The following is a 113,739-nucleotide window of genomic DNA, read 5'->3' as shown; positions in this document are numbered from 1 at the left end:
CTAAAGATTTTTACATCAGCGTCTAAGTATCGTTGGTTGACAAAAAATTTGTTCTTTTTTCCTAACAAAAAAAAAAAAGTTCCGTAAGAGTCATGGACGTCAGAAGGATTCTATGCACCGATAAATGCAACAAGAACCTGAGCTCACAAGAACCTGAAAGTCAAACCCAATCTAAACTAGAGCCAGCCTGATGTCGTGATGTCCGATGTGCCTAAAATTTTACCAGGCAAAACAAAGAAAAGCAAAAGATTGCCCACAATTTTTTTTAAAAAAAACACTTGAAAAGTGCTCTAGATAATCTAGGAATCTAGAAGAGCATGAATCTAAGCCTCCAACTAACCAACCAACACCAAAAGACCCATCGGCATAACAAACTGTCAGATGATCACATTCATGCAATAACAGAGAACATTCCACCCAACAAATTTACTTAGATCTGAAGGCACTACATACTATCTTCTAAAACAAAGGGGCATTAAATGGTCTCAAAAGCAGGTGCTATAAGATTTCTTCAAGCCACGCTAGTAAGGTAGTCTAAGCTCTAATGAGAAACCAAAAGAATATAGAATCATAATGAAGTTTCTACTCCAGCCTGCTAGACATTACAGGTGCCCGAGAGAGTTCTACAGAGCAAATCAACCAGCCGAGCTCAAACTTCAGCAGAAGGCCTCTCTAAAAGGTGCTAGAAGAATGCCTACCGAGCCTGTGCCAATAAGAACCACCTTGAGTCCAACAAGACTAGAGCAACCTGAAGTGGCAAGATCTAGAACAGACCTGCAGTGAAGTGCTTCTTTCCTATCTTGCATATGGGTGATATCGACCAGCACCGCCATAGCCTCCCCTACCACCATAGAGTCCTGAGCCATAAGCAGAACCTGGGGAATCATATCCGCCTCCATAGCCAGATCCACCATAACCCCCAGCTTCGCGTCCATAGCCACCTAAGCCACTTGCACCATATCCCCCACCATATCCTCCATATGAACCCAGGCGACTAGAATAACTAAGAGAAGATTCTGCCCGGTAATCACCTAAGCCACCACCATATCCACCACCATATCCACCACCAAATTCACCAGCAACACCCCCATAACCACCAAAACCTCCAGGCCTAGGGCCAAGACCACCAGGTGTCCTATAGGATGAAGGACCAAACCCACCACTGCCAAACCTGCCATATGAGCTGCCAAATCCACCAACATCCTCACCAAAAGGACGCGTCCTAGATTCACTACCATAAGAAGGAGGTGGTTGGTTAGATGGCTTCTTTGGTTCGGCCTTCTTGATCTCCACCTACAACAAAGCAAGAAAATCAACCTAGGTCCGGTGATACAAAATGTCTAGAGAACCACAAGAGAGCATCTATAAACCTACAGCAAGTAACATTATCCTGCAAATAAACTAAAATATGATCATAAGATGATGATAGTGATGATGATGATGATGAATGCCTAAGAAAAAGGCATAGCCACTGCAGAGAGAATTTGATAAACCAGAAGGCTTCTACAGAGGAATATTATACAACACTGCACGACAGAGGGGAGTATGTGGCTTAGTACTTTGATCAAACACAGTATCCAACTCACCTGAGTACCAGCTAGATCAATCATATTGCCCTTTTTGGCTAACAACTCATCTACGGTTTTTTCAGAGTCAAAGACTACAAATCCAAAGCCTCGAGATCGATTGGTTGTGTGGTCGCGTATAATCTCATGATCCACCACCTTCCCAAAGTTGGAAAAGAAGTCATTGAATTCATCTGCTCAGTTTTAATTTCAGAAGGAATAACTGGTTAGGAAAACTGGCATCCAAATGACATGCCAAATATCTATTGAATATCTTAGAAAGTTACAATACCTTCTGTCAGTGTTGTTGGTATCCCACCAACAAATATCTTCTTTGTTTTAAAATCTTTTAATGGTGCAGCACCTTTTGGGATAGTCCTTTTAATTTCAACCTGCAAGTTTCAAACCATCAATAATTTGAGGTAATGAACAAGAGAAAATAGACTTGGCTGACAAGTAGCCACGGGACAAACAATATTCCCATCCCTTAAAATAAAAACAGAAGTGATGCAGGAATTTTGTTATGAAATGATGGAAAAAACAGAATCATATTCCAGAAGAAATAAAATATGACACAGTTTAACAGCTTAAAGAAAAACATGTCCAACAAACATGTATAAGATCATCAAACCCCAAGCATGGCACCAAACTTTTGGGTGTTTTGTGTGAAAAAGGTAATACTAGAGTTCACTAGTAGACCATCCCAAAAAGTCAAAGTCGTCAGATAAATAATGAAATACACTGCACAAAGCCATCCTAGCCAAGGGAAACTGTATGAGTCCCTTCGGTTTCACAGATATATCACGTGTCGAAATCATGTAGGCAATAATTCCTTGCATTACTCATGGCACTCCTATGCCCCCCCATTTTTCTTGAAATACATGCCTCCAGCTTCTATCACATGATTACCTCGAAGCATTCATTCTCCTACACTTATCATATGCTAAAAGGCCCTCCTGGCAATATTTAACACTGAGAATAAATCATAGATTTTCTTATAATTATTGGCAAAAAATTGTTTAAGCATAAATGGGCCTTAGCAACTGAATAAATACTAGCAGAACCAAATGAACATCACAACAGTTCGCCAAGCCATAATCCAATCCAAGACATCTGATGTCCTCATCTAATGCTACACCTTTTGAAAAATATCACATTAACAGTGAAAATATTTTTGAAAAGGACTCTAAGCCTTAATCATGACATTTGCCAAAATAAATGGCAGAAACGTCTGTATATATGGGACTTGTCTAGATGAACAGTTTGTGGGCATGGCGACATATCAAACCCCACCTTCATTTGTTCCGCATAATTTATTGAAATTTGTTAAAGATAGTGCCATTAAGTCTTAGCTTGGAATAATTTATAATCAAAAACTCAGTAGAAATGCAATCAGAATTACATGATCCCATAGTGCACTCACAATGGAAAATTACTTTTTATTGGCTATCACCGCTATTAAAAAGAACAGATTTTACCTCCTACAATTTAACCTAAAATGAACACATGAAAGTAACTGTGTCCGCCTTCTACGTCTGGCCTTTAAAGATGGCACATATTTTGTGCTGTATTTATTGAAACTTGTCTGAATTTATAAAGCCATAAAAAGCACCATTATGCTTAGACCTTACAACCATGTTGCTTTAAATCATCTACGACCCTTAAAATAGACATGGATTTTTTTTTATTTATGCTAGTTGTCCTTATGTTGACCCTTGTACTTGCACTAGGACTAGGCACATGATATAATGAAGATTAACTAGAATATAATTGAATGCATTTCAAATGCAATTAAACAAGTGAGAAACAAGAATGCTAAGAAGAGACTCTTAAATCCAACACAATTAACCAAACAAAATTAGTATTGCAGCAGATCAAAAAAATACACATAGAAATTCAAGAAAACTGAACATCTGTAATATCAAAAGATATGTTATCATCATTACAGAAAATATCTATACATGAAAAGGATATTATTTTCATTACTTATCCTAACAGAGAACCAGTTAGTGTATATCAATAATGAGAACAAGAACTTCCCTGGAGATCATTGAAAAGAGGAGTAAAGAGGGAGAGTGAAACAATCAATAATGGTCAAACAGCAAGACTTAACACACCAACAAAGAGTTCCTAGCACATGCCGTAGTAATCCAATAATTAGAAACCAGTGGAATGTGAAAAAGAGGGAACCCTCAAATGCCTTTTTTAAAGCTCAAACAATTTAAAGGTGGCTAGCACAATAATCCAAACACACTGACAAAACTTACTTGTTTTCCATTGATAATTTGCATTTCCTCAATGACTCTGTCAACAACAGAAGGATCACGAAAGGTAACAAATCCAAAACCTCTTGGCTTGTGCGTATTCCGGTCTTTCATTATCACAATATCATCTATCTCTCCATATTTGCCAAAATGGTCCCTGAATGTTGCTGAATCACCACAGGTAAAAATGCAAGAGAAAGATAAATTAGAAAATATGTAACTCTAAAACCATATGACCCTTAGATTATGTAACTAGTAAGAAATTTATTTAAAAAAATTAACAGAAACACTTCTCGAAATAAAACAAATATAGTGAGATTAAGAGAGAATACAAAACATAACTTCGAAGTAGTTGGAAGAGTATTGAGAATTAATAATACAAAAATTACTAAAAATAAGATATACCAACTTAATAGTCAAGCATTGTAAATGAGAACTATTAACGTTTCATAAGATTGTCGCGTGCCATCTACTCTTACAGGAAAACAATTATATGACCTGTCCTATCTAAGACCAGCAGCAGTACCAAGATATAAGCATTGACAAATTAATTTTTGAAAAAAAAGCAGAGAGCAACAGAAGTAATGTTGTCACTTTCCTTCTTAAAAAAATCTGGAAACAGATTCTATTTCACTTTTTTTCAGATTTGTGACAGCAGAAACCATGTTTGAGTCACTCCTTTTTTTTTGTATAACAAAAAGGGCGGCAATGTGGCCGGCAACGAGGGAGAGGGGATGGAGCCAACAACGTGGTCGAGGACGAGGGAGAGCTCGACGTTAGGCGAAGAGACAGCCGAGATAGTGGCAGAGCAAGGAGTCAGAATGGGGCCGCCAACTAAGCCTTGATCAGAGAGAAGGCTGGCAAGGCCCGGGGAGTTGATGGGTCAAGTGAGGGCAATGGGGCTAAGGGCAAGATTGGGCAGAAAAAGAGGGACAGAAAAAGAGGGATCGGGAGGAGAAGAGTAAAAACCCACTTTTAAAATAAGTGAAAGTGATAATTTTTCCCTTCCACTTTTTTTCCAGAAATAATGGAAGTTGTTTTAAAAAAAACAGAAACATGTAAATCAAACATATTTTCTGCATTGGATTCCATGTTTCTGTTTTAAAAAGAAGAAACAGGAAAAGAAGTACCAAACACGGCCTAAAAGTATGAAAGATTTGTGGGGAAAAAAAGATCAAGCAGTTGATCATAATAAGAACAATAAAATAGCACCAGATGGACCATAATCTATGAGAACATTAAAAGAAGACAATGGAGAAGACAGTATCGCAGAACATACATAATAGGAGATCTAAAAAAAATCTGGAAAGATATTATGAAAGAAATTTATATAACAAAAGGACTTTTTTCTTACTGGAGGTGCAAATGCAACCAATCAAAAAGTACCAGTACAATGAAACCAACAGATGAAGTGTTACGCAGCCTGAGCAAGTGCTTGGACACTAAAAATTTTAAAGTTTAGTAAACTAGGCCTAAATCACCATAACAAAACATCCAATAAACCAACTCTAAGTGAACCAGGATGAGACAGATTATAACTGGCCACGGACGACAAACATTTACCATGATAGCTCCCGATTGCAAAACAAAGCACAGAAGGGTAAAAATAAAAAGAAAAAAGGCAATATATCCAGAAGAAACACTGCTCAAGAATTAAAAAAATACAAGAAATAACACACCAATAAACGAGGTATAAATTTATGAACAAAAATTGAAAGTGAAACCTGAGGAGGAGCAATATATAGAGTTGCATTCTACATAAAAATGTTTTTCATATTTTCTAAGAAGTTTATCGCCTGATCCTCACATAAATAAGAAGCTTATCACCTAATTATAAAAAAAATCCTAAAAAGATATCAAATCAACCTGCTAATAAAAATCGTATCGCGAACCCAGCCAATCAAAATAGAAAAATACGTAGAACTCTTGAACTGCCGTCAATTTCGGTTTAACATTCAGGTTACTCTCCACATTTAAGAAATACCACCAAAATATATCACAAATTTCGAAAGCTCGGACCGCATTTAAACTAAGCAAAAAATCAACCCCAATTTGATAATGAGTAATAACAAGAAGTCAAAAAAACACTAATTCCCCCGAAAACAATAACAAGGATCTAAGAAATTATGATATACCTGCATAAATTAACAGAATACGGATCTAGAATATGAAATCCTAAAAAGGCCCAAAATAACGCATAAAGAAAACACAAAAAAGGGGAAAAAATAGGGTTTAAAACAGATCAAAAAAGGAAAAATAGTCATTAAGGAAAACTTACTCAGGCTCGTATCCTTGGGAAGCCCTCCAACAAAGATCTTCCTGCGAACATGAGAAAAGCATGGAGAAACACGTCATAAGACCATCAAACGAGAAGAAAGAACGAAGGGAACGCGATGGGTAGTCGGGATATCTCACGCTGGGCTCGCTCCGTCGTGCTCCTTAGACCTCGCAGCCATCGCCGTCGCTCGCCTTCCACGGATCTCCGCGCTAGGGTTAGGGTTGCCGATAAGGAAAAGGGGAACGAAAAAAAGAAACAAGGTACCTGCGGTCGGAGTCTCAAAGCCCGAAGCGGTCTATCCTATATATAGTGAGGGTTAGCGTGACCTTCCCACCCCTTTATTTCCAGAATCTCCCACGAGATTACTCCCTCTGGGTTGCTTTGGACCGTTGATTATACAAATCGGACGGATATGATGATACTCGTTTCCGGCGTCCCTGAAGGGCCATGGCCGTGAACTTAGAATCCCATGGACCCGACCCGGTTGGACTCTGATGTGATTATGGATCGGATTTGGGCATTTGACAAGGGGGTATTTATAAAACCATCGTAAGAATTTTTCACTAGTCCCCGCTCCCCGTCTTGCCGGTGACTGGTTCAAAATTCACGTGTTGCATTTTTCATAACACCGCTCGCACAGATGCTATATTGCAATCTGGTTTTAAATATTCATTTTGAGAATGATGAGCCAGTAGAAAAACTTATATACGACGCATTTGTCATATTAGCCCCTGTGAAGGGCAAGTGAGGTTCTAGAGTTCTAGGATCATAGGGTTGAGAAGACTGGCCGACAACAAGGGGCATTTGCTCTTACCATTAGCCATTATAATCCATTAGTAAAAAAGTCTACCACCACTATGAGATCGAAGCAGATGGGATGGATATAGCTCTACTTCGTGTGAGAAAAGATTATTTCTATATTTCGTACCCATAATATTTAAGTCAGGATGGAGCAAAATGCCAATACTCTTCATAAAAAAAAGGATTTTTTGCACGAATACCCTCCTAAATATTGAATTTTGCATAAATACTCTTCCAAAATTGATATTTACATGTATACCCTCATTAATACTTATTTTGCTATTCTACCTTTTTTATCTTTATTTTTGCATATATACCTGCACCATCTAATACCGTTAAAAAATTAACAGTTTCAAATTAAAATGACTAAAATACTCTTAATGAGTAGATGTGCAATAAGAAACATTTATAAGACGATTGCAATAGAGGATAAAAAAATAATTCAAAACTTTATTTTATTTTTAATAAAAATAAATATAATTTTTATTAACGGTGTTAGAAGAATTAGGGGCATTTATGCAAAACAGTATTTTATGAGGGCACATAAATAAATATAAATTTTAACAGAATATTCACACAAATTTGAGTTTTTAGAAAAGTATTTATGCAAAAAAATCCAAAAAAATAAAATAAAATAAAGTTACACAATGTGAGATGGAAGAAAAGCCTGGTACCGAAAACAAAAATGGAGCAAAATGATGAATAATTTAGAGAAGTGAAAAGGGAGAGGAGAAGTTCCTGTGCTTTTACATCAGGTAGAATGTTGACTGTTGGTGAGATGATTGTTTTTTGATAACCATACATTCAAGCATTAAAAACTTAATTTTTATTAAGGGCATAATAGGAATTATATATAACTTTCCTAGGAAAGTAGATGGCCAACCAAACATAAGCACCTTGGAAATTTGTCACTTTCCCATGGTCAACCAAACATGCCAAAAGTACTTTCCTAGGCCTCCTCTTCTTAGGAATTTGTTTCCCAGGAATCATATTCCTAGGAAGGAAAATGCTTCCCGCGAACCAAACGAGCCCGCAATGTAATAAGATAACCGTAGAAGCATAAAGAATTAAGGGATTCAATGCCTGTTTCTGAACTTCTCCACGTTGGTTTTCGCTCTAAAGGTGCTGAGAACGAAGATATACAAACCTCTTTCAAGGAGGCATTTTTATTGGCACATCAAGTTGTTTTTTGTAATGAGAATGGACTCCAAGGACTTTCCTTTGTTGGGGCCGTGATGTATTATTGAAGTAGGAAACAAAAATTTTGTGTTTTCTTGAGGAGAGTTGACTCCTTTGAGTTTCATACAAATGGTTGCTTCTAGAGGGTTGAATGTGGCACTTAAATTATGTAAATGCTCGTGTTGCTTCTTTCGGGATGGATCACCAATCTGTCCCCAAAGACTCTTGCCAAGCTAGAAAGATACTAAGCCTAACACATGAATGGTCTTTAAAACAATTTTACAATGTGGACTCGTTTGATTTAGGGCTCGTTTGGTTCGCAGGAAGCATTTTCCTTCCTAGGAATATGATTTCCTGAAAACAAATTCTTAGGAAGAGAATGCCTAGAAAAATACTTTTGGCATGTTTGGTTGACCATGGGTTAGTGACAAATTTCCAAAGTGCTTATGTTTGGTTGGTCATCCACTTTCCTAGGAAAGTTATGTATAATTCCTATTATGCCCTTAATAAAAATTAGGTTTTTAATGCCTTTTTAATGCTTCTTTAATGCTGAATAGACTTTTTGGAAAAAAGTAAAAATGGAGTGATTCCCGCCTTATGGGAAAGTAACTTTCCCATGAAGGGCTCGTTTGGTTCGCGGGAAAAGAAGGGGGGAAAGTGTGGTCAACGGGAAAGTAATGAAATGCCTCTTGTTTGGTTGGAGTTTTCAAAGAAGAGAGAAGGGAAAGTTGTATTCCCATGGGAATGTGATTCCCACATTTCATGGGAAAGTCTTTCCCATGAGAAACATGGGAAAGTTACTTTCCCATGAGGCGGGAATTGCTCCATTTTTACTTTTTCCCAAAAAGTCCCTTCAACATTAAAGAAGCATTAAAGAGGCATTAAAAATCTAATTTTTATTAAGGGCATAATAGGAATTATATATAACTTTCCTAGGAAAGTGGATGGCCAACCAAACATAAGCATCTTGGAAATTTGTCACTTTCCCATGGTCAACCAAACATGTCAAAAGTACTTTCCTAGGCATCCTCTTCCTAGGAATTTGTTTCCCAGGAATCATATTCCTAGGAAGGAAAATGCTTCCCGCGAACCAAACGAGCCCGAAATGTGGGAATCATATTTTCATGGGAATACAACTTTTCCTTCTCTCTTCTTTGAAAACTCCAACCAAACGAGAGGCATCTCATTACTTTTCCGTTGACCACACTTTCCCCCCTTCTTTTCCCGCGAACCAAACGAGCCCTTAGGGTAATAGGAGGGTAGAAAGTGTGTTCATCTGAGAAACAAAAAAATATCCTTTTTATTTAGTTGAAGTTTTCAAAAGAGAGATAGAAAAGTAGCATTTTCGTGGAAATAAAATTCTCATATTTTATGGAGAGAAAAAGATAATGAGAGACATTAGCTATTTTTCTATCAATTAAAAATTAGATTCTTTTTTTATCAAAACTATCTTTGATCCACCGATATTCATGGATAACGTCTTTTTTTTATTACACAACTTTTTTATTTAGTAGGTACTCTCACATTCTTATGATGTATCCTACCCAAATAACGATTGGGATCAAAGTTTACAAAAATTGAATGGCATAAAGCAACTCAGAAAAAAGCGCGTGGGGGAGGGGGAAAGAGATGAAGCTGGCCATTCCATAGTCTCACTCAATGATGCTCAATATTCTATCATATGGGATTTTGCTCATCCACTTTTATTGCATTGTTATCAACATCTTAATTGCTGATTATATCGTCAGCAAAGAAAAAATATATGACATCTGGTCCTAATCCATATACTTTTTTTTTTTTTTTTTTTTGGTGAGAACGGCAATTCATATAGCTCTAATCTGAGTACATCCTGCCAAGTCAAAAGAAAGTAAAGAGTACAAAGGGGGCGGGAGCTCTGCTATGGATGTCCACAAGAACTCCCCAGAATGTCGTGCAACATAGGAGGCGACCCAGTCTGCTGCCCTGTTCGCCTCCCGATAAGCATGTGCAATCTGATGCTCGCCTAGCTCAGCAACCAGCCTGCGGGTATCGCAAATGAGTGGGTGGCCATCCCCAAACCGGTCAACACACCGAATCCACTCGATCACCGTCGATGAATCTCCCTCAATGTACACCCGCTCAGCACCGAGCACCCGTCTCGTATAGGTAATCCCCTCCCAGGCAGCTCGCAGCTCTGCCCCAACAACGGTAAGACCTGGTATATGACGCCCCCCCGCTGCAACCAAGCTGCCACGGTAGTCTCTGATCACAAAACCAGCCCCTCCAGACCTCCCATCTGCCGCCACACTGCCATCAAAGTTCAACTTGAGAAAACCGGGGGGTGGGGGCACCCAAGTGACAAAAGCGAACCTGGGCGCTGTAATAGCGGAACGAGTGCCCCAGATGTCCCCGGCCGTCCCAAAAGAACCCGTCGCAGCGCATGAGATCACCTCTCTAGCCTGAAGCACTGCTCTAACCACCACCAACCTCGGCGAAGACCTCCCGCCATCAAACATACCCGCATTCCTGTCCAACCAAATGTGGTAGGCCAGATATGCTCTGAGAACCCCAACCTCCACATAACTAGGCTGCCGGAATGAGTCTCTCACCAGCTGCAGCAGATCCTGTACCGACACAACCGACAGGGGGAGAGGGACTGATGACCTCCCCCAAATCTCCCTGGCCCTGGGACACTGCAAAAGAACGTGCCCAATAGTCTCCTCACTGTCCGTGCACACCTCGCAGCACTGCAAGATCCGCATGCCCCGCCGGACTAACACACTCCTAGTTGGAAGGCAGCCCCATGCCACCTTCCAAAAAAAGAGCGCCACCCGCGGATGGATCCGCATCCTCCATATCCACCGTCCCTCTATCTGCCGAGCTGGCTCCCCCCTGAACAACGCCTGTAGATCTCTAGCGCGCACCTGCGATCGCCCCGTCGGCGCCCACACTAACCTGTCCGGCTCCCCACGAATCGGCACCGGGAGGGCTAGAACCATCTCCGCCAAGTGCACCCCAAAGACCTCCCTAATCATCTCCTCCCTCCATCGGCCCTCCTCTGAAATCATCAAGTCACTAACCGTGAGGCCCGCCAATCGTCCCGAATCCACCAAGGTCGGCATACGGCTGAGCGGCAGTGCAGTCACCCAGCAATCCTCCATCACATCAATAGAGCATCCGTCACCTATAGCCCATCTGATCTCCTGAAGGACCAGCATAGCCCTGGCACACATCTCCCTCCACACCGGAGAATGACAGCGAGTGGCTCTCACACCAGGCACCAACGCCCCGTACTTCGCCCTCATCAGCGAGGACCACATACTGCCAGGCTCCAGAGCAAATCTCGCAACATGTCGGGCTGCCAACACCTCCCGCCTAGCCAACAAAGACTGCACACCCAGGCCCCCAAACCTGGTGGGCTGACACACCACCTCCCATGCTAACAAATGGATGCCACCTCTGCCTCCATGCCTTCCCCATATGAAGTTTCTAAAAAGCTGCTCAATGGGCCTCAAGACCGACACTGGAATGAAACAATTGGAAAGTAAATATATAGGGATCGATGAGAGAACTGACCGTACCAAAGTGATCCTGCCCATCATAGACAGATAATGCATCTGCCAGCCCTCCAACATCTGCCTGATGCTAAGCTCAAGTGAACAGCAGTCCCTACCTCGCAGCCGTCGGCCTGAGAGCGGGACTCCCAAGTATCTCATAGTGCCGTCCTGCTCACCCACCCCTAGTATCTCCATAATGGAAAGCCTCACCGCCCGTTTGGTCTTTGGACTGAAACAAGCTGCTGACTTCGAAAAATTCACCCGCTGACCAGATGCAACACAATAATCTCGAAGAATCCTGGCAATGACTCGGGCGTCCTGCCGCGACGCCCGGGCAAGCAACAAACAATCGTCAGCAAACAGTAAATGGAAAATCGGGGGGGCGCCAACCGCTGGCCTGTACACCTCCAACTCCTGGGCAATCACCGCCTGACGCAATGCTCTAGACAGAGCATCCGCACAGATAATAAATAGCGGGGGGGATAGGGGACATCCCTGACGCAGCCCTCCCGATGGCTCGAAGAAACCAGATGGCGTACCATTTACCAGGATGGCAAATGACGGGGCCCGAACACAACCCATGATCCACTGAATCCAAACCTCATGAAAACCGAACCCCAGCAGGGACTGATGCACAAAATCCCACCGCATCCTATCGTAGGCCCTCTCCATATCAAGCTTGACTCCCATCAAGCTCCTCCTCATCGGGGCCCTGCCAAGATCAAACATGAACTCCTGTGCAATGAGAACATTATCAGAAATACTACGCCCACCAATAAAAGCTCCCTGCTCTGGACTAATCAATCTCGGCAGGATCTCCCTCAACCTAATGGCAAGTATCTTCGCCGTAGCCTTGTACAAGGTGGTGCACAGGCTAATCGGACGAAAATGACCCGGCTCAACAGCATCCTGCCGCTTCGGTATCAAGGTGATGAAAGTCCGCTGCCAATCTGGCGCCATCACTGCTGTACTGAAGAACTGCAAAATGGCCGCCGTCACATCCTGTCCCACTATCATCCAGTACCTACGGAAAAACATAGGAGGAAAACCATCCGGACCAGGCGCCTTGTCCCCCTCGAGGGACCACATGGCCTCTCTGACCTCCCTCTCCGATACCGGTCTAATCAGCGCCTCAGTCTCCTCCTCCAACACCCTGACTCCCGGAGACGGCATCAAAGCACAGCTCCCATCCCCGGCCATCTCCGTCCACCGAGCTCTGAAGAATCCCTCCACCACCCTCCGAATCGTATCAGGATCCTCTGACCTCTGCCCATCCTCTCCCTGGATGCCCCTAATCCTGTTCTGGTGCCTCCTGATCACTGTCGCCTGATGAAAGAACCTGGTGTTCCGGTCCCCTTCCAAAATCCACTGCACCCTGGACTTCTGTCTCCAAAAAGTCTCCTGCTGTCTGAGAAGAGAATTATGAGCTGCCAAGTGCGATCTGAGCTCCCCCAACTCCTCCTCCGCCAACCCTCCCCTTTGTACCTCCTGAGCCTGTAACCTTGCAATGGCCTCCTCTTCCTCCTCCGTCCTCCGAAAGATGTTCCCCACTTCTTCACGGTTCCACCTCCGCAACCGCCTTCTAGTCAGCTCCAACTTACGGGACACCCGATACATATCATCACCCCTGACCGGGGAGCTCCAAGCCTCCCTCACCATCTCCCAGGACCGAGGATAACATAACCAAAACTTCTCAAATCTAAATGGGGGGCGTACCTGAAAATGTGCCTCGGTGCTCACCAACAAAGGGCTGTGGTCCGAAGCAATCCTGGGCAGGTGTCTAACATGATAGTCTGGATAGCACTGGATCCACCCGGCTGTAGCACATGCCCTGTCTAATCTCTCCCAGACTCGGGCCCGCCCCTGCTGATTATTGCACCAAGTGAAACAAGGGCCCGAGTAGCCCAGATCTACCAATTCGTTAGAAGTGAGAAAGTCTTGGAACTCCTTGAACTTCCTGAGTTGGGAGAAAGGTTTCCCCCCCATCTTTTCCTGTGAATCAACAATACAGTTAAAGTCCCCTGCCATCAACACTGGGTAGCCCAAACTGATTGCCTTAGAAGCTTCATCCCACAGAACCCTCCTATCCCTGTACTCGGTGCTAGCATACACCCCTGAAAGGATCCAGGGCCTCCTATCTCCCTCCGAAATCACCATCAACACCTCCTGATTGCAGACATTGAAGCAGTCCAGCTTGCATCGCCCCAATCCCCAAGTGACAATAATACCTCCCGACAAACCATGGGACTCCACTGCATAAAAACCCCACGATCCCGGTAACCCCCTTCTAGCTTTCTGTAAGCTCCTCCCAGATAGCCGAGTCTCAAATAACACACAGATGTCGGGATTGTGTACTTGCACCAACCTCCGAAAAGCAGGGGCAAAGGAAGGTTTCCCCGCCCCACGGCAGTTCCATAATATAATCTTCATAAAACACCCAAGGAATTCGCACAGCCCACCTCCCTGGAGCTGTTGCTGCACCCTGCTCCCCCCTCCATACTCCCTACACCACCTTGATCAGCACTGGACTGCCCCTTAGTTGAAGTCAATAGTTGGGCAAGAATACGGCGGTGCTGCTCCCCCTGCTCCCCCTGTGCCGTTTGGCACGCTGAAACCACCTTCTCGGACCCCAATCCTGTTGGCTCAATCCCCCCTGAAACCAAGCTCTCCACAGCCATCCCCGAATCCCCACTGAAATCCTTCCCCCATAGCTTCTTCACCATAAGAGGGGAGCCGTCCACTGTTCGTGCCATTTGGCACGGGTCGAAAGAGGGTCCTTCACCAGAAATGTCCGGCTCCTTCGAAACACCGTCGCACCTGTCCACCGCTTCGCCGCGCCTCAGAACCGTCACCCCCGGCGCATCCCCAACCACCACCGAACCCCCGGGTCCGGGCACACCAGCCGCCACCGAGAGGGCCGAGGTCAGCCACAGTCCGGTAGCCACACCCCCCCGCAGTGAAACGCCGGCAGCTCCCTTGGAGTCAACCACCCGAGGAGGCCGGCCACGGGCTGCCGCAGACGGTGGGGGGGAGCTCTTGCTCCTCCGACGGGCGGGCAGCACCGGCCGACCGGCCTTCGAGGTCGAGGGCGTCGCCCGGCCAGCCGCCTGAGAGGGATCTGCCACCATCGGGCCCAACCGCTTTCGATCCCCAGGCGGGCTCCTGGCCCGCTTCATCGGACTGGGGCCCGACCCACCTGGGCTCGGGCCGCTGCATAGCTTGGGCCTCGCCTCAGCCCGGTCCACTTCGAATTCGGCTCGTCCTGACTCCGGCCGAGATCCAGACTCAGCGCCCGTCCCCGAACCCGAACCGGGTTGACTCGGGTCACCCGGCGCGGCTCCTGCTCCAGCAACTGAGACGTCCTTCTCCGGCGTCCTCCGGCGGGCCACCTTCATCGGTTTCTGCCAGCCCTCGAGATCAATCGGGGAGCCCGTAGGGACCGAGCTATCACTCGTTCGCCCCAGCTCGCCGCTTGGGATAGGCGAGGAGATTTTCCTCGCCGCACTCTCCTTCTTCTCCGTCCTCCGGGGAGCCGCCGAGGGACCCTGTCGGAAGCCTAGTCGGTTGGTGACCAGCCATGGACCGAAGAAGCCTTCCTCGCCGGTTCCCTCCTCTGCCTGCTGGGGAGCCTCTGCTGCGCCCTTCCCTTTAGCATTACCTCCCCGGTTCAGCTCCTCCACCACAGAGTTCTTCCCCAACGGCGACGAAAGTGGGAAGTCGCAGACCGCCGATGAGTGACCAATCCGACCGCATCTGGGACACGGAGCAGGTAAGCTTTCATACATGAATCCCTGCCAAAACTTCTCATCCCTCCCCTCCGATCGACCCTGCACAAACGTCCCGGGTGTGAGCGGATCTGAAATGTCCAGCTCAATCTTCACCCTGGCGAACCCATACCGCTTCCCCTGCGCCGTAAACCCATCAAGCTCCAAAGGGTTGCCAGCTCTCGCCGCTATCCGGAAGATGGTCTCCTTCTTCCAGTAATCCAACGGCAAACCGGGCAGGCGGAGCCATACAACGACCCTCCCAATGCCACTGGACCCCGGGATGAAGTTGGGCCGCCACCGGTCAACAGCGAGCAGCTGTCCGGCCACCACCCAAGGACCATTCCTCAGCGCTGCCTCCCGATCCTCTTCATTGGCAAACCGGATGGCACTGCAACCGTCCGCCAACATGAATCCCTCAGCATCATACGACATTTTCCCAACTCGCCTCACCTCCTTAACCACCCATTCCACTGGGATGTTCCGCCCCAAGCTCCTCACCAGGATTGTAGTATTCCTCCACTCAGCTCGGACACCCTCCAGATCCTCCTCCGGCACCACCACCGCATCAGGGAACCGGCTCTGCACCGCTTCCAGATCGCGGGGAGATATCCGATGCCGGGTCCAAGCCGATGGCCTTGGACCCCCTTTAGCAACCTCCGCCCACGACGGACGCTGCGCCTCATATCTCAGGTTAGTTTTGCTCTTTCCTCCAAGCTTACCGGACTCCGGCGCTGCCGACGACCCCCCACCTGAGTCGGCCATGCCACAGTCCGGCAGGCGTTCGACGAAATACCTCAGAGATGCACCCCCCAAACCCGAATCTCAAAGCAACACTAACTCACTCACTCTCTCACTCACCAGCCCACAGATAACTTCGTTACACTCATCCGCCACGATATCTTCCAAGCCTGCTGCTTATCCATATACTTCACTACGGTCAATCTTGTCTATAAATTCAAGAAAAGCCAATCAAATAATAGACCCCATTGCTTGTTCTCATCTGAATATATTTTGTATTGCTAATTGAAGAGACGAAAGCTGGTGTGTATACATACATACATACATACATACATGTTAGAATAATTTTAAAATATGGGCTTACACTGATTGCGTATTTTTATTTTATAAAATGGATTAAACGTATGGCTCAAAATGGTAATATGGTTAAGCCCAATATGATGTGTGATCATTTTGTTTATGGGCTTTGTGCACCTTGGAGGTATAGGATTGAGTTCTATTTATTGTGGTAATTTTGGTATGTAGGCCAGGAAATCCAATTAGGATTTTGGAGCCTTTAATGGAAAGGCTCCCTTATATTTCCTATATAAAGGCTAGGTCCCCCTCTCTTCTCCATATGGTTGATAGCTTGCCCCATTGACGGCTATCTTTGGTGAGGAGCAAGGAAGGGAAGATCCAGCCGCTATTATTTCAGGTAATTGAAGAATCGTATTCAATATGTTTTCTGCAGGTATATCTCTTAAAATTGAATACTGTATTATTATGATTCTAAATCTTAGCATGTTATTATTTTTATAATTAACAATATATACATATATACATATATGCATGCATGTATGTTTCTATGTATAATAGCGAGTAACAACATCACTCCATTGTCATTCTTCTATGGGTACGATGAAATCATTGCAACCATGCATTTCCCTGGTTATGCTACATGACATCGTTGGGGTCTGCTGTCTATATCGTCTCATGTACGGGCTAAACGAGAATTTTCCCTTTCAAATCACATGTCAATCCTTATGGATACATATGTAGATTGGCTCCTTTTGCCTTCCGTTATTTTGTTTCGTTTGCAGGACCGGCACAACGATCCCACGGTGGTACAAGACAGGTTAAAAAACGAACCAAGGACGAGTATCAGTCGATTGACCCATTTAGCTTTTAACCCATCATTACTCTGAAGGGCTTTACCTTTTATCTACTTAGATGTCATTTCAATTATTAAAACCAAAAGCGCCCATCGATTGCAGTCGACCGTTTGATCTATCGAATGGAAAAACCACCATCATAAAAAAAAAAAAGCATGCAGAAAAGGTGCGAGGTGGAAACTAATCACGCAATGTATTATATTCCACAATCACCACTAAATCCCAACAGCCATAGAGAAATGTGATATCATGTGCTGTTTTTTTTTTGCGAGAAAACTGCATCAAGACATTAGTAAGTGAAAAAATTTCATCATTTAAGATTGCAAGATATCCAATTAATGATCAAAACTAAACATAAGAAGAGATGGCATGAATAACAAGTAAAGATGGTGATGTGCAAGAATAATATTTTGAAGGGTGTATGTGAGACAGATACGAGACTACTATAATTTCTTTCTATCATATTTTATTTTTTGATTTTTCTGAATGTATTCATTACTAAAGTTGGATCATCGGTCCATCTTTTATATATATATATATATATATATATAAAAGAATATTCTTCCTTCTGTCCAAGTCCACCATTAGCAGGCTATGCAAATCTAATAAGTGGGAATTTTTCTTGGATATGAAAAAAAAGGGGACCAGCAGCACTCGGAAAAAAGTTCATCTTGCAGTGGCCCCATGGATGCTGCTTTGGGGATCGACAGACTTTATTGGCACATATGACAATGTTATTGTGTATGGATTTTTATGTGCTTACAGTCAGAAGAAAAAGGGAAACAAAAGAAAGAAAACGAAGGCCTTTAGTCATTAATAGATACTGGATGTTATATTAGTCACAAAGATAAAAGTATATTTGTATTTTCTATAAGATTATATAGCACCATCTAACTAAAATTTAACGAGTGAAACAAGATACGTATAACAAAAGATATGTGCAAAACCATTCAAGCAAAAGGCATGGAGAAACAATACGCAAGATAAATTGAAAGGTATTAAAGTTAAAAAGTTGCTACTGTATATTTTACTCTACCAAACAAGTTGCATAATTCTGGTGGAAGAAATCATGTAATGATTTTTTATAAATGTATTTTGTGCACATAAGTACATTTTGACGTAAATTAATTCTTTCTCTCAATGTTTAGTGTGTGTGTTTTTTTTTGAGAAAAAATAATTTCAGATTCCATTTTGGCATCACTTTTATTTTTTATTTCAAAAAAATACAAGTTTTTATTTTTATTTTTTTAACATTCATAAGTTTGGTATAGTCAAATTATTTTTAAAAATATGAACATGATAATGGTACGTAATGTAGGTGGTGGTGGAGATGGTGGAGACAATAGTAGTGACAGTGACAATGATAGTAGTGGTGGTACAGTTGAGGCTATGGTGGCAAAGATTATGAGAGTGGTGACGATGATGATGATAGAGGTGTTGGAGATGATAATAACGATAATGCAAGTGATGGAGGCGATGCCAGAGACAATGGCGAGTGGCGACGACGACGGAGGTGGCATTGGTAGTAATAGTAAAATATAGGTTTTTTATTTTTAAAAATTATGAACATAAAAATTGTTTACTATTATTTTTTAAAAAATATATATTTTAAAAAATAAATAGAAATAATAGCACACAATATATTTCTTTTGCCTCAAATCCTATGATTGTATTTTTTAAAAAGAAATAATAAAAAATAAAATTAATGCCAAAGTAGCTCTTAGTTTCAAGGAACAATAATTTTAATATTACAAGTAGAAATATTTAACAAGTTACTTTTAATAATTTTTCATTCACTTAACATAGTTATTTAATAAAATTAAAATTAATGCCAAACTAAGAGAAAATACTTTTAATAAAGAATAAAAAATTAATGCCAAACTAGCTATTAACCTAACATAGTTATTTAATTAACACAAGTTACTTTTAATAATTTTTCATTCACTTTTTAGTGCATATTATTTATTATTATTATTATTATTGTGTCAAGAATTTATTTTTTGGTAGCTGAATCGTCTCGGGAATACCTAGAAAAGCTGTGGTTGGGAGGGAAGGCCACTTGTCAACGTTATACTGCGTCCCTCTCCGAATTACACCAGCAAATAAATGGAAAAGCCTAAATAATCCCTCTTTCCCCTTCGCTACCATGCCGCAGAGCACACTTTTTTGTTCCCAGGGAAGGAGAGAACAGTGAGGTGTTATTGTCTCAAGTCCTCCCTTTTGCTCTCTCACCCCCTTTCTCCGAAAGAAAAACCCCCAAAACTATCTCCTTTTCTCCTCCCGATTCGCTAAGGACTTCCTCTTCTCCTCTCCCTCGTCGTCCTCTCTCCCTCTCTGCGCCTCCCAAGATGAGCGGCGGCTTTAGGGTTTCGATCCCCTCCAACGTCCGGAAGACGATCCAGAACATCAAGGAGATCGCCGGCAACCACAGCGACGAGGAGGTGTACGCAATGCTTAAAGAGTGCGCCATGGATCCCAACGAGACCGCCCAGAGGCTCCTCCTCCAAGGTCCCCATATTCTTCCACTTCCCCAACCCCAAAGTCCTCTATTTAGGGTTGCTTTGGTCTCTGCTCTTCTTTTCTTTGCTCGAATCTTCGGTTTTTCGTGTTCGGTTTCGATGCGGGCGTCTGTTGTTTTGATGGGAGATGCCAATCGTTGCATGATTGGAGGCGAATCCTGCTGACTTTTTGGGTTGCAGTACCTTCTCTCTCTCTCTCTCTCTCTCTCTCTCTCTCTCTCTCTCTCTCTCTCTTCTTACGTTTTTATTGTTTATTTTTGAGTTTTCAGAAGGAGATTTGGGGATTTTGTTGCGGACAATTTATCGGCTTATCTTGGTAGGTTGATATATTGACAGGATTGTGGCTGATCTTAGTGGCCTGGGTAGAAAAGTGAGACTTTTTTTTTGTTTGGTGGAAGTCGGAGTTGGGTTATCGGGTAGTTTGAGTTGGCCACCCCATCTTCATCTTTGTTTAGTTTATTATACATTTTTATCTTCATCTTTCTTGTTAACATCAGTGACAATCTAGAGTTGTTTGTCATGAGCTGTTTTTAAAGGCAGATCTGTTAACTCTCATGCCATGGAATGTGTTACCAGTGGGGCTTTGTCACGCATACGCAAATGGCTTGATGGCTCTGATCAAACGATGCCTGTTTTGTATACCATGACTGACTTCGTGATAGATTTGAATTGGTTGAAGATGCTGGGCTACTTCGTTGAATTGTGGATTTGGTAGTGCTTGGACTACCCTGAGGGAGTGTTTCTGCTGTCCACAACTGGTTATGAACAAAGTACTGTCATGTCAAATATATTAGATTTTAGATTATCTAATAGGGAGTCAGCTCTTTGAGATTTGCTATTCAACTCAGGTCATGAAAACGTCATATTGGAATAGATGAAGTTAGCTAATTGGTAATGGATAGGCACCTCTTTTGCTAGGTCCCTCCTCTTCCGTTCTTTGTTTTGCACAATTTTACTGTGTTGCTTTTAGTTCTCTGAATACAGTCAGTTGATGTTCTCTATAAGGGACCTTTTTAGGATTGTGGGTGCATGTGTGGCTAATCATGTGTTTTATCCCCCCAACCCTGATCTCTGTGTGTCACTCTACACACATATTTATATGTACTTATTTTTTGCATATCTCTCTCCGTGTGTGTAAGGGCCTTTTGGTATTGTGTGTGCATGTGTGGGTAATCATGTGTTTTATTCCCTCCCCTCCCCCCTCTGCTTTCTCTGTGTCATTCTACACACAAAGTTATATGTACTTATATTTTTTCGCGAATCTGTATGTGTGTGTGTGTGTCCACTCTCTCTGTGTCACTCTACACATAGTAATATGTACATATTTTTTTTTTTTGGGCATATCTGTGTGTGTGTGGGTCTGTGCCTGCGTGCCACTCAAAATTTGGTATAATTAGGTCGTAACGAGTGTTTTTTTTTTTTACAGATACCTTTCACGAGGTAAAAAGGAAGCGTGATAAGAGAAAAGAGGTATATCATTGTTATTTTTTTTGCATTCAATTCCATAATTTCTTTTCATTCCCATTAGGGGCTGCTGACTAAGTGAATTTTCATGGTAGAAGTTTTCAGTTTCTGTTTTTATCAGGTTTGTCTAAAGCCTTTAAAATCTATTCTAAATTCCAAGAATAAGATTGCAAGGTCAATGCCATTTCATTTAACATGATATTTCTATAAATAAGGATGACATTTTTCTGTAGTCTTCATACATGTGCTGCATTGTCTATTAAAATAGTACAGATATACTTGCTCCTATAACATCGCAATAATTCTGTGGATAACTTTGGATGTCAATTTCTCTTTCAAATGTCTGCATGCATCAATAGTGCCCAATAAATAAAATCAGTCCAGATCATGAAATAAAACACAACCTGAAAACTGATATCCCATATTAATTCGTTTCCCATTTCAACATAAAAAATATACTTTGGGCAATTCCTCAATTCTACTACCTGTCTGGTCCTTTAAATATGACCTTGCCTCATATGCCTATATGTGCTGTTCCTGCTTTTTTCCATTGCCTTGATTTGAGCATTATTCTTTTCCTCAATGACAATGTTGATGTGATCCAGATATTGGCTTGAAATTCTAAGATTTGTAAGTTGAGGTCTACTAAGTTGGATATTGTGTCTTGCTTTTTGGATTTCTCAATAGATAAAATGGATATTTTTGTAAAGAATCTGTAATAGAATGATCCTAAAGGTGCAGTGTTGAGTATGTAGAAACTAGCTTTTTACTAAATGATCCTCAATTTATCAGCTTTTGATTACATGATCCTGACCTTATAGGATTAAGTATGCAAAAATGTACATATTTCTTGTGTTTCACAACTTCCTGAAGGAAAGGTTGAGCAATTCTATTTATTTTATTGCCATGATTTTCAGACCTCATTTTTTTTTCATTTCAATTAACACCTCTTTTCAACTAAACTTGTTTGATTTTCAACACTTTGATTATCATTTCATTTGGTTAATTTGGTCAGAATTCTAAATACTCATGCCTCAGGTGTTATAATGTATCCAGTTACAAACTATTTTGATATATTAATTGTGTGCACTGTATTTAAAATATTTTGCTTCACAATTCTTTACAGAACATCAGAGAGCCTGCTGATTCTAGGTGGAGGCCAGGAGTGCAGGGGCGAGGAGGTAGGAGTGGTCGGGGAAACTATTCTTCACGCTATGCATCTAATGGTATGTGCCTACTTCTATAATATGAAGCTTGAGGTTCACCTGGCCATGCAGATGGCTCTTTTTGACAGTCCATTGCTCTTATAAGTCATGTCTTGGTGAATTTACTCATTTTAGTTTCAGTTTGCTTGTTATGCTTATCATGATGGACAGTGTGGGGTCCACTAAATGGGTGTTTATTAAGAACTTTTTATTGTTGCCTTTTAGGATATTCATGGCTGCTGCTGATTCTTGTTCAATTGAATGATCTGAGACTGGCACCACCATGAACATGTTTATGAGATCTGAAAGTCTCTGTTCATCATCTATGAAAGCTCCATTTTCACACCATGCATCATGTTTCCTTCATTTTTTTTCTTTTTGTAATTTTATTCTAATTGCGTTAACTATATCATGCTGTTTATTTATCTTACGTTTTCTATCTTGCATTGTAATTTTTACAAATCTTATTTGGTGTATTGGGATCTGTCCTTACATAGCATATGCATTATTGTGTTTCCATAGGTATATTATGCATTATAAAGAACAAATGTTAAGTAATTTTACATGCAAGATTGGTACTTTATCATTTTCGTTGTTGGATATTACCATACATATTGCTTACATCCTTGTAGATATTGTTGGAGAAAGGAATGTTACTTCTGGAAAGGAGAACGGAGTAAATCAAGGCACAGAGGGAGCCAATAAATCTTTTTCATCTGTTAATCCTGATACTGAGAACAAATCTTTAATCTCCATATCAAGGTATCTAATTTGGTTTGTTGTTAGTTCGGCGCATACTTTATCCCTATAACAAACTATAATTCTAATACTGGAATGTGATTTGTTGATTTTGGTTTGTGTTGATGAAATTAATGCCAGCTTTTTGATGCACTTCATTTATGCATGATAAATTACACATGTGCTGTAGAACACCACCATTTATTGGTATTGCAGATATGTATTGCTTTTAGCTGTTTGTGTCGTTCTTGATTAATCATGAAAGTATTGATAAGTGAGCTGCTTATACTATTCTGATGTCCTTGCAAACTTCTATGATGTTTTAATAGGTGATGCAACGATATTAATTTGTCATATATCCTGGTTCTAGAAGTAGCATGCATTGGCTTCCTTCCTCTCTTTTGATTTTTTTTGTTTATAAATTGAAGGATATATTATCTTATTATAATTACTATGGTTAAGCTACAAGTAGAGTGTTATCATGGATTACAAATCAAAGCTGCCGTAAACTGATGTAAATGCAGTCTGAATTCTTATCTTGCTGTTCACCTTCTTTAGTTTCTTAATCATCAGAATTCAGAACAGTTATAATCATCCAACAAGCGTCATGTTTAGTAGTCAACTATCTGCAAGTTGCTTTTGAATCCTACATTGCTTTGGGATCCTGCTGCTTATACATAACAAATGCAGATATTTTTGAATCCTATCATATCTTTAATCTGATTTTTTCTTAGGATGTCCATCTTTTGTTAAAGTTCTTCGACACAAAGTTAAGGGCCTTAAGGCCTTTTTACACGAGGGCAATGTCTAATTTGTTCATGTTACTGTTATCAGTTAATTATTTGTCAATACATGTAAACCATGCTTGTTTGACATACTTTAATTTTCCCTTCCTTGAGAAGAACTGCCATAGATCTTCTATAATATATACTATAATTGTAAAAAGAATGGCTAGAGTTGGGACACGCTGAAGCAGGACTACAAGCCAGTGAAACAAGTATAAGTACATTTTAAGTTTCCCACGTAAGAAAGGAAAGCATTAAAGAGAGACTTCAGAAGAATTAGCACCAGCATTTGAATTTAATATCCTGCAGGACCTGCTTACTGTCAATGAGAGATAGAGAGCAGACACTATTAGAGAGAGAGATCTGTAGAGTCCGGAAACACCTCTTTATTGTTTCTTCTATCTCCTATTTTCTTGAATGGCATGTGCTTGGCATCTGTGGGTACTAGTTTGTGTTCAGTCCTGATATCATCTTGATGGGTTGGCAAGGATGTCATCACCTATTCAAAAAATGGTTAGTTTGTGAGTCTAGGCATTTAGGGACAAATTTTACAGATGATTATTCCACCGGATTGCACATGTGCAAAATAAATTGTATGTATAAGTTTTTTCCACTGTTTATAATTTTAGTGTTTCGCCGACTTAATTACCATGATATTAGTATTCCTAATGAATTTTTGTAGTATTCATAATTGGTTTAATTTATAACGATATTTATTCCTTTCGACTGCACATATGCAAAACACATTGTAGATATCGGTTCTTTTTCCCTTGGTTATAATTTTAGTGCTTCACTGCCTTAAATACCATGATATCGTCTATTTTTGATTGGCTTCTTTACCTTCTTACATTTTTTAAGAAATAATTGTTCAGTTCATTTGTTTTTTTTTATTTTTTCTGATGGAGTTAAATATGAAAAAGATGCTCATGTTTTTCTGCATATTCTATATGTCGGCATCCTTGTGTGTGTATATATATATGTTTCATACTAAACACTTTTCAGCTCTATACCTGGCCTGGCCAATGGTCCCGGCAATGTGGATCACCCTATTTCATCTCAGGAATGTTCGTTGCAAGTATCTGGTGTCAGTCAGATTGCTTCCAAGGAAGAAAGTTCTGCTACTGGAACCAATAAGACAGGGAAAACCTCATTGATCTCCGATGATGTAAAAACCAGTTCTGCATCTGGACAATTTGTACCAGGTGCAAGCCAATCTGTGCCATCCAAGGCAGCAACTGTATCTGGGGTATATGCTTCATCATCAGACCCTGTGCTAATGCCATCTCTTGATCCCTGTAACCCAGGTGAAGTGGGTACCATCAAACGTGTGGTTGGAAGTCAGTGGACTGTTGTGGAAGCGACAAACAAGGCTGCATCTCGTGATATATCTGGACCTGACTTGTCATCTGTAGGAGGAAAAAGTCCTTCTGCAATTAGTCGTTCTTCAGTACATGGCCGGGTGCAAATTAGATCACAAGGATCTCGAGTGAACCAACTCTCAGATACATCACATGCTGCATCTTCATCTCTCTCTGGTCCTCCAGGCAGCAGACTGTCTTCTACTTACAACAGCAGATCACAACAGCTAACTGATTCACAGAAAGGTATTATATCCATGGTCCTAACACATTTGTGCTGCCATCTCTTTGCACTTGTGTATAGCAACGTCCACTTTTTTCCACATTAGATAATAGGTTTTGGTTTATTATGTGTTTTTCTATCGTACTGTCCTGCAACCATGGGCCTTCACTTCATGCATATACCATATGTTTGTTTGTTACCATAACATGTTAATAATGAGCTCAATTCTTCTAATCTTTGTACTAACCGCTCTCTGTTGTCATTATAGTCCAATATGTTGGGGCTGGCATCTTCTTGGCTGTGGATTATACCTAACAACATGTTATTTATGAACTTGCCAAGCCTATTTTGGAGCTAAACCTTGGTTGTTTCCTAATTCTAGATTTTTAGGGCATATAAACATTTAATATCTAGTATTATATAATTATTCAAGGGATCAAGTTAGATCCAGTTGTTGAAAATTGGTATTCTCTGATTTTTGTATTTAATAACTTATAATTAGTTTATTTAAATATAGGTGAGCAGGGTGCATGCGTGCATGCTATATTTTCAAATACAATAATTTCACATCAGTGTTTAGCTGATTGGATTCAGTAATGCTTATTTACATATTTTTTTAATTAATTTAACCCATTACCTCTCATTATTTTCTGTGTTTTGTGGGCACTTAGAATCTTATCACCCACATAAAGGTGGTGCATTTGCCTAGTAGGTCAAATTTGCTGCTTCTGGTCCAAACAGTCAATGTTGATCAAAGTATATAATGCATGACTTCCTATAAGTTAAATTTGACAATCTGTATTGGTGGAAAAGAATTATTGCTGCTCAGGTAATTTTGTGCTTGTCAGGATAGTAGATTTGCTTACAGATACAAATTTCAGAACATGATAGCGGCAGGTTTACTTTTTAAAATCATTTATTTATGCATGCATCTTTCATAAAATTATTAAGCTTTCCGAATTACAAACTAAATGCATCTGACATTCTTTGTTAAAATCCAACATAAATTAAGCTATTACATTAAAATTATTAGATTTGGTGATTAACAGCAACCCCTTACACTATTCATTGTATGGATGCCTTATCTTGAATTTTTTTGCATTGTGAAATAACAGCTGCAAGGTTATATTTAGGTGATATTGAGTTCTCTATGTTATCTGAACTAGTTTTACAGGACTCAACACATATTGTCATTCTGGTATGATGAGTTAGAGTAGTTTTTTAACTGTTTAAGTTCATTGAAAGGGAAAAAGATAGATAGGAAAATCTGAATGCAAAATCACAAAAATCTGTAATATAGCCAATGACCCGAATTTAGAACCCCACTAAATGTAAGAGGCCAGTAACTCTATTAATACCACAAGGCAATGGCCTATTTTATTTTAACAAAGATGCGAGCATAAGCATCATCGTTGGTGCAATTACAACAGCTCATATCAATATACCGTTTTTGACAAAGAAATAATGAAAGAATAGTAGTATCAAGAAAAAAGATTAGACGATTGCCAAATCAATTATCAATGAAGTAACTTAGTCTCGTATTCTAGGAAAGGCCATATGAAGTATAGAGTTCCTTGTAGAGAAGTGGAACATTGCTACAAGATCTGTCATCCATCCAACAGATCTCTTCAATATACAAATGAACCAGTCGGAGACTTCAAGTACTTACCAATATTGGTTTTTCAATGAAATAAATTTTAAAAACTAATCTGTTCATGCATGGACTAGATTGCACATATAGATGAAGCACCCATATATATTTATTTAAGAGGAACCAGGCAAGCCTGTATGTTACAAATGAAACCAACAATAGCTATTCCATCTATACACAGGCAGCATTATGTGTTAATATTCAGCCCACCATAAATCTAGAAAAATTTACAATTGATTGCAACATCCAGTTTGAATTTATTAATTGTTTCCTATTTCATAGGCAAGTTAATTTTGGGTAGAAGACTGATTTGCCATCAAATAGCCAAGACTGAGAGTAAATATACATTTCCTTGCCTGCGATGCAGGATAGCAGAAGTGCCTCTTCCTAGAAGCAAAACGAATTGTAGTTTCTTATTCTTTTGCCAACGAATAACGTCTACAATGTCATATGTGATTGAGTTGCCTTAAATAATGTATTTTTTGACAATGTTGAAATATACTAATGGGTTCCAATTTTTGGTTCACTAAGATTCAAATTGTTTGAAAAATATGGTGATTAAAACTTAAACCTTCAGAAACTCTTGGCAACAAGAAGCCTCATATAGGACCTTAGACATAAAGACTTCTAACATGATCAAAATTAATATATTGAGGGCTCAGTGCACAAAAAATTGCTCTGTGCGTCATTTGCTTTCGTTAAGTAGAGATTGGTTGTCAAGGTTATCAACTATACTGTGGCCTTTGTGACTGGTGCTTAGAGATGAATACCTACTGTGGTGTGTCTTTTAATGCTTTCATCTGCTTTCAGATTTCATCTGAACGATATCTTTGGATGTAATTAACATTAGACAATTGTCATCCTCCTCCTTCTTTTCTCTTGTATAAACTTCAACACTTGATGGCTTTGATGTTGTTGTTGTCTGTGCTTCTAAACTTTTTAGTCCATCATAATGTTGTGCAATTGATTTCTCCAAGTAATATCGAACCAGACGACTTTCTAGCAAAAGTGCTTTGTTAACCTTGAGGATCAGGAAACAAAAATAATAATCTATGAACCCTGTTATTAACTTCTTTGATACTAACTCATCTTTGGATAACCGGAGGGGTTCCCTTTTCTGATATATAAAAAAAGAGCGAACAAAGGAAAATTCATACGCATGCATGCACGTGTGCATGCGCAGGAACACATGCATACATTCATGTTTTCTACAATGGTGGAATTGGAGATGGTTTTGTGGAGGGGTGACAGTGGGTTGGGTTAGGTTGGGGCTATTGTCAATTACAAAGAAGGGCTTGATGCATACTTTGCCCTGCCATGAAGTCAGATTCTATGACTTGTGCTCATTCGTGGGTTTAGGCAGATGACTTTAGTCGAAACAACTTGTCTCGATGATGTAGATAGTGCATCAGCTGTTGTGAGTCAAAGTGATGCTCAAGTTGACGGGATGAAGAGGATGGGTGGTTTCTTAAAGAAATGGAAGGTGTTTAATGGATAAATCTAGCGACGTGGAATGTGGATTAGGTTCTAGGCCATTGAGATTGGTGTACCTGGATGGTTGCCATATCTTCTTGATGGGCATAACAGCAAGATTAACATTGAAGGATTATGGAGTGATTAGAAGTATGCTTTCTTGCTTTGCTTGTATTTAAGATCAAATGGTCAATAGATGCATCTTTGATTGTTCAGTAAAAGGGAAATGCGGAGCAAGTTCTTAGGAAATGAATAGAAGGGCCGTGTTATGGTCGATCAGTAAGCTATTATGCACTCTGTCAAGGTGGCTGCTTCTAGGCAAACCTCCTGGCTGTCCTGCACTCCTAACTCCTCCATCATTAAGTGGTCATTTAGGAGCCTTAGTTGGTGATCCGAGCTGTTTTCCTCTCGATGATGAAGCTTATCCCCCATCATCTCACTGGCCGACTTGACCCTTGTTATTTTGGGGTCATATCTAGTATTCAGAGTTTGCCTTGATTTTGTACCGCTCTTGCGGCTTGCATCGAAATAGCGCTTTATCCCTAGATGTCCAGTCAACTGCTGCACCTCAATGCATTTTGAGGAAAACTAGCTAGCTCTGGTTTTGAGTCGCATTTCACCCCTAATCACTACTCACCGATTTAGGTTGCCACACCCATCAAGAAAACGTGTATATAAATAATGATAATCTAAAAACATCCAACTAGAGACCCTAAATAACTTCCCATTGTACGCTAATTTATGCTTCTTCAGGATATGATTTTTGTTCATTTTTAGAATTAGTTATGTTTCAAGTCAGGTCTCTTTTGCATGCCTAGCACCATCATTCTATGGTAATGGGATATCTTCCTTTTGGAGGCTTAGCCTCTTTTGATAGAACAAATATTATGACTTTGGAAATGGGAGGCCACAAGGCAGAGCTTCTTGACATTTCATGCTTGTGATATTGACTCTATTGGTGTATATGGTATCATATCATTCAGTAACACTATATTTTTGTTTCTTTGAAAATTACAAATTGGCCTAGTTACAAAATAAATTTATGGTGCATCTCAGCGTACCAATTGCATATCTTTCTAATAGTGTACTTTTCTATGCCTTTGCACACTTGATATTGGCTTAGTGATGTGGCAGGGGCATTATGTATGATACTTTAATCCTTGATACTTATGATCCATTGGGTCAAGACACTAATACTCGAACCTGATATTCCAGCTAAATGTCTTAGCTTACTTGGTTATTATTGGGTTGGTTTGGGATTTATTCGCTGGTCAAGGCAACACCCACTCTTCTAATAATAAGGGTAGCCAAACGTGTGTCACTTATTTTATCCATCAAAGCAAAACATCATAGCAAGAATGTATTGGGCTTGTATCATTTTATAACTGAAGTCACACAAATCAGATTAAACTTTGCGATCGTAAGCCCTATAAGAATTTGGAAAGGCTGTCATTTGAAAATTGAAATGAACCATTAACTCAAATAGCACAAACCTTGACCACCTCACAGCAAACAGATTGAAAAGTGGAATTTTCGAAGGTCTTGATCCTTGGCAAATTGTTCATGCCCATTGACTTGGTCAGTGTGGACATTTCTAATGCTTTATGACACCTAGAATATTTTGTCTAGGTATTTTACATTCTGTATTATCTTTCAATCGGAATTTGTGGATTTCATCTGACTGTAATGATTGTTTCAAAGCCTTTTCCTTATCAAAATGGGGTCACTAAAGAGCACAATTTAAAGTTCATCAAAGAAAAGAGCACAACTTCAAGTTGATAGCTCTGTTGGTGGATTGAGCAAATTTTTATAATTTTAAACAACAATTCCATTAAAGATTCAGCAAGTGTAACTATGTATTTGATTTTGGCATATGCTTCGATTATTTTCTAGTACGTATGATATGCCATCACTTTGTTGATAGATAGTTTTTGCTTGCATTTAATATGCAATTTAAATGTTTTAGCTCTTCATTGTACAATTTGTCCAGTGTGGTGGTTATTCAAAGATTATCTGGATAATGCTTGTTTTTCATTTAGCAGTTGTTGCTAATAAAGAGTGGAAACCAAAATCAACACACACAAATCCTGCTCAAGCATCTGGAACGCCTGTTACTTGTGGCGTATCAACTGTGGTCGAAGCTGTTACTGAGTCACTGCCGGTGCCAGGTGCAGTGGCATCAGAAAACACTACTTTAAAGCTGGAAAAAAGGCTAGATGAGCTGCAGCTATCGGACAGACAACATGTCATCATTCCAAACCATCTTCAAGTCCCAGAGTTTGAAAGGCATGGTTTGAATTTTGGAAGCTTTGATTCCAGTTTTAACCCAAGCACGGGTTCTGCTAACGGCACTGCAAGTGACAAGAGCACTATGCCACCGTCTGAGTCATCTCAAGAGATTGAGGAAGATGTTGAGGATGCTTCTTCAAGGTCAGATACATCCATTTTACTTTTTTCATTGATTTTGTTGCATTAATGCAGTTCTACTTATACAAATCTATACTTGCGTATTTATAAAATTTACAGGCTGATGCTTCTGGAAAATGTTTTAGTCTTCTGTTTGCCTCTTCTATTTGTAATTTAATACTGCATGCTGGTGTTACTTATGTATTTCTGAAAATTATATATGGTGTGACTGCGACAAAACTCGCTGTGATGTACGGTCTGTTGGCTTTGACCTTTTCTATCTCTGTGGTGTAATGTCTGTTAGCCTTGATGCTTTGTATATATCATAGTCAAAATATTCTAAGATGCTTCTATATAGTCAAGTTTGATCTATATTGATCAGTTTATAAATCCTGTACAAAGCTACTCTCTCTCTCTCTCTTTTTGAGATGGGGGAGTTGATATCCTCCCAAATCTACCAATTACGATCTTTTGTTGGTGTACGCTGTTTTGGCATCAAGATACCCTGCAGTACTTATTTTTGCTTTTTGATGGCAAATAAATTCCTTTTATTTTCTTTTTAAGTTTTCTTATTTACCTTTCCCCCCTCTTTGAGTGCAGCAGTCATGATGCATCCCCAGATGCTCAAGAAGTGGACTATCCAGATCGTCCCCAGTCATCTACCCAGGTGCCAGAAAATTTTTCAACAAGGGCAGCTGACATATCCTCCAGTGTCCCTCCAGCTCCAGAATATGTTCAATCCAAACAAGAAGCTGCTATGGCTCCAGAAGGTCCTCAGTACTCAGCTGTGCATACTGCACCTAGTTATTCAGCACTTGGGTTGGTGCCGCAAATGCTTGGTAGCCAATTAGCACCCTTTGAAAGCTCCGAGTCTCAGGCACGTGATACTACTTGCGTCCCAAATTTTGTGGTAAGTCTTTAACTTTCTGGACCTTTATTCTTACTTTACGTTGAAAATTGCCTATTGGATTGTAGATCGAGCAAATTCTGTATTTTATATTTAACAATCTGTATTCTGGTAGTCTTATGGTAATTGCTCCAAGCATAGTTGCTTCTGTAAACTAACCTTGGGTAGTGACCACAGGATGTGTCTGCAAACAATTTTTTCTGTTCAAGCTGTTCCATTCGTTATTGTTAGCTCTGGTAACTTTAGTAGTCCAGATAGGAATCAGGATGGTATTCCAGTTGTATTTTGTTTGTAGTCCATTCTAGGAATATGAAAAACTGATATTCTTTTTTGTGGGTCCAGCAGCCTTTTGATCCTTCCTCAAGCTACTACACCCAATTCTATCGACCTACTGCTGATGCTGAGGGCCGGTTCTCTCCTTTTCTTGCACCTGGTGCCACTGCTAAGTATAATGGCAATATTGCAGTCCTACCTGCTCACACTGGCCAGGCTGCTCAGGAGGTTCACATCGAGCACTCTGCTTTGTTTTGCTGCTTCTTTAGTGAAATAATTAAAATGCTCTTCTTTCACATGCTGTCATGCTTACATTTAATCATAACTAGAATGTTTTACTCATCTATTTGGGGCTGATTTTAGGACTTCTCACCTTTTGTGACTTGAAATATATGTTTCCATGGATGCTGCTAAATATTTTAGTCTATATCGCACGATTTACTGTTAGATTGTTTTTTAAGTTTTCAAGTGAAATTTCGTTTTCTACCTATGGCACTCAATTTATGCCTTCAAATTTGCTTTGAAAATAAACCTGAAAAAAGGGGCCAACTATTAGAGTTTTGAATCTGGAAGAAATTGATAGTATCTTGTTTTATTTGGAGATGCTACCTTTCTTTTTGTCTTTGATCATTTTTAATTCCATCAGCAACCTATTTACTGTGTTCTGTTTACCTTCTGTATGGATTTTCTTGTTTTATATGCTTTGTATATCTGCCTTCTGACCAGAATACTTATTACATATTGTGACTTCAGAGTGGGAACTCTGTGGTCTTATCAACAGTTGGGTCTACTTCTCTTTCTGCTCAAGCTGTTGGGGTTATGCAGAGTTGTGTTCCTGTTCCCCAGCAGCCAGTTCCTGTTTTCCGGCAGCCTGCTGGTGTACCTATATCACATTATACTCCCAACTATATTCCATATAATCAATATTTCTCCCCATTCTACGTTCCACCCCCTGCCCTTCACCATTTTCTAAGCAACGCTGCATTCCCTCAGCAACCTCCAACAGGCAGCGTATATCCACCTCCTGGAGCTTCTGCAGCTGCCACCCCTGTTAAATATTCTATTTCTCAATACAAGCCTGGTACCAACACTGGTAATTCAAACCTTGTTGGGATCCCAACTGGCTATGGAACATATAGCTCGAGTCCAGCTGGCTACACTCCTAATCCTGCTGGGAGCATTGGCAACTCAACTGGCAATGAGGATCTCACGGCATCTCAGTTCAAGGAAAATAACGTCTATATGCCCGGGCAGCAGGTACCTTTTCTTCCTTTTTCTCAAAGTTGATGTATGGTGTTCTCTTCGCTCTTTTGATGCAAAAATACTATGTTTTGGCTGTTACTTTAGATGAACAGAAACCTTAAAAATCTGTCAACCAGGAATTCATGTGTCTCCCGGCATGTTCAACTGGTATGATACTGCTTAGACGAGAAAACAGTACCTGGGATGCCACCGGGACACCTGTCCACAAACACACTGGGATGTCCAGATGGTCCTGTGGTTGGTTCCGGCTGGGATGCACCGGGATGGTTGTGTCCCGACACTTGGGATGGCTGTGTGTCCAGCAATATTTTTTTAAAATCTTTTTCCTCTTCATTATCTTTGTTAATGGTTGTTCCAGTTCATCGCGGTCCATCCAGGCTGTCCCGCTATTGTACCCACACAGGATCAAACTGGGACAGGCATCGGTACCTGGATTTTCATCCTTGCATTGTTCACAGCGGGCACCATAAGTAGGACTCACTTATTATGTAAATGTTTGGATATCAACCTTCTTACTTCTTAGGTTGTTTATATGTCTCTCACTTACATGTGAGAAGCATATTCAGTTGCAATGCTCTGATTGCTATTTCCGAATATTTAATTATCCTAGATTTAGGAGCTTCTATTTCTTTTAGTTTTATCTGAATCTTTGCTGTCTAGCAGAGTGAAGGTTCAGCTGTCTGGATTCCTGCAGCTGCTGCGAGGGACATTTCTAGTCTTCAGGCCAGTTCATTCTACACCATGCCTCCACAAGGACAGCATATGACATTGGCACCCACACAAGCTGGCCATGGCGGCCTCAGTGGAATTTACCACCCCACCCCAACTGTCGCTGCAGCTGCTGTTCATCCGCTACTCCAGCAGTCCCAGACTGTGGCTGGTGCTGTCGAGATGGTGGGCCCACCTTCCGGTGTTTATCAACAGCCACAACGAGCACAGGTAAACTGGACTAATAATTATTGAAGACAGGAAAGTGAATCCTTGTAAATGGTAGCCTCTTAAGAAGCAAAACACATATTTCGATCCTGTGAAATTTGGAGGCTAGTATTGGTCTCAGGAAGAACATTTTTGGCGCAGAGCAGCCTGATCAAAGAGTGTGAATATATGGATATATCTAAAGGATGGCCAAACTGCAGAGAAGGGTTCAAGATTCCAGGTTGCTTTGAGAATGTGAGATTAATAGTCGTGGTTCACCTGTGACTGATGCTGACCATTTTTATGTTGAGAGATCTGGTCAGGTTCCTTTGCTAGTCTGCTGCTCGTTCTTTATCATTTGCCCTTTTTTCTCTCTTGATCTTTTTAAATTACCGTCAGTGGTGAAAGGCGTGATTTTCTTTTCTTTGTATCCCTTCAGATGAGGTTATAGTAACTTTGGGAAGGTAAGATTTTAAATTAGTGGGGTTTCATTCTTTCCACTGCCTTACCTGTAAAGTGGATTTTGATAGTATTAAGGATGTATTACAACTGTTGTATGTGGTGTAATAGAAGCAGCAGCACATTCCTTTCTGTTTCCTTGGACTTGCAATTAAAAATAACTATGCTTGAATAGTTTAGCAAAATCCACCCTTGGATATTTTGCAGTGCTCGAGAACTATTGAACTTTTCTCCAATCATCAATGAGTTCTGTGAGGCACCAAAGGCTATGGGCTCCTTTCCACCTTGTAGGTCTTTTAATTGAGGAATTATCTCTCACATAGCAATGTCACAAGGATATTGCACCTTGTGCTAAGCATTTGCTTGTGGTGTAAGAATTACATAGTTTGTTTTTATAATCATTTGTTTGATCGAAAGTCTCACTTGAACAGCTTGTCGCCCTAATGCCTGTGGTTGAGTCTCTTCTGAGGTTCTGTTTCAAACCAGCTAGCAATATCTATCATGCAGCATCTACTATACCCACTGGGTCCCCTGAGTTGGGTATGTAGCCCATGGAAATCCTACTTTGCTGGTTGGGAACCCAATAGAAGTGAAAAATAGGTGCTTTGAATTTGATATTGGAATACAAATGAGAAATAATTATCATGTACTAAGAAGTTTACTTGTTTTCATATCTGTGTGAATATCATTCCAGTAAATGAAAAATAATAATAGCATGTAAACCCAATACAACAAACGCTCTTAGCTAACTAGTGAGTAAAATGGAAAGGTGAAATGGCAGGTAAGAAAAAAAAAACTCACAGTGATCAGTAGTTACTGATTTCAGGAACTTCCAATGAGCATAAGTTACATTATCTGTATAAGACTTCACTACAAGATGCACCTTCTTGATACGAGGTCTACTGATAGTAGCAATGTGGACAACTTAGGACTCAAGAGAACTCTAAGCTTCATGGCACAGGATTAAGCGTTTAACTGAGAAATTAATCTCCACGAACTAAATGCTAGGCATTTTAAGTGGTGTTGTGAGCTCGAACCGAACAAATCCTTATAGAACGGTCATTGCCTATGGCTTCCTCTTTGCTCATTTTGGACTTGTGAACATATTAGTTATGTAAAAAAGAAAAATTAAATTTGTCTTTAGGGTTCTCTCAAGATTTAACTTGTTACGGACCAGACAAATCCCTGATATGGTACCAATCCCAGATCGTAAACTGTAGGCGAGGGGAGAGAGAGAGAGAGTGTGTATACTTGGGTTTTGAACTAGCATATAACCTGCACAATTCGCAGGTACGATTTTCTTTTTTTAAAATTATTTTTAAATACAATATAGCAATATAATAAATTATAATAAATATAATATTTCAATAGCCAAATTTTTATTGTATATAATTAATGAACTTTAATGATTCATGAGCAAAAACTTTCATCATTAAAACTAGTGTTATTAAGATCTCTTGCATATTAAGTAATAAACTTTAATGATAGCTGGGTACATTAATATCAGTGCCATTAATACTAGCACCTACATTAGCTTTGCATAAGCTAAACCTCTATTTTTGGATATATAGTAGCATGTTGCCCATGTTATGCCATGTTGACAAGATTGCATATTGACCCAATTTTAGGTTTGGATAGTGAATTGAGTTTAGGTTTTTATTACCTTGTTTTATTTGGTTTACACCCCCCCCCCCCCCCCCCCCCCCCCCCCCCCCGCCCCCCACCCAACACATTGATAGAAAGAGAAGAATCACTTCAACCGAGTATATCTATAATAATGCGAGAATTACAATTCATCCCAATGCATTTCACATGCAATAAAAAACTTGTTCTATATTTACATGTGAATTAATAAGCGAATTAATAAACCTATCAATGTACACTAGTGCTTCATATTTACATAGAAGAACATCGTAGGTGGGTCAAGGGCTAATTTGCAGACTCCTTGGCTATGAGCTATCCAATTCTGATTGTCCTGAAGTAACATTAGAAATTGGGTCTGGTCAGGCCTTGCCGGATTAGGTGGGCTCAATTTGATTTAGCCTAGATTGAGCTAAGTCAGCATACTCCAAGAACAAGCTGATGTGGAAGAAATATAAACTAAAGTTGTGTTACGCAGCAAGGTAGAACTTGGTGGAGTTCTGTATGGATCCACTCGGCAAACCACCTCTGAGTGGGAGAGGCGGAGTTGCTCTGTGCACTCCATGATGTTCTGCTTTTTGATTTTTTTTTATTATATTTGTATATGTTATGTATGGTACTCGTGTTTTTAGCGCACACAAAAAAAAAAAAAAAAAAAAGAAAAAAAAGGTTTGGTATGGATCAAGGTTTTTATTCCTTTTTGGAGCCTCTGAACCGACCCAATCAGCTTCCAAATCGGTCGATGTTCGCCCCGCTGAACCGAACCCAACTAAGCAGTATATAAACCCAACCCGGTCCGGTCTATTGGTTAGATCGGGTCTGAGTTCGACCAAACCAAGCAAAGTTGCGAACTCCAATAAAACCCCTAACGCCGGTCCAAGGTTTTCCCCAGTAGCTAGGCAAAACCCTAACTCTCGTAAAAGGAGCACACCGCAAGCGCGGAGAAGGGGAGAGGAGAGGTGCGGCCATGGCGGGAGGGAAGATCCAGAAGAAGAGGCATCAGGCCATGGGAGGAGGCATCCCCTTCGAGAAGTCCAAAGGCCAGCACATCCTCAAGAACCCCATGCTGGTGGAGACCATCGTCCAGAAGTCCGGCATCAAGCCCACCGACGTCGTCCTCGAGATAGGCCCCGGTACCGGAAACCTCACAAAGAAACTCCTCGAGGTCGCCAAGTCCGTCGTCGCCATCGAGCTTGACCCCCGCATGGTCCTCGAACTCAACCGCCGCTTCCAGGGCACCCCCCACTCCAGTCGCCTCAAGGTAATTGATTCCTCCAATTTATCTACGGTTCCTTCTCATGCTTCTAATTCCAATTCCTTTTTTTTTTCCAATTCCAAACCCTAGATTCTACATTTATTTGCACTGTATTTGGTTAAAGGTTGCACCTTTGCGTCATGCTTATGGTCGCTTTCAATTTTTTTCTGTAATTATATGATTTTATTTCCCCCGAGACCCTAAAATTATCAACTTATTTGTGCTTTGTCTAAGGTTGCACCTTGGGTTCATGGTTATGGTTTCTGTGGTTTCTATCGAATATATCTAGTTCGAGACCACGGGATAAGGATTCCTTGAATGTTTGTGATTCCTATTGTTAAACGATTATTATTTTCTTTTAAATTTTCTTCGATTATATGATTTTTTTTTTCCCTCTGGAACCCAAAAGTCTATGCTAGTCTGCGTTATATTGGGCAAAAATTGCGCCTTTTACGCGTTGATATGCTCTTTAATTATTGCATCGAATATTGGACCACCGGATATGGTTTCTTCGTTTCTTTATAGTCTTTTGTAATATAAATTATTATTTTTCTCCCCTTTTTTATTAGATGATTAATTTTATTTTGGAAATCCAAAAATTTACAATGGCATGTCACATGTGCTGTATCTGGTTAAAGATTATAATAGTCATGGTTACGGTTTCTATTGATTGTATCTAGTCCAAGATTTTGTTGGAAAACAAGAAGAAAAGAAATATAAGAAACAAAAAGTGTTTCAAATCAGATTCACAACCAATGAGAAGGGTTTGCCTTTTTCTTTGGCGTTGGGGTCTTGTGAAAAAAAACAAAGCTCGCATAGCAATGAAATGTTTTTAGAATAAAATGCCAATTTTTCCTGATATCAGATCTTGCTCTGTTCCTAAAACTAAAGTTTTATGTGGAGTTTGACTTGATCAGCTGAAGTTTTAAGTTTCTCCTTGCTAACATGTTCTGATTGAAAGGTCAATCTTTAGTCATGTTCCAATAAGATGTCTTCTTTTGTGAAATTGTTGATGGAGTGTTGGATCTTTTAAATTGAACAAATTACGCATTTTGTGTTGTACTCAAATTTTTGTAGCTGTTTGCACCTTTGAATGTAAGTTTGGTGATTTTTTTTTTGGCGAAACATTGTTAATTCTTCATGGTCTATGTGACTTAAATAATGTTTTGAGTATATAGTTGAAATCTGACGAGTTGAATGGGTTCTATTTTGTTCCCTCAATAAAGAGTGGTTTTGTTTGATATTTATCCATCAAAGTAAACATTGGTAAAGGTTCCATGGTGAGCTAGTTGAATTCTCATACATAGAGTGGTTTTTTCAATTCTGATCCAATCAATTAAAGAAACAACAGACAAATTTCTAATATCGTGTTATACGGGAAGTGAATGATTACATTTTTTTTGTTCTTTCATTTCTACATGTAGGCCATCCAAGGAGACGTGCTCAAGTATGACCTACCCTACTTCGATATCTGTGTGGCAAACATCCCCTACCAGATATCATCCCCTCTCACCTTCAAGCTACTGTCACACCGTCCACTCTTCAGATGTGCTGTCATCATGTTCCAGCGTGAATTCGCGATGAGGCTGGTTGCCAAACCTGGTGATAGCCTGTACTGTCGGCTCTCGGTGAACACTCAGCTCCTTGCTCGTGTCTCTCATCTCCTCAAAGTGGGACGGAACAATTTTAGGCCCCCACCGAAGGTCGATTCCTCTGTGGTGCGAATCGAGCCAAGGAAACCACTTCCGCCTGTTAACTTCAAAGAGTGGGATGGGATGGTGCGCCTTTGCTTTAACCGGAAAAACAAGACACTGGGCTCGATCTTTAGACAAAAGAGTGTACTCTCATTGCTAGAAAAGAACTATAAGACCCTACAGGCATTGCAACTCTCTCAGAAAGGGCAAATGGAGGATGATAATGTAGCGCCGAATGATGTAGCAGTCTTGGCTGATATGGTTGAAGACCTAAGCGTGGAAGATAATGGGAAAGATGATGAAGAAATGGAGGTAGATGATGCGGATATGGTGGGCGGAGGAGGCGAGGGGGCTGATTTCAAGGAAAAAGTGTTGGGTGTGTTGAGGCAAGGGGATTTTCTGGAGAAGAGGTCTTCTAAGCTCACACAAGTGGATTTTTTGTACCTGCTCTCTCTGTTCAACAAGGCCGGCATACATTTTTCTTGATTGATTTCTAACATTAATTTTGGCAAGGTTTTCTTATCTCCTTGCTCGATAATTTGTTTTTTTATTTGTCTGTATTAGGTGTTGAGTCATGCTAAGATGTTTGAAAGTTTTCATATACTCTTAATCTAGTTATGAAAAGAGCTGCTTAATACTTTTATCAGTGAAATATAGCTTTCCTACAGTATAAGCATGGCAAATTTTATTACTTTGCTGTTCGTGCATCCACAGGATGATTGGCCATCAAAAAGGACCAAACTTATGTATGGTCAGTTTTTATTTACACTGTAGTTGGATACCATGCAGAATTTCCAAATGTATGGCTAATGCTCGGGTGGAAAGTTTACTCCCCTTCAGAAATTTATGGATTCTTTAATCTTTGAAAGATCAGCATAGAGCTTAGCATCTTTTAATCCGCTGATTCATCCACAATGCTTCTATAATTCGTGTAAGTTAGCACATCCAAGTGCTACCATGATTAATTCTGAAAAAATCAAAAATTTCTGCAACAGCTCGTTACATTAACTTAAGCTGAAGGGATGTCGCATAATTGAATTTTTCAGTTGAGCAAGTCAAATATTCATTAGTTTTTTTATATGAGATTATTGTTACTGCCTTTTTGTTATTATTGGCTTTCCCCTATTTCTTTGCCCAGCTCGACTCTCAAGGCCTAGTTCTTTGCAGTGTGAAAAGCTTATCCAGAAATCTATATTTTTTAGATAAGTATTTCTTAGGTAGTATTTAGACAGAAAAATAATTTATGCATATTTTCTTATGCATTGAAAAATAGCTATGGAATCTATTGTCCATATTTTTTTGCATTATTGTTTTTCCCAGATAAGTTGCTAAGATCGATCCATATTTTCTATAATACCCTTTATTATATAACTATTATTCATAATAATATTATATTATGCTATATATAAAAATATAATAATATATAAAATAATATAGATAATATGTATTATTGTATTGTATTATTATTATAATATGTAATATAATATAATATGATATATTATTATATTATGTACTAATAATAATATTATATTATATTATATTATATTATAATGATAAAAATATATTATATCTCTATACTAATATTGTAGGGTTAATCACAACAAAATAATTTTTTATTCTCCAATTCAAAAGAATAAAATATGATAAATGGAAAATCAGTTTGAAGTAATCTTTCCCCTCTACCTATTGGACTCCCTGCAATGACTGCCATGTTGAACGAACAGATGTGGGAAATGGGATCCCTTGTTGAGTTCACATTGCAAAAAAGAAGCAAGCATGTTTTCTTGACAATAATAAAATGCTGTCCTAGCTAAAAATCAAGTCAGCAACTAAAACCGGAGCTCTAAATTTCGATGAGATAAGAGGCACCCCAGTTTTTGTTAGAAAATGAGGACTGAGATGGTGGTGGACTTCAGAAATCCATTCACAGAGGGAAAGGAGAAGGAGAGAAAAAAAAGAAAATAAGAGAACAATAAAAAAAAAAAAAAAGGAAGGGAGGAAGAAGAAGAAGAAGAAAAAAGCAAACAAAGAAAAAAAAAAGATGGAAGGGAAAGAAAGAAGAAAAAAAGAAAGCAAGAAAAGAGAAAGAAAAGTAAAATAAATATGTAAAAGAAAGAAGAAGGTGAGTGGGACTGATGATAACTATAAAGATGATTGATTAAGTCTACTGCAATGGGACAATAGGACTCCTGTTCCATGGAGAATTAAGAATGCTCCCGAAAATAAACATCGATTTTTCAATTATATTTTCATTCGAATAACAATAATAGATGAATATGATTATTAAGGCCGAACTCATTTTCAGTGTCTATGCAATTAGAGTGGAATTGATTTGAATGTCTAACTTGTATCTAGTATGATCATATTCTTGAAGTCTACCATTTGATTGTGAGTTGGTTTAATAATTTGGTTCTGTGGAGTGGACGTTGTATGTTTGATTCTCTGTCTTCAAAAAGAGAGAGAGAGAGAGAAAAAACATTCCCTGAGATGGCTTCATGTATTTATTTCTATAATATCATTATAATAAGTTGATAGGATGGATACAAATTATGGCGTGATATGATTTAAGAATGCATTTGGGCATTGCTGGCCGCAACGCAAACTGATTGAGAAATTGTTGGTGCTCACCCATATAAATTGCTTAGTCCTGGGGTGAAGTTGGTGCTAAGCTAAGCTGCTTTTGATTAATCTATTACAAGTGCAGTGTGTGCAGGCAGTGGAGGAAAAAAGTGAAAAAGCTGCTGCAGGAGGAATACAGTGGAGTCACTCTCCCACATAAAGAGTTGCAGAAAGGAGATGGTGCACTTCCAAAATACATTAAAGTGGAGTTTGTTTGCAAAAAGAACCCTTTCCCTTTCCCTGCTAGGTGAAAGTTTTCCTTAAAAATGCAAGGGTGTCATGGGATTACTTGAGGACACTCTGAATTCCATGTTGCCCAAGAAATTGTAACTTTTCGTAAATGAATTTCTTTTGGCTTCTCCAAGAAATAGTTGATTTTAAGTAAGAGTTTCTACATATGCTAGACATTTCTCTAAAAACAATAATACATCACTCTCATAGCCAAAATTTGTTAAACAAGTATTAGAGTGTGTACCGATTGGTGACCGACTGGCACGGAGCATTTCAAGCTTTTTATTTTAGTTTTTATATTTTGAATTAAAGCCAGCAAATAGTTTATTAATTTTATTAAAAAAAAGTCGGCATATGGGTTTCAAATTTTAACTCAAAATTTAAAGATAAAGAATGGTTTCAAAATGAAGAACCACAATTTTTATCCCCTGCCTCATTCTCTTTTCCTCCTGTTCCGCGGAGGAGGGAGGGAGGGAGTGGGACTGGAGGGACGTAAGAGGGAGAGAAGGAAGGGGGGGGGGGCATGAACTAGGATCGCGAGGGGGGCGAGGACTGCCGGAACCAAGTTGCAACGAGAAGAGTGCCGAATTGATTAGCGAGGGGGGAGAGTGTCGGAATAAAATTATGACAGAGAAGAAATGATCGAATCATTTTAAAAGGTAGAATCATGTGATCCTCGAACAGTCTGATTCGGTACATTCCAAACTTGCCGGATTTTACAGATGACCTACTCTCCCAACCTAAGTCATGTTATTTGATACCAAAATCTTGAAAACTAATAAAGCACATCTTAGTATAAATCAAATAAAATTGCAAAACAGAGGATTTCAACACCAGTCTATGTTCTCTTCTTTCTTTTCCCCCGCGCCCCCTAGAATGTTGTAAATCTAATAATTCATCCATAGAGACCGTTAGGAAGCACGGAAACGTGATTGGACGGCCATATTCAAAACGGGACACAGCTAATTACCAAAAAGGGGACACTATCCGGCTGAAGACCTAAAAAATGACAACCGGATACTGCCGGTAAACCCTCGGCCCATAGCCACTATATAAGAACCATCCTGCCACCTCGTTTCGTTACCCTCGGAGCAGAGATCCGGACTTGGTCGCCCTCTCCTTGCGCTTCTGTCTATTTGAATCCTTTCTGATTCCCATCTCCCAACCGCTTACCATCGTCCGCCGCAGAACGAGCTCAAGATCGAGGGATTTGGCTTCGGAATCCATTCTTGAAGAGGTCTTGTCATGCGATCTCGAGCCATCTGGATCTCAGAGAGCTTTCCGTTGGTTCTTGGGTCAGGATCGTTGGAGGAACGATCCCTGATCGGTTCTTTCTTGGAGCCGAGCTCTGATCCGGGATCCTCTATTCAAGAAGTTCTAGCAGAGATGCCGTTTGGATCAAGAAGCCTTCGATCTGTAGCCTGGATCTCGATCTTAATTTATTTTCAAGAAATTTAGTCTGTTAGGTTTAGGAAACTCCGTTCTTTGGTTTTGGATTGGATTCTCTTTGGACCGAGCTCTGATTTCCATGCTATTGCATCACTTTTAGGGTTTTAGATCGTATGGCTGTGGTTTAGGATTAGAAGCTTTGTAGGGACAATGCAGGGCTTCAAAGCAAAGTGCAAGGTGGGAGCTCTTGTCGTCCTCTTCCTGTGGGTCGGGCTTGCCGCTCTCTATGGATTGCTAAAACCGATTCCGAATGGGTGCGTCATGACATACATGTACCCGACCTACATCCCCATCTCCACGCCAGCAAATGTCTCGTCAGAGAAGTATGGGCTGTTCTTGTATCATGAGGGGTGGAAGAAGATTGATTTCGCAGAGCACATTAAGAAGCTTGATGGCGTCCCTGTTCTGTTCATACCTGGGAACGGTGGTAGCTACAAACAGGTAAGGTCCTTTCTTTCTTGTATTTTTCGATATTCTTGTCAATTTTTAGGTTTAATCTCGTCCCCGTAGACCAACTTACGAAAGTGCCTGTCTAAACATATTACAATCATCTCACTGAGGGCAATCCTAGTTGCTACCTTGTTAGTAGAAGGAAAACAAAACAAGATAAAATAAAACAAAAATAATCAAAGATTCTTAAGTTTCCTAATCGTTAGATGATGCATCGTCAATTGGATTGTTTAACAACCCTTAAAAGGGGAAGAAGAGTAAAACTTAAAAGTTATACTTGGCTTAGATTGTTATCCGGATAATTTTCTGAGCATGAAGGTTTCAGTAACACTTTGTGCCCAAATAACTGGACCCCCTCTGAAACCAGTATTCACTACTAGAATGGATATGACAGCCATTACTCATCTTAATCCTTTATGAGATTTTCTGACAATGAAATAATCTGTCATAATGACAGTTATTTACCTTTATAATAGGAAAATAATGAACACTAATGGAAAAATAATGGTGTTATTTGCACCAGCCCCTGTTAACTAAATAAAAAGCAAACTAGCTGGTAAAATTTTAATTTGAAAATCATTATTTTGTTGTAAGCAGCGCCAAAGATAGATAATGGCTGTTATTCTCATTACACGATGACCGTTATAACGGGATAATGGCGAGATGATGGTCATTAATTAAAATCTAATTATTAATATGTGTGACATAACAAAAGGTCTCCAAAACTATTTTAATGGCCATTATAATGTTATAATTACTGTTATTTCAAACCTCAACTTATACTGTTATACAATGTAGTGGGAGCCTCAAAACCTTAGTTAAAACTGGTTATAATGTATGCATAAATGTAAGAGGCTAGTATTAAAGATTTTAAATATAACGCAGTATAGATCAGGCACTAATATGCCTTGCTTATGAAATTGTTTAGGATCTATTAGGCACATTATGCTCTTAATCTAAATAAGTTCAAGATTTGCTATGGCAAACAAGTTGCTGCAAATTTGGATTCGGGAGGATGTGGAATTCTTATTTTGCACAAAATCATGCAAATCTCAACTCACATAGAGAGTTTTCTGCTTGGACTCCTTAGAGTTTAACAATGTGTAGTCCTTTTTTCTTCATAATGGTTTAGCATGGTTTAAATTTTTCAGCATAATGTATAATTGTTTAATAAAAGTTTATCATGATTTAAATTCTTAACGTTGAAGTCTAATAGGATTGTTATGAGAATTGAAAAAGTTGGGAAATATAGCCGCTTTTTATATGGTTTTAATATATAAAATCTCCTAAAAAGCAGCCTGGTTATAGACTACCACAACAAACTGATCCACCTTTCTGTCATAACATTGACCTTTGATAGACTAGCACAACAAAATGATCCACCTTTCTGTCAAAACATCGACATTTCTTCAGTGGCCATGCCCAAATAGATTTCTCCTTAAAACCAGAATTCCAGATCCAACTACCCTGTAAAATTTAATTCAAACATTAAAACAAGCACCATCTTTAGGTCAGTTATTAAGATCATAGTCAAACCCCTCCAGTAGCTTGCTAATAAAGTGTCTCCATCTCTCTTGATGATCAGGTGGTAGGGCTGGAAGTAGGGCTGCCATAATCTGAAGAAATCTAGTTTGATGCCAATCTTACACTAGCCATTGAACCTAAACTAGGAAAACTTTGATAGAGTTGCTCTAGCACTGCTTTAGTGGAAGTCATTGGAGGCAGTGGGGATAGGAGAGGATAGGAGAAGATAAGTGGAGGAAAGAGAGGGGAAAGAATCAAAGGGATATTATGGATTAAAACATGATTGGTATTTTGTAGAGGCTTGGTCAGAAAAGAAAAAGAGATAGGCCAAAGGGTAGGAAAAAGTAGAGGAAGGGAATTTTAGCAATATGTTAAAGTCAAGCATTTATATGTGGCAATATGTATTTGTGTATGTATGTATGCATTATATATGTATGTGTGTATGTATGTATGTATTTCTTTGTGGATATTGCATTTGTATTTCCAACAGGAAAGTAAGAGTTAAGTGAAAATGTATGATCTCAATTGTTGGTGCAAATGGTCAGGCATGATATTAAGCTTTTTAAAGCATATTCAGGAGGTTAGTTATTTTCTTCTTGTTCAAGTTTCATTCATTTGGTTATAGTTCCCAAGAAATTAATTTATAAGGTGATTAGTTCATTAATCCAAAAATTTCCTGCTATTAGCCGATATTATAGCCATGCAATAGTGCTGAATATTTGATGAGTTTGTCTTATAATACCATGAGCTTGTAAAGATCATGGATTCATCAAGTCATGCTCTAGTTTAGTTGATAACCGTACCATGCTGACACTGTCTCTCTAAAAGAACGGAGAAAAAAACACTAACAATCAACTATAGCCAATGCATGGGAGTGTTTCTTCTCCATGAAGTGTGACAATGGTCCCTGTCGTTCCTTAACCCTATACTATCTCTTTTAAAGAGGGGTACCAATGAGGGTGGCAATGGGTGGGTTAGGATAAGGCTGTTTTCTTTGACCCGATATGGAGTAAAGCATCCTAAATTTGGACCTGAGATAAGCGCAAGATTGCAAGATCGAGTTAGAGTTGGACCCTCCGTTTCGAGCTAACACATATCATAAATATTATTTCTGTGATAAAAATATGATCCATAGCCTGAAGGCTGGATACCTTTGTCTTCTCAGTAGAGTTGGAGCACAATTGGCAAGATATATAGTACTGAACTCAGGACTACCCTTATGAAGACATCACCTCAAAGGCACTGTAAGTCCCAACAGTGGTAAATGTATTAACAAAAAAGATGACTTTGAGGGAAAACAGACTTGCGTTTTCAGGAGAAATGCTGTATACCTTAAACATGGAGCATGATACTCACCAAGGATGTGCAAATTTCAAGTGATGTTAAGCTTGAGCTCCTACTTTAAAGAATCCATCTCAAATAATGATAGTTTGAAGTTATCACATATTGCTAAACAAAAATCATAAATGGGGTTTATGAAATGCCAAAAAAACACTGGGATGGATGACAAGAAAAGACTCATCTTATCTACAGAAGGCCCTCAAAGTAACTGAAATCTACAATACAAAATAAATAAGTGGCAGCTGAAATCACCTTATTGTCTTCGTACCATTGTAGTGATATATGTCCCACCAATTCTAAAAACGATTGAATAATTTTAATTAGAGATTACTAGTGATGCAAACCTTATCATAAACACCAATAAAACATTTGTCCATTCCCTAGATTGTCAGTGAAAATGTTCCAGTGGTGTCAAAAATTATTTTATCAGGGTTAACTATCAAATCTCTGTCCTTAACAATTTAGTTTAACTTTATTTGGATTATTAATTTGAATTACAAGAACGAAATATATTAAGGTGATTATTTTAGCTGTTGAAACTGTGAACAATGATTAAGTGTATAAATTTGCAAAAATTTGTTAATGGGATGCAATGAGCTTGGGAACATCATGTCTCAACTAATGCATGGACTTGTGTAGTAGAGAATGCATTGTAGAGGTTTTATCGTGTCCAGACTCATCTTATGCCTTTATTTTACCCATTTTGGGATGTTCACATGCACTTACAAGTATTGCAGTAATTTTTTTTTTCTTTATTTACTGCTGATGTTAAGTATACTGAATCTCCTATCTGTTTTCCTTTTCATTTTGTTCTTCCAGGTACGTTCCGTGGCAGCTGAATCTTTTAGGGCTTACCAGGGAGGTCCTCTTGAGCCAACTTTTTATCAGGAAGCTTCTGCTTTAACTATCGAGATGGAGGATTTGGATGATTTTGTATTACCCAGCGAGTACACCCACAAGCTGGATTGGTTTTCTGTGGATCTTGAGGGGGAACATTCTGCAATGGATGGTCGGATTCTTGAAGAGCATACTGAATATGTTGTATATGCTATCCACAGGGTATCACTTTTTCTTAGACAAAAAATTTGATCATGCTTTTAAAGGACAGCCTATGGTGTCTGGTAAATCTTTGCTTGGCAATTGAATAGTAGATCAAATGTTATCAAATATTTTGAGTAGTAACTTATGTTATTTAGTGTTCTCTGAAACTGCTGTTGTTTATGTACAAAAAGAAACATGTACATCTGTAATCAGTATTTATCCTTTTGTGCTTTGTAATGCTGATGTTAACTTTTCTACCATCTTGCTTAAAAAGTTTAGGTACTGGGAAATTGTCGTGCAACTTTTACAAGTTAAGCACATTATTGCTTCTTCAAGCTATTTTATCTGTTAAATGGTGTTAATCTGCACTAATTGGATGAAATTTGTAATTTCCCCTTTTTTAACTGCATTCTCAAGTGATTGGGAGAAGGTTCGATTGGTTATGAACTTATGATTAACCTTAACTATATGAAACCAACAAAATGGATCTCCCAATGGCAACAGCTGCACCATGTTTCAATTACCTAATGAATACACAACATTGAATGGGCTAGAGACATGACAAAATCACTTATTAAATTCTCGAAATTCCCAAGTAATGGGCCAATGTCATTAGGCATGATTGGTTCACACTGGCATCATAAGTTGGAGATACCCTTTGACAAAATATGGAACCTCTTATGACACTGCCTGCAAATATCTGTTCTAGAAAATTGCATTCTTATATACAAGTACCTAATTATATGGTCATAATAAATGATTCAGTATATTGTTTTTATTTTTCAATTCTATTTGTTGGTCATGATCATGGTTGGCTTCACATGATTTGTAGATCTTGGATCAATATCGAGTATATTGTTATATACAAATACCTAATTATTTGGTCATAATAAATGATTCAGTATATTGTTTATATTTTTCAATTCTATTTGTTGGTCATGATCATGGTTGGCTTCACATGATTTGTAGATCTTGGATCAATATCAAGAGTCTCATGAAGCCCGTTCTAAGGAAGGTGCTGAGGTCTCTGGAAACCTGCCCACTAGTGTAATATTAGTAGGCCATTCTATGGGTGGCTTCGTGGCTAGAGCGGCAGTTGTCCATCCACACTTGCGGAAGTCAGCAGTTGAAACCATTTTAACACTCTCAAGCCCACACCGGTATGTTTCTCTTGAATTTGAAATATCTGTTTCTTTGTTTGGTTGCTTAGTTCTTGATGAAATTGAACTACTTATCCAGGTCACCCCCTGTTGCATTGCAGCCATCCTTAGGGCATTTTTTTTCTAAAGTAAATGAAGAATGGAAAAAAGGTTATGAGATGCAAATCACCCATGCTGGCCATTTTGTGTCTAGCCCTAAACTGTCTAATGTTGTTGTTGTTTCTGTGGCTGGTGGGGTTCATGATTACCAGGTTTCTACTCTTTAACTTGAACACTATAACTAGTCCTTAGATTGTCTCATCTTTATAAGTTAATTTGCTGAGATTATTTGGTTTATGTTTTGCTTTTTTATGATACATTTATATATTATTTTTGCGCACATGCATGACTGTACTCAGTTCTTTTCATGTTCGTACGTGCACACCCATAGATGTGAATGTATTTTACTGCATTCATGTTAGCAATTCATGATTTTGGACATATCAACAAGCAGGCGTCGGATATTCAGCTTTCGAGGGAGCAACTTAGTTATGCTGTTTAGAACCATCAATGCTGACCACAAGGGTGTGACATTTTTGGTCTATATTTATGACTTAAGTCTGGGGCTACCCTTTCCATACCATCAGAGACACTTATTGAGGACTTGGGCTCCTCTAATTTTGCTCTGCATGATATATTGGAATTCGTGGTTATTTATTTTAAACCATTTATTTTGAACTGACATTTTTGCCATGGTCCTCTAACTCCATCTACTGTTGGTTTTCACTTATACCGAGTTCATGTTTAACATATTTAATCTCTATTATTTAACATGCTGTGTTCCTACACCTGGTCTGGTAAGTTCATTAAGAGCCCTACCATCTTACGGAAATGGGAAGACCTTTTCCCATAAGGGAACAAGTGCTTGCTTTTCACAGTTCCATGGTCCAAAGAAACTGCATTCCAGTGGTGAGTATCAGGTGACTAGTAGATTCATAGATAGTTGAGTTTTGCTCTGGAAGTTCAAGCATCGCTGATGGTATATGTGAACCATCTAATCTAGAAACTACAGGGCGAGACCTCCAATCCTCCACCTCTCTTTATTTTACCTAATGCAGTTTTGCCAATGATTGCGATTAATCCATAACTAGAAAAAATCCTCCCAAAAGCTCCCAAATTGCATAATCGATTCACCATCACTTTCAGTCTGTTTATCTTCTAAAGTTATATCATCTCCTATTTTGGAATAAAAAATATTTCTGTTCTAGCAATTAAAAGCTTGGGATATGTGCTTATGCTTTGCACCTTATTCGAGTTGGGGATTGAAGAATATGCTGGGCTGTGTTCCACGTTGAATCAACATAGTCCACTGTTAATGCCTTAATTTGATTTGATGAAGTGAGCACTGTTAGGTGAAGTTTGTTCAGGAGTAGTGATATATGCAAAATCAGCTTTGGTTCAATTTAGTAGAATTGGAAGCACAGATGAATGTTGTACATTTCCTGGGGGCTCCTTATAATATTTTGCCAGGTCCTTGGGGTCAGTCATACATGCTGGCTTATCAGAATTTATTTGGTATAAGATGTGCACACTGCTTGATGGCCTTATATTCTGCTTATGTATGCAAATGTGACTAAGATCCTTACAGGTTTGTTCTTCTTATGTTCTCAATGGCTTTTGTTCCAGGTTCGCTCAAAGTTGGCATCTTTAGATGGCATAGTGCCCCCTACTCATGGTTTTATGATAGGCAGCTCAGGCATGAAGAATGTTTGGCTTTCAATGGAGCACCAAGCTATACTGTGGTGTAATCAACTGGTTGTACAGGTAACCGACATTATAGATATATAGAGATTTTTCTCTATACCTTGTTCCCCATCTTTTAGTAATGTAGTAATTGAGGCTAATATGTTTGTACAGATTTCACACACTCTTCTTAGTTTGATAAATCCCAAAACTGGGCATCCATTTTCAAGTACCCAAGAAAGGCTTCTTGTGTTCACAAAAATGCTTCAAAGTGGGATACCGCAGAGTTTAAAATGGTTGAGGCATGCACAACCATCTTGGGCTTCAAGAGATGTTCCCATCAAAGATACAAGGGGTGCTACTGGTAAATTCGTTTAACCTCTTATCTTTAGCATATATGTAAATCAGCATGGTTATTATTAGGGCAACGATAACAGTTTATTGATGCTATACTTGATGATTGTGGATCCATGTTAAACAATAACTTTGGAAACTCTGCATCTATATTTGCAACTTAATTGTGGAATTATAATCAGATTATAATTCATATCCAACAAATCATGCATAGGTTGAATAAATAGTATTTCTCTTGAATATAATGTTTGTATATTAGGATATTTGTTGATCTCATTATTTATGAGAATGAAGATAATAAGATTGATATTTCTGTTGTATATTGCAAATGATGAACACAACCTGCATAGGAAGTGGAAGCTACAACTAACAAAAATTGATCAACAAACACAAGTTATTTATACTAATGAACATAAACCAATAATTGATTATAGCTGCAGACAATGGGCCTCTTGCCATCTATTGCACTTAGATTTTTGGTCTTCAAGTCCCTTGTTAACGCCCATGCCTTACCAAATCTAATTTGCATCTTCTTAAGAATTGGTTGTGATTTCAAAATGTGTTTCTTCTTATGCGTTTTAGGGACCAACATCTTGAGATTTAAGCAAAAACCAAGGTTTGATTGGTACTTAACAAAAAGGACCAAGAATGCATGCACATGAGTGTGAGGCCTTGATATGAATATCTTGTTTTCATCTGCCATGTAGAAGTTCATCGTAGGTTGTAAGAGATCTTTGTATACAACCTTAGAACTTTTGACTAATGGTGGATTTCACATAATTTATCAATATTTACTTTATGACATTTTTGTTTTCTGCATTAATTCAGGAAAAGACAACCAGGTTAATATTCCATTAAGCAAGAGTCAAAACTTGGATCTTGTTACTTTGGTGTATGAAGCCATATAAATGAATTTTGCATACATCCTTAATAAATTTATTTAAAACCAGGATGGCACTTCAAAAAATCCTTAAAAATATTGTCAAGGACTCGATGTTTTTTTTTTCTTTTTGGTGGGAACCTTGTGAAATTCTTTTCCTCCCTACTTGTTGTCATCTTATCGAATAGAGAGTTGTTTCCACTTTAGTGCTTGGGTAGGTATCAAGGTTCACAATCTTGGTATAATGTTCGTACAGTGTCGTTATACCTAGTATGGTGGTTGGTTCGGCCTATCAATACTTGGTATAGGGGTCGATACTCGCTACACCCCTATACCGAGTATTGATTGGTACCGATATGGTGTGGTCTACCTGGTTCGGGATGGTACATATGAGCACTGCAAACCTTGTAGGTATTCTTCTTTACTGAATCCAATCTAGCTTCACTTCTCAACAACTCTTTGTAACTGCCAAATTCATTGGCTTAGTAATTGGCTACTGAGGTGGTTTATGATTTATGATATCCATATTGTGGATCTTTGGGAAACTGATCATAGTCAAGAAAATTGGAATTGAGGGTCTGGACGTGGCATATGCTGGGACCCTGGATGTAAGGAATGGTGGATATGCTGTTATTTGGGTTAAAAAAGGAGATGAATTTAAGGGAGGCTGCAACATTCTTTTGGTTTTTCAAGGAAATGATTTTTATCTCATATGTTCTTTTATTGTAATACTTTACCTCCTATATCTGAACTACCTTGTTTTGACAAACATATCACGCCCAAATATAATCACGCTAAAGAAAATACAATTACGATAGACCTTGATTTAAGGTCACCTAGTTTTCATATTTACCCAGAACAGGGCAGAAAAAAGAAGAAAATAAAATCTCTTGCAGTACCTTGTTTCTTCTGTTTTACAGGAATGGTAGAACTTACCTGAAGTGTTAGTTGCTTACTTCCAGGTGTTATGACCTTGATTGCCAGAGTCAGCATGATACACATGCCATATTGTACTGTTATTGAACTTGACAGAAACAGGCACAGTGGTATTCAGTCCAGTTTGTCAGAGGCTTGGTTACCTGTAACAGGAGCGGTTATAGTAGCAGATTTGGCTATGGGTATGGGGAAGCGGATCTCTTAAAAAGATTTAGATTAAAAAAATGTCCTAGGAAGTGGGTGTGGTAGGGGTTTTCTAGGAGATTTTGAAGTGGGTGCAGCACCCTAAATTGAAATTTCTTGCTACTAAGGTCAGTACATGGCTGGCATGTTTGGGTAAGTTAGATTGAAGCTTTCTTTCTACACTTGGAGTTAGAACAATGTCTAACACCTTTATATTTTGTATTAAGACTTGCTTTGAGCAAAACATGCATCTTTAAACAAATGCATGGAAAACCTAGCATTTTAATTGTCTTGTGTGTATGTGATGGCTTCTGTTTAACATGTGCAACATGTAATTTCAAGTAATAAGCAGTATTTATTCTTCAAAGCTTGTTTTATTTTTGTAATTTAAATAAGTAAATTGCATGCTGTGCCTCATGTTATTCAAGATCTAAGATATTATAGCTTTTAGCCTTTTAGTTTAAATGTTGGCTTATTATGCAAAATGGAAAGTCTTATATTAAAGAAAGTTAAATATAATGCTGTTTTCAATTTGAAGTGAAGACTTTGTGCTTTCCAGTTAAATTTTGTGCTATCTGCTCATTGTAAACTATACTCTTCTTTGTAATGTGAACATGATTCATCCCTCTCATTTGGCTATTGTGCTTCATATTTGGCTCAATTTTCAAATCATTAGCCTTTAATGTGGTTCTATCTGAAATTATAGCTTAATCTCATTCTCACTACATGGAGAAAGAAGTTTGTGCTGCATATGTGTTCTGATAAAATACAGATTCATTGTTACTTTGTTAGGCTTAACAGTAGAATCTTGTATTATCTGGTGGTTTTCACTTTTATTTTTTTGCTATTTATGTTTCTTTTGTGGTTTTGAAAATCTGAAACTTGCTCCAATATATTTATTGAAAATTTTAGGTTTTCTTAGGGATACCTGTCATAATCCAAAGCTCATCTTTGTTTCATCGAGGGTCCCAGTGTTCCTTTCTTTCTTTCCTTGTGACTCCTGTATGCATTTCTTGAACTAAAAATTTTAAAAGGAAACTCCTGTCTTGCTTGCAGAATCTCAGATACAGGACTCCTTTTCCTGTCCACCATTTGTTCACTGGACTGATGATGGCCTTGAGAAAGATCTCTACATTCAATCAACTTCTGTTACTGTTTTAGCAATGGATGGGAGGAGGCGATGGTTAGACATCAAAAAACTGGTAAAGGTCACCTGTGATTATCATTATTGTCGTCATGCCAATACACTGAAGTTCAGACTGCTCCTGCTCCTTCGATGCCTTAGACTTTGTGCTCTGCTTCCGGTCATTTTTCTTAATTGTTATACTTCTACACGTAGATGAACCAAAATTTGTTGCTTCAAATCTTCAATTGTCTCTTCCTTCTCTTTTTCTCATTTCATATTACTGTATATAATACCAGTTTAGACAAGCATTAAACTTGATAGGGAGTATCATGTCTAATATTCACATAAATTACTTGAGACCCTCATGTCATGTCTATTCTGGTTTTGTTGATGGACTTATAGCTATTATATTGTGCATAATTCGTCCATGTTTTTTCTTAAAGGGCTCAAATGGTAGAGGGCACTTCATATTTGTAACAAATCTTGCACCATGTTCTGGGGTTAGACTTCACTTGTGGCCTGAGAAGGGTACATTATCATCAGATGACAAAACATCTGCCAGTAAAAGGATTGTTGAAGTGACATCAAAGATGGTCCATATTCCTTCTGGACCTGCCCCAAGGCAGGTATACCTTTGTTTTATGTGTTTGCTCTATACATATCTGCTTTTGTGAAAACTCTTTTTGCAGAAATATTATTTTTTATTTTTGGTCTGTGGTTCTTTTCAAATCACCAGATTGAACCAGGAAGCCAAACTGAACAAGCACCTCCATCAGCCTTGCTTCAATTGAGTCCTGAGGAAATGCATGGTTTCCGATTCTTGACTATTTCAGTTGCACCGCGTCCGGTATTGTCTGAATCCTTGCCATTTATTTTGCCATATGCAACTACGCTATCGTTAGTTACTATGTTTTAATCTACAACATTTTCTTTCTTATATTTTCCTATTCTAGTTTCTTATGTCATGCTTATTAGATATAAAATCTTTTTGCTTATTCCACTTCATTGTTTGGGTATTTACTTACATTTCAATCCACACTGATAACTACTAGCATCTGTGAGACAAGCTGTTGTGATCTCTCATACTGGCACCAATTCTACTATTTCTGAAACCTTTTTCCTTTTCTTTTTATGATGTTCTAATTTATGTCATAATTTAGAGGTGTACTCTTCATGCAAGTTGTGCTCTCTGTATTTTAGTTACTGCTGAATATCTTGGAGGACTACAGTTATATCTGTTGATTTATTGGTGAAAACTGAAAACTGTTAATAATATAGAATATCAATATATCTTGCACTAAATTTGATATTATTATGGAACTACAGTTCTCGTATCTGTTGATTACTTGTCTATTATTTTTTTAAAAAATCCACTTGGGCATTGGATGCATGACCTGTACTTTTAATGTCCAGACTGTTTCAGGCAGGCCTCCCCCAGCGGCTTCAATGGCAGTTGGACAATTCTTCAATCCAGAGGAAGGAAAGAGAATCTTTTCTCCTGGAATGCTTCTATGTTCTAGCTATGTTCAAGAGGTTATATCAAAAAGATGTTGGTTGTTTACATTTGTTAAATTTAAAGTATTATATTATAAATATTATCATGTGGTCAATCCCTTAAGTTTGACGCACCACCTGATTGGATATAGTTCTGTTTTGATTGTTGAATGATTCTTTTTTAAAAATTTCATGCAGGAACTCTATCTAAAGGAGGATCACCCCCTTATGTTGAATCTGTCTTTCTCCATAAGCTTGGGCCTTTTGCCTGTAACCTTGTCATTGAGAACAGCAGGCTGCGGAATAAAAAGTTCTACCGGAGATGCTGAGCAAAGCAGTAAGTGTTATATGACCTATTTTTCTTGCTTCCTGAAACTGTCAATACTGTGAGTGTTATATGATCTATTTCGAGACCTGAGGTTCAAGGTGAAGATATTCCAAGTAAATATGCTTTCAGCAACTGGCTGGCTTGATAATGACTCTGGTATACGTGAAAATTGCTTTATGCATGTTTGGGTTGAAGAAGAATTTATGTTTCACAAGATTGTAAATGAAGGATATCATTTTGATGGCCATTCCAAAAATTTAAGGGGACTAGGGAAAAACGAAGGCATAGGCTCAAATGGAGCTCTAGGATTTACAGTTACGTTGATGTTATAGGTGTTTTAGATACAACATGCACAACTGGAGGCTTGTGGAGATAAATTAGCTAATTTGGGCTGGGCCTTAGGAACTGTAGGGGCCCGTTTCCTAGGTATGGTACCAGGCCTTTTCAATCCCACCGTTATGCCTTACTTGCTAAATGAGGTAGAATAATATGCCAACTCCTTTGACTTCTAGCCCTCTATCAAGTCAATATGGTCCCAACCTTAACTTGATCCAATATGCTAGCAGGTCGGAGATGTCAGACCTGAACCTGATCCGCAGCCAAACCAGTTGACTTGGACCCGACTTGCCGACCTGCCTGGTGACAGTTCTGTTTTAATTTTTGGGTTTATTACTGTACAGGTGGAAAACAACGCAAGTTCTAGCTGTTCATTTTGCGCTTTTCGGGTTGTTTTTGGACTGCATCTTGGGCCTTCATTATTATTTATTTATTTATTTGTTTATGTTTTTGACAATCAACAACAACCTAATTGTATATCGATACAATGACTTGTATTACCTGATATGTTTGAGTTATATATTCATTTTAACTAAGTTATTTTTGCCATGACAAGTTGAAAGGCTTTGATCCAAACATGACCTGACTGGCAAGATGTCCGAACTCTACCAGACCGGGATCCTGATAGGTCAGGTTAGATGGGCTGCATCCAGGTTAGGTCAGGTGCCGCCCCTATTATAGACAATGGGGGCAGTACGAAATTGATTTGATGAGAAAAATGATTGTTGGTGAAAATAAATAAGAAAAGCTATTGCTTAAATATGCGGGATGGTACATTATGCTCTTCTTTCATTTAAAGTTGGAAACTTGGAACATTAGAAAGTTTAAAGTAAAAAATGTATCTTTACTGACTTTACATCTTTTCTTGAATTTTTAGCATTTGGATATGCTGCTTGTTCCAGTTTCATAAACATGTGAAGGTATCACAGAAACTATTAGAGTGACAGTCTTTGTTAGCATTGCAGGTCTTTGTAAACTACGCTGCTTCCCACCTGTCGCCCTGGCTTGGGATTCTATATCTGGTCTACATGTAATTCCGAATATATACTCTGAGACTATAACTGTTGATTCATCACCTACAATGTGGGATTCCGGTCAAGAGTCTGAAAAAACTACTGTCTTATTGTTGGTAAGGATTCTCTATCATTTACAAAATTTATTTACTACCATAATTTGCAGATATTAGACACAGAAATTTTGTCCATTATATACAATTTATACATCTAATTGTTTATATCCTGGTTTGCTAAGTGAAATTTCTCCTCCTTATACTGCATTACAGGTGGATTCGCACTGCTCATATGAAATTGGTGTTTCAATTTCTGTAATTGCCGCGGCAAGCAGATTCTGTCTTCTATATGCTCCACAGGTGATTTAAATTTGTTATGCAACACCTTTTTGTTTTAGTATATTATTGAAATAATTCACTAATATTATCATTATATATTATTCACATTGACAATTCAAATGCCAGAAGAAATCTTTTATTTTCTCTTAAAATGCAAAAGGCATTTTACTTGCCATAAGTCCAGCATCCAAAGCGAGCTTTGTTATACATGCAATCAATGATACATGTTATGGGAAGTTTCCGTTCAAAAACATGTAACTGGAAGTTTAGTTTTCAGACAATTTGGAGTGCTGACATTTTGGATATATGGACACAATGTGAGATTACACAACAATCAATGGTACGCAACAAGTAATGGCACATTGATAATGAAGCATTTAGCCCTATGATTATATAAGTACTTTGAATTGCATGCTGTGACAGTATCCTATGTGTTTTGGATGCCAATATGCTTCTGATATTTTTGGGACACGTCTATTAACTTATTGCAACTATCCTATTTAAAGAGACTCTGGGTGCTTGAACTCGTTTGGTTAGCATACTTTTCAAATGATTTTGTGGGACAATTGAAAGGGAAGTCAGACTAATTAGGTCTTCAACCAAAATTCATGTTCATGAAGTTAAGTTTTGATCCACGTATCTCTAGACCGCATACAAGAGAGAAAGAGAGAGAGAGAGATGTGAATGCTGCAGTTGGAGGTATGAGGCATCGAGAAGCCACAGTGGGAACTGCAGCATTTGGCAGCTGGAGGACAACTCCAACTAGCAGATTAGTGTCTGCTTTTCTTTCTTCCCGCTTCCCTTCTTTACTCTTGTCTTCCTCTTTATTCATCTCGCATGCTTTTAACCCCCCTGGCAGTGTGAGTGAAGAGCCGTAGAGCGGACTACTGGCATAGTGGGAACCTTGTCTGCTGGTATTTTGTGATAACCGGTATGTTATCATGAGTTGGCTTTCTAATCTTTTATCTAGTGTGAAATATGATTCTCTTTTCATTAGCATGTCCGATATGTAAAAAAAACCTTCAAATCCTTAAAGCATGATACTAGATTGCACATTCAAGAATTCTTCAATAGAATCTGGATTTTTTAGTATTTTGGTTTTTGGTTCAAGAAAAGAGTACTGCTACGTATCAGGCTGAACCGATGCTTGTTGCTTTGATACTCACAATCAAGTTTTAAGTCCTGCCGGGATAGGGGGCGTCCTGAATTTCCCATCCCATTCCTGCGAGAAAATGAGACCGGGACGGGGTTGGGACTCTGAAATCCATACATGTGGGGAAAGGAGGAGGAAAGGCAAAGAAGGAAAGGAAGGAAAGATGAAGAAAAAGAAAAAGTGAAAGGAAAGAAGAAGAAAAAGGAAAGAAATAAAGGAAGGGAGAAGAAATAAGAAAGGAAGGAGAAAGAAGAAAAAGGAAGGAAAGAAAGAAGCAAAGGAAAAGAAAGAAGCAAAGGAAAAGGAAGAAGAAAAAGGAAAGAAAGGAAGGTAAAGGAAAAAAAAGGAAGGAAAGAAGGAAGAAAGGAAAGAAAGAAGAAAAAAAAATAAAAAAAAAATGAAAGAAAGAAAGGAAAGGAAAGAAGGGGAGAGAGATGGAGGGTACCTATAGGACTCTTGACTGGGCTGCTGCCGGGAAGGGGGAAGGATTGTGGGGTGTCCTGTTCCATGAAGTCACTTGGACACCCCCATCCTAGGGGATTTAAAACCTTGCTCACAATAAAGGTCACCAGCCAATGAAGCAAGAAATGCGGTGAATGATTGAAAATTTCACGAGTCATTTATGAATGATAGGTAAAACAAATTATTCAGCGATCTATTCAGTAGTTCGTGAACTACTAGTAAACTCGTTGATTTCTGAAATTCGCAAATAGATCGCGCACCACCAAATTGTTTGCTTTTAATTTTTTTCTTTGTTGTGGGATCTCACAGTCTTCGAAGGTTAATTATCCCACATGTTTAAGGGGGGGGAGAGAGAGAGTTGTGGAAGGAGAAGCAACACAGGACCCTTGATTTCCCCAAGCATTGGACTCTTCATTGTGTTTGTACCAAAGCTGGACTCTTGATTAGGTTTAAATCACTTATTGGGAAAAGATTACACGTAAAATAAGAATATTAAGAGCCTTACATTTCTCCCTTCCCAAATTCTGACTTCCTCCTTTTTAAGTACTCACTTCTCTTCTCCCTTTCCACCAGCAACTCTAAACATGGGGACCTAATCTCCTAAATAAATTGTTTTATGTGTCAACTGACATAATATAATTTTTGCCTGATTTGGGTTCTAGTACCTTGGTTCCATCAATATTTTTATTTTAAAATATAATATATTATTTATTATCTTCGAAAAATTTACTTGTAATATATATTATTTTTAATTTTTAAAACATTTCAAATTTCTATTGAACTTTTTCCAAGTTTACTGGATTTTTCGAATTCCAAATTATTTGATCTTGCCAAATTGTTCCCAAGTGTCAAACTTATAACTGTGAATGGAACAAAGCCATTACTCTTGTACCATGCCAATAACTTGCAAGCACAATTTGCATTGTTGTACAATGCAACATAGTTGGACATTTAGATTCTTGAATATATTTTTTAGTTGGTGTTCCTTTTTTCATTCTCATGATAGTTCTTTTTTTCCTATTTTAATTTTCTTTTTGACATTGCGTTATATTTTGTTTTCTCTTGTAACTCCTTTGTCCATGGAACTCATAAGACTTAGTTTGGAGGGCAATGGCCATTTTTAAAATAATTTATAATTTTTGAATTATATTGGTCAAGGCTTAGGTTTTATTGGCTTGATGAACTATATTAGGAGTGTCAATGAGTCATGCTAGGTTGGTGCTAGCGGCTTTCCACAATAGGTCCCATGCGCAAGGCAAAGCTTTAAGATAGAGCTTGAACTTGAGCACAACCCAATTTCTAGATTAAAGAAAGAGATGCATCGGTTTTCTTGTCCCTAAACACAATTCAAAGAGAAAAATGGTGGGCTAATGTGTACGAAGTAATGTGAGGTAAATCCCTAAGTGAGGCCAGTGGAATGAGTGATTGGAATACAAACTGGATATCAATAAATTTTGGAGCATGCTGCATGGAGATATATGTAAGTATCTGGAGTACAAAGTGGTTTCAATCCATTTTGGGCTGTTCTGGATCGAGTCAGGTAGTTTGGTGGTTTATAGTTTGAGTTGCAAGTCGCGACTCCTCCCAATCATTCTCCCCTCTCTCTGGATCTTCCTCACCTTTCGGTGGATATCAGTTTTGTCTTATCCATCAGCCTTGATCCTTCTGCCATTAATGGTTAACAGTGGAACTTTGTAATTATAGGGGCTGTTTAGGCATATATAAGTTTTTCTAAAATAGATAATTAATCATAGAAGATGATTATCTATAAAACATGTTTTGATAAGCAGGGAGACCTGTTTTTCAAAAAACTCAGTTTTCATGTATTTATGAATTGTCTGTTTTGGCAAAACACGTTTTATGACAACCAAACAACTATTTTTGTAAAACCTATTCATTTTGTGTTTTTTTTTTTAAAATTTGTTTTAGTAAAACTTGTCAACCAAACAGCCCCATAGAGTCTCCACAAGTAAGTTTGGCACGACTATTTTCAGCTTGACTCGAACTCAAGGCTACCATGAAATCTTGTTCAGCCTTTTTTTTTTAGGCCTAGGATGGCCATTGGGCTGTGGATGTTGATACCATGTCCAAGCTTGAGTTGCCCATTGACCACCCTTATTAACAACCTAGCATGTTAATTAGCTTATTAGTGATCCAACGTAAGTCTTATCAACAACCTAACAGGAGATATATGTTATTATGTAGACAGGTTGTTTATTCATCTAGACTTGGCGTTAATGAGCTTATTAGTGATCCAACATATTTGCATCTAGACTTGGCCAACAAGTGAAGCCACAGTTGTATGTGGTAACAATAATTTGAGCTGTTGATATTGTATGTATGGGTTAGGGTCATGCATTTGTGGCCCAATGTTAGAAGATTTAATCAAGCAGTGATGATAATTCTGTGTGGATTTATCTTTATTTGAGCTTTAGGGCATGTTTTGGGAATTGGGACAATGACCTAAACAGCTTCGAGGGTTCCGTTCGCACCTAAGATATGTTTGGACAATTGTATCCTTTAAATCCAAACTTCCTATGAATTAGAAGCTTTTGTTGTGATACCTCTCAGTTGAATATAATCCAAGAGAACTAACTCAAGATAGATCTACTTATATGTTCCAAGATTACTTGAGAACAACAGACTCCTGATATTAACTTTGCTGCTCCAATTGCTGCCTTTGTTGTTGAGAAAGATCTATCTGCATTTCTTAGTGGAAGAGAAGGAACGGTTCCAATTGTTCTGAGGATGAAATTGACATACACACACACACACATACATATATTTGCTGGATTTATTCTTCAGTATTTTTCGAACAAAATATATTAAAGCTATATGCAGTAAAATTTTAATGCTTACCGATTATTATTGAAGATGGCTATTATTAAATCATGCAGCATATATAGTTTGTATGGTCAGCAGATCTTCTCATTATTGTATGAAATTGTGATTATACACGCATGTATACAATACTGATATGGCTTTTTGCATGCATATGCACGCAGGAGTGCATGTTTCTATTTGCAATATCTTTAATGTTAATTGCAGACTGCTTTCCTCCTTGGGGTTTGTGGCAGTATATTTTTAACTACTGATACTATATTTATATAATCAAGAATTGATCCATCATACCATGCTAATCTTGCAGATTGTGGGTCTAATGATAGCTCTAATAATTTTTGCTCTGATGCGGCAAGCACATGCTTGGGAGCTTGAGTCATCCATGCCTTCCATTTTGACAGCTGTGGAGCTAAATTTGAGAATGCCACTTCCTTTTATTCTGCTTGCTGTGTTACCTATTTTTGTTTCATTGGTCCTTTCCTTGCTGACAACCCAACGACTTCCTCCAGTCACAAGCTTCCTTTTTGTCTCCATAGTCTGCTATTTGATGGCAACAGGTTTTCTGATTGTTTTGATCTTGAGTTCTCAGTTGCTCCTCTATGCTGCTGCTATTACACACATTTTTATCAAAAAACGGTTAGTCTTTTCTCCATTTAAATGCACTTTTATTTTCTCAATTAAATGATTGTCTCCTATATATGTTTTATTAAAAAGCAGAAGTTGGGGCTGTTTGCTCTGACCAATTGCCTACATTAGAAAATCGAAAATAGTTAATCAGTTTTCTAAAACTTCATATTACTAATATTATCCATGGTTAAAAATGGAGTAATACATAGTTCTTTTAGTGGATATTTAATAAGAAACCTATTCTGATTTAAAGATGGGAAACAATTTCTCATCCTAATCCTTTCTTGCTCTCTCTGCTAACCTCCTTAATAGCTCCCTCCAAATAAATTTCTTCTTTATCCATGATCTTAAAAGAGGGTTGACCTTGGTGCGATGGTAAGGTTGCTTTGTTATGACATGTGTATTTATGGCTTTAAAATATGCAAACAACCTCTCCGTATGTAGGTGTAAGACTGTATACATTTGGCCAAGGTAGGCCGAACCGGACTGAACCACCCAATTCAACCCATACCGAGCTGACCCGGTGGAAAACCAGGTCGGTTTGCCTATTGGCATTGGTTTTGGCTCTGAACTGGCCGAAATGGGTTCTAAACGAATCGAACTAGTCGGAAAAGGACCGAACTGGCTGGAACCGTTCAGAACTGACCGGTTCCGTTCGAACTCTGTGCGCATCAGAATCAGACCTCCTTCCTCTCTGCTTCTTTTGTTAAAAAAAATTGCTGGGAAGGCTTTTCCAACAATTTTTTTATGAAAATCGTTTAGCTGTAAGACGACTAAATGACTCTTTCTTCCCCCAATTTGCAAAATCATACCAATTCAGCGCAATTGAAGGAAGATCCAAGCCTAAATAAGGTATGCTTCCTCTTCTTTATCTTATTTTCTCTATTTTTTTGCTTGAAAAAATAGCTCGAAATTTGCAAAATAAGGGAAGATTATGCCAAAATTTTTGATTTTGGCTTGATTTTATTATATGTTGTAGATCTACGGATGATCCACAAGATGACATAAAATTTTTTAATTTTTGGATCATATATAATTTTTAAAAATTTAAAATATATTTATGGATTAAAAATAAAAAATATAAAAAAATAAAATTAAAAAAATGTAAAATCAGAAATGTATTTAAGGGCATGCAAGATACTCTCCAGCAAAATTTGGTGTCTATTTATTTAAATTTTGATTCAATCACGCACATAATGGCCTAAACCTAAATTTGAAAAAATTGAAAAAATAAGTAGCCTTTGATGCATACTAACATGCTTAGAAAAAATATATGTAGCATCCATTATTGGGTTCTACATGGATTTGAGTTGAAATTAACTTTTTAAAATATTTATATTTAAAAATTATTTTTAAATTTAAAATATATAATTAATACCAAATATTATAAAAAATTAGTAGTACGTATTACATAATTCAGAAGTAATTTTTGAATTAGAAAGCTTATTTTTTGAATTTATGATATTTAAACATATTTTTAAATTTAAAAATTATTAAAAATATATAAATAAAAAATATAAAATATTCGTATTATGTATTAGATAAATCGGATGTATTTTCTGAGGTAAAAAAAACTATCTTCATCATTATGAAATTTTAGACGTACTTGATAAATCTGTAGGAATCGAACCATCAAGAAAAAAGAGCTAGAGGGTGACATTAGTTGAGATCATGGGCAAATTCTCTTAGGTCGGCACCATTGGAAGTGCAACTGATGTAACACAGAGTTCAAGAAAGAAGAGGTAAATAGGTTGAAGCAATACCTAGCTAGTGGTTATCTCGACGTATCTGTGCCGAAAATGCCCACAGGAGGTTCTGTCGTTCGACAGTCCACCTCCGCTTTCTTCTTGGATCTCCTGTTCTTCGCTGCTCTGGAGTCAATGAAGTGCTTTTTCATTAGCTGCCGAACCTCCTGTGGGCATTTCTGACACGTAGATACGTCGGGGTAACTACTAGCTAAGTGTTGCTTCAACCTAGTTACCTCTCCTCTCTTGAACTCTGTGTTGCATCAGTTACACTTCCAATAGTGCCGATTTGACAGTATTTGTCCATGATCTTAATCAATGTTGCGCTCTGGCTCTTTCTTTTTTTCTTGATGGTTCTATTCCTGCAGGTTTATCAAGTACGTCAGTTTATCAATTATATAAAAATAGCAAAATTTCGTTAGGATGAAGATAATATTTTTTTTACCTCAAAAAATACATCTGATTTATCTAATACATAATACGAATATTTCATATTTTTTATTTATTTATATATTTTTAATAATTTTTAAATATCATAAATTCAAAAAATATATTTTCTAATTCAGAAATTACTTCTGAATTATGTAATACATACTAGTATTTTTTATAATTTTTGGTATTAATTATATATTTTAATTATTTTTAAATTTAAAAATATTTTTTAAATATAAATATTTTAAAAAATTTATTTCAGCTCAGATCCATATAGAACCTAATAATGGATGCTACATATATTTTTTTAGGCCCGTGGGCATGCATCAAAGGCTACTTATTTTTTTATTTTTTTTTAAGTTTGCTGGAGAGTAGCTTGTATGCCTTTAAATACACTTCTGATTTTACAGTTTTTTTTATTATATATATATTTTAATTTTAATTTAAATATATATTTTTGATTTTTAAAAATTATATATTATTCAAAAATTTAAAATTTTTATGTCATTGTGTAGATCATCTATAGAACTTCAACATATAATAACATCAAGGCCAAATCAAAAATTTTGGCAAGATCTTTCCTTATATAGCCAAAAAATAGAGAAAATGAGATAGAAAGGAGAAAGTACACCTTATTTAGGATTGGATCTTCCTTCAATCGCGCTGAATCGGTGTGATTTCGCAAATTGGGAGGAAGAGATAGTCGTTTAACCGTCTTACGGCTAAACGAACTTCCAAAACAAACTGTTAGGAAGGCCCTTCCTAACACTTGTTTTTAACAAAAGAAGCAAAGGTGGAGGGGGCCTGGTTCCAAACCGGGTCGACTTGGTTCGAATGGAATCGGCCGATTTCGAATGGTTCCATGCCGGTTCGGTTCGGGCCTTTTCCGGCCAGTTTTGGTCGGTTCGAAACTCGTTTGGGCCGGTTCGAGGCCGGAACCAATTCCAATAGGCGAACTGACCCGGTTTTCCACGGGGTCGGCTCAGGACGGGCCGAACTGGATGGTTTGGTCCGGTCCGGCCTACCTTGATTGGAAGTTTAAGAGTGTAAAAGACTACTTTTAGAAAACGGGAATAAGAAATACATCATTATTCCAGTCAAGCCTACTTATGCTAGGAATATCTATTCTGAGGGAAATTAGCATAATTTGTTCCTGGATTATTTTTTTTTGGATAAAAACACTCCCAGCTAGAGTTTTTGAACAAAATTTAGCCCCCCTAAAAAAGGTATAACTATCCTATTTTGATCTGACATGGTGGTTTTACAGCTGGCAAGCTTGGGAAGATAATTTCTGCATTGCATTTCTTCATCAGATTCTCGATTTCTCATCCATCTTCTACTCATTAAAGGTAATAACCTCAGTTTGTCACTTATGTTGGATAGCAAAGTTGACGGTGTATGATGCATGACTTTGATCAGGATCTATTGGGCATTGGAAACTATTTCTGCTGATTATGCTAGGATCAAAAATAATGTTTTTGTCTGAATATCCATAATTCAGCTAGCTTTCAATTTGATCCGGTGGCCCATTGAACAGGTCATGCAGATTCTCAGAGGCAATCCAAATCTTGTTGTAGCGTTTGTTACAATCCCTTTAGTCTGCTTTGTTCATCCAGCCCTTGGCTTGATTGTACTGCTTCTAGCTCATGGTTTCCATTGTCACACAGCTCTCTGCAGGTACTGTCCACAGGAGGAAAGATTCCTTCTCAATCTGAATGTTTTTATTACTGCCATCTTTCCTTCTCAATCTGAATGTTTTTATTACTGCCATTCCTTTTTTCTTTGAGTGCTTTGGTTCATTTAGAACTGTCTTTTTCTTAAAAAAAGAATTTTTATCTATTATCACAGTATGCTGTTGATGCAATCGAATTCTTTGTCAACCCTAAGGCACTAAAAAAATAAAAAATAATTCATTTCCTCATTAAATACAGCATATTTATTCTTTTACAATTATTAGGATTTGAGAAGGATTCACAGATACTTAAGTAGCATGGTCCATTTCTACTATGTACCAGACACTCATATGCATTAACATTGGCTGGGACACATTTTGGGTATGTGTAGTTGTTCTTTTTCTAGAGTTCTAGATGTAAGGCTGTGGGTGCTGCACGAATATGTTCGGGTTTGAGGTGTTTGTGTGTGCGTGCGCCTGTGCATGTCTTGTCTGATGAATGTTAGCCATTTAGTAACATACTGGCAAGCATGGCAAACTGGCATAGATGACTGTATTGTGCTCAGTACTCCTGGTATGGTACCAAAAGATTGTTGCTGTACCTTAATCCTTGATGTCGACATTTAGTACTGCTCATCAGACCATGGAGCTCTATTTCTATCATGTCTTTGATTGTTATCTCAATTTCTTTTAATCGTATATATCATTTAGTTAAGCATCCGATCTTTCTTCAAAGTTCAATCAAGTTCAGCATTCCTACAATCATCCTACATTTTCTTTATATATATATTTTTTGTAATGCTCTCTACTTAGGGAAGCTCTCTATTAAATTTTTCTTCATTTTGGTTGCAATTTGATTGTAAATATAAAGTGATTATCCTAGCTGGGAGGCACACATTGTCTCTCTGCCTCCATGCTATTACTAAACAAAGCAAATCTTGGTGGTCAATATTCATTTTTGTTTTAAATCTTCTTTCTAGTAAGCAACCTCCGTTTTTTTCCTAAATCTAATATTTATATCCATTCTAGAATCTTGTAAATCTGTCTCTTCAATCTCCCAAAAGACTGCCTTTTCCATGTTCTTATATGTCACAATATCTTTCTATCACCAACAAAAAAAAGGTGCTGGCCTATTTACTTGCCACAGAGACTCAACCTGAAATGTGTTTCACAAGTTTCTGTCTGAACAATTTCTCTATGCATTTTCTGTTGACAAGAAATGTGGGCTGAAGGAAGAGGCAATTAGGAAGCGAACACATTTCTTCACATGAGATGTATCATGGAAATCAGGCTCCCAGCCTCCTGGTCAAGCATCAGTATTGCTTTATGGATGCATGACAAGATGGACCATTACTGGTTATGCTTTCAAGTATGAAGTTGATTCTTTTGGATGAGATCGAGCAACTCCTGAACAGTTAATACTATCATTGACACATAAAATTTAGTGGTCTGTCACATTTCTTTACTTCTTTCCAAATAGCCCTGGAACTGAGAACTGCCAAAATTACTGAGATGGTGAGCACTGAATCCTACAGGATGGCTCCAACCTCCCCCTCCCCTGCCTCCTTCTCCCACACAAAAAAATTCTCCATGCAGGTCTTTTGCAACTAAATGTGGTCAACCTTCTGTTAATCAAGTCCATTTCAGTCTCTCTGTGCATGTTATTCGACCAGTTTCTATGATAGACTGTCTAATGACTGGTCCCTCTCAGGTTTTCTATGCATTTTATGTCTGATTTGATCAACAAGTTTACTCTAAAGTTTGGTGTACTTCATTTCTTGTGTAATCCTCCATTTCTTCCCAAATACTGAAATCACCAATCTCTACAGATATCCCAAATGCTACCCCCTATACCTCTGAAAAAATGTGTTTAACTGGTTATGAAATAACAATGGCATGTAGTGTGTGTTAGATTCTAATTAATTATATCTTTTCTTGTTCATTGTGGCTTGATTTAAATTGATTTCCTGAGAAGAACAACATGACACTTCTATTTGCATTTAATTATGTATACTTTCGTCATCAAGTTCTGAACTCTGGATTGAGCTTATTTACTGGGATAAATAATTAATATTTTCATTAAGTATGCTAAATTAGATCAAGTTTTAGCTTTTCTGATCTCGCTAACTTGGGTAATTTTGGAAGGTTCTGGTACCCCAATATTTTACTTCACACAATTTTTTTATCCTTAATGTTCCCCACAATACATTTTTTCCTTCCTGTTTACTTCAGATTTTTTTTATATTTTTCTGTGTAGTTGCTATGGCTATGTTTCTAAAATTTAGTCCCTGTTTTGTAACAGTTTTTGGGCGGCTTCATTTCGCAATCATGCTCAAAGAAAGGAATTCCATGACCACAGAACTAAAGGCAATCCATCGTTGTTATCCAAAATGCAATCAAGTGATGCATTTGATCCACTTCCACTAGTGGATGAGAACAGCCCAAACTCAGCTAAAACCTTTAGTGACAGTCAGTTAGAAATCTTCAACAACCGACATGGCATTCTAATCTTGCATTTTCTTGCAATGCTCATGTTTGTCCCATCATTAGTTGCTTGGTTACAGGTATGTACTTGCATATCCATCATCTAAGGATTTCATATGCAAAAAATATTGTAAAAAGCTTGAGCACAAAGTGATTATAGGAGGCCTAGGAAAAGGAAGTTGGCTGCTGTAGTTTAATATTTTATGATCTAAGCAAATCTGTAACTAGTATTTCTAAATTTCAACTACTGAAGTGTACATACATACATACATACATACATACATACATACATATATATATATATATATATATATATATATATATATATATATATATATATATATATATATATATATATATGGTGGATTTATTTCAAGCACTTGAATTTTTGGTTTTTGCTTCTGTCACTATGTAAAATGCCAGATTATGATGGTTTAGGCACAATTTTGATCTCTCCTTTTTTCCCCTTTCGCTCTATATGTTAAGTTCAAGTGTTTGCAGTCTGTTAGGGGGCATAATCGAGACTTGATCTCAGTTTTTGATAGCAGAAAAGGCTGTTTGTTTATTTATATATTAAATTTACGTGGGTATGTCTTCATTACATTGCCATATTTGTAGTTTTTCACTTAAAGCTTCACCCAGATGATTGGCAAAACCGATCTAGTATTACCAAGATTGTTTGAGACTTCTTAGTTTCATAAATGATTTATTCAAGTATAGAAACCTATACACCATTTTACAAAATCATTCTCTAGAATGCTAAGACGATCTTGTGACTTCCTAGTTGACTATGTTACCATAGTCCATGCAAGTCATTTCAGTTGAATTGACTTTATTTCTGGTTCAGAGTTTATTATTTCATTTGAACAAAAGGTTTTAATTTTTGAAGAAGTTAATATTTTCCAAAAGTTTTAGTATCATGGTGACCAGTATGACTAATGATTTCATGCAAAAATTGGAGATCCAGTTTTTCAGCTTAGCCCTTTTTTCATGAAAGTTAAATGCCTTCTCTCCACCCCTGCACAATTTTCTATCATCTCTTTTTGGCATGATCTTCACCATTAGGTACATTTGACTGTTTATTGTGGCACACCACACTTTTTCTTGTCTTTACATTACACTTTTGCTCGTCTTTCTTTGTCCTTTTCTTCTGCTTTCTTTTTGTATACCCATTTTTCCTTTTTTTTCTTTTTCAGAGATTTGGTATGGGACAAAGCTTTCCTTGGTTCATCGATGCTGCTTTGTGTGTGGGGGTCATCCTTCATGGTCTTTGCGGCTCAAGGCCAGAGGACATCGACTCCCTATCATTTTCCATACCAGGAACCCGTGGTCGTGAAGTTGGTTTAAGCCTTGTTTACCTCCTTGCTGGATACTACACCTTCCTCCATGCTCTGGCTTCAGCCCCATACAGAGCCTTCTATGCAATGGCCGCCATAGGTGCCATATTTTTCACTTCCAAAATTATTGACAGGAGGAATAGAGAGAGAGGTGATGTAAATTTGAGAAACAGTAGGAGACATTTCCATAGGCACTAATGCAGCTTCTCAGAGGGTCTAATCATTCAGAAGTTTTTATCCATTGCACATTTTTCTCCATTGGCTTGCTGCTGATGGAAATTTCTGTTGCACCTTTTCACACTAAATTAGCATCTCCAAATTTGTGATGGATTGTGCAATTTTGTGAGGTCAACTTGGTTACAAGAATGAGAATGAAGAAAATCATGCTTTTTTGAACATTAATTGCTGGATCTAATATATGGTTTATTTCTAGGTAGATTTGCCACATCGCATAGGCGAATCGGTGGATCTATTTACATCGTGCCACAGGTTTATCTGGTTCATTTGGGGGCTTGACCGTCCTAATCTCTTTATTTTATCATGTAAAACATTATCTCTATTGTACTAATAACAATTATTGCAAAATGAAATTCGTTTTTCCTTTTAGAGAAAATGACTTTCTAATTCTTGTTGGTCAGCTATTCCTTTTTCTTTTTAATCTATTTAACGTTTCTGTCTTTTCATTCTTCTATAATGCACTACTGTTGAGTAGCTAGTTCGGATCCTAATTGCTGTCTTTTCTCTGTACATTTTTTTTTCGAAATTTTTAGCCTGCTATTTGCCTGATTTCTAAGACTGCTGACTTGATATAAATCTTCAAAAACAGAAATTTTCCCGTTTTCTCTGGCAATCAAAATGAACATGCTGAACTGTCATCAAATAAGCTGCAAGATATACTGGATGAGCGTTCGCAAGGCTTTCTTGAATGTTTTTGTTCGTAGTGTAACAACAGAACCTATGTTTTGAAAAATACATATGTATGTAAATGTATGAAATAATATTAAAATAAACCAGTCCGTGGAAATGCTGAGTGCTGTTAAGTATCATATCAGGTGATATGTTTTGGAGATCAATATGTAAACTGGACTTTTAGAATTTGGTAATGTTTAGTATAGTATAAATTATGAAATGGGCATTTGGAAGTTGAAAATATTGACTGGGAGTCGAAAATCAAGGTTATGAATTAATGTTGGCAAATCAACTTATTCTTGATGAAATGAAACTTAGTATTTTTATTGAATTCAAATATGGACTTTTTTCTTATTTACATGCAATTTCGTAAGTGATATTTACTTCAATTATATTATATGTAAATAAGCTTGTGTGTGTATCCCTGTTTTAGCCTACCTATTGGGTCACCTATTTATTGGACCTTCTTGATCGGTGCAAGTATATGATTTACTTTGTGGGCCCTGCTTGTACTTGGCTTACGAAGGTGTGGGGTTACTGGCCTAGTGAAGTGGGCCCTATATAATCTGAAGACTCACCTTTGGAAATTATTAGATTTAATCTAGTCTCTACATAAGGATTACAAGCCATGGGTTTTTGAAATAATAATTTTGAATCTTCAGGCATTTATTCACACTTAATATTTTACGCATATCTGAACCTTCTTCTGTGTTTGTGATTTTTGTTGCAACCATTTTAATATAGCATTTATGCATTTTTGTTAAATTTGAAAACCGAGACATAATTCTAAATCAAATGTGGACCCTTGGCCAGATGAATTATGGATGAAGATTTCTTTGGATCCCTGTTGCTAAGTGGTACTTCAACTCCATGTGAATTATCAATGGGGATATCCTTGGACTCCTTGGTGTTAAATGGTTTTCAATTCTATTTGAATTATCAGTGAGGAGTTCTTTGAACACTTGGCTGGATGGTATATGTGGCCCCATTGACATTCAATTTTGGATAAGGATTTATGTGGACCTTTGGCTAACCAATATATATGAACCTCGAAGATTTTGTGTGGCCTGATCTGGTCCACCAATTCACCGGCAATGATTATGCAGCCTCATTTAATTTGCTGAGGAGGGTTTTATATAACCTTGTCTACTGCAAGGATTTGTGGCCTCGAGGTATAACAGAAATTTTGTAAGAAAATATGAAACTACATGAAATATATGGATTTTTGAAATATAAATTATGTTTTGATGGTTGATTACGACCAAGTATTTGACTTGTGATTTTGTGTACATTATTTAGACTTTTTCTAGACTTGACTTTGAATCTTTCCTTCGAAAGGAGATCTGAGAAAGAGTCGTCCTTTTTGTAGTTACTTGGAATCAATGTCTCTTATTTTTTTCATGAGGGAAGCCAGATAGAGAATGAAATGCAGAAATAGGAGAAAAAGAGATGGTCGCACCTTTGATTTTGTTTGAGTGCCGCTTGCCCTATTTAAGTACTAAAGACTTTTGGGGATTACTTTTCGGGCTTACACCCTAGTAGCACTTTTAGAATTTAAGAACTTTTGAGTCACCGGTAGTTGTAGCTGTGGGTAGAGCTTTCGTTCAACTTGCTCCGGGTTCCAATCTATGTGACCTCCGGGCAGTACAAAATACATCTCTTCTGTAGAAATGGGTAATGACCTAGTCTTAAAAAATCGGAGGAGCTAAGCCCTCAACTGAGAAAATCTTTATTGCGTGGCCTGGGTTGGAATCCTAGAAAAGATTGATTGAGATTCCTCTGAGAAAATCTTTATTGTGTGGCCTGAGTTGGAATCCTAGAAAAGATTGATTGGGACTCCCTCCCTTGTATTAAAATTTCATAACAAAACGTTTTTAATGGATTTTCATCGGGCATTTTATTTATAATTTAATCATGTTCTTCATTTTAAAGTCATTTGTTTTTGTGGAATCTTTAGTGGTTTGATTATGTTAGAAGATCATTTATGGAGCTTCTAGCTTCATTTAAAATACAAATTTCCAGACCAGCGATAGATTTGGCGGACTTATGAGAGGAAATGTACTTAATATTTTGATGTTATCTTTTTGAATTTGGTGATTATGATAGTGGCATCGACATTGTCTCGGTTTGTGTTTAGTTACTTCATATGTGAAAAATACAGTATGGGATGTGATAAGCTATGCTTTTGTAATTGGATTTTTGTTAAAAATTTGGATAATAATACAATTTTATCTTTTCTTTTAATGATGTTAAACACCTGCAGGCTACAGTATTTTGATCAACTTCTATTGAGGACGATTAAATTTGAATATTAGTATAAATTAATTTTAGTAGTGATATCTTAGGTTTCGAAGAAGTTGGGATCTCAGGCGCATAACATAGAATAACATTTGCATAATCTAGTTGTACAGAGTCTTTTATCAGCTAACCAACTTTTCATGGAACAAATCCTGCTTGATTTATGTTCTTTATTTTGTATGCATGGTACTCTTATTGACCAAAATTTTGGGGAGGTTTTCGTTACCAAGGAAAACTTACACACAAGTAAAAAGTCAAGGTTGCGGCCGCATCCCTAGATAAGGATGAATGGTGATGTTGCTGGTTGGATCTGCAAACTGATCTTTATTAGACAAAAATCCATCCAAAGCTTGGCACATTGTACGTGGCTGCTATTTGGCCAAGGACATCAACTGTAGTCGATTAGGTTAAATAACTGGTCCCAACATCCAGCCATAGGATTTGGTTATCAAGCTATGTAAGAAGAATCCGTTTAATAAGCTCTTGTAATTGGCTTCCACCTAGATCTGTGATAAAGATTGTGGAATATTTAATCCAAAATGCTGAAGGGGAAAAAAAATAAAATAAAAGCTTTCACCTAGATCCGTTGCAGCAAGAAATTATCATTGGCTGGTGGTGAATCTTGTCATAGGAAGTGCCTTCCAAACATCATACATCTTCTGTATGGGTATCACATATCGGGCATTGTGACACCATCTAACGTGTCAAATGAGGATTGGTGCTTTTACCTCCTATCTCAACATAATCTAGGAATCAACAAATGTCCCGGAGGTAGGAGCTAAAACACCACCCTTGGTATGATCACTGAATAAGACTGAATGTTTTTTGTAATTTCTATCCCTCAAAGCGATGTTGACATGCAATGTCTCTATACTATATAATACTTGGTAACTAAAATCCTCCAACTAATTTATTTTCTATCCAAATAAAATTATAAATCTAGGTAAGAATATAAATTCGAACATCTAATTAATATTTTTATTCATACACATATCAAAAATAGGTATAAGTATATATAAATAACTATTTTTATCTATATCCAAACATCTAATTCTATTTATAGTTTTATTAAATTTTATATCATATTTATAAATTTTAAAAAATAAATAATTATATTAATATGTCGCCGTTTCAATTTATCTTTTATTTTATGATATGGTCGTTTTTATTGTCACAAAATTTAATTATCTAATTTAAATCTATATTTATGACGTTTATGTCTATATTCATATCCCCATCACATCCAATTTACCTAATGGACATCAACAAATAATAAGAAACTTAATCCAAATGGGGCCGACCAAAGATAATTCCTTTCTACAGACAAATTGATAAACCAGATGTGATGGGAGAATCAGGAACGATATATCCATTTACCATCACATGAAAAGATCAGCATCTTAACACCCCAGCCCCATACGCAATAGCAAACAGCATAGAGTGCAAGTGTTTCCACGACACATGGCCTGTGTCCCCGACGCCTGATCGGATCCCCCAAATTCCGGCCAGAGGGAATTAGGGGAAAAAAAAAAAAGGGACGTCCATCCTTACCCTTTTTCTCCCCTCCGCTCTGCCTTTGCTCCCGCGAACTCGAGGGAAGGGGGGAGAGAGGATGTGCCAGAACCCTAGCCCTGGCTCCAATTCGAACCCTAACCCTAGCGGGGAGGAGCAAGCTCGGGAGGGCAAGAAGCAGGCCCAGGTCCAGGAGCTCGCCCGGAGGCTCGCCGACGGCGACGTGGCGGCCCGAGTCCAGGCGGCGCGGGACATCCGGAAGCTGGCCCGGGCCTCGGCCAAGGCTCGTTCCGCCTTCGCCGTCCCAGCCGTGGTCCAGCCCCTCGTCTCCATGCTTCCATCTCCGGACCCCGAGGCCCGGGAGTCCGCCCTCCTCGCCCTGCTCAATCTCGCCGTCCGCAACGAACGGTGACTGTTCCTTGGCTTCTTTTCATATTCCTCTCCCTCTTTCATCCATAGGATTATTGGTTCTTGTTGGAAGTAATTCTTCCCTTCTTTCTTGATGAGTTTTGGCTGATTATGTTGGTATAGGGTTTGTTGTTTTCTTTTTTTTTTTTAATTTTTAAAAATTCTTCCCCATTGATTTTGCTTTTCTTCCATAGATTTTGTAGTTCCTTTCTGTTCTTTATTAAATTAGTTTTTTTTTGTTTCCAAGCTCCTGATATTAAGAAAGAATCTGCTAACTGAAGCAGAGGATGAATTCGTGGTAATAGGTGAAGTGTTGAATTTAGAACCTGAAAGTGGTCCCCCTTTTTCTTTTATTTGCGTGAGTTTTGCTTAATTCTGTTAAAGTATGTTAATTTTGACAAACCATTGGAGCAGGCTTTATTTATTTTCCGTCTTTGTTTTCCCATAAGTTCTTCAGGTCTAATTTTGTTCTTCACTGAGCGGAAGATGATGCCATTAGAATTTAGAAAGAATTAAAAGTGCTCGCTTTTGGATATTGATGTCATCCTTAGGGTGGGATCACAAGATTCTGGCCAACTATATGTTACGGTTTAATGGCAAAGACAGGTCTAGCATATGACATCAGCATACTTGGAAATTAATTAAAAATAATTTATTAAGAGATTGTAGAATACCGAAGATTTTAGCAAAGTAAGTTTTCTGGATGTTGGAAGTGCAGTTCAGGAGAGGGTAAATGGCCTGTTATGATAGATGACACCGTTTCCTCAAGATATCAGATACGTGTGTTCTTGAGCAAAGTCAATAAAAAGTTGAAGATTAATGTGTAAAAGAAGGGTTTGCTGGGTTTAGTGAAAGAATATTAGGCTAAGATTCGGTTGTACATTTGGGTGTATGTATATTGAAGGTTCTAGGGCTGTTTATTTGCAAAGAGCAATCTCAGATATTAAAACAAAGAAAATCAGATATGATGTGACATATGGAGCAACAAATAAAAGATGAGAAGATGAAAGAAGAAAGAATAGAAGTAGATGGAGAAGATACAGAGGTAAAAAAAGGAATGAGAGAGATAGAGAGAGACTGGATCATCATTTTAATTTATTGTTCAATTTTTTCTTCCTTTCGAACAGCCATCCTCTCTGATCTATAAGATATAGAGGCAGACAACTTATCATGCAGGACATCTAACAAAATAATGAAGATAAAAATATAGAAAGACCTTGATAATTATATCAAATGGCCATGGCATATGTCAAGATAGTGCCATTATTTACGTTCATGACATGGCTTGTTAAGATCGGCCACTAGAAAGTCATTTAGGTACTAAAAGTTATCCTAACATAAAGAGATTTGGATGCCAAAAGCCATTCAACAGTCCAACTCTTTTCCTGTGTGGTACCCCTTTACCACTCAACACTTCCATGATTAGTTGTCCTTATTGCATATAACAAAAGGCGTGAGTGTGATGCATGCTTCCCCAGTGCCTGAATCCTGAGCAAAGATTCGTTGTCTATGTTCTTATTGAAGTATGTATTATCCATCATACATAAATAGAGGTTTTGCTTATGGGATCTTTGACATAAATGAAAAGCTTTTGCTTTTGATGTATATTATCTAATAGAGGTTTAGCAATCTGGTTGCAGTTGTTATGTAGCTTATCATATTATCCTATGATATTCTAAAATCTAAATTAAGGAAGACCGTCAGAAGGTATGCTTTAGAACCCCAGAAAAGAACCCCAAAAAAGTCACCCCACTCAGTTGGTGTGAGTGAAATCAGCTGGATAGCCACATTTTGCATTTCATTTCCTGTTTTTGAGGATTTTTCGAATGTCTAAATCATTTCCTGTTACTCTTAATGAATCCCAGAAGGTACTCATTAAGAAAAAAGTCACTCTCGAATTGAAATAAATCAGATACGGAAAGAAAATTATGACACCATTTTCTGAGGAAATTATTCAAACTAGATCTGGGGTTGTCAGCTGGATATCCACCAAAAAATAGTATATATTCTAGGAAATTCTGAGGCACCTGCTAGTGCACCAAAAATAAGCCAACATAATGTTGCCTTGGCAACTCAGCAGTCAACCACCACCTATATATTGCACCAATTTCCAATGTGTTGCAGTAAGCCCCTTGTGTCACATAGCATATGGAACCTTTCGTGCGCATAAAACTAGCACCCATAAGGTAACTCAAATATCCTATGACATCTTCAATAATCTCTCATAAGGTAACTCTAATATCCTATGACATCTTCAATAATCTCTCATATCCCAAACAAAAAAACAAGGCCTTCAATATTTATTTTGGTTTACCTAGTAAAACAAATGACTGTATGCATATGGTGTCTGTTTGGGGGGTCATTTTGTTTTGGAAGCCCCCACCTGGAGCCCCCACCATGCACTGCCCGCCACCAGATAAACCAGTCAAATGCTCCAGGAAATGCTTTTTTTCCCCCCTCATGTTGATGCCCTCATTAACAGAAACCCCCAGAAGGCTTTAAGAGTATTATATGCATGTGGCATACTGGGAAAATCTTAGATGACTCCTAGCAGTGTAAAAATTAACTTGCACTGTCATTCTGGCTCATTTATGTAGTCTTCATTTCACTGGGATTAATTTTGAGGTGTAGGGTTATATCCGCCTTCCTTCCCTCCCCCCTAAGGTTGGTGCTGCCTCTGTGCTGTCACTCTAATCTACCTCTTTCTGGTGTGGGATTCACTACTTTTGTTTTTTTATGGATGTTCTGTTATTTCCAGATATCTGTATGCATTAGTACTTTGATACTTTATGTATATATCTGCTTGCTAACCTTTACTTTGAAATTTAATTGTAGGTTGTGAACTCCACCTGTCAAAAAATCATTATGTTTTTACTTTCACTATTGATATACAAATGATAAGTAAAAATTATAATTGATTCAATCTGGTTTTAATGCCTTTTTGGTTGGAGTATGTTGAAGAATTATTATGGTTCTGGATTCTTTCTGGGCATCAATATTCCATTATACTGTTTTGTATGGATGTGTCAATGCATGTCATTAGAATCTAGTTACCGAAAGATTTCGTGCAGTTAGGTCAATAATAATAACTAGGGTACACATAGTGGATCTTTCTTCCCGATTTGTCCCGTAATCTGTTTTCCTGTGGGAACTTTGTGTCTGGATGGAATACTATATGCTGGGCAGACTTTGTTCACCCATAATTTGTTTATTATTTACTTTTACAATAAGTATAACTACAGTTACTGTTACTCTTATTACTTAAACTATTGTTATTACTATTTTGTTATTATAAGAATTGTTATAGCGGTAGCTGCTAATTGTAATCAGAAGACTATGATATCTCAGCAGGTTATCATTTATTATGGTCTTATAAATTGGAATTATAAATTTTGTAGAATAATTTAATTTTAGAGCCATGTTAAATAATTAATATCTCCATCTACGTTGGTACTTCATATGGTTGTGTCCATAAAGAGCATGGCGATTGACTTTACTTTTTGATGGAATACTTCATCTTACTAAAATTTCGTCCGCCCAATTTTCTTTGTCAGAAATAAGGATGAGATAGTGAAGAGTGGCGCTGTGCCCCATCTCATAGAGCTCTTGAGATCTGAGATCGGCAGCCTGAGAGAGTTAGCTACTGCAGCAGTTCTGACGCTCTCAGCCTCACCATCTAACAAACGAACCATTACTTCTTCTGGTGCAGTGCCCCTTCTTGTTCAGATACTCATTTCTGGAAGTATCCAAGGAAAGGTTGATGCAGTCACTGCCTTGTATAATCTCTCCACTTGCAAGGAGAGTCCGAATCTTACTCTTCCTGTGGAAGCAGTCAAGCCTCTTCTGATCCTCTTAAAAGATTCCAAGAAATACTCCAAGTTTGCTGAAAAAGCTGCTGCCCTCCTTGAAATCATCTCGAAAACTGAAGAAGGATGGACCTCGATTTCAGAATTTGATGAAGGGATTCTGACTCTGGTAGAGACCATTGAAGAAGGTTCTCTGCTTAGCACAGAATATGCAGTCGGGGTGCTGTTTTCCTTGTGCAGGAATTGTCGAGCGAAATACAGGGAACTTATCCTAAAAGAAGGGGCAATTCCTGGGCTTTTATTGTTAACTGTGGAGGGCACAAATAAAGCCCAGGCAAGAGCCCGTGAACTTTTGGATATGCTCAGGGATGACTCCCGGCCGAAGAGAGTGGTGTCAAAAGACTTGGAGACTATTGTTTATGACATTGCTACTCGGGTTGATGGTCCTGTCAAAGCTCCAGAGACAGCAAAAAAGCTACTGCGAGATATGGTCAAACGAAATATGGAGTTGAGCATTACCAGGCTTCAGCTCAGAGCGGCATCTTGCACCCCCAAAGCACCGCTGATCTGAGAGCTCTTTCTCCTTCAGCTAGTTTACAGATTTCTCATTAGAAGACTGGGCTTGGGTCTTTGAAGACGGTAATGGATTGTTAACACAACAGTCTGATAGAATTGTAAGTTGCTATGCCATGTCATTGTCAACGTCTTCAGTTTTGGTGTATATACGAGTTATTTTGAAATATGTGAATGTGCTTATTGCTGCTGATGCCAAAATTTGCCATCTGTTTCGCTAAAATCTCATCTGATTTGTGATTTATGAATCAGATACGTCAAGAGTAGTTATTTACATGTCCACATAAAGTCTTCTATGTAATTCAAGTATCACTTTGGTCGTAAGAGTTTGTCTTAATCCAATTAAAGGAGTTTTTTTTTTTTTTAACAAAATGCCAAAAACAATATCGCCCAGTTATTCCATTTGCCAAAACCAATAGTCAGCGTCATTGCTTAGCTAACATCTATTGGTAAGGTACTATTCTTATATTTATGCAACTTATTCTTTCATACTCAGGCAACTTCTACATTATGGGACAAAAAAAAAATAATAGTAAAGTGGTGTAGTGTCTTGCAGTACAGTCTGTTTTCCAAGCTGATGATAGTCTACTATTTTAATGGCTTATTGTTGTTCCATTTGGTCTATGTTTGCCTCTCTTTTTCTTGTTTTTCCCATCAGATGGATTCATTTGTTCATGCTGTAAAACTCTGTAAGTGAGAACATGCATATAAGTCTATTGAGCTTTAAATTTGTGAATGAATTTATCAGCGTTCGGTGTCTAACATTCTTACAGCAGATATGTTTTTTTAATGGAGTTGATGTTAATATTGTGAATCTAGGAACACCCCCCCACCAAAATCTGACCATTTGCATAGAACTCTTCTTTTCTTTGAGACTTTAAACCTTAAAGATGTAATTTTAAGGGCTTTTCGGTAATTCCAAATTTGGGTTATTGTGTTACATGCAAACAAGCAAGCTTTGTACCAGTAACTTATCATCCAACCAACTTTGCTGAAATAGACATGATCAAATCCATGTCACGCATGCTGGTGGTTCTTGGAGCAGAGGCGTATGATGGCTGAGCACAGAGATGAGGAATTGAGCATGATTGTCGGATATCTCATGAAGTCCAGGGGATAGTGATCTCCTTGTGTGGATGGATAATACCGAGACCGAAAGTTCCCTTGACAATATAGATATAGAAATTACATCACTTTATCAGAACAACGGGTTACACGTGCAATGGGATAAATGCAAGCAATCAATTAGAAGGGATAAATAGCCCATTCTCCGCTTGTCATAATCCATGGAATGCATGAAAGCTACTGAAACCCACCTCCATGTAGTAATTTATTTTTATAGTTTCAGAAAAGCCAAACTTCAGCATATAATTGAAAACATTGGGGTAGTTCTATATACACCCCCCCTATTGCTCAGGACACCCCCCAAAAACCAAAAAAAAAATACCCAAACTAACCTTTAGTGTAATTACCATATTGCCCTTGAAATTTTCTCAGTACACCCCCCTTCCTCCTTCCTCCTCCTCCCCATCCCCCACCTCCCCCCCCTCCTCCCCTCCACCTCCCCGTCCTCCCCCTCCACCTCCCCCTCCACCTCCCCGTCCTCCTCCTCCGCCTCCCCCCTCCTCCTCCTCCGCCACCTCCTCCCACCCTCTTCCCCCACCTCCCCGTCCTCCTTCCTCCTCCTCCCCATCCCCCACCTCCCCGTCCTCCTTCCTCCTCCTCCTCATCCCCCACCTCCCCCCCCTCCTCCCCTCCACCTCCCCGTCCTCCCCCTCCACCTCCCCCTCCACCTCCCCGTCCTCCTCCTCCGCCTCCCCCCTCCTCCTCCGCCACCTCCTCCCACCCTCTTCCCCCACCTCCCCGTCCTCCTTCCTCCTCCTCCCCATCCCCCACCTCCCCGTCCTCCTCCCCCCCTCCTCCCCTCCACCTCCCCCCCTCCTCCCCTCCACCTCCCCGTCCTCCCCCTCCACCTCCCCCTCCACCTCCCCGTCCTCCTCCTCCGCCTCCCCCCTCCTCCTCCGCCACCTCCTCCCACCCTCTTCCCCCACCTCCCCGTCCTCCTTCCTCCTCCTCCCCATCCCCCACCTCCCCGTCCTCCTTCCTCCTCCTCCTCATCCCCCACCTCCCCCCCCTCCTCCCCTCCACCTCCCCGTCCTCCCCCTCCACCTCCCCCTCCACCTCCCCGTCCTCCTCCTCCGCCTCCCCCCTCCTCCTCCGCCACCTCCTCCCACCCTCTTCCCCCACCTCCCCGTCCTCCTTCCTCCTCCTCCCCATCCCCCACCTCCCCGTCCTCCTTCCTCCCCTCCACCTCCCCGTCCTCCCCCTCCACCTCCCCGTCCTCCTCCTCCGCCTCCCCCCTCCTCCTCCGCCACCTCCTCCCACCCTCTTCCCCCACCTCCCCGTCCTCCTTCCTCCTCCTCCCCATCCCCCACCTCCCCGTCCTCCTTCCTCCTCCTCCTCATCCCCCACCTCCCCCCTCCTCCTCCGCCACCTCCTCTCACCCTCTTCCCCCACCTCCCCGTCCTCCTTCCTCCTCCTCCCCATCCCCCACCTCCCCCTCCGCCTCCCCCCGCCTCCCCGTCCTCCTCCTCCGCCTCCCCCCTCCTCCTCCGCCGGCGAGGTGCTCGTTGCTCGGGAGATGGCCGGAGAGGTGCTTGAGGCGAGGTTTTTTGGGCGGAAGGGAGAAGCCGGCGGGTGTTTTGGAGGGGAAGAGCGGGGTGGGGGGGGGGTTTGGGGGGTGTAGAGAGCAATTTAGGTGAGGGGGTGGGAAGGGTGGGGGGTAATTTAGGAATTGTTAATTTTTTAGGGGTGTCCTTAGCAAATGGGGGGGGTGTAGAGAGTATTTAATTTTTTTTTAATTTTTGGGGGGTGTCCTGAGCAATAGGGGGGGGTGTATATAGAACCACCCAAAACATTGTAATGATAATTTCATCGTGGATAAGAGACCCCACAATTGCTTTGTAAGTGCAGGCACCCATACATTACTAGGAGATGAAATCCTTCTTGATATCAGTGCCACTGACACGATCAAAGCACTACGGAGATAGAAACCCTTTTATTTGTCGCATGTCCTTAAAATCTCCTCACCCCGACAAAAAGGATTTGCCTCAGAAGTTCGCCAGCCGGAATAAAACTGTAGCACATCAAAATGAATGCTTGGTTTATATCTCTCGGGTGCGGTTCAAGTCAGACTAGGAAAAAGATGATCCTCCATCTGCTTGCCTCCGACCGCAGGGTAGAAGGCTCCACGCAAACACCCCACACACTCGAGATTTAAAATAAAAAATAATAATAAGGCAATAAAACTCCTCACTTTAATCGACCAAATCGGGTCATATCATAAGAAGAAGACAAAAGTGGGGAATCAAATTGTAACAAGATTTGGACGGTCCAATCATTTGCAAAAACTGGGAAGAAAAGCTTTATTACAGAAATTAATAATTATCTTCGAATCTTTTCCCTTAAGAAGGTCCTTAGTTTTGAAGTGTTAAAAGTGAAGGAGGCAAGCCAATCCAACAACTGATTGGTTCAAACAAAACAAACGTTTATCAGTGTTTCGATTGCCTCCTTTTTATCATCATACCAACCTGAAAAGGATACAGTGCAGCAAAAGACAAATATGACAGCAAAGTTACAGAGCAGCAGCATGCAAGCAGACCTGGAGTTCACTCTAGATCTAGTGCTTAAATTAGCAGGCCATGTCTTTGCCCAAATAGTCATATTTTAGACAATAAAAAAAAAAAATGCAAGGTGGAAGGAAAAAGATCTCTCACCCAGACCCCAGTGGCCTGACATTAATATATTATACCAAGCTGGCTTTACTTCCTACATACACCCCCGACACACAGTGTCATATGCGCGTCTTACCTTCAAGACGACAGTTTCAGTTGCACTTCACTAACAAGTCTATATACCCACCAAAAGACCTGGTCATTCCCTTGAGGGTGTAGGAAAGGGCAAATATATTATTTTAAAATTTTAATCAGGTCAGAAGAAAGGAAAAAAGAATCAATCCAGTTTAGTGATGAAAAATTCCAACAAAAATTAGGTCTCTAGTTGGAGAAAGGCTTTATATTCCCATATATGATAGTCCAGCTAAACAAGGATGATTGGATTTCCACATATTCTTCCGTAAACTACCAAGACATCTCGAGCCATTAATGGATCTTTCAAGGAGAAAATTTCTTAGGGCATACAAACAATTGGTACAACAGTGCCCCCAGATATATAAGGAGCTGCCAAGTGGCTTTGGTCCTTTGTGTCGATACAAGCAAGCTCAGTTCAGTCCCACACTCCTTCCAATACTCAGCAGGCTTCCACCAGTCCTAGTTCTTAAAATTAAAAAGAAGGCCCAACAGAAATCGTGCTTCAAGTTGGAAGGAGCAAAGATTGAAATTGAAAACAGTGAGGTGAACCAGTGCAAAATTAAATAGATCAAAAAGAAGACCAGCTGGATCAAGCCAAGCCCACCGGTCTAGTTTACCTTTCATTTCCCTCGAGTCTTCCATTTCTTAACAGGAAAGAGAGTGAGTTTGCTACTTGGAATGTAAGTTCTAGCTTCAGTAGGCCGTAATCTGGAGATAGCAACTTGCTGCTCATCATTTGCCTTGTCCTCGGCAAATGGTTTCACCTCATATGTTCCTCGAGAAAATCCTCTAGCTACCTGAAATCAATACCACTTTTAAGCAAATAAGCTATGATGAAACCATTAGCAAAATAAAATCATTGGGTAAACTCGTGCATCAGTATCATAACAATACAAATATTAAAATATTCAAAGATTTCTGGGAGAAATTAGCCCTTCCAGTTAAATATGGAATAACCCTTCCTTCCAATCTTTCTTTATATATATATGATTGGTCTGTCTTATTCTGAAGTGTAGCAATTATCAACTTGAGAGAGAGAGAGAGAGAGAGATAGGCCATACCTTTAGTAGAATCCAAACTTTAAGAGAACTACTCAACACTGCCAGTTTTGTTCGCTTCCCTGATGTCAGGTAGTTGCACATGTAACGGTCCACCCTTAGCACAAACCTTGGCCAAGATTTTGGATTTTCATGGTCTGGCCTCTGATTTGAGACAGCCTGATACAGTGAACTGAATTACGACTATGCATGGAAACATCAAAAAAGGAAGAGTAATGACTAAAATTATCTTAGATTTATTGCTATTGCAATTTTAGATTTAAATCTAGCACAATGATTTGACTTTACAGGATAATCAAAATAAGGAACCAATATGCTAATACCTAAAACACCATAAAATGCTTTTAAGTTTTGTATGAACTTCAATACCACAAATGATACTAATAATAAAGAAGTACATATTAATAACATATCAAGCAGGGGTAGCAATTTTTTAATATTGATAACATACTGGGCTCCACCAAATCCTGCTTGTCTCTTTCAAGCAAGCCCCCTATTTAAGTTTCATCATCCTATTGATTTTCCATTTGGGCATGTCACCATCATCAAGCCCATTTTGGACCATCTTTCATGTTTTTTCGGCTCTTGAAACCACACAAATTCAAAATCCTGGATGCACCTTACAAGAGAAGCATTAGACTTTCTCTATAAACCATCGAGATGAGTCCCCCATGGTGGTTATGGAATTCTTTTACTGAGGCCTCCAAAATATTTATTCTAGAACTTGGTTTCCTCCACATAAAGTATAGAGGAGATTAAAGAAGAATTTATACAGGTCATAAAAGCCAGGATTGAAGCAATATGCTAGCCAAAAAATTCAGTATCCCAACTTTTACATAATGTAGACTGCCTAAGCAGGAAACTAAATTGACTACCCATTAAAGAAAAATCTTCACATTATCCCATTGAGAAGAACGGAATTTATTAGTTTGCAACCTATTCTGATAGGTCTATTGCCATTAGGTTTCACTCTACAAAAGGTTTTCAGAAAGTGTAAACAGAACAGGAGTGCATTACTGAAATCTGGGAATTCTAATAAGGAATCCCAAAGAGTGAAAAAGAAAAGAAAAGAAAAAAATATTATCTCAACAATTATAAATACCTATTATGTAACTATCCAATTTATTATGAAAGATTGAAACAAAAATCTTCTGTGATTCCATCATCAGGGTTCACCAATTGACCCATAACCAAACCCCTCATAAATGATCAAAACTCTCCTTGTTATCCTTCATCAAATCTCACTCTAAGTCTGTAACCGCATGCATCATCACATAATACTAAGACAATATAAAGGAAGTGAAATCATTGGGGGAGAAGGAGGCATGGAAGGATTTTGCTCACAAGCAAGCGGCAAATTTCACGCTCAATCTTTGAAAATGATGTCTCTAATGCTTCCACGCGTCCTGTAGCATGACAGCTAGAGCACGGTTCACTGATCATGAATGTAACACTTGGGCGAACCTGCAAAGGACCATTAGTTAGTGCATGTTTATCAACTCCATGATTCAATAGGTACAAAACAGCTTCAACAAGAATCCTTATCTACACTTCTTTTTCTTCGGTGGAACCTTATCCAAACTATTTGCTGTTAGCCTTAGGAACCTGTTCGTTCATGTTATAAGCTACATTCATTTTCCACAATATGAAATTGATAAAGAAGCTAAACAAGCAAGAAAGACGTAAATTTAAACAGCAGCTGTTAATTTACTTTGAGGCATAAATGAGTAGTCAAGGAGAAGCCAAGGATTGCATTATGGGATGCTGGGATTATGACCGATGTGCATAACAGCACATAATGCACAAACATTCATATATGTTGAATAGTGATAACTCATAACCATATATTTACCACCAGAAAATGCAAAAAAATCTCATTTTATATTTAAAAATATCAGTGCATTAATTAACTCAATAATTAATGGAAGTTGCCATTACTTATTTTTGCCATAAGTCTAAATCTCATTGCAAAGTCACAAAAGTAGCCTTGAATAATCTTTTCAAGTTGAATGTGCTGAGCAAAGAAAAAGCGAGCATGTGTGTTTAGTAAAAATGCATACCCTTTTTCTTGTAATTTCCATCAATCCAAGCTTGGACAACTCGCTGACTCTCACTGTCGATCTGTCCCTCTCAGTTGCCTTCTTCATTTCTTCATAGACTAGCCTTCTATTTGCTGGGAAAAATAAAAGATAAAACAATCTTTTGAATGGACTAAAATATTTTAATAGGAGAAAGATATCTTTTTAAGGGGCATAACATGGCATAAATTGCTACAAAAAAGACTCAGGAAAAGGAAGCCACAAAATGGATTACAAGGGCAAATGAGAATTCAGCCCTTAAATTTAGTGTTGGCAGCTTTTAGAAACTTGTAAACCACATGGCCAAGAATTGTGCAATCACTATCATCAAGAAGCATTAAAAAATCATAATGGAACTTGGTAAATCTTGTGAAATAGCAAATTATGTTGCATCAGTACAAAATAAAGCAGATACCATTGTAAAGTAATAATTCTCCAGAACATTAAACTATGAATTCAAAAACCAACATGTAAGCTTTTGCTGCAGTCTCAACATATTAATAGTCGTACATCTATGATCTATGACTTATCTGTAAACTAATTGGTTTTCCAAACTTAATAGCCATTAATTGATAGGAAGTATGGAATTACTTGAAAGTCACATGCAATTAAAAGACGAAAAGTTAGATACATAACCACTATAAGACCTACGAAAGAACCCAAATTAACAATCCAGTTATTTACAATTTCCTTCTCATGTCGTACTCTACTAATAAGCAGCTTATGTTTATGACTTGCCAGCTACTACAACAACATTTAATTCGTACACCTCCAATATGTTTAAAGATGATCTATAATCCCTTAAAGAGGCTAAACCATTCTTTCACCACATCCATTAATTGCCAAAGGACTGACTACAACCATCCATCCAGCAATATCAATTCTCCAATTGCATTAATTCAGTAATTCCCACTTGCATATTTCTATGATTTACTAGTCCTACCAGAGCATTCTAGGTTGTTAAACCAAGCATCAAAAGAAGGCTTGAGTTATGTATTTTAATATTAGTGTCGGAAGAGTCCACATTACAATGACTCACTCGAAAAGGTAAGTATCATTTGTGTCAATCCACCTACAACTAAGTTTTATCCAGCTTAATCTCTAGGCTTAAGTATCCATGCTTTTCACAAAAGTCACAAATAGATACAAACCAATTTATACTTTAGCTACTGACGACTAACTAAGCTCACTTTTTAGTTTGTCCAAAGCTTTGACTAATCTTCTCTCATTGTTTGAAATACTTGTCCTCCACCCTATCACCTAAACAGTACACGTTAATGCTAGAACATCAAGTAACCATGACTGTGTCCCTCCAAATGTCATCCATAAGTGAGTGTATGACGGTAAATGCCATCCCATGTTGAAGAGTAGAAAAAAGGAAACACAAAAAGAAAGGTTGGCAAAGAAGCATAATGTTAAGCTTTCTTTAAGCAAAGTGATTAAATCTCTTTTGATGTTATTGTACATAGTATTTTAAATTGCACTCCGTGCAGCCATTTATGCACTCATATACGCAGATGCGGTCCGTAGACGGCACCGCTCTATAAGGAGTTACTATATGCTCTCATATCACATATGGACCGAGAAGGGACCTCACCTACCACTTTGTGATCACGTATGCAGCCCACTTAGCATTGTATGGCCGCCTATGTGAGCCCTCTTAGCATTTTCAGACACATATGCAGCCTACTCATGCAGGCCCATGCAATGAAGCCGATTTAAGCTGATGGAGGTTCAATGTGGGTTTTAGATGGGTCTAATATCAGTACTAATAATGTTAAACGTTGACTATGCTATAGCTATTGCTATTAGGTATTAGATACAAAAACAATATTCTATCACCGTTATAATATTGCTCCAAAACAATATCACTATCATTGTTGTTCTAATCATTGCATTTAATATATTATATTTATTTTTGAATAGGTAAGCAATAGCTGCATAGTGCACATGCACCTGCATATGCAGCCCGCATGCTGTGTAAGCACTATATGGTCCATTGACCACCTGCATACCGTAGCTGCCTTTTAAAACACTGGTCGTAAGTAAAGGAGATGAACTTTTGATAGACAAAATCTCTAAGGTACTGTGTTATTAGATGAAAACAAAATCTATACCACAGAGATTTTGCAATCTGTGATAGTACCATGCAGGAAACCTAGTACCATAAGATGTCCAACATTTTGATGCTTAGTTCAAATTGTTAACTAAAATACATGCAGACATAATCATATTCTCTAGCATATGCTATTGGAAGGAAAAAGACCTAATTTTAGCTATTATAGATGATAATAAACATATATTGAAAAATGGTCACCTAATATCTTTATACTTACAGTCATCAGCCATATCTATAAAATCCACAACAATGATGCCTCCAATATCTCTTAGGCGTATCTCCCGTGCAATCTGAAACGAACAAAATTTAATATTTAGTAAGTTCTGTTCAGAACCAGCACTCCAGGTTCTAATTCTAAGGTGCCAAGCAAGTGAATTTTTTCCGCTTAATTTCCATAGTTATTCGCATTATACACAAAATTGGGGGAAAAAAGGGGAAAAAGTCAAATGCTGACCGCTGAGAATCTGAAAGGTTTAAGTCTTCCACATGCAAGCTGTTCAATTTGACTGGACTGCTTCTCAAATGCTGACCACTGAGAATCTGAATCTAAGGGCTTTAACCTTCTGAATATTGTTTATAAAAAGATGAACTGGTGGAGTTTTTGCATCTATTACACGGTAAGAATTGGATCACTTTTTGAAACATTTTGGATTCCGTGGAGTCTCTTCAGGGCTCAGTTTTTGATTAAATCACTATGTTAGTTCGCTCTTATTGGCATGAATGCTCCTGCTTATACATTTGGAATGACTCCTATCATTGATGGAAAAGAGTGGCATGATTTTGAAAAGATTCTTTTGAATATAGACTTCTTTACATTTCCATACCTTTTACAGTATTTAGAGACTTTATGAGTATATATAGACTTCATTGATAATTCTTAGCTAGATGTGTTTACTCAATATGGCCAATCCTCCCCCCCTCCCCTTCTCTCTCTCTCTCTCTCTCTCTCTCTCTCTCTCTCTCTGTGTGTGTGTTCTCCTCTCTCTAAGGACTGATGATTGATCCATTTCCACAAACACACGCAAAGGCAAACAGAAATTGATCCGGACAGTCCATGTGACTACGTATAGCAATTATCTGATGACATGTGCAGCGATGATCTGATTATTTCGACTCAGCTGTCACATACTACAAGCTAGATTTATTTAATTTAGATTTTGATCGCTAAGGAAATCTAAATCCATCATGCATGTCATGATAAGTCAGGCCAACTATGGCAAACCAGGATGGCTGCATATCCACATAAGAGAAACAAGTTAGTAATACTAGAGACTCAGCTTTCTCCACAATATCAGACCACCTCAGTGAGAATAACTTTCTATCACAAGAAAAAAAAGAACATTAGCAATCTATGAGCCTTCTAAGCATACACTACGTTTCTTCAGGTGCCAATTGGCTCAGTTGGTAAAGCCAACGGGTGTTGATTCTACCCTTGCCCAATTTTGCCTGAGCTTCCTCCCATCCTAGTTCTTAAGAACAGAATATACTACTATTCTTGCTGATTTAGTCCCACATGTTCTAGCTAAAACTCCATGCAATATGTTGCTTTAGGAAGTCAAGTTAGTGGATTTTTCTTTTTTTGTGATAAGGTATTATGAGATGGCACAAGGAACCGATCAGTTGCCTCATGACATGACCACAGGCACTCTGTTCTCGTAGAGTCTGAAATGTAGCCACTGCAGCTAACATTGAAGTTCCAAGCCCTTTAGACATATTTGAGGAGAGAGAGGGGGGGGGGTACAATTTTGACAGGAAAATGTTTGTCAACTATTATGAATTAATAATGCCTCTTCATAAGGCTATATCATGTGATAATTTTCCTTACAACTCATCTGTTGCATGAAAAAGATGACATGCATATGCTTTTAATGATATTCTGAAAATCATTTAAAAATGCTGACTGTCCTCTAATAAAACTCATAACAGTGGAGCAATATGCACATGAATGTAATAACATCCAGTTCAATATTTCCAAATATCAAGATAACTTGTCAAGAGTGATGAAAGTGGACATGCATGTAAAAACTAAAATGCATTTACAACTAAACCTGCATATTTATGACAGACAGTGCATTTGTGAGACTTGAATGGATTTCAATTTACAGTTGCTTTCAATTCTTCCACTCGATTGTCATATATATGAATGGTTCAGGATTAACACAAACTAAAATAAATAACTCTACCCATACTGCAGAACAATTAGCTTTGTGTAACATTTTCCGATAAAATCATTAGTCAGTGGAATCACCATGTAATACAATTTCAACTGAGTCTTGCTTGCTCATTGATCAAACAGCATCACAAATTTATATTCCAAAGAGTTTTGAGAATCATATGCATTAGTTTATAACTGGACAGCATGCCAATGGTCTTACATGATTTTTTGAAGTGGAGACCAAAGTTGGGCTTCTAACATACTTGTTTTGCAGCTGCAAGATTGACATCTAGAATAGCTTTCTCTTGAGAGGTCCCTTGTCCTAGCATACTGTGGCCCCCATTAACGTCGATAGAAACCAAAGCCTCAGTCTGTTCGATCACTAGAGAACCTCCATTAGAGAGTGGGACCCTACAAGAAAAGGACATAATGAACATCAAAGAATATTATGACACGAATCGGTAGACCAGCCTTTTTTCTTTTAAATCTTTTGACATGCAAGAATTTATTTATAGAACTTAAAAAAAAAAAAATACAGCAACCTAAGAACATAATTGAAGAAATAGAGAGAAAAGAGCATAAACGTACAAAAACACTTCCCACTGCCTTCCCACATGAGCATCTCTGCCACAACTATTGGCTGACTTATAAATGTTGCCAACATCTTAGGTAGAATCTCTAAATTTGTAAGTCCTCATAGTCATTACTACTGTCTCACTTTTGCCCAAGAGATAACATTTTTCAGTTTCCCTTTTAGTATCAACACATACACTGGAAATGTTTATGGACGGACTTTCACCGCACCCAAGGTTTTCACCTTGGCCCAGATTTCAGTTTGTCTCTATAGCACGCACCACCAACATGATGTATCTAAAATACCAGTCCTCATTATTTTGGCCAATATAAAAGAAATATAACCAGATATATACTGCCTGATACAAGATTAATATAGCAGTCATTTTACCACATTAACTAAAATCTCAGCCAAGAACAAACTGATATGATGATAATATCGACCAATAATTTTGATGTATAAGCCAAGATAGGTGAAAAAAAAGTTCGTAATTTTCAAACATTTCTAAAGTCGTTATAACAATAACTCAGCCAAGATGACCAAGATATATGATATCAAGATATCCCAGCTGAGATGGAATCATAGCATATTTATTTCTTTATTGTAATTTTGCTTTTTTCAGATGAGAAGAAAATATATACCATGATAGTTATTATATACAGAAAGTGAATAAAATAACACGACAAAAGAAGAATAAATATATTTAAACAATTTAAGTATATATGATGGCTTTGGTTGTCTTGTCAGATTAAGATCGATCATATGAAAACAACTTTTTAAAAAAAAATATTATTGCAAAACATGTTATGATGCTATAAAGTAAATATTATATATATATATATATATATATATATATATATATAGAGAGAGAGAGAGAGAGAGAGAGAGAGAGAGAGAGAGAGAGAGAGAGGTGAACTAAGCTCTAATTGACAGATTTGAAGTTGGATCCTATCAAATGAAATCGATTTGACAATGATGATCCAAACCAATGAATATGATTTAGTGCCTCTAAAATGCTTGCGAATTAAAAATCATGTAACTTGGAACCCCTAGCCTATGGATCAAGCAGTTAAAAATGGACATTTTAAATAGCATGATATAATGCCCATTTTTTATCACTCGATGCATAGCTAGAGGTTTACGTGATTTTTGGCCAATAAGCAATTTAAAGAGAGCAGATCACATCTTGGACCCCCATCGGTTGATTTCACCTGATTGGAGCCAAGTTCAAACCAGTTGATCGGATCCTAGTCTACTTCTACATATATCTCAAAAGTTGATTAATTTCACTATTTGTACGATTTATTGCATTGATGATATCTTATTCTAAGTTATATTAGTTACACTATTACAATCATCAGTATAATTTTAACATGATTGCTTAGTGTTAACACTTAATTTTATTTTTGAAAAATTATGTTGTGATTTTTAACTTATTATACAAACAACTAAACAATATTACAGTGACCTATACAATTCATCAAATATAGGTATTACTGAAAAGATTGAGAGTTGAAGTTGATTTCCAATCTCAGATGACATACATCAGCCAGTATCTCACAATACTTTGGTTTATAAAATATTGGTAGTAAAATGACTTTTTGCCAACAATATTGACCAAGATAAACCAAGATATTGGTTCATCTTGAAATTGGTCCCTTATGGAGATGACCAGGATTTTGGTCTTTAAAAAACTTGACTTTCTCCAGTGTCTTCCATCCAAATGTTACAGAAGCAAAAGGTGGACTACATGCACTGTGCCACTAGCAGCTCTCATTAAGCTGATATCAGTGAGTTCAGGATTTCCAAAGGAGTTGCCACAAAGTTCAATTAAAATCCTGATCAGAACAAAACAAAATAATGTTTGCATAGTTATCTTGCTTATGATCTCACCATAGGTGTTTTATTAAGTCCAGTTTTTTCCCCATAAAAAACAACATTATATGACTTTGTTGCTTAGCTCCTACAAACATTGCCATCATTCTGAACTAAGGTGGAGTCTAGCCACTTCTGCAGGAGACTCAGGCTAGGTATAACAATTTCTTCATCCAAGTGCTGCACCAGAGAGAAGTTTGTCATTTCTTGCTCCAGTTGGCATGTTAAGCAACAGAATTTCTTGAGTAAAAGCAGTCAAAACAGATGTCAGCATTTCATAAATTCCACAAAGGTAGGCCAATTATACATGAAGATATTAATAATAAGAATTCTGACATAACTTCAGAAGAGGTTAGATTGAAGGTGCATCTTATATGAAGAAACATAAGGATTGAGGTAATTGCACCATCAATGTATACCCAGAAACAAAATCAGGATCAGATACAGAGACACACAGAGCATCTGAGTAATGGTTTATGTTCTGTTTAAAATTAAACTAAAGGAAGTCAAGAAGTATCATCAGTAAAAGATTGTCAATCTTGGATTAGTTAACAGGCAAAGAACTAACAAGCAACCTTTAAGATGCCTAGTCTGAGAAAATGATGTAATGCTAATTTTTACCTTTTACTGAGAATGTTATTTATCTCCTCCTCAATGTTGTATTCATCAAAAATGGGTGTTCTTTTACCATACAATTCAACCCGGTCACAGAGGTCAGGTGCAATTTCCTGAAGATAGCTGGTAATCTGAAGACAAAAAGCAAAGGTCAAAGAAATTTGTTATTGCAGTAACAAAGGAATATAAATATACCATTATATTCAATCTCTCATAAATAACCTACATAAACAAAGTGCACAATATATTTTCACATATGATCACAAACTGATCAGGATATCATATATATCTAGGCGGATATCCCCATGTATGAACCAATTGTCAGAATTAAAAATATTTGCTTAGCAGACCGCATGACCTCATGATAAGTTCGAGGAGAGTCAACAACCATGCTCTTGACCTGAGATAAATAAAAATAACTCTTCAGAAAGTAAAATTGTGAGCAGATGATAACTGCAGGAGCGAGTAAAGAAGATGAATAAGTAAATCTCCTTCAAACAGTTACATGGATAAAGAGAGGTAACTCACATTCTCACTAAAATAATCTTGCACAACAGACAGAGTCTGACCCATTGCCTTGTGCAACATTACAGGAACTGCACCTTCTACCCCTTCCTGGGCAGCTAATGCAACAGATTTTGCCTGTTCAACTATGCCTTTCCAGGTAGAGAGTAGCCCATCCAGGTCCTTCTGCAGTTCCTCCAGTGAATGTCCAGCAGCAACTGTTCGTACAGTTAAACCAAAACCTGGGGGTTGCAGTGATTTTGCAATAACTTTTAAGCGCGTCCGCTCAAACCCCTTGATCTTCTTTGACACTCCAATTCTATTAAAGCGAGTTATCAATATCTGCAATACCAAAGCAAAGGCAAACTTCTAATTGACTCCTTATTGCAGAATAGGAGGGCATTAGCTTCAAGTTATTCTTAAACTTTAAGCAATTAAACATCTGATCTGCATATAATTTGAGCAACCTATGCACAATTAAACAGAAACTGACCGAGTCAGCTCAAAGGGCTATAACTTAAGGAAGTTTAGTGAACCTATGATGGATGACTGAGTGAATATATTGCTTCCAATCAAATATCAACATACTTAAGGATTTAATAAAGGTACTATTAAGATAGATATCTTTCTGTGTACATTTTATATCATAATTCCACAGGAAATACTTGGAATATGCAAAGCCAACTAATAAAATGCATAATCTCACTCTGCAGGTTACTTATAGTATCCATATCTGGACCTTTGTCGGGTCATCAGGATCTCCCAGTTGCAATTTAATGAAATATGGATTCCTTAAGCAGCTATAGGCAAAACTATCAGGTGTGTATATGTTGTTTTAAGATCAGTATGCAGTTTTATCAGGAATACTAATCAAAAGAAAACATGTCCTCAAGAGTTTGTGAAATTACAGCAGGATATTCAGTACAAGCAATATATCCAAAGCATTTATTATGACAAACCAAGTGATATATGTATAGAGCAAACATCATACATACCCAAAATCTGCTTCTTAGACTTGGATAAGCACTAAGAGCTGGACCTTTTGTCCCTAACCCTTCTTTAACCACTTGAACTATAACTTTTGTTCCTTTACGAACATGAGACCATTTGTTTTCATCAGTAAATGTATCATCAGGATCCTTCAGATCTTGTTCTCTTGGAAATGACAGAGTAGAATCCTTGGAGATTTCTGTTCCTGATGGGAGGATATCTTCAACATATCCATATCCTATATGATTTCCATTTTCTTCATAATTTTCTTCAAAAGCAGTTTCAAGACCTTTATAACCACTAGCACCCTTATTTATGTTCATTTTAACAGCTTCAGGGACATCCATGTCATCTTCTATTTCATTTTCGTCAATGTCCTCATGCATGAGTTGTAATGTGTCATCCCGATGGTCTACCTCCAAGAATTCATCAGTCATATCATAATCGTCATCATCATTGTCATCGTCATCGTCATCGTCATACAAAGACCGGTCAATCACATGGGTGTCAAAATACTCTTTTGGTTTTGAAGAACCATTGACAGACTCGCCCCTCACTTGATGATCGAATGGAGGATATACAAATGGTTCTCTGTTATGCTTCATGCCCATAAGGGAAGGCCGAGAAATCCCAATATCTACAAATGCACCACCCATATGAGGAACAAGTTTTGTAACAACACCTAAGTAGATACTATCACACTGTACATTATTTTTTACTGGTTCAAGTAATAACTCGACAAGTTTCCCATCTTCCAATACAGCAATTCTTTGCACGGTACACACAGAGGAGTTAATTAGTATGACAGTGGAAGCAGGTTCCTCGGCATGGACTACCTTGTGCTCATCTTCTGGTGCTAGTACTTCTGCATCAGAAAACCTTCCCGGAAAGTCTTTTTGGTGCACTTTATCTTGATCAGATGCTTCATCAAGTCCAACAAAATGCATCATGGAGACAAGTATAGATTGAAGTAACCAAGGCTCCTCAACAGGCTGGTCCCTTTCAGACAAATTTTTTCCATTTCCAACATTTGATTTCACGTTCTTCTCTACAAGCTTATAATTTTCCTCAGGCAAACAATCAACTGAGGACTGTTTCCTCTGTAAGGGAACACCATTATGACTTCTCAATATCTCACGCCTGCCTGTCAATCCACTGGAAGCATTTAAGTGTTCAGCACCATGAAAGAACTCAAGTAATGCATGAATACACCAAAAGATTAAATTACCTGTAGACAAAGCTCTGCGGTGTGCAGGCTTAAGATGATTTTGAGGAAGGTTTATGTCCACCATCCATGATCCCCATGAGGGAACCGGCAGCCTCTGTATTCTGGTTCTCATCCAAGAATCTCTAACCACAATCACATCATTTTCTTTGCCAACAAAAGGTACTGACATGGAAAATTCAGGCCCTGGCCTCCAAATAAGATCACAAGAGGGCTTTTTCTCCTCTCTTATGAAATAATTGTACTTGAAATGAATACCACAAGGTACCTGAGAGTTACAGCAATCTAAGCATTCAGACAAATACTTTTGTACATAAAACTTCATAAAAATTTAAGTAATTAATATGACCCATGAATAAACTCCATGAAAAGGTGATAGAAGCTTCACCAACCATATTAAGCAATGCAATAAGATGTATAGGTGGCAGAACTATGAATACATATCAATAAGTTTTCCTGTAGGCTCCATCCTGTAGTATAAAAATTTATCAATTTAATCAAAAAATTAAGTACATGATCTTCATCTAGGAAACATAGGAAGAGATAGAATAATTGTCGTTTCTCGTATTGATAGAGAAGTGTCACAGTATATGTCTTTTTCCTAGAAAAATAATTATCCAAAAATCAGGTCCTAAATATTTAGCAGGCAGCATGAAGTGAAAGCACAGGTTACTTTTTCCTTCATCTTCTTAGTTTAGAAAAGTTGAAACATCTGGGTAGTAAGTAATCAGTTTTAGCTTGACAGTCCTTAAGAACCTGGAGTAGTTGAAGCCTTAATACAAGTGGTGTAACTGAAAAGAATGAACCAGTTAATGAGTGCATGGTGACAAATGATAAGAGCATACAATGAGATTTTGCATACTTAATGTGTTTAAAGAAAACAAATTTACTTTAATGTCGACGGATATAGGCAACATCAAGTTGCATGCACCATATAAGATTAACATTTGAGAACTAGATTTGGCTTTGTGAAGATGAATGGTGGTATCAAGGTCACCATACAAGAAAAGATGAAAATGGTTTACGAGCAATAAATGATAGATGATTTGATTTTTCATTTGCTTGAAGTATTTTTATGTTCATAGCCAACTGGTCAGTTAGTAAAGTCACATGGTGTTGGATGCTGCCCTCACCCTAATTTTGGCCGGGCCTCCTCTTTTCCTAGTTCTCAAAAAGAAAATGAAAAAAAGTTATTTTTATGTTCACAGACAACCAAAACCTTTGATAACATCCAAAAATTCAAGGTAGACATATCAGATGAGTACCGAGTGACGATAGACAGTAGGGGATGCCTTTCTCTAAACTTAAATGTTCATCATCTTTCTTAGTCAAATTACTAAACCATAAGCGATATTATCTATAGTGAAATTCTAAAGGAAAAACGAACAATTCCATGATGATTTAGAATTTCACTTCCAAAGAAAGGACTGAATGCAGCCTGTTGGTTTGTATGAAAATACCGTTATCTCAGTCTTCCATAAGTTGGCACATTCTGTGCAGGGAGACAAGAGAATTGCCATCTCTGGTTCCCAGCAGCCTAAGGTTACCGGATCCCCTGTAATGAAGATGAGGTAGTCATCTGCTATATCAGCTTCAAGATTCCAAAGTACCTTACACAATCCTTTACATGTTAAAGCTGAGTCACCTGAAAAAAAAAAGGAAGGAAAAGGAAAAGGAGGAAAAGAAAACCATCAATTCTAGAAGCCACATTACAAGACCAGTCATCAAGCATCATAGTGGCTTGATGATTGGTAGAATACATATAAAAATACATATTTGACAGGAGTCGGTTATTTCCAAGATAATTCTATAATCAAGATTTTGGATGATGAGGCAAGAAAGACTATCTTTTCCATCTCACATGTCAATTGCATATAACAAAATATAGATAGTTTCTAAGTACAGCTAGTTAGATGAATATGTGAGTTACCTAAATCAGGACCGAGTGCAAGAGCAAATGCAGGGTGAGGAACAAGGAAATGAAAATATTAAAAATGTAAGGTATTGAAGGACTTACGTGTTATGACCATATATACAAAAAGTACATACTATTAGAACTAGATTGGCTCATCATGTTAATGAAAAGTATGATATAGTCATTGGAAGGATGATAGACAACAAAGTTGTGGGATCACAAATTTGCACCTTGGGATGAATGCTCCTCTACTCATTTTCTGCTAGCTAACATCATAATGAGCTATTTATTTGAAATGTAACACGTGCAATATACTCATGATAACATGCGAAGAACTTGTATAATGATGGTCTCATATACTGCGGCAGGATCTTATATGAGCATGTTATGGTGAGACCAATAACAACGTGATATGGGCCACATCACCAATACAGTGTATTCCTCTTGCAAAAACATGCTATTAAACCCAGAAATCATTGTGGAACTAAGTCCATGTGATATTGTGGAATAACACTGTATTATGGCATATCACAGATCTATTGGGTACAATACATATACTCCATGATTTGGCAATAAGCTTCACATTTCATGAATGCCAACAATTAGATGTCACCACTTGCAAGAGGCACTTGACAGATCCCCATAGAAGTATCTCATATTATGCCACCAAATGACATGGCTTATGCCGTCTGCCAACATGGCATGGCACGCATCAAATTAATTGGGGCCTTAACTTTTGGCTTGTATATTAAGGCAGTATGAAGTAAAAAAATAATACCTCAATATGGTATGATTCAACAAAAGTATACAGTTCTTTTTGTACTAAGTTTCATCTCAAAAAAATAGTGATTTTAAATACTTTAAGTTCCAACAGGGCAGAATCATTAGCAAATAAATGTGGAAGAAGAACTAAGATTCCAAAGTAGATGCGGCACCTTAGCTAGAAGTTTCAACTATTAGGTTCTTAAGTAAAACTGTTTTCAAAAACTAAACTGGGAGTGGAGTAAAGCATATACCATTTCTCATGGACATCAATGGTGACCTTGAAAGAGAGGACCGGATTCTTAGATGAAGAGCAATCTTCAGATCAATTTGAGATTGCATCCAATGCCAACTATATCTATGTAGAAACAACAAAAACACGTTTAGCACATTGCATCCAAAGATAGACCCAATGACTAGGAACCAATTTGCATATATTAAGATTAGCCAAAGAGTCATCATTTCAAATCATCATAACTACAAGCAAAAATCCTGAAGGGTCATGATAGTGGTTCCTACAAAATAAATCACATAGAATTTTAGCATGCATTATAGGATGTTGGATGCGATGCAAAGGTCCCGCACCCCCCCCCCCCAAAAAAAAAAAAAAAAGTAAATCAGGAATTAATACTTCAATGACTTAAACCTCAAACTGCATATGTAGATGCAAGAAAGACCAACTAAACCCCTAGGATAAGCAGATGCCCATATAGATTTAATATATCATAGAGGCTAATTTACTGTACCATAATATTTTTGCGATCAATCAACGCATGTGAAACTTATACAAGAAACAGTCTAACATTGGTATGGCGTATGAAAAAGCATAAATTTTTATAATCAGACAAATGCTTTAACAGGCTACCTGAATATTGGTGGTAAATTCCATACAGTTATGGCTGCTGTTGTGATTTGTAAATTCTTGCCTCTAGAGGTGCTACCCATGAGTAACATACTTAAAGGCAACGACTCTAGGTTGTTATATTTGCCAGCCTTAGTTCAAGCATGCTGCTTTAGGGAATTCACTGATTCTGAGGAAGTGCATGTGAAGACTCAACTCTCAGGATGCTGCCTCACCTCATTGATGTTGTCAAATCAACAAATGTGCCAAATATCATACTTCATCTCTCAGACTCTACTTTAACTTGGCTTCAGGTCAACTCTAATAAATACAGAGACCTCACCACCTCAAAGAAAAATCAGATCTCTGCTTCAAGATCGTAATCTCAAAGACTCCCACCTATAAAATACACTAGATGCAAGACCAAATAGACTGGAGAAAGAGAACTATATCATCATTGGCGACCATTTAGCATATCGTAAAAGGCATTGATGCCATTATGTTTTAAGAAAAACGGGTCTTGGAAGATTACAACTCTTCTAGGAAAAAATGAGGTGAAAGGATTTTTGGAGGGGTCCTACATCTGAGCTTCCTTATATGCTGGAGATTCATTTAACTTGCATTATCTTTCTCTCTCTATGTCTCATAAGATGACGTTTGTGTTTACCTAGCATACATTAGACTCGCACCACAGTTTCTCCATCTCTCTCGTGCATGAGGTATCTCATTTATCCCTTGCCTCTTATGACGGTGTCCCAGTTTCAAGATATGAAATCCAAAATTAACAGTATTAACTTATATCTAACAACATTAACAGCAGTTATCGCGAATAAATTTCATATTTATTTGGGACGTTACTTGTGAGGTAGGTGGTGGAGTCTGAACAGTTGAGATTGGTTTGATAAGCTTAGAGGTCTAAGGTTGCTTCTAGATAAAATTTATTGGTAACTTCATATATCACATTGTCTCTCTCTCTCTCTCTCCAACAATCAGTCAAAAGTATATGATTTCTTAGGCTGAGGTTCCATCAATTAGAGTAGACTAAAAGTGGAGGCCACTGGGAAAAGATCATTCCAATATAAGAGTCCATTGTCAGGGAAAACTTATGGTTACAGATGAAAGCAACATTGATCAGGTCTAACATCTGTTCACCATAGTTGTCTCCATAGTGTATTTGAAAATTAGAGATGGAGTCACTCATTAATCATTATAAACAAATTTTGTTTAATCTATCTAGAGCTGGCTTCACTACTTTTTCCTACCCAAGGCCAAGTACTCTACAGAGGAAACTGCATGCCTAACCCAAGCACATAAAACATTTGTTTCAGTCTTCCTGCTTGGAAGATGAACAAAAGAAAAGGTTTCAGAAAGCAGGTATTGCGAACTCTGCAGAGAAGGTGGCATTCCTTGTGCTATGAAAGCATGAATGAAGAGATAGTAACAACATTAATGGTGTTGTGCTCACATATCATCCAATAGGGCAAATTCAACAAACAAAAGGGAGCACTATTGAGCTAACATAACGCGTATGAGGATAACGCATGTAAACTCAGAGCCACTTGCATGGCTGACATACATTATCTCAGAAAATCTTGCACAACTAATATATTTAGAAAAGGGGAAAAAGTTCAAGCTTGTTCTTCTGTTGATCTATGTCAAATATACAAAAAAGACGGCATCTTGGCCCTGAAGAAAGCATTAAAATTGGTAAGATAGCTCAAAATTGTTCTTCAATTTGACTCATTTAAATTTCATTGAAACAAAATAAAATCGCCACATACAAAATAAATTTAGGGCAAGTTGATAAATTTTATTCTATACCCTTTTCAATTATGCACAAAAGAAACCATCTTGGCAACAAAGAAACCAATAAATTCAGAAAGAAAAAAAAAGCTGCAGAATTCTTTTTCTTGCATTGTCCCAAATCAAATACACAAAAAAGAAGCCATATTTGCCCCAAGCACAGTAATAAATAGAATGACAATAGTTCAAGATTGTCCTTCCCCTGACCCATCTCAAGAACACAAAAAAGAAGCCATCTTGACCATCAATTACGCAATAAATTCAGAAAAAGAAAATGCTTCAGAATATTTTTCTTGCGTTTCCCTATATCAAATACACGTAAAAAGAAGCCATATTTGCTACAAATACAGTACTAAATTCAAGAAATAAAGAGATCGAGGCTATTCTTCCAATGACCCATCTCAAGAATACCAAAAAGAAACCATGTGGCCCAATAAAAAACTCAAGAAATCCAGAAAATACGGCTCAATGTCGTCTTTCCATTGCCTCGTTTCAACTACGGTAAAAGACGTCATTCTTGACCACAAAAATGCAATAAACTCAACCAACAAAAGAAAGAAGAGGAGAAAACTCACGGTGAGAGGACCCTTCTAGGGATACTGAGTCGAGAGAAGCGGAGGAGTCCTCGCTTCCCCACGAGAGGGGAGAGGTGGGAGGCTTCGCAGAGATCCATGGAGCCACCTCTCCGAATACCGCTGACGCTAGATGGAGAGAAGGACGGAGCGAGAGAGGCCATAGGAAGTGGCGAAAATTGGGAGGAAGGCGAAGGTCATTCCTCGAAATTCGAATACTGGATCGAGGGGAGGAGGAGGAACGAAGGGTGTCGACTTCCAAGCTTCGGAGCCAAGGACTGAGGCGGAGGAGAAGGGATGAGGGATAAGCGGTTTGGCCATTTTATTGATCGAGAAGGGAATCCTGGCCGTCTATTCGCGAGGACACATGATGATGGCCTGTGCTTAAATGTGACGGAGAGTAAGGAAACACAGCCGTCTGATACCCCGGTCGGCTTCGGGTTGTCTCTTTTGCGCAAAAGAAGGATTCCCCATCCTTCGCGCGCATCCACTGTTAGATTACTCACTGCTTGCTTTGAGAGCTGTGCAAGCGGATGGATGACCAGGTGGGATCTCTTTATGATCTGTGCAGTGTGCGGTCCAACGGCGGATTGGTGCAAAGGAAGATAAACTCTTTTTTCACACGGAAAATGCAACCCCTCCCACCTCATGCTCTCGCACGGTGCGTTTGTTTGCAAAATAAATTCGATAAAATAAGAAAAACTTTCGCGGATAGGCTTGGTGGAATTGGACTTATTCCGGGGAATAGTTTTACGTGGTGGATAAAAAAAGTATGTGATGTTGGACTCCCATGAAATAGTCTTTTGGGTGTTTGGATGAATGGAAAAGGATGTCCCGATCCAGGGCATTTGGATAGCTGAATAAGTTTAAGATATTTGTAATAAGATTTGAATAGATTTAGATCTTTAGCCTAATAAGGATGTCAGAATTTAAATGAAGGAAATATGTAAGAATCTATGGGAGAGTATATCTAGTCCCATATCGATTATTTATCGAAGAAATCTTGAGTACTTATATAGGACTAAGAAACCTAAAATATGTCTTTCGGCTAATTTTTTTTGTGTGAGATTTTGGGTTGTTATAAAAACTCTCCATTTTGAAGATAATAGATATTTCTTGGGCATGGAGGATGTTAAAATGTCTTCTTAATCTAACAAATTACAAAAAAAAAAAAAGGCAAGTTGAACATTTCAGGGTGTCATCAATGACAAGCTTTGAGTTACTTTATTTGATGCATTGCTTGGCCAATTCATTGATGGAAATATTTGAAGTCTTTTAGAGCATGAAGTGATGCAGAGAGCCGGTTGTATTGATTACTCAATGACACCATGGTGATTCTGCTGGTTAATGCTTTTATGATATAGTTCTTGAGATATTCTCTATCATATTATATCAAAGAAGATTGAGAATACCATGGGGCAGAACTGCATTTTGGATGACAAACCACATCATGAACCATTTGCAGGGAATTTATTTCTTCTTGTGTTCTTCTCCTATAGAAACCCTTCTCCAATTCAACGTATTCCATCAGAATTATACAAATATTTTCTACATTATTATGCTCTGTCTCCCATCTTTGCAACTATCAGCACCCTGCAATTTGTGGTCTTTATGGCCAACATCTTCTAGCTCAACTAGTTGGTCCTGTCAGTCTCAAAGTTCAAACTTCAAGCATGAGCAGTGGCAAATTATCACTGTAATCTAAAAAAAAATCGCTACTTTTATTACCTCACATATAATGTAGGCCATGCAGTAAATTCAGTAGTCTTGACCAATCTAAAGTTCAAACTAAGGTTATGAAGTAAGTCTAAACTATGGTTACGGAGTTGAATGTAGGATTTTGATTGCATGAACTAGAGTCAACTATGAGTTGTATATAAATATATAAGAGATCAGACAGCTTTTGGTTGCTGACATGGTGACATCAACTTACTATTACTACGCATATGGCTTGCTCTTTGCTTAATGTTATATATAATCATCAGTTACTCGTCATGGCATTTACATGCAATTCATGACTGCAGAAGAAACAATTTTTACTAATCATTAAGAAATACAAGTCAAAAATGTTTTTTTCCACTTTAAAATAAAGTATATTTGAAAGTAAAAAACAAATATAATAAAACCACAAAAAAATACATAGTTATATTCACAACAATTACAAAGTAGATCACTTGTAATCAAATCCGATAGAGCTCGTCGACCATGGCTGATATTTGAGTATCCTGTCATAGTTAGCAAGCCAATCTACTTTAGCATTAGCCTTCCCTAAGAAAGGCAACATGCAACTTTATATCAGAATCAAGTAAAATCTTTGTGAATTAGCCTATCAGAATTAACCGATACTTTATGGCCAACTAGCTTTCCCATTGAGGCATTGAGCATCCATCCTTACCCATCCTTGCAAAGCAACTATAGGATTTAAAGCATACACATCTTTGAGAATTCTGATAGACTTATGTTGCATTTTTTATATGAATTTTAACATTAAAGATGGATACAATTACATACAAGATATTTACATATAGGTGTAAAAATTCACCAAATTTTTACACGTGGAGAGCACATCATCAGCCACAAGGGGTCATAATATTAGCCGATAGCACCATACAATAACGAAAGAAGTAATAATCTAATAGTATGTGAGGGTGTCCGCTGCTTTTGGGGCGAGTCATATTTAACATAAGATGAACAGAGTAGCAATTTGGATTGCTTCTTTTTGTTGAAGATTACTTTGCGGAAATACTATAGAAGGATGGTACAGTCCCCCCCCTCCTCTTTTTTTTTTTTTTACAAGATTTAAGTAATTCATCCATTTAAGCAAATATATATTTATATATTTATTAATTAAAAGATTTTTTTTTTTTTACAAGATTTAAGTAATTCATCCATTTAAGCAAATATATATTTATATATTTATTAATTAAAAGACCCAATTGAAGACCCCTCGTCAACTACCACCACTCCCAGTCCCGCAGTGGAGTAGTCCATCACGTAGGCCCCGCTGTCCGGAAAGAGGAGTCCCAAAATGGTGTCACGAATAGGTCTTCTGTCCTATTATGTTGATCGGGACTGCCCTCTCGCCTACGAGGGTGTTCTCCTCCCTTCTCTTCTTCGGGACAATATCATCGAAGCTCGAAGTCCTAATCGGAAATCCCTCTCCCGTCTCCCAAGGTAACCCTTCTTCGCCAAATATCCGATTCTCCTGCCACCAACCACGGCTTGATTATTATAATCGTTATCTTCGTTTGATTTGTTTCTTATCCGTTAATTCCATGTTTTTTTAAAGAAAAAATGAATTGTTGCTGCTGATTTGATTCGATTTGGGTTGTTCATCGAAATTTGCTCTCGTTTCTGTAGTCGTTTCAGATCATACTATGTGTAATTAAGGATCTGATTTCCTAAAGTTATCGGGTTCAAAGGTCGCATTTTTATCCCTTTCTATTGAGTTGGGCGCTTTTGTATTCCAAATGTGGTTTTCCGTTCAGTTTCTCATCTGCGGGGAATATTTTTCTTTTTGTGAGTTTATATGAGGTTTTAGCGATTTTTTGAGTGGATGAAACTGATTGTTTTCAACTTGGTGGAGCAGTTTATTGGAAAACCCTGGTATCGAAATTAATGTTTGGAAGCCTTTCTAGGGTTTCTTCTTCAATGGGTAAGCTTCACACCTCTAGATTTGGTTGGCGCAACAGAGGGTTGTTGTTATCTATATGGCTTGTCCTTGAGCTGTTCTTTCTGAAATAAAAAAGACTGCATTGGAGATGATTTTATGTAACATAACCTTAAAATTGTAGTTTGGGCAAAAAGGAAGAAAGGAAAATGTATAGAGGGGGTCTTGATTGATTTAAAAAAGCACAATCTTTGGAGCCATTCTCGGTTAGCCTTAATTCAGCTTCTAAAACTACTTTGGCTTCTAAAGAAGCCCACCCTCCGGTCCAGCCACTGCAGCCACAAAATTCTCACATAACCCATACTCAGCATCAACAGCATATCACGTCGAAACCTACGGGACCTGATGCAGTAGTTCCAGCTCCGCAGGCCACTCAAGTTGGTGGGGGGCAGTCTACCTGGCAGCCTCCAGACTGGGCTATAGGACCCCGTCCAGGGATTTACTATCTTGAGGTGTTGAAGGATGGAGAGGTCATTGATAAGATCAATCTAGATAAGCGGCGGCATATATTTGGGAGGCAGTTCACAGCGTGTGATTTCGTGCTAGATCACCCGTCTGTGTCACGCCAACACGCTGCAGTAGTTCCCCACAAGAATGGAAGGTGAGATTGTTGAATTGATTCTTAATTTTCTCTGGTTCCAGTTTCTCTGTGTACAGCTTATGACTTATAAATTGAAGCCATCTTTCTTACAACCATGCAGATTCCTTCATGATTCTTTTTCAAATTATGATTTTTGTGAAAACGGTTTATTAGGATTGCTTTGAAATCAAAATGAATTCACTATGTTGGTCTAGTGTTGCTTTTTGGAGCTGGAGAGTGTGTACTCATATAAATGTTTCTGCAGCATCTTTGTGGTTGATTTGGGTTCAGCTCATGGTACATTTGTTGCAAATGAGAGACTGACTAAAGATAATCCGGTTGAGCTTGAAGTTGGACAGTCGCTACGGTTTGCCGCATCAACCAGAAGCTACATCTTAAGAAAAAATACAGCTGCTCTTTTTCCTACCACGGCAATTCCTGCAGAAATTAATCTACCTTCCCCTCCAGACCCTTCCGATGAAGATGCTGTGGCGGCATATAATACAGTACTCAACCGCTATGGTTGTATTAGTCAGTTGGACCTCTCATCCAAGTCTCAAAATTCATCAGGCAGTATGTCTAGTGGAACTGATGACCACCATCTGTCAGGAAGGTCTACCAAAAGAATTAGGAAAGCAAGAGTGGCATTTAAAGATCAGGTTGGGGGGGATCTTGTTGAAGTAGTTGGAATTTCAGATGGTGCAGATGTTGAGACTGAACCTGGCCCTATTGGTGTAAAAGAAGGCAGTCTTGTTGGGAAATATAAATCTCTTGTACAGATTACGGTTATACCAAAAGGAAAGGAGCAGGTATCTCCAAGGGAAGACAGTACTTCTTCCAAGGGTGTTACTGATAGGCTACAACAGGTCTTGAACAAAGTCAAAAGCACTACAAAAAGTGGGATTTATGATGATCTATATGGGGATTCCTTTTCTGGAAAGGTGGGCTCATCCTGGGCATACATGCCAGATGGGCAGGCAGGTAACACCAAAAGCATTGAAGAAAAGCCTGCTAGTATTGCCAGTGAGAAAGACAATGTTAGTTCAGCAGATGACATTGATGATCTCTTTGGTGATTACTGATGAGTATAATAGATTTCATTCGCTAATTTGTTCATTGAATGAGTCTCTGATGAGTTATGTTTCAAATGGACATTTTTGGAGCCCATGGTGGCTATGAGTTCTGTGTAACTGAGAAATTTTGCTGCAGTTTCTTATGTTGTTTTGCAGGGGGTGACATACACCCAAAAGGTATGCCAGAATTGCCTAAAATTATTCTACAATGATCTGTTTGGGTTGTTCTACTGATGAACCTTTACTTCTTTAAGTTTACACTGCCTCTTGTGCATTGGTTATGCTTTGTGCCCCTGATATCTAGCATTACCTGATAAGTAGTTTCAGATCCTCATATACTTCTGACCATTATTATGCCCTCAGGTTTGGCATTGTAGAATAGCACTTGTATAGAGCAGTTAGTATGACATTTTTGATGTTTTCTGTTTTGGTTGAGCTGGAGTAGTTCAGAACAAGACATGCTTAATTTTGTTGAGTTTTATGCCGAGCTGCAGCTCATATTGTAATTATTAGTTGATTCTGGTTACTAAGGCTATGTGTCGAGTTTGATGTTGAGAAGCTCAGAACCAAAATACTATTTCTCACTAGCTGGGTTTGTCTCAGGCTACTATTCTAAATTACAACTAAAATAGCTAATGGGTCGCTTTAAATCATGGTTATATGTAACTAGGCAGTATTTTATTTGGACTTGGTAGAGATAAGAATGTTCTTCTTGGTTTCTAATCTTGGGAATGAAGAAATTGCAAGCAATCAAGAGGAACATGATAAAACTTAGAATGTTGAGATGGATCTGATATTAGAGGAGGTGTAGGAACTATTTAATTGAAGATAAATTTGATGAAGAATCGATCAAGAAGTTATGGGAATGTACCACCAAAATCTAAGGCGCCAACAATGAGAGGTGCTCAAGCTTGTCCAAAAGGGTCTAAAAAGACGAGAGGAAATAGAACTTGTGAGAAAGGATTTGGAAAAGCTTGCAGTAACACAAGCCCGACCCTCAATAGGAATGATCTGCAAAGAGCAATCAGAAGCCAATCTCAAATGTTTGGCAGAAGATCTGGTGGATATGGATTCGTGGAAATTACATGTTTAGTGGAATATTAGTGGGAAACCTGTCTCTTTGCCTCCTAGATTGAAATGTTTTCACAAACCTTTCTTTGAGGCTGGATAAATAGATGGTTTTAAGTGGAGGGCAACGAACGAGGTACTACTACAAAATATTTTTTGTTGTTTTGGCCATGTTAGGCAAAATGGTAGGTTGTTCTACAGTATTTTTTGTTAAATTTCAGAGAAATGGTATGAACAGATATGCTCCTCTACTTCATCTATCTAGCTTTATCTCCAGTTCTAATCAATAATAGATACTAACTAGTGAAATAATTTTACCGGAATACCCTTGATCGTCAATTTTGATCAAGGGCATTCCTTGTTTCTGTTTCAGTTATGTATTTGCCATTCTGCCTTAGCAGAAAGTGAATTTTATTGTAAAGTTTGATCATTCATCAATTTTATTTGCTCACTTGACTAAATATTTGGTGGCTAACTTTGGTTATTCTGTTCTTTACATAATTTTTATAGACCTGGAGTACACTTATATGGTTTCAATTCATAGGATTTGAAGTCAAATGACTGTACCATTTTATAATGCTCGAGAGTTGAACTGAAGTTTATTTGGAAGGAGAATGAAATGCATGATATGCAGGCAGTAGGTTTCATGGGAATCCAGATTCTTAGGATAAACCATCTTATATTTGGAAGGAGAATGAAATGCATGATATGCAGGCAGTAGGTTTCATGGGAATCCAGATTCTTAGGATAAACCATCTTATATTTGGAAGGAGAATGAAATGCATGATATGCAGGTAGTAGGTTTCATGGGAATCCAGATTCTTAGGATAAACCATCTTACTCATTCAATATTTTGATCCCTACAACATCATAGGGATTGTTATATAAGATATTTTATGAAACTTTAGTGGCATGCTGGCTGAAAAACACTCCACTTCCTCCATTCTGCCTTTAATTTCTAAAACATGTCCTCATCATCTGTACGTTGTTTTAACAATGACATATCCAAAATCCAAAATCCAAAATTGCTTATGCTGGAGTATTCCTTTATCACCTATTTCCTCTAAAATCGTGTTTTTATTTATTTATTGAAATAATATAGCACCAAATGTCACATTCTTTAGCTTTGTTTTGGTGTTCACCAAATTGTGTAATCACTGAAGTTTCTTTTCCCCCTAACTTAAAGACTTCGGGATTGATCTGGAGCACATGTTATTTGATCTCAATGGGCAAGATAAAAAGCTTCCGATGGGGGTTTGAATTATAAATTACCATGTGGCACACTGATGCTTCTCCCTCCTCACAGTAAGGGGTTTCTTCAAAGCTACACTAGGTTGTAGACAGATTTGTTCATTTATTTTGTTTATTGAGTTGCACTTTTAGGTCATAGTGTTTTCCTTTATCATCAAAGCACCGGTTAATAAGTCATGAGTAGTTGAATGCAAAGCTTCATTATTAAAAACCAAAGACCTTAGCAATCGAGATAAAAATACTTAGAAGTCTTCTTTCAATAGACCAAGATGATGTTGTAGATTGTGTCCTAATCCTTACCTGTAAAATAATTCAGGAGAAGTCTTCTCGAAATATGAGCTATTCTGGGGTTACAAAATTCTTTTGAGTAGAAATAATTTTAGGGGGTTCATCAAGCTTTCTTGTTCTTCATTCTTTGGTAATTAAACTTATTAGGCAGCTCTGCCGGAACTTTCCATGGGCATACATTTGCAAGAAATCAATCCCTAGTGGATTGAAAGACTGCTGTGCAAACACTTGAAATCTTTACTATTATGTCAAGCAAAGTTCCTACAAGATGTCCGGCGAGCTATGGATGTTCTACTGCATGGGGATATTTTTGCATGTTTGTTTCCCTGCTGAATGCACCCCAACTCGGTTTTGTTCTTCTCTCTCTCTTTCTGCATTTATCATCTAACATAAATATGAAAACATTTTGATCTTCATATCTCAGCTCTTTTTCATTTGCATTCTGTGTGACCTTAGTTTCGCTCTCTTCACTCTTTATTTAAGTCAGGCACAAGAAAAATGTACAACAATTAAGTGGGATTGCATTTATCTTCTAACATAAATATGAAGACATTTCAATTTTCATATTACAGCTCTTCTATTGCTTGTGCTCAGTTCCAGACAAACTACATTCTGGAGAACCGCTTCAATGTCTGCTGGCTGGCAACTGCAATGATCCTTTTTGAGTCCAATAATTTCTCATTCTACTTAGGCTTTTTATGAGCAATGCTGAACTAAAATGAGCCAGACTATTCTAGTCAGGCTCCTAAACATTATACATGATTCATATATATTAGGTACTGTGACGTTACGTGATGGAATTTAAAGTTCTTTTAAAGATTGAATGATTAATTATAACATTATGACCCTCCTTTTTCTTTCAGAAAGAATTCAAATTGTGTCTATCTTGCCACTTTAACAGAGGAAAAAGAAATGCTGTAGGACAGCTTTTCTTTTTTCTCACTTTCTTTGTTTCTCTTCCCATACCGCTCAGTCCTTTTTCAGTGATCAAACTTTGTAGAAGTTAATTCACAAACTGGATGCCCCTTCAAAAGCCACAAGGATTGCTTTAACAACCATCAAACTTTCCAGCCAAAACAAGGAGCGTATCATCTACAAAAGAGAGGCACTTGATGCCTTGAAAGATTCTATCATCTCCAATTCCTTCAATTAAATCGAGGGCCCCAGCTTGTTTAAGCAATCTAGAGAGCATGTCAGCAGCCAAGATAAAGTGTGCAGGAGAAAGAGGATCACCTTGCCTTAGGCCGTGCCGGCATTTAATCCAATTCACTGATCAACCGTTGACATTGAGTGCTACCGAAGCAGAGGAAAGGAGACACAATGAATCTAACTGACCCATCTAGATGGGAAGCCTCTAGTTTGGAGGATATTTAACGGGAACTCCCAATTTAGATTGTCAAATGCTTTTTCAAAGTCAAGTTTGCATGAAATTCTTTGTGACCAGTTCTTCTGTAATATACCTTTATTTCATGAGCACTAAGAAAGTTTTCAATTATCAATCTATCTTTCACAAAAATACTCATTATATGATTTCAAAGCTTTGAGAGATTCCTCTTTATGAAACAATCTGGTCAATAAAGTTAACCAATTTGAGAAGATTCATCATCATTTCTTATGAAAAAACAGAACTAGAATCTGTTTGATAGAACTCCTTTTCTTTTCTGAGAAATAAATGGCTTTCCCCATGGTTTACTTTCCCATAGAACTCCTTTCTGATAAATTAACAGCTATAAAACTTTCTGGCATTGGTGGTGTTAAAAATTATTAACCATTGCAGATAGAAAACGTGTGCATGCTTTGTGTATGTACCTATATTGCTATTGATTGATGCTACTGAATTCTAACTATTATTCAAATTTAGCGAAAGATAATGCGACTTGCTATCAGAATAATTAAGGTACTCTAATTGAAGGTGCAGCATTTTTTCTATAGCAATGTTATGGATACATTGCTTTGTATAATAATTAGTTTATTATGTTCGACAGAGGCCTAAATGATGAAGAAAGAGTTGAAGCCAGCCGACATTGTCACGCCGGAGAATCCTTTAAAAGAATGATGACAGCGCTACATCGATGGTTGGCTCTCTGACCGCCCATGCTGGATCTTTTCATTGCAGGCTTCTTAGAAATCCTCTCCATATCAACAATAGCCATTCAGTCAGCTCAGGGCTCTCAGAGTTGGCTGACAAACCGACATCTAATGGGAATGTTGTGGGGAAAAGATGACCTCAGTTCTCCCTTTATTGCTGCCTCCTGACAACCACCCTATGAAATCACATGGAAGGACATGGCTCTCAACAGTCTATTTCTTTTGTCCATGTCCTGAATACTTAAAACTTTAGTTCAAGTCTAGCAAGAGCAAGGGCTTCAATGCTTTTTTTCTTCTCTTGCACTATTGCTGGAAAGTTTGAGTTCTTTTATTATCTGTACATGTGTATAAAACAACATTAAGTACATATTGAATGGTTTATTTGAATGAAACATGGCTTTATCTCATTGCTATCATCTTTTAGGGGTTTTGAGAGGGTTTTTTAGGGGGAGGAACTCTTCTTCTTGGTCTACATTA

General features: G+C 38.2%; 8 protein-coding genes across 44 annotated transcripts; 5 read left to right on the top strand and 3 right to left on the bottom strand.

The window, feature by feature from the left end:
• Positions 1–367: 367 nt before the first annotated feature.
• On the bottom strand, positions 368–6,406 carry LOC103702380 (uncharacterized). Of its 2 annotated transcripts, XM_008784798.6 has the most exons (7): positions 6,245–6,406; positions 6,108–6,148; positions 3,833–3,996; positions 1,858–1,957; positions 1,587–1,759; positions 775–1,293; positions 368–703 (listed from the first exon to the last, which is right to left on the bottom strand). In XM_008784798.6, the coding sequence occupies exons 1-6, from the start codon at positions 6,283–6,285 to the stop codon at positions 796–798; spliced, it is 1,017 nt and encodes a 338-aa protein (XP_008783020.3). In that variant the 5' UTR covers positions 6,286–6,406; the 3' UTR covers positions 368–703; positions 775–795. The 2 variants fall into 2 exon arrangements, with proteins under 2 accessions (XP_008783020.3, XP_008783019.3); XM_008784797.6 differs by having other exon boundaries at positions 368–1,293.
• A 2,953-nt stretch (positions 6,407–9,359) lies between these two features.
• On the bottom strand, positions 9,360–13,780 carry LOC120110931 (uncharacterized). The gene is made up of 2 exons (XM_089926406.1): positions 9,966–13,780; positions 9,360–9,363 (listed from the first exon to the last, which is right to left on the bottom strand). The coding sequence occupies exons 1-2, from the start codon at positions 13,778–13,780 to the stop codon at positions 9,360–9,362; spliced, it is 3,819 nt and encodes a 1,272-aa protein (XP_089782532.1).
• Positions 13,781–19,336: 5,556 nt separating this feature from the next.
• LOC103702379 (GBF-interacting protein 1-like) lies at positions 19,337–35,050 on the top strand. 28 transcript variants are annotated; one of them, XM_088707609.2, is made up of 11 exons: positions 19,337–19,787; positions 21,225–21,268; positions 22,389–22,488; positions 23,100–23,229; positions 24,993–25,192; positions 25,295–25,594; positions 30,738–31,125; positions 31,705–32,011; positions 32,354–32,509; positions 33,035–33,538; positions 34,208–35,050. In XM_088707609.2, exons 1-11 carry the CDS (start codon positions 19,628–19,630, stop codon positions 34,505–34,507), a joined length of 2,589 nt encoding a protein of 862 aa, XP_088563735.2. In that variant the 5' UTR covers positions 19,337–19,627; the 3' UTR covers positions 34,508–35,050. The 28 variants fall into 28 exon arrangements, with proteins under 28 accessions (XP_088563735.2, XP_088563733.2, XP_088563732.2 ...); XM_088707607.2 differs by having other exon boundaries at positions 34,205–35,050; XM_088707606.2 differs by having other exon boundaries at positions 32,351–32,509.
• Positions 35,051–37,429: 2,379 nt separating this feature from the next.
• DIM1A (Ribosomal RNA adenine dimethylase family protein) lies at positions 37,430–40,199 on the top strand. Its single transcript, XM_008784786.6, has 2 exons — positions 37,430–37,820; positions 39,239–40,199. Exons 1-2 carry the CDS (start codon positions 37,527–37,529, stop codon positions 39,992–39,994), a joined length of 1,050 nt encoding a protein of 349 aa, XP_008783008.2. The 5' UTR covers positions 37,430–37,526; the 3' UTR covers positions 39,995–40,199.
• A 3,131-nt stretch (positions 40,200–43,330) lies between these two features.
• Positions 43,331–71,185, top strand: LOC103702377 (phosphatidylinositol deacylase). 6 transcript variants are annotated; one of them, XM_008784785.6, is made up of 18 exons: positions 43,331–44,248; positions 47,942–48,181; positions 49,133–49,323; positions 49,403–49,574; positions 50,989–51,126; positions 51,220–51,409; positions 54,455–54,600; positions 54,968–55,150; positions 55,261–55,371; positions 55,938–56,057; positions 56,217–56,355; positions 57,648–57,811; positions 57,965–58,051; positions 62,794–63,122; positions 66,558–66,639; positions 66,828–66,967; positions 69,265–69,526; positions 70,643–71,185. In XM_008784785.6, exons 1-18 carry the CDS (start codon positions 43,958–43,960, stop codon positions 70,979–70,981), a joined length of 3,324 nt encoding a protein of 1,107 aa, XP_008783007.4. In that variant the 5' UTR covers positions 43,331–43,957; the 3' UTR covers positions 70,982–71,185. The 6 variants fall into 6 exon arrangements, with proteins under 6 accessions (XP_008783007.4, XP_038983869.3, XP_088563714.2 ...); XM_039127941.3 differs by having other exon boundaries at positions 43,440–44,248; positions 57,630–57,811; XM_088707589.2 differs by having other exon boundaries at positions 43,441–44,248; positions 47,942–48,243.
• Positions 71,186–75,422: 4,237 nt separating this feature from the next.
• Positions 75,423–80,490, top strand: LOC103702374 (ARM repeat superfamily protein). Its single transcript, XM_039127943.3, has 2 exons — positions 75,423–75,910; positions 79,465–80,490. The coding sequence occupies exons 1-2, from the start codon at positions 75,603–75,605 to the stop codon at positions 80,285–80,287; spliced, it is 1,131 nt and encodes a 376-aa protein (XP_038983871.3). The 5' UTR covers positions 75,423–75,602; the 3' UTR covers positions 80,288–80,490.
• Positions 80,491–84,309: 3,819 nt separating this feature from the next.
• On the bottom strand, positions 84,310–103,603 carry RNEE/G (RNAse E/G-like protein). Of its 4 annotated transcripts, none has more exons than XM_008784782.5 (14): positions 103,248–103,603; positions 100,283–100,386; positions 98,812–98,996; positions 97,355–97,619; positions 96,132–97,270; positions 95,161–95,478; positions 94,991–95,032; positions 94,639–94,763; positions 91,832–91,979; positions 89,631–89,703; positions 87,277–87,389; positions 86,561–86,680; positions 85,220–85,375; positions 84,310–84,955 (listed from the first exon to the last, which is right to left on the bottom strand). In XM_008784782.5, exons 1-14 carry the CDS (start codon positions 103,406–103,408, stop codon positions 84,779–84,781), a joined length of 3,126 nt encoding a protein of 1,041 aa, XP_008783004.4. In that variant the 5' UTR covers positions 103,409–103,603; the 3' UTR covers positions 84,310–84,778. The 4 variants fall into 4 exon arrangements, 3 of the variants coding, with proteins under 3 accessions (XP_008783004.4, XP_088563717.2, XP_088563716.2); XM_088707591.2 differs by having other exon boundaries at positions 96,963–97,270; XR_005512446.3 differs by lacking the exon at positions 89,631–89,703.
• A 2,640-nt stretch (positions 103,604–106,243) lies between these two features.
• Positions 106,244–108,776, top strand: LOC103702372 (protein phosphatase 1 regulatory inhibitor subunit PPP1R8 homolog). Its single transcript, XM_088707586.1, has 2 exons — positions 106,244–106,418; positions 107,760–108,776. Exons 1-2 carry the CDS (start codon positions 106,273–106,275, stop codon positions 108,574–108,576), a joined length of 963 nt encoding a protein of 320 aa, XP_088563712.1. The 5' UTR covers positions 106,244–106,272; the 3' UTR covers positions 108,577–108,776.
• Positions 108,777–113,739: the final 4,963 nt, after the last annotated feature.

Source organism: Phoenix dactylifera, chromosome 11, assembly GCF_051530095.1.
Source record: "Phoenix dactylifera cultivar Ajwa chromosome 11, Ajwa_hap1_PhDact_Kaust_v1.1, whole genome shotgun sequence".
Taxonomy (NCBI): domain Eukaryota; kingdom Viridiplantae; phylum Streptophyta; class Magnoliopsida; order Arecales; family Arecaceae; genus Phoenix; species Phoenix dactylifera.
The sequence above is the reverse complement of the archived record's forward strand: the minus strand, read 5'-3'. Positions and strand labels throughout refer to the sequence as shown.

What these genes read in the sequence shown, in the direction of transcription:
- LOC103702374 (XM_039127943.3), top strand. Translation starts at nt 75,603, where the DNA reads ATGTGCCAGAACCCTAGCCCTGGCTCCAATTCGAACCCTAACCCTAGC. An exon ending in CTCGCCGTCCGCAACGAACG is followed by an intron (nt 75,911 to 79,464) that starts GTGACTGTTCCT and finishes TTTCTTTGTCAG; the next exon opens with AAATAAGGATGAGATAGTGA.
- LOC120110931 (XM_089926406.1), bottom strand. Translation starts at nt 13,780, where the DNA reads ATGGTGATTTCGGAGGGAGATAGGAGGCCCTGGATCCTTTCAGGGGTG.
- LOC103702379 (XM_008784787.6), top strand. Translation starts at nt 19,628, where the DNA reads ATGAGCGGCGGCTTTAGGGTTTCGATCCCCTCCAACGTCCGGAAGACG. An exon ending in CTTGCGTCCCAAATTTTGTG is followed by an intron (nt 32,012 to 32,350) that starts GTAAGTCTTTAA and finishes TTGTGGGTCCAG; the next exon opens with CAGCCTTTTGATCCTTCCTC. An exon ending in CTGGCCAGGCTGCTCAGGAG is followed by an intron (nt 32,510 to 33,034) that starts GTTCACATCGAG and finishes TTGTGACTTCAG; the next exon opens with AGTGGGAACTCTGTGGTCTT.
- LOC103702380 (XM_008784797.6), bottom strand. Translation starts at nt 6,285, where the DNA reads ATGGCTGCGAGGTCTAAGGAGCACGACGGAGCGAGCCCAGC. An exon ending in CACGACGGAGCGAGCCCAGC is followed by an intron (nt 6,149 to 6,244) that starts GTGAGATATCCC and finishes TCATGTTCGCAG; the next exon opens with GAAGATCTTTGTTGGAGGGC. An exon ending in TTGATCTAGCTGGTACTCAG is followed by an intron (nt 1,294 to 1,586) that starts GTGAGTTGGATA and finishes GCTTTGTTGTAG; the next exon opens with GTGGAGATCAAGAAGGCCGA.
- LOC103702377 (XM_039127941.3), top strand. Translation starts at nt 43,958, where the DNA reads ATGCAGGGCTTCAAAGCAAAGTGCAAGGTGGGAGCTCTTGTCGTCCTC. An exon ending in AGATACAAGGGGTGCTACTG is followed by an intron (nt 51,410 to 54,454) that starts GTAAATTCGTTT and finishes TCTTGCTTGCAG; the next exon opens with AATCTCAGATACAGGACTCC. An exon ending in AAACTACTGTCTTATTGTTG is followed by an intron (nt 57,812 to 57,964) that starts GTAAGGATTCTC and finishes ACTGCATTACAG; the next exon opens with GTGGATTCGCACTGCTCATA.
- LOC103702372 (XM_088707586.1), top strand. Translation starts at nt 106,273, where the DNA reads ATGGTGTCACGAATAGGTCTTCTGTCCTATTATGTTGATCGGGACTGC. An exon ending in TCCCTCTCCCGTCTCCCAAG is followed by an intron (nt 106,419 to 107,759) that starts GTAACCCTTCTT and finishes ATGTTTCTGCAG; the next exon opens with CATCTTTGTGGTTGATTTGG.
- RNEE/G (XM_008784782.5), bottom strand. Translation starts at nt 103,408, where the DNA reads ATGGCCTCTCTCGCTCCGTCCTTCTCTCCATCTAGCGTCAGCGGTATT. An exon ending in CCGCAGAGCTTTGTCTACAG is followed by an intron (nt 97,271 to 97,354) that starts GTAATTTAATCT and finishes GTGGATTGACAG; the next exon opens with GCAGGCGTGAGATATTGAGA. An exon ending in AAGATTATTTTAGTGAGAAT is followed by an intron (nt 95,033 to 95,160) that starts GTGAGTTACCTC and finishes TATTTATCTCAG; the next exon opens with GTCAAGAGCATGGTTGTTGA.
- DIM1A (XM_008784786.6), top strand. Translation starts at nt 37,527, where the DNA reads ATGGCGGGAGGGAAGATCCAGAAGAAGAGGCATCAGGCCATGGGAGGA. An exon ending in CCCACTCCAGTCGCCTCAAG is followed by an intron (nt 37,821 to 39,238) that starts GTAATTGATTCC and finishes TTCTACATGTAG; the next exon opens with GCCATCCAAGGAGACGTGCT.